Raw genomic sequence first — 144,179 nt, 5'->3', positions numbered from 1 at the left:
GGAAAGGCAGAGGAAATGGAACAGGGCAAGGAAAATGGAGAACTGAATGTGGAGTAATTAAGTACTATGACTGTGGTCTAGAGGGGCACATTAAGGGATAATGTCCAAATCTGAGACGAGAAAGAGCAGGGCAGTGCGGTTTGGCCTTGGAGGGGTCAGGAAGACCGAGACCACAACATAACTGTAGACACTAACATACATAAACCCTAAGCCTCAATGACAACGTCTGGTCTCGCCAACTTAGGTGAGTGAAACAAGGTGGGATGAAACCTGAAGACATCTAGTTAGTGGTCGCGTGGGAGGCCGCCCTGTTACCTTTGTTTTTTTTTTAGCGGCAACTGGAGAATCCCAGAACACCGTCAATACCACTAATTCAAATAAAGCAAGTTGAGAGCTACAGAGTAAAATTATCCAATGTAGATTCACAGGATATTCTCAAGTGCGACATGTGAGTATACGTGTAAATATTGCATTGACGTTTAGAATAGGAGGCATAGCATTGAAATATACAGTAGCGTGGTGGAATCGCCCAGAGAAAGTGGTTATATGGCCCAAACGGGACTTACTTTTGAAACAGTTAATTGTATGATCTAGCAGATGCCAACTGGCATGAATAGCATACACGACAGGCAGATCCCAGAGTAGAACATCAGGATAGAATGTGAGAAATGTGGATAAAAGCAGAAGAGGTGACCAATGATCAGCAACTGCAACAAATTATTGCACAGAACTCAGGGGCATTTGCAATGTAAAAGCATGACTGCAGAAAGCTGGCTGGCTCGCACTGTGTGCATACAAGGTCCAGACCCCAAACAACAGAAGCAAAATGGGTTTCCCAAAAGGTTCCAGGTTAGGTAATGCAGATTTTAGTTAAGCAAGGAGTACTGATGCCAGAAGCCTCCATCAATAACTCGCACATATGGCCAGTGGGGAAACGTGGGTATTCGCAGGTTGACAACAGGTGAAACAGAACTGAATAAAGCAATTTCGTTAAGATTCCCAGCTGTAGTACCTAACCCGGAAAGAGTGAACAATGGTTCACAGTTTTAAACATAAATAAAGGATTTTAGTCAATCCCACTAGAACGAGAGAGTCAGTACAAGTTTGTGTTTACTTTACATGGAGAGTAGTATACATTGACTGCCCTAATACAGGAGCTCCATAGGAATCAACACACAAAAATACAACTGCAGATGCTGTTGATCCTGGTGAAGGGTCTCGAAACGTCGGCTACAATTTCCTCACGGATGCTGCCTGACCTGCTGAGTTCTTCCAGCGTTGTGTACGTATTCTCTGAGCTCCATACGAACCCTTCCATATTTCACGAGTACTCAGGGGGAGGGTTAGAACAGTTTTCAAAACCCCAGTGTTTGGTTCAATACGTACATGTTGTTCTCTTGCAGACAGAAACCAGGCAAGAGCATTATCAGCTATTGACAGAACAGTTGCAATTTTGTAGGTAAACCCCACAATAGCAGCAGTGATTAAAAAATACGTTCCTTATTTGGGTATGATCTTGACATTTGGAAAAGGAGAATTTGAGAAGCGAAGAGTAGAATCGGTTATGAAACTGCCTATCCCCCGGGATCTGAAAGGGATGTAAACTTTTCAGCTGCTGGTACGGATAACATTGATGAATTTTCAACTAAGGCCCCCCCCCCCTTCCAATGGAGTTACTCATAAAGAATGTGCCGTGGGAATGGAACTCAGAACATACCCGGGCCATCGCAGCTCTTCAGCAAACGTTGGTCACTGAATCTGCTTTAAAAAATCTTAATTCCGAATTATTCTCATTGAACGTTGTTACAAATAATACCAACGAGAGGCACATGAAGGTAAGACCAGTAGCATATGCATCACGCATGCCCTCCCCAGTTGAACAGCGTAAATTGTATGTGAAAATAAAGTCTTAGCGGTTTTCCGGGCAGTACGACATTTCGCCTGAACAGTGAGACTTAATCCATTTGCAATACTGACAGAACGCACTTCTTTTCAATTATTGTCAGATGGAAGGATTAAAGCTAAAACAGAATTTTCTACATGGTCATTGATGTTTAAAGGAAGAAATGTAAGTGTAAATCGAATAAACGCAACGTCAAAGTTAGCTGATAACATGATGTATCAAGGAAATGAACATGAGCGTCAAGTCAAGAGAGCAAATGGACCCAAGTTCGATTTGTATCAAAACAAAAAAAGGATATGGCGCAAGAATGTTTGCAGAGCCGTATGAAATTATAAGCAAAGCAAGTCCGTCAGTATGTAAAGTACAGTAGAATGTGGGTGGTATCATACAAGCCAGCACACATTGGTGGGGGTACAACAGGAATTTTATAGCAATTGATATAATTCTTGAAATTCAGCTTCATTTCTTCGACAGTTTGAATGGGGCACGACTGCGCAAGCACCTGTAAGTCGGCCCGTGAGGAAGCGGCAGGATTTTAAAAAGCGAGCAGATTATCAGATCGGGCGACGGAGTAGAGGGGGACAGAGTGGGAAGGCTTTGGCTCGAAAGGTTTCGGCGAGCAGAGGCCGAGGACGAGTTTGCTCCCATTCAGATAAGTCCGAGTAAGCTCCTTTAGTTAATCTAATTAGCTTAGGAGTAGGTTATGGAGGCAGCAGTTAAGGCAGTCGAGTGTTCCGTTTGCAGTATGTGGAAAGTCAGGGCGAGCACTGTTGTCCCTGATGACTACACCTGCAAAAGGTGCATCCAGCTGCAGCTCCTGACAAACCGAGTAAGGGAACATGAGCTGGAGCTGGATGAACTTCGGATCATTCTGGAGGCAGAGACAGAAATAAATAGGAGTTACAGAGATATAGTCACCTCTAAGAGTCAGGAGACACGTAGCTGGCTGACTGACAGGAGAGTGAAGGGGAATAGACAGAATGAGCAGAGCAACTCTGTGTTCGTTCCATTCAATAATTAGCATACCGTTTTGGATAAAGTTGATGGGGACGACCTGCCAAGGACAAGTTGCAGTGGTTGCATCTTTGGCACCGAATCTGGGCCCTCAGCTCAGAAGGGAAGGAGGGAAAAGCGGAGAGCTGTAGTGATAGGGGATTCGTTAGCTAGAGAGACAGATAAGAGGTTCTGTGGAAGAGATCGAGAATCCCGGATGGTTTGTTGCCTCCCCGGTGCCAGGGTCCGCGATATCTCGGATCGAGATTTCAGTAGTCTCAGGAGGGATGGTGAGCAGCCAGATGTTGTAGTCCATGCAGTGACCAATGACGTGTATAGGAAAAAGGAGCAGGTCCTGCAAAGAGAATTTAGGGAGTTAAGTGCAAAGCTGAAGGACAGGTCCTCTAGGGATGCAGTCTCAGGATTGGTAGCCTTGTCACGTGCTGATGAAGACAGAAGTAGGAAGATAATGCAGCTAAATACTTGGCTAAGGATTTGGTGCAGGAGGGAGGGCTTCATGTTTCTGGACAATTGGGCTTGGTTCCAGTGAAGGTGGGATATGTTCCGACGTGACTGGTTGCAGCTGTCTGGAAGGGGACTAACATCCTTCCGGGAAGGTTTACTGGTACTGCTCCGGGGGGGGGGGGTTAAACTAGATTTGCAGGGGGAGGGGAACAAATGAGTTAAAGCAGATTGTGAGGTGGACGAGGATAAACTTCATGCGAGAGTTGTAAGTATATTGCATAGTAAAGCCAGATCAAGCATACGAAGAGGCTTTGAGTAAAGAGAAACAGAATAAAGGGTCTGAAGATGATAAGGCAGAAGGGCTAAAGTGCGTTTACTTCAATGCAAGAAGCATCAGGAACAAAGGAGACGAACTAAGAGCTTGGATACATACTTGGAGTAACCGCAGAGTGGCCATTACCTGGACTTGGCTCAAACCAGTGCAGAAATGGATTCTCAATATTCCTGGATTTTAGTGCTTTAAAAGGGATAGTTGGGGGGTAAAAGCAGAGCAAGTGTGGAATTACTGGTCAGGGATGCTATCGCAGCTACAGAAAGGGTGGGTAATGTAGCAGGATCCTCTTTTGCGTAAGTATGGGTGAAGCCAGGAAAAGGTATGGAACAGTTACTCGATTGGAAGTATTCTATGGGCCCCCTAGAAGCAGCGGGGATACCCAGTAGCAGATTTTGGAAAGGTGCAAAAATAACGGGGTTGTTATCATTGGTGACTTTAACTTCCCTAATATTGATTGGCACTTGATTAGTTCCAATGACGAACCAGAGTTTGTCAAGTGTGTCCGGGATAGATTTCTGTCACAGTATGAAGACAGGCCAACCAGGGTGAATGCCATACTCGATCTAATATTAAGTAACGAACCGTGTCAGGTCACAGATCTCTCAGTGGGTGAACAACTGCGAGACAGTAGCCTCCGCACCCTGGTCTTGAACATTATCATGGAGAAGGATAGAATCAGAGAGGACATTACTTTTTTTTAATTCGGGAAGGGCAAATTATGAGGCTATAAGGCTAGAAGTTGCGGGTGTGAATTGAACCATAGAACATCACAGTACAGGTCCTTCAGACCTCCATTTTGTGTCGACCCATATAATCCTTAAAAAAGTACTAAACCCACACTACCACATAACCCTCTGATTTTCTTTCATCCATGTTCGTGTCCCAGAGGCGCTTAAATACCCCTAATGTTTTAGACTCCACCACCATTCCTGGCAACTCATTCCAGGAACTCACAGCCCTCTGTGTAAAAAACTTACCCTGGATGTTTCCCCTAAACTTCCCTTCATTAATTTTGTACATATGCCTTCTGGAGTTTGCTATTGGTACCCTGGGAAGCAGGTAAAGGCTATCCACCCTACCTATGCCTCTCATAATCTTGTAGACCTCTATCAAGTCCCTTCTCATTCTTCTACATTCCACAGAAAAAACTCCCAGCTCTGCTGGCCTTGCTTCATATATTACAGTTTTAAACGTTATTACGATGATGTTTTTGCAGGGAAATGTACTATGGACATGCGGTCGATGTTTAGGGATCTCCTGCAGGATGTCAGGGATAGATTTGTCCCGGTGAGGAAGATAAAGTATGGCAGCGTGAAGGAGCCATGGGTGACAAGTGAGGTGAAGAATCTAATCAGGTGGAAGAAGGCAGCATATGTAAGGTTTAGGAAGCAAGGATCAAATGAATCTATTGAGGTATATAGGGTAGCAAGAAAGGAGTTTAAGGAGGGGCTGAAAAGAGCAAAAAGGGGGGATGCGAAGGCCTTGGAAAGTAGGGTAAAGGAAAATCCAAATGTATTCTTCAATTATGTGAAGAACAAATGGTTAACAGGAATGAAGCTAGGATCGTTTAGCGATAAGGTTGGGAAAATGTGCCTGGAGGCTGCGAAAGTGAGCGAGGTCCTCAATGAATACTGCTCTTCGTTATTCATCAATGAGAGGGAACTTCATGACGGAGAGGACAATATGAGTGAGGCTGATGTTCTGGAGCATGTTGATATTAAGGGAGAAGAGTTGTTAGAGTTATTCAAATACATTAGGAAGGATAAGTCCCTGGGGCCTGACAGAATATTCCCCAGGCTGCTCCACGAAGCGAGGGAAGTGATTGCTGAGACTCTGGCTAGGATTTGTATGTCCTCGTTGTCCACGGGAATGATACCGGAGGATTGAAGGGAGGCGAATTGACCCTTGATCAAAAAAGGTAGTAGGGATAGTTCGGGTATTTATAGACAAGTGAGCCTTACGTCTGTCGTGGGAAAACTGTTGGAAATGATTCTTAGTGACAGAATCTATGGGCATTTAGAGAATCGCGGGCTGATCAGCAACAGTCAGCATGGCTTTGTGAAGAGCAGATCGTACCTAACAAGCCTGATAGAGTTATTTGAGGAGGTTCCAGCCATATGGATGAGGGTAGTGCAGTGGATGTGATCTACATGGATTTTAGTAAGGGATTTGCCAAATTACCACACGGTAGACTTAGTACAAAAGTGAGAAGGCATGGGATCCAGGGAGGTTTGGCCAGGTGATTTCAGAATTGGCTTATCTGCAGAAGGAAGAGGGTCGTGCTGGATGCAGTACATTTGGATTGGAGGGTTGTGTCTCGTGGTGTCCCAGAAGGATCTGTTCTGTGTCCTCTACTTTTCGTAATTTTTATTAACGACTTAGTGTTGGGGTAGAAAGGTTGGTTGGCAAGTTTGCAGACGACTTAAAGTTTGGTGGTATTGTGGGTAGTGCTGAGGATTGTCGAAGACTGCAGAGAAACATTGATAGGATGCAGTAATGGGCTGATAAATAGCAGATGGCACTGATTGCGCCACAGAGGTAAGAATTTAAAGAAGTATTAGTAAATGATCAATTTCAATTGAAATGCATAATGTGATACACGTGTTTTAAAACACAAGGATGAATAAGCGCTGCCGTCAAAAGAAAATATAGAAGAGGATGTTTTAGATCGATAGGTCTCTAGGTTTTGGGCCTAGCACACTTTTGCTTGGCTACTCTTCTAACGAGAGTATTATGACACCTTCTGCTATACATGTTTTGCAATATTGTGAGAGTGTGTGTGTGTGTGTGTGTGTGTGTGTGTGTGTGTGTGTGTGTGTGTGTGTGTGTGTGTGTAAGAGAGAAAGAGAGAGAGAAAGAGAGTGTGTTTGTACATGTCTGAGTCTGCACATGTCTATTTCTGTATACGTCTGTGCCTGGACATGCCAGTGTTAAATAAATAAGGGGCTTTTTCATTCATAACGGGGATTTACTACGTTCAACGTTGAGTTCTCAATAACTTTCCTACTCTGGCCTGATGGTTAAATGTATGTCGGCGTTCCTTCAGTTTTGAACCAGTGGTTCACCGTTTGAAGCAGAACTCGTGACATTAATGCACTGCAAACAATTTCCTGAAATGCAACAAATCCCTACGTCAGGATTAACTGTTGTGTCATGTTCAGACCATCACGGTTTGTGACAGATGGGGAGATGTGGAGCATTGTTGTTGCTTCTCTCCTCCCTGCCAGGCGGGGAGATGTTTCCATTTCTCCATCGAAGCTTTTAATCTCTCCCACGTGGGATGATTTAAAGTCAGGCTGGAATTGTATAATTATTAGTTGTATGTGGATATTAATAAATACGCGATGGTCATAACATCCTGGTAGTGTGTAATGCCTTTGGAGAGATCGCTCTGGAAGACAATATTTCAAAATCGACACCAACGTAGGAAACACTAGATATATTTTGAGGTAGTTAAGCTACCACTGAAGAAGTATTATAGGAGTGAGTTGGCAAACTCAGCACAAGAACTAAAAGAAGTGAGAGGGGAATCTATGTGAATAACCGAATGAGAGCACAGTGAGGACGGTGAAGGACGATGGACTATCAGGGGGGACCTTTAAATCCCTCAGTGTCATTATTTCAGATTAACTATCCTTGTCCCGGCACGTAAGCTCTATTATAAGGAAGAGACATCAGCGCCTATACTTTCTTATAGGTATGACATGTCACAGGTCGATAGGGGTGTATGGGGTGCTAGCCGTCAGAGTTGATTGATAGAGTTTAAACGTCGCGACATAACGATGCAGCTCTATAAAACTCTGGTTAGGTTTGGAGTACTGTGTCCAGTTCGGGTTCCCTCACTATAGGAAGGATGTGAAAGAATTGAAAAGGGTACAGACGAGAATTGCCAGGATGCTGCCTGGTTTAGAGAGTATCTTGATGATGAGATTAAGGATCTAGGGCTTTACTCTGAGAAGAGAAGGAGGATGAGAGGGGACATTATAGAGGTAAGAAAGATATTAAAAGGAATGAATAGAATGGACAGCCAGCAACTCTTCCCCAGAGCACCAGTGCTCAATACGAGAGGACATAGCTTTAAAGTAAGGGGTGAGAAGTTCAGGGGGGATACTAGAGGAAGGTTTAATACCCAGAGAGTGGTTGGTGCGTTGAATGCACTGCTTGAGTCAGTATTGGAGGCAGATATACCAGTCAAAATTAAGAGACTACTAGACAGGTATATGGACGAATTTAAGGTGGGCGGTTATATGGGAGACAGGGTTTAAGGTCGGCACAACATTGTGGGCCGAAGGACCTGTACTGTGCTGTACTATTCTACGTTTTATGTTATATGCAATTTGACATGTAATTTAACATTTTGTCAGATTTCAATAGATGAGCAATGGAGAGTATATTGGCTGGTGGCAAGAGGACCTAGCTTAGAACCACCAATGCCTTTGTATTGAAAAAGCCCAGAAAAAGTAATGGATAGAGCCCAGTCTAGCACAGATACAACCTCCCCACCTTCCCCAGCGTTGAGAACATCTACACGGAATGCAGGGCCATGCTTTCTTCTTGCTGCCCCATGAGGAAAGAGGTTACAGATCAACAGGTCCATTGCACTGAACTGTACCCACAACCCATAGATTTACTTTCAAGGCTCATAATTCCATGTTCTCGAACTTTATTGATTATTTATTTATTAATAATATTTGACTTTTTTTCTTGTAATCAGTTGGTTTTTAGCCTTTATCATTGTTCGTGTGCTGTCTTTCTTGAGTGCTGTCTGTCATTCATTCTCTTGTACATTGTTGTAATTACTGTAGATTGATGCCCATGAAAGACCCAGTCAGAGGCCCGAACTTAACCCAATTGAACATCTCTGGCAAGACCTCAGGATTGCCGGACACTGGCGCCTCCCGACTAGCCTGGCACAGCTTGAGCCGTTGTGAAACGAGGGATGGGCATGTCCTTAAGATCATAGGACATTCGGTCCATCAAATCTGATCTGCCATTCAACCATGGGCTGATCCAATTTTTCCAGTCATCGCCAGTCCTCTGCAGCCAGCCAGAATACGATCCCCTTATCCCCAGTCTTTGTTTTCTGCTCCACTCATGCTCTAATCTCCTATGTAATTCCAGGGGATATTATCTGGCTCAGCGGCTCCTTGTCAAAGGCCTTCTGACAAAGTCTCCTACAAAGTTAATATAGATGTATCCAAAATAACTACTGTAAAGAGGATGCTGTCCGAGTTGCATGCCATCTTGGACAATGACTCCCATCCACTCCATAATGTACTAGTTAGGCACAGGAGTACATTCAGCGAAGAGGTAACTCATTCCACCGAGATGTAACACTGAGCTTCATAGGAAGTCATTCCTACCTGTGGCCATCAAACTTTACAACTCCTGCCTCGGAGTGTCAGACAACCTGTGCCAATATGCTGGTCCTGGACTTATTTCCACTCGGCATGATTAACTTACTATTATTTAAGTATAGTTTTATATTGCTATATTTCTTCACTATTCCTGGTTGCTGCGGCTGTAACTAAACCCAATTTCCCTCAGGATCAATAAAGTATGTCTGTCTGTCTGTCAGTCTGTCAGTCTGTCTAATAGCTGCGAGAGGTGACGCTCATATGTTCTGAGCAGAGGATACACATACTTTTGAACTGCTGATATTTCAGTTTATGATTTTTTTAGTTTTTCATATTTTACTATTTCCTTTATTTTAGGTCTCTAATGCACAAAACAAGAGCATAAGATTCACTACAAAAAAAGGTCAGTTAAATAAACTAAAAGCCCTGGTTGTAATACTCAATAGGAACAAAGTGTTGGGGGCTGATACGTTCTTAAGGCACAGTAAATTATCTTCATCCACATTTCTCAGATGTGGTCTATGAAAATGGAAACACGAGAAAATCTGCACGTGCTGAAAATTCAAGCAACACCCACAACATGCTGATGGAACTCAGCCAGCCAGGCAGCATCTATAGGAAAAGGTACAATCGACGTTTCGGATCGAGACTGGTCCTGACGAAGAGTCTCGACACAAAACGTCGACTGTACTTCTTCCTACAGATGCTGCTTGGCCTGCTGCGTTACACCAGCATTTTTTGTGTGCTGCTATGATACAACCATATAATAATTACAGCACGGAAACAGGCCATCTCGGCCCTTCTAGTCCATGCTGAACACTTACTGTCACCTAGACCCACCTACCTGCACTCCGCCCATAACTCTCCATTCCTTTGCTGTCCATATACCTATTCTTTTTTTTTATGACAAAATCGAACCTGCCTCTACCACTTCTACTGGAAGCTCGTTCCACACAGCTGACACTCTTAGACTAAAGAAGTCCCCCTTCGAGCTACCCCTAAACATTTGCCCCTTAACTGTCAACTCATGTCCTCTTATTTGAATCTCCCCTACTCTCAATGGAAAAAAAGCCTATCCACGTCCGCTCTATCTATGCCCCTGATAATGTTAAGTACCTCTCTCAAGTCCCCCCTCAACCTACTACGCTCCAAAGAATATGTATAACAGGACAGTTACACTAACAATTGTACAATTGCTTCTGTATGTTTGTTTATGCGTGCGTGCGCGCGCGCCCGTGTGTGTCTTTCTGTGTGAGAGTGTCATCAGGGAGAAGCTGAAGGACTGGAGGACAGTTAAACATGGGAAACTGCCGGGGCAGAGGGAGGGATCGGTCAATGTCGCCCGTCTCCAGAGATGAATTATTAGCCAATAAAAAGATGACGTCTGTAAATCTAGTTGCTCCGTGACAACGCCCAGTATCTGTAATTAAATCTACCAGCCTATTTGCACCAGAGACTCTGCTAGGAAAAAGCCAAATAATTTTGATGTATTTGTCTTCAATCGCCTCAATATTTATATTAGAAGGAATAGTGTTTAATTTAAGTGTTTGTTCAATGAACTGTAACTAAGAAAATTAGTGAGGTGTATAAACGTATCTTTGGAGACAGATCTTCTGTATAAATGAGGGCCGCTTTGAATGCATCAGGGGTCTGCGGGCGCCGTGACTTCAGGAGCAACAGAAATCACAGATTCACACTGAAATGGTGTATCCAGTCATCTGGCGGATAAGTGAAGTTTACTATCCTTTTATGTCAGCCTTTGGAATTCCGGGTAAGCCGCAGTGTCTGCTGCTGTGGGTGGATGCTGAAGCTTAATTCTAATGTAATGATTGTTTATGTCGCTAGTTTAAACTGTCACATTCCAATACCGGTATTCCGCATTTCCGGGATGGAAGGGAAACACCGGGACTATAGTTGCAGGGATTTCGATTTAAAAACAAACCGCTGCAGGAATTCAGCGTATTTCTGTGAGACTGAGCTGGTCAAGCAGCGTTCTTACAGAGGATTGTGATCAATAATGGGTTGTTCTGTTCACTGTGTTTTTGGTCTTGTAGCAGCTTGCACCGCATTTACAGATATTGCGTTTGTCCAGCTCGCCGACATCATACTAATTGATTGTTTGCTTTGTCTTTGAGCGGTTGCGTGAGTTAGGTGCCACAATCGATTGTTGTAGCACCAGCAAGTGCGAGGAGATCCGTGTCGTAAGACGAAACTGTTGTGAAATTTTTAATAAAATGTGTGCGGTATGACAGAATATAAAGCAGCTGATGGACAACACAATAAAATCGTTGCTGGGTCCATTAACACAATAGACGGGGTGCTTCATAGTTATCAATACTGTGAAATGTATTTTATAATATCCACATCTGACACTGTTTGAGACATTTTACTACGGCACCGAATTTGCTGCTGGACTTTGAATTCGTCCCCCTTCTTCACGGTGGTGAATACAATGGGAGGCGTCATGTCTGTCTGTGAGATGTATGTTAGACTGCGCTGTAAATGTTGTAATCAATCAACGTTTTGTTTAAAAGCCGTTGAGGTGGCAAATGCTGGAATAGGAAACAAATTCCGAGAATGCTGGAAACACTAAACCCCAAGTAGCCTCTACAGAAAGAGAAGCTAGTTGACAGTCGTGTCACGGGTGTCTCTGAGAACAGGTCTGATGAATGATACTTTAACTGCTTTCTCACATATTCTGTTTTACATGGATGAGTACTTCCAGCATTTCCTGTTTTTGTTTTGGCCTCCGGCTGTCCTGTCGCTGACAGGGATCGCCAGGATAGTTGATAATTGTCTGATGGAAGAATCATGTCATCCGCGTCCGGATTTATTAATTTCATCAAGTGGAGACGCGGAAGGCACTGGTAGAAAATCGTACATCCAGCATTGACTCTGAGGAGGTAGTAACTCAGTTTTAGCTTTCCGCTGCCACTTCACATTTCGGTCATCAGCTCATCTTGAGTAGATTTAACCCTGTAAACTCCTTGTCTGTCTCCGCCAGCTCTGCGCCCTTTCTCGACGTTCCCACCGCTAAATGCAACAATGAAGTGTAAATATAACAAGATCCACTCACACTGTTGCATTGGCTTCTGCTCGGTATCTTCTCAACTCGCTGTCCCCTGTCTCTCTTCCAGCGAACTTGGCGGCGATTGTTATCCTGTTCCGCGGAAAGTGCGGTCTCACCAAAGGTGTCGCTCGTTACCTGATGGGAATGTCAGCAGCCGATCTCCTGGTCGTTATCTCGAATCCGCTGCTGAGGTACACTGCTAAAATTTATTTTCCCCAATCATTCTTGTTCATTACTCCTGTGTGCAGTGTCGTCAGGTGGTTTCTTTCTGCGAGCACTGCGGCCTCAGTCTGGCTGACTGTCGCTTTCACCGCCGATCGATTTGTGGCTATTTGCTGTGAGAAGCTGAAAACAAAATATTGCACCGAGAGAACGGCGGCTGTGGTTATCGGGACCGTGAGTGTTCTGGTCTGTTTGGAGGGCGTCCCCTGGGGCTTTATATACGAGCCTGGAGAAATAATTGATGGTGTTCCCTGGTATTGTGCTCTTACAGCGAGCGTCAAAAACTCTCCTTTATGGGCGGCATTTGACATGTTTGACCTCATTTTAACACCTTGTGTCCCATTCTTTCTGATTTTACTGTTCAATACTCTGACTGTCAGGCGGATTCTAGTGGCCAGTCGAGCCCGCAGGGGGCTCCGGGGACAAAAGAGTGGAGAGAATGGCAAGGACAGGGAGATGGAGAACCGGCGCAAATCCATCGTTTTGCTCTTCAGCATTACCGGTAGTTTCATATTGTTGTGGGGAACTTTTGTGGTATTTTTCATGTATGTACGGATATCAATGAATTTTGTTTATTCTGTCACGGATCCCCGTTACGTCACAGGAGAAACAGCTGGAATGCTGCAGAGTCTCAGTTCCTGCACCAACACGTGTACTTACGCCGTGACTCAGAGTAAATTCCGAGAGGAACTGAAGAATGCGGTGAAATACCCACTGAATCGGATCTTGAATCTCATGAAAAATGAGAAATAAATGCTATGAAGCATTGAAACTCATGTGCCTTCATGTTCCGTATTGTATACCCCGACTTGTGGGTAAATGGAAACAATCTGCTGAACAGAGTTACATAACAGACACGAGAAAATCAGCAGATGATCGAAATACAAAGCAACAGACACAAATCAGGTCCTAATGAAGGGTCTCGGCCCTAAACATCGACTGATTGCTTACTTCCTCACACAAAATACTGGAGGAACTCAGCAGGCCAGGCAGTATCTACGGCAAAGAGTAAAACAGTCGACGTCACGTGCCGAGACCCTTAATTAAATTCCTGTCTATTGTTTACTATTTTCCAATTTGTGTGTGTTGTTCTAGAGTTGCAAAACAGCTGTTCACAGTTGATCCCCGCATCACCATCCCAGAGAAATCCCCTTTGCACCTCAAGTCCCTCCCTGTTAAATTGAACCTTGAGGCGAACCTGTTTCCTTTGCTTCCCGGTTCTGAAAAGAAACTGCTTGATCTTGGAGTAAAGTTTCGTCTGTAACAAGCACTCCTATTCCCGCCATTACCCGACATTTCTTTCACCCTCTTTTTTCCCCACCCTTCTCAACCTGTAGGTTCTCTTTCTCACTGCCAACATGAAGAATCTTCTTGTAAGAGCACTTTCACTTTTTTACAACGAAAGACAAATTACCGTTTCGTTTACCTTTCGGTCTGTGAGAGATATAAATATATAGAAAGTGAGCGCGATCAGGTGGCAGTGCTGAGGGCACGAGGGCGACAATCCGTAGGAGAGGGTGCTATGGAGATGACGCTAGAGTGAGCGTGAGGGAGACGGCTTGAGTAAGAAGGTGCATGCGATTTGAGCACGAGGGAGAGCGACAGACGGAGACATCACGAGGGAGCGGCAGAGTAAGAGACAGAGCCTGGAGTAATAGAAGGATAGTAAGAGCGAATGAGAAATCCTGGAGTGAGTGCGTGGGCGAATGAGACTTCGCTGGAAACAAGGCGCAAGGGAGTTGGCGCGAGTGAGAGATTTCGATGGAGATGACGATAGAGTGAGGGCGAGGGGGAGGACGTGAGCGATAATGAGCACGAGCGAGGGAGACAGAGGGAGACGGGGGAGGGAGAGAGAGATATAGTGAGAGGGAATGAGACATTGTGAAGGACTGAGCACGAGAAAAGGAGCAGGAGGGGAAGCGCATGAGGGAGTTGATGAGAGAGCCCGTGAGGGAGAGCGCGCGAGAGAGAGCGCGTGTGGGAAAGACAGAGAAAGAGATAGAGAGAGAGAAAGAGGAAGAGAGAGATAATGAAGCGAACGAGATATTATGAGGGAGACGGCGATATAGAGAGAACAGGCTGCGTGACATTGTCGGATCTTTGTTTATCCTCCATCTCTGAGATCGGCTTGATTAGTGGATGATAAGTATTATTTTGAATTAGGTCCTACTACTGCTACTGTAGACATTTTTTTTTGTTCCCTGCATTAAGATCGTACGAGTTCAACAAAGTGTGCAGGCTCCTTTTCTTTTGTGAATGTATATGTAATTACACTGAAATGTTCACAAAAAGAATACAATGAATGAATTTTAAAACAATTTTTATTACAAAGAGGCTACCAGAAAGCACACGAATGTAGAGGGCTGGAAGGATAAGAATCACAAGGAGCAAACTTTGAAGCGGAGGGTGGCTGGTGAGGTGGGTGCACAGACAGGAGTATCTGTGGAAATGACTGAGATTGCAGAGTGGTGCGTTTTCGCCATCACGCCAGGTCCAAGGATGTCTCTGAGAAGGTATAGCCCATTCTGAAAGAGCAGGGTGAGCAACGAGAGGTCATGATCATCATTAGAAATAACAACAGGAGACAAGTCCCTGCAAAGAGAATTTAGAGAGTAGAGCAGAAAGTTAAGATATAGGAACTCTGGGGTGCTGATTTCAGGATTACTTCAGGTGCCACATGATGCGAGGTAAGTGATGGCAAGTTGGTACTGTTAGATGTATGGCTAACAATCTGGCTCAGAGGGGATGGCATCAGGAACACTCATTTGGGCTCTCTTCCAGGATAGTTGGGACTGCTGCAAGGACATTAGTTTACACTGAAGGGGAATAAATATTCTTACAAGGAGTATTGCTGGAGCAACTTTTTAAAAAAAAAAACAATTTTATTGAAAGAATGACACAATACAGAATACATAATTGATTACATTTTCATCCATTTTGCTTTTATATCTTACCCCTAAACAAACCTCTCCTCTCCCTCCATCCCCGAAATTCCATGGAATCTAATGTATTTACAAATCTAAGGGGCAGGAAACGCTGGTGGGAGCTGTGTATAGGCCACCTAACAGTAATAATGAGGTTGGGGATGGCATTAAGCAGGAACTTAGAAATGCGTGCAATAAATAGCAGTTATAATGGGTGACTTCAATCTACATATAGATTGGGTGAATCAAATTGGTAAGGGTTCTCAGGAGGAGGATTTCTTGGAATGTATGGAATGGTTTTCTGAACCAACATGTTGAGGAACCAACTAGAGAGCAGGCCATTCTAGACTGGGTATTGAGCAATGAAGAAGGTTTAGTTAGCAATCTTGTCGTGCGAGGCCCCTTCGGTAAGACTGACCATAATATGGTGGAATTCTTCATTAAGATGGAGAGTAACATAGCTAATTCAGAAGCAAAGGTTATGACCTTAAAGAAGGGTAACTTTGAAGGTATGAGACGTGAATTAGATAAGACAGACTGGCAAATGATACTTAAAGGGTTGAGGCTGGATATGCAATGGCAAACATTTGAAGATCGCATGGATGAACTACAGCAATTGTTCATCACAGTTTGGCAAAAGAATAAATCGGTGAAGGTAGTGCACCCGGGGCTGACAAGGGAAATTAGGGATAGAATCAAGTCCAAAGAAGAAACATACACGGTAGCCAGAAAAAGCACACACTTGAGGACTGGGAGAAATTCAGAGTCTAGCAGAGGAGGACAAAGGACTTAATTAGGAACGGGAAAAAAGACTGTGAGAAAAAGCTGGCAGGGAACATAAATACTGACTGTAAAAGCTTTTATAGTTAAGTGAAAAGAAAAAGATTTGTTAAGACAAATGTAGGTCCCTTACAGTCAGAAACAGGTGAATTGACCATAGGGAACAAGGACATGGCAGACCAATTAAATAACTACTTTGGTTCTGTCTTCACTAAGGAGGACATAAATCATCTTCCGGAAATAGTAGGGGACTGAAGGTCCAGTGAGGTGGTGGAACTGAGGGTATTGCATGTTAGTAAGGAAGTGGTGTTAGGTAAATTGAAGGGATTAAAGACAGATAAATCCCCAGGGCCTGATGGTCTGCAACCCAGAGTGCTAAAGGAAGAAGTGCAAGAAATAGTGAATGCATTAGTGATAATTTTTCAAACCACTTTAGATTCTGGATTAGTTCCTGAGGATTGGAGGGTGGCTAGTGTAACCCCGTTTTTTTAAAAAAGAGGGAGTGAGAAATCGGGGAATTTTAGATCTGTTAGCCTGACATCGGTGGTGGGGAAAATGATAGAGTCAGTTATCAAAGATGTGATAACAGCACATTTTGAAAGCGATGCGATCATAGGACAAAGTCAGCATGGATTTGTGAAAGGAAAATCATGTCTCACGAATCTTAGAATTTTTTGAGGATGTAACTAATAGAGTGGACAGGGGAGAACCAGTGGATGTGCTACATTTGGATTTCAAAAGGCTTTTGACAAGGTTCCACACAGGAGATTAGTGTGCAAACTTAAAGCACAAGGTATTGGGGGTAATGTATTGATGTGGACAGTGAATTGGTTGGCAGACAGGAAGCAAAGAGTGGGATAAACGGGACCTTTTCAGCATGGCAGGCAGTGACTAGTATGGTACCCCAAGGTTCATGCTGGGACACCAGTTGTTTACAACATATATTAATGATTTAGACGCGAAAATAAATGCAGCATGTCCAAGTTTGCGGATGACACGAAGCTGGGCAATGGTGTTAGCTGCGAGGAGGCTGCTAAGAGGATGCAGGGTGACTTGGGGTAGGTTAGGTGAGAGGGCAAATTCATGGCAGATGCAATTGAATGTGGATAAATGTGAGGTTGTCCACTTTGGCTACAAGAACAGGAAAACAGATTATTGTCTGAATGGTGGCCGATTAGGAAATGGGGAGGAGCAACGAGACCTGGGTGTCAGTGTACACCAGTCATTGAAAGTGGGCATGCAGGTACAGCAGGCGGTGAAAAAGGCAAATGGTATGTTGGTATTCATAGCAAGAGGATTCGAGTACAGGAGCAGGGAGGTTCTACTGCAGTTGTACAAGGCCTTAGTGAGACCACACCTGGAGTCTTGTGTGCAGTTTTGGTCCCCTAATCTGAGGAAAGACATTCTTGCCATAAAGGGAGTTCAATGATGGTTCACCAGATTGATTCCTGGGATGGCAGGACTTTCATATGAAGAAAGACTGGATCGACTGGGCTTATACTCGCTGGAATTTAGAAGATTGAGGGGGGATCTTATTGAAGGGTATAAAATTCTGAAGGGATTGGACAGGCTAGATGCAGGAAGATTGTTTCCAATGTTGGAGAAGTCCATAACGAGGGATCACAGTTTAAGGATAAAGGGGAAGCCTATTAAGAGCCAGATGAGGAAAAACTTCTTCACACAAAGAGTGGTGAATCTGTGGAATACTGTGCCACAGGAATCAGTTGAGGCCAGTTCATTGGCTATATTTAAGAGGGAGTTAGATATGCCCCTTGTGGCTAAAGGGATCAGGGCGTATGGAGAGAAGGCAGGTATAGGGTTCTGAGTTGAATGATCAGCCATGATCATACTGAATGGTGGTGCAGGATTGATGGTCCGAATGACCTACTCCTGCACCTATATTCTACGTTTCTATGACATGTCTTTCAACACTGGAATAATTTTCTGAACCGCCTTTGAACTCTCTCCAATATCAACACTTCCTTTCTAAGACAAGGGACACCAAACTGCTCACAATACTCAAGAAATGGCTTCATCAGTGAATCTTAGTCTCAACAATCTATCCATGCCAATATATCCAATTCCTCTCGAAATGTTCGCTAAACTTGCATTTGCGTTCCTCAACACCTTCGCACTCTACAAATTAACCTTCATGAAAGATCTTGAGACCCTTTGCACATCAGGTTTGCAAACTTTCCCGAGGTTTAGAAAGTAGCCTTCGATAGTATATCTTCTGCCGTAGTGCAGGACCATACATTTCCTGACAATGTGTTCAAACTGCCACTTTGCCCTGTCTCCTAATTTGTTTAAGTCCTGTTGTAGCCTCTCTGCTTCCTCCAGATTTCCTGCATGTGCCACTATCTTCGTATAGTCCTCAACTCTGTCTACAAAAGCATTAATTCCAACATGCAGGTCATTAACATATAAAGTTAAAGTTTCCCTCCATCAGTTGTATTGATTCCTGCTGTTCTGTTTTATATTGTGCTACCTCAATTGCAGCTTTCTTTACGATGAATCTTATACGCTTATTTGTCCACATTTTATTTTATAACTTTAGAAAATAGTTTTTCTCTCGGTTTTAAGCTTTCAGCTTTACTGATAAAACCGTGACTAATTTCGAATCGACCACGTTCGATCCTGTATTAAGGTATATTTCGCTTGGTTGTCTGTAAGAGGGGATTTAAATCGAAACAAACTCTAGTGGGGTTCGTGAGTGGACCGGGATTATTAGATAAAATAACAATTAAGTTTGCTATTATCATTATTATTTTGTTTGCCCTTACATGGTTTGTTGTGTTATACACATTATTACAATTACAGATTATTACAGATTACCATTATTACAATTATACATCATGACACATTATTGTAATTAGTATATCGCTTGCCCTTAAACAGTTTGTTGTGTGATATATAGTATTACAAATTTACATTCTACTTTGAAAGAATTGGGCGAAGGCTATTTTCCTTTGTACGACTCTATGACAGTGTGTTAAAACATCAGCATTCTAGAGCAATCTGGAATCCCTATGGCAAGAAAGGTGTTATGCGTTCATTATTGAGCTTTGCAGCAGATCTACGCCTCAGAACGACAACGTAAAATTCCGTCGCAATATAGAGACCAAAACGTGTCTGAATGGGACCAACGTAATTCTGTTCAAAAAATTACCACGGCTGAGAAGCTGACACCGCGACTGAATTATAAAAACCTCGCGTGTAAACTATTGTATTTGTCAGGAGCGTGAATCGAAACCACGCTTCGAGGTGGAGACCAGAACACTCGCGTTTACACTGAAGCGAATTTTTCGCCTTGAGTCTGGTGAGTTGGAGCATTCGCACACCCTGATAGCACTGCAGTACCCTCTTCACATCGGACCTAAACAGCTGTATTTCAGAATTGGGTGAGTGACTGCTTTGGTGAGAGACTGTACATGCAAACACACACATTATCCAGGGATTTGAAATGAAAGTAGACGCGTTGCATTTTCTCAGGTTACCAATTGTGTGCGAAAATATAACAAACAGCAACACAGCACTGACCAGATCATGTGTGCAGTTCAGCACCTCAGTTATAGAAAGTATGACGAGGCTTTGGAGAGTGTAGAAAGTCGTTACCGAGATGTTATATGAATTAGACGATATGAACGATTAAAAACATGTACGTTTTCTTTAACTGGTCCCTGGTCCCTGACAAAATCAGGGCCTGCGTCAGGGATTTGAGCAAAATTGTGAGGGGGCTTGGTTGAATTGATTGGGGAAACTCCCTTATTTGATTTGGTTGTGTTGAAAAACAGCAGAAATGGAAGTTGATATTTTTTGGAGGAGCCTGCCTCTGAGGTATTAGAGAACGCCAGAGGTTTGGAGCTGAGTATTGCAAAAAGTTGAAACTTTCGAAGATGAAATCGACGGCGAGGAGGTCACTTGCCTGCTTCTTCAAGTTCCTACAGAATGAGGAGGGCGCAGCAGGTTGTTGGACAGCTGGAGTCCAACAAGTGGAGTTAAAAAGCCAGTCCGCTGTTACACAGACAGACACAGCACGGGACACAGAGTTTAGGACACTGAACGAGCTTTGTTGCACCCACATGAAGGTGGTTTTTTTGAGGATCGATTCGGGGAAATCGATCGGCGGCTCACAGTGTGAAAAGGTGCGAGGGTGGGGAATTATTTATGTGTCCATCCTTGCGGGATGATAATTCCACCACTGAAGTACGTTCGTACGTATCATGGTCATAGTTGGTGACCACAACAGGATTTCGGAAGACAACGGGAAGATCGACGGCATCAGCTCACGTATCACCTCTCTCTCTTTCTCCAATGTTACACCAGTAACTATCTGGAACTGAACTGAACCCTCTCCATCATCGTAAGACTGTACCCATTTACCCGTAGGTTTGAAAGAGCCTAGTCTTGTTACTATTTAAACACACACACACACACACACACACACACACACACACACACACACACACAGTAATTACTAACCTGTTTGATATATTTGCATTTACAGTACTGTATTGCGTAGTTTACTAATAAACAATATTAGTTTATAGAATATCAGTTTATACGTGACAATATTACTAAACATGTGTAGTGGGGAGTATATTGTCTGCTTGCATCACGATCTGGAACGTAAATCGTAAAACGTTTGAAGGGAAATCTTTAAAAAGTCAGTGGATTCGGGCCAGTCTATCATGGGTAAAGCACTCACAAACATTAATAACATCTACATAAAAAGCTGTCATTGGAAAACAGCATCCAAAGTCACAGGTCCTCATCAGCCAGGGCATGTTTTCTGTTCGCTGCTGCAATCAGATAGAATATACAAGAGCATCAGGACTCGCACAACAAGGTTCAGAGAAAGTTACTACCCATCGACCTTCAGGCTTGTCATCAAAAGGTGATCATTTAAACTCACGTGCCCATCTATTAAACAATCTGACAACCAATGATATCACTTTGAACGTTATTCTCTATGGAATAGTTGAGTGTGCCTAGTGGACCTCTGCAGGCCAGGTAGTACCTGTAGAAAAGTGTAAGCAGTCGACGTTTCAATGATCCTTCACCAAGAATTGTCTCTGAAGAAATCCAGCACCAAGAACCCGATATACGATGTTCTGGTGTTCAGCGATGAGCCGTGACAAACACATAATCATTCATGTCTAATGTTCTTCTAATCCACATGAACAAACCATGTTGGCTTCGCAGTAATAACATCACCTCGACAGAATACTTAAAGACAAAGGATGTCAGGAATGGGATTCGAACCCACGAACCATAGAAGTGGGAATCAATCCAATAACTAGAGTTCGGCGGGTGATGCTCCTGAAGCGAAGCCCAGAAATTATATAAAACCGCCAAGTTATACAGGAGAGCTCTGAGTAACGGTGTAAGAAAGATACTGGCTCGGACAGACAATGGCAGATGCAGGTCAAATTCAATTACCATATGATGACTATTACAACAAGCCAGGTTTTCAGTACCATTGACTCGCTAAAGGGGGATTGGTCCGGTTCTATGAAGTGGGAACTGGTGGCGGAACTCAGACATCATACAGGACGAATGATTTTGTCTTTGCGCCTATCAAATATGTCTTCAGATAAAGAAAACAGAAGGTGCCAACCATACAGAGAAACGTCTACGGTGTGGTAGTTTATATTGAGGTTTCAAGTCGCCGATCGATTTTACATGAAACAACAACTAATGGAAGTGTAAAGTTATTGTTATATTGGACCATATGGAGTAAAGTTACGCAATGGTGAGCAGCAGTCAGTAAAACCACATTGCTCGTTGCATGGTGCCGGGTGGATAAATGAGATTCCTTGCCAGGAACAGTAACAATTCATACCCTATAGTTCAACACCTGATCGTAGCGCTCAGAATACAGGGATCAACGATCCGCTATCCCTCTGTTTTCGCTGAGCTGCAAGGGGGCACGGCTGTGCAGTAACTGAAACGCTCCCACTCACATCCTTTCTCTGTTTTGCAACATGAATTTTCGTTTACATAAGGTTTCATTGAAGTGTAGCACAGCTTTCATACCGAGTAAAAATTTCCTGCCCTGCTACAATTGCTTTGTTTCCTCAGCGCTACGGACCCCTCCACCTATCGTCCTATCATCCTCAAACTTTGCTACAAAACCACCAATTCCATTCTCCAAACCACTGACAAAAAATATGAAATGTAGCGTCCCAATGCGGAGCCTTGATGAACAACACTAGTCACCGGTAGCCAACCAGAAATGGCTCCTTTTATTCCCAATCTCTGCCTTCTGCCTGCCAACCCATCCATTCCAATAGTTTTCCGTTAATGTCATAGAATTTTATGTTATTATGTAGCTTCATGTGTGGCACCGTATCAAATTCTTTTTGAAAATCCAAGGTAAAAGACACTTACTGCCTTTGTTTTTTTTTCCACAATGCTTGCAACTTCCTTGAAGAACTCTTAACAGATTTGTCAGTCAAGATTTCCCTTGACAGAACACATGATGACTGTCCTTATTTTATAATTGGTCTCCAATTACCCCGAAAGGTCGCTGTTAATAATGGACTGCAACCCTTTCCCAACCACTGAGGATAGGCGATTTGGCTTATTATTACTTAATTTTATCATCCTTGGAAGATTGACTCTTGAAAGAGCACACCTATGAATCTGCTATCCCCTCATGAGTCTCTTCCAAAACTCTGATATGTACGCCATCTGGTCCCGGTGACTTATCCACCTTAACATCTTGCAGTTTTCCCAGCAAGGTTCCCTTTGTAATAACGGCACTCACTCTTGCGCCATGACGCTCACGGACGTCTGACACACTGATGGTGTCTTCCACAGTGATGGCCGATACAAAATACTTTATTAGATCATCCACCATTTCTTTGTGCACCATTGCTCCCCCATTGCACCATTGATCAGTTTCCACTGGTCAGATATCAACTCTCACTTCCCTTTTCCTGTTTATATTACTGGCGGGGGTGGTGGGGGGGAGCATCCTGCTTTATACTTTCGGCAAGTTTGCACTCATACAGTAATTTATCTTTTCCCTTCTTTTGGGTTCTCCTTTGGAGTCCACCGTGTTCCCCTATATATTACTCGGAAAAAGCATCTTGCTTTGTACCTCTCCTAGTTTGCACTCACATTTCGTCTTTTCCTTGCTCTTGTGTTATGGATGCCATTTGTTGGATTTGAAAAACGTTCCAATCTTCCAACTTCCCACTCATTTTTGCTGCATGCATTATATGCCCTTTCCTGGGTTTTTATGTAGCCCTTAACTTCCCTTGTCAGAAACAGATACCCACCCCAGCCATTTCATAACGTGTTCCTCTGTGGGATATTTCCATTCTGCGTGTTGAGAACTGTTGTCAGAATCATCAGTCACCTGTGCTCTGCTGTCATCCCAGCCTGTATCCACCTCCAATTAACCTAGGCAGTGTCGTCTCTTATGCCTCTCTAATTCCCCTTATTCCATTGCGATGCTGATACATTGGACTTGCTTCCTCGGCAATTGCAGTATGAATTAAATCATATTATGATCCCCGGCTCCTTTACATTAAGCTCCGCAATAGAATCTGGTTTATTAGACAGCAATCAATCCAAGAAAGTATTTCTCCCTGTAGACTCTAGGAGCCATGTCATACGCATTCAACAATTGCCCTCTCTTGCGATCGGACACCAACCTGATGGTCTCAATTCCCTTGCATATGAAGCTCACTATAACAATTTTGACATTAGACTTACAGTTGCTCTTTCCATCTCCCTTTACGATCTCAACAACACACATTCGCTACTGTTTGGCTACCTATATATGATTCCGACACTTTTGTGTTCTTTTTTACCATTAGAGTTTCTTAACTCAACCCACAAAGATTCAAAATTCTCTGACCTGATATCACAACGTTCTAAAGATGTAGTTCCATCTCTGACACCACCGCCTATATCTTCCTGCCATTCTATTCGGTACAACCTATATCTTTTGATAGTAAGCTCCAACTTTGACCTTCTTTCAGCACCGACTCAGTGATGCCCGCAGCATCATAACGACCAATCTCCAATTGCGCCGCGAGTTCATCCACCTTTTTCTGGATACAACCTGCATTTAATCGTGCACTTCAGTCCTGCATTGTTCGTTCTTTTTTAATGTTGCCTCTGTGATACAATTTACCTCTTGCATTGTTTGCATTTGTTCCCATTCACAATTTGTCTTTATTTACATTCAGAAAACACCCATAATCTACTCGTAATCCTGCTGGCTCATCCTCAGTTCTTTCATACTGATTCCCGTCACCCAGCCATGATAGTTTTAATCCTATTCAACAGCTCTAACAAAACTGCCTAACAGAATAATAGTCCCCATCGCATAATAGAGCAAATGCAAGGAGACAGTATACATTTAAATCTTAACAGTGTTGCAGAACAGAGAGATCTTGAGGTCCAAATTCATAGTTCCTTAGAGGTCAATAAGGTGGTTAAGAAGGCCAATGGAATGTTTAGTTTGATTTATCGAGCCAATGAGCACAAATGTCAAGAGGATATTTTACATCGTTATAAAATCCCAGTTCGGACACACCTGGGGTATTGAGTTCAGTTCTGGTCGCTCTACTTTGAAGCCTTGGAGAGGGCGCAGAAGGAGCTTACCAGTATGCTGCCTGCTTTAACGTGCTAACTCGGGAGGATTTATAATATTTGGTTGTTTTCTTTGAAGCTTTGGAGGCTCAGAGGAGATCTGATATAGGTTTACAAAGATAATCAGAGTGTATCTCTTTCCCAGGGTAGAAATACAAGGGGGGCATACATTTAAAGTGAAAAGGGATCAGGTAAAAATGCCTCTGAGGATTTTATCTCAGAGTCACGAATGCCTGTAATAAACTGCTGGTATGGTGGGAGAGGCAATTACATTGGAGGATTGTAAAAGTCCTGACGAAGTGTCTCGGCCCAAAACGTCGACAGTGCTTCTCCTTATAGATGCTGCCTGGCATGCTGTGTTCCAACAGAATTTTGTGTGAGTTAGAGGATTTTAACAGACTTTTGGAGAAGCACATGAATGCATGGATGTAAGGAAGATGAAGATGTACGCATATGGGGTAGGTAAGAAGGATTAGGTTTTAGGTGTTTTTGATACTTCTTTTTAGCTGGTATGGCACATCATTGTGAGCCCACTGGTCAGTTTCTGTGCTGTACTGATCCATGTGCTATATTTGATGCAAAAGGTAGTATGCCCCATCAGTCTACGACCGCGATTAGCTAATACAGTTAACTACAATGTAAAAGACTTGCCCCTTAGATTGCCTTTAGTATCTATTTATAAGCCTCACTAATCCGTCTTCTGATATTTGACATTTCTACCCTGGAGAATCTAAGCAGAGTGTATATTATCGCTGCCATAAAGCCATTTCAATGTTTCTACTGTCGTCTACGCGTGCATCTCACCCTGATATATGTTAACAACACCTACTTATCCCTTAAACAAACTTCTGCAAGGTGCTTTAAAATATTTACCTCGCAAGATTGACCAATTTGTTGCAAACAAAATGAAGTGCAAACATTGCAATCGACAGCTGAAAGGACAGGCTGGCGATTGGTATTACTGATGAATTTCTCAGGGGATATATTCATCCTCTGATTTTCCTGTTCATGTTTCATAAATCAGAGAGTGGACCTCTCAGCTGCAAATTGAAGAACGGACCAGTTTCCTCAGATTGCCTTTGCTTTCCCCCCCTCTCTTAAGTAGCGTTGTTGCAGATCATTAGGGTGGTGAAAAGGTCTACTGGTCTTCATCAGCAAGTGCGCTCTGTCCAGGAGGTGGGATGTCATGCTGGAGTTGTACAAGGTCTGCTTAACAAGGAGCATACATATAAAACGGGGCATAAAAGGGATAAATATCCTCAGTTGCAGTGTTCGGGTATCAGTGACTAGAGGAAAATGCATTAAGATCAGAGTCGCGATGTTAAATTGTAACCTTAAAACAAGCTTATTCGCCCACAAAATAGTTGGTATAGAAAACTCACTGCCAGCTAATACTTCCTAATTGCATACGGGAGCAAAGTTTCATAAGTTTTCGACAGACGGAGTGACAGGCATTGAACGGAGAAGATAGCTCAAGAGTAGATAGTCGGGATAACTTTAATTTGGCACAATGGACGGCGCAAACAAAGAGGGCTGTAGTGTCTGTTCAGCGCTTTACATCGCTCTATTCGATGATGCTGTGCGCTTAATAGAATCCGGGTGGGTGGGATTTTATTGGCTCGATGCGGCTTTAATTCGGTTTCTGTCTTTCACTGTAATTCTGCTGCTATGCTGAATGCTCTGACGATCAAGAGTGAATATTTCTCCTCAAAGGCAGTGAAGGTTGAACTTTTGTATTTGACCAAAGTACAAACCTCCATACATTTCATGCAAAGAAATTGTCCGTTGTTGAAGGGAATATGTGATTGGGAGATGAGTTTGCAGTCAGATCTACAGCGAAAATGAGAGAAAAATCAGTGTGAGGGGACATTTAGGTTTCAGTGGATCTGCTGAGACCTCAACTTATGGATAGTTCATCACATCTCGAATTATGGATACTGATACGGCCCTGGTGAATAAAGACAATTGAAGAAGATCACACACACAGCATGGGATGCAGAGTTCTGTCTGAACCACTTTGCTGCAAGAATGCCGCTCCCAACTTACATCTCTGAATACCGTCACAACCTACATTCTTCGCAATTTTGCAATTAATTCACTAAAGTAATCACAAATTGTCACCGCAGGATTTCACTTGAATGATGGAATCAGTGTGTAAATAACAAAGTTTATTATTTTTATTTCTGTTCAACCATCACTCTCCCCGTGGATATAATAAAATGACATAAAAACCCTTACAATTCTCCACCTCAGCAATTTATTGCCTGTAGTTCAGGGGACACATTGCTGGACGAAGAAAATACATGATATATTGGATAGGTACTACAGTGTGGAGAAAATATTGTACCTGTTCATTTCCGTCAGTGGCGTTCCTAATGAGTGAGCAGAGCAATGTATGCCTGGTATCTTTATGTATTAACCGGTGATAAGCTGTTTGAGATCATTTTATAAAATTGCAATTTCATGTGCCTGCACATATATTCCTCATTCTCCGACAACCGAAACTAAATTTCTTGTTGCTCTAACTGACGGGATCCACTCGAGTATTGTTCTTGCCTTTACTGGCACCTTGAGCTTCCAGAGACCCGATTAATTCAGTGAATCCAGCCTCATCAGAGACTTGAATCAGGATAAGTACTGAATGGTCAATTCCGTGCAGTGTTGTGCATGGCAGGTCATTTTACTCCGGCCGTTTACACGAGACATCATCTTAAATCGCTGCTGAGAGAAGCAGATGAGAAACATTTGCACCATGCTGTGTTGTTCTTGGATTTGCAGTTATTCAACAATTCTTTAGCGGAAAGGCGATAACTTGTTTAAACCCGAACAATACATTCAGTAATGTCTAAAGTCTATTCTCCTCTCTCTTTGCAGTGAATTTAGTGGCGATTGTGATCCTGTCACGGGGAAAGTGCGGCCTCTCGTTTCTGCACCACTCGCTACCTCGTGGCCAAGGCAGCGGCCGATTTACTGACTATTGTCACTGAAGTCTTTTTGCATCAGATTCATTATCACTACTTTCCACAATGGAATTTCCTGAATTTCCCTTTGTGTGCAATTTTCCAGATGTACTGACATTCACAGCCACAGACTGTTCTGTCTGGTTCACCGTCACTTTCCCCTTTGTTCGTTTTCTCGCCGTTTATTTCCAGAAGCTGAAATTGAAATATTGCACCTGGAAAGCTACAGCTATGGTTCTAATAGCGGTCTGTTCTGTTTGAAAAACGTTCCTCGCTACTTCATACGGGAACCCGAGGAGATCGTGAATAATGTTGCGTGGTATTGTAAAGTGATAGAGGGTTATCAGACTGACACCAGGTGGATGGGTTTCGACTGGATCGATACGCTTCGAACTCCGCTTCTCCCTTTCACTGCAATTCTGCTGCAGAATGCTCTGCCGATCAGGTACATTTTAGTGACCAGTCGGGTCCGTAAGTGCCTGAAGGGTGAGAGCAATAGGGAAAACCGCAGTGACCCGGAGATGGAGAGCAGGAGAAGGTCTGTGGTTTTACTTCACACTCTCCGGCAGATTCATCCTCCTGTGGATGATGTTGGTTGTAAATTTCGTGTATTATCAGATAACAGGATCTGATTTCAATGATTGTGAATTGGCCTTTCACAATGTTGGTATTTTGCTGAACATTTTCAGCTGCTGCACAAACACATTTATTTACACAGTGACTCGGTCTAAGTTCAGTCAGCAGTTGAAGGGCGTAGTGAAATAATGGGTCACCACCGTCTGTTAGTTCATTGATAAAGTCGTGCCCCGAGTACAACAAAGGAGTGGCTGCGGTTTTTCCAGTCTTTGCTCCGCTCCAGATTCGAAATTCAGAGTTCCCATTCTATAATATCTTTTCAACTGCAAAAATGTAAATGAGAACGAACATTTGTGTTCCGATGAAGAGCAAAAAAAGAAAAGAAGACAACTAAATAATAAGAATAATTAAATATAAAAGCATAAAGTAGCTTGTATACATTGATTTTATGCACTGTGCATAAAGTGACGTCAGTACATCAGCTGTCTCTGTAACTGATTAAGTAGTATTGCTGAGTGTTGTGTTTGAGTACGTTAGCGATTGGTTGTATTTCTTAGCCTTAATGTTTTAGGCAAGCAGCTATTTTTGAGTTTGACGTTCCTGTTGAATACGGTATATTGCCTCTTTCTTGATAGGAGTGGGACAAGCAGTGAATGAACAGGGTGGATGGCATTCTTTATGATTTTTGCTGGCCTTTTCTAGTATGTGCATATATCCTCCCAATACCAGAAAGCAAATCCTGAACATTCACCTGTCCCTATCTTCTTAACATCTGCCATCTTTGGCTGTCGTTTCGATATATATTATGCCCGCTTGGCCTTTCTCAGCCCTCCATACTTACCGCACATTACAATATTTTCCACTGCCTACACCCATCCGTATCCCTGTAACGCCATGTTGCAGTGAAATCTGTGATTTCTGTAAGCCTGGCCCGCCTCGACATCACTCTCTATTTAACAACACGATCAGGAATATAAACTCCTACCTACCTCCGTAAAACCTTTCCATCCGCAACAATCCTTACTAGGTGTGTGACACGTTACAGCTCTTACATCCCTCTCAATATCTCTAACCCCACATGCCCAGCATGCCTACCTATCACTGTTACCATATTGCACACCTCCACCAATCCCGATGTCTGTAATCCTCTGGTCCGATGACCATGCCACATACTTTTACATCTACCTAGTCAACATAGCACTTATTAACTCAGTTAATGCCTTCCAACTCTTCTCACCTCCCTATCTCCGTACCCCACTTCCAATTCCACACATACCTCTTATCCCCGTAGAATCGTGTAACCCTACATCCCGTTATGTCTGTTACTCGCTCTGCTCCTCACACCATTCCTTGCCTGTCCAAGCATTTTCTGTTCCCAGAGGGCTCCCCTATCTCTGTATCCAGCTTCTGGCACCAATCTATTCCTATCTTCTGTAGTATCCTAACGGCCAAGTTATTCATTTTCTCGGTAAGGTTTTACAGCTCCTATAGTAAATCACCATCCCTAATATCACTCTTGTCCAGTGTTTCCCAACAATTTCAGCCCAACGCCCCCGCCAAAGCAACTTCATACCAGTTAACGCCCCCACCCCCACAGAATCTTGACCTGTCCGTGACAATTCCTAATTTCCTAACGTCCCGTTAGGATTTGTAACCGCCTCGTTGGCGATACCATCCCGTTGTGAATCGCTGCTCTGGTCCTTACACTCACGGCTAACGTTTTGCCTTTGTAGGAGCTTTTCGATCCATCGTTTTCTACTGCTCCCTCTTTTTCTCCCTGACTTTTGCCTGAGTATCAAAAGGCGGTCTTCTCTCATCCTCCTTATTCTTGCCCGGGATCCCCGCCATGGACCCAATTGGGCCTTCCTTCAAGGTTGAGAGCAGTCTTAATGACCAATAGCTTTTGAACAGCACTTCCCACCTGGGAGAGAGAATCCATTTTCATCTCCTTTGCATACACCATATCTCCTGAATTAAAATGTTGGGAGTTTCCCTCACCCGGCATAAGTAGGGCTGCTTCTACAAGTTTTTGGTCTACTGACCTTTGTCACCGAAGTGATTATGTATTGAAGCAGTTGATTTTATTTCCCGTGGAGTTTTCTGCGCTTCACCCCGTGTGCAGTGTTATCGGCGTTCTGACGTACACATTCACTCACTATTCTGATAATTTACCGTCACTTTCACCTTTGATCGATTTGTCGCCATTTGCTGCCAAAAGCAGAAAAGAAAACATTGCACAGGGAAAACTGCGGCTCTGGTTATAACAACAACGGACGTACTGTTTTGTCTGAAAAACGTTCCCCCGTACTACGTGCGGGAACCATGGGTAATCATCGAAAATATACCGTGGGGCTGTGGAACCATGAGCAATTATTTGACTGACCCTGGGTGGGTAGTTTATGATAGGATCGATACGATTTTATCCCCCTTCCTCCCGTTCGCTGTAATCCTGCTGCTCAACACTCTGACAGTTCGGCACATTTTAGTGGCCAGCCGGTTTTGTAAAGGGCTGACGTGTCGGAGAAAGGGGTAGAACCGCAGTGAACCGGAGATGGAGAGCAGGAGGATGTCTGTGGTCTTACTCTTCACCCTCTCCAGCACCTTCGTCTTCCTATGGATGACGCGCGTGGCAAATGTTATATATTAATTCCTGGGTATAGTTTCTTCAGGTATGATAGAATCGGAGGGGCAAGAGGGGGACTTGTTGCATTGCATATCCGAGAAAATATTACAGCGGTGTTTGTCAGGATAGATTAGAGGGCTCATCTAGGGAGGCTATTTTGGTGGAATTGAGGAATAGGAAAGGTGTATTATAGACAACCTAATGGGGAGCGAGAATTGGAGGAGAAAATTTGAAAGCAGATAGCAGATATTTGTAGTAAGCAGAAGATTGTGATTGATTGTGGAAGATTTTAATTTTTCACACATAGACTGGGAAACCCATTTTGTAAAAGGTCTGGATGCATTGGAGTTTGTAAAATGTGTGCAGGACAGTTTTTGCAGCAATACATGGAGGTACCAACCAGTCAAGGAGCAGTGTTGGATCTGCTGTTAGGGAATGAGATGGGTCAGGTGACGGAGGTATGTGTTGGGGAGCACTTCGGGTCCAGTGATCACAATTCCATTAGCTTCAATATAATTATGGAGAAGGATAAGACTGGACCCAGTGTTGAGATTTTTGATTGGAGAATCTCCCCAACTTTGAGGAGATGCGAAAGGATTTAGAAGGAGTGGATTGGGACAATTTGTTTTATGGGAAGGATGTAATAGAGAAATAAAGGGCATTTAAAGGCGAAATTTTGAGGTTACAGTATCTTTATGTTCCGGTTAGGTTGAAAGGAACGTTTAAAAGGTTGAGAGAGCCATGTTTTTCAAGGGATATTGGAAACTTTGTTCGGAAAAGGAGAGAGAGGTACAATAAATATAGGCAGCATGGAGTAAATGAGGTGTAAAAAGTATCTTAAGAAAGAAATCAGAAAAGCTAAAAGAAGATATAAGGTTGCTTTGGCAAGTAAGGTGAAAATAAATCCAAAGGGTTTCTACAGTTATATTAATAGCAAAAGGATAGTGAGGGATAAAATTGGTCCCTTAGAGAATCAGAGTGGACAGCCATGTGAGGAGCCAAAAGAGATGGGGGAGATTTTGAACAATTTCTTTTCATCGGTATTCACTAAGGAGAAGGATACTGAATTGTGCAAGGTAAGGAAAACAAGTAGGAAACTATGATGTTTGATGAAGAGGAATATAAAAGTGGATATGGCTCCGGGTCCTAACAGAATTTCCCTAGGAATATTTCAAATGTCATGAGAAACGGGGTGGATGAAAATTACATGCAAGACAGTGCATGTTGTCTATATGAACTTCAGTCGGGCCTTTCACAAGGTTCCACACGAATGGTTAGCTAGAAAGGTTCAATCTTTAGGTATTAATATTGAAGTAGTAAAATGGATTCAACAGTGGCTGGATGGGAGATGCCAGAGAGTAGCGGTAGATAACAGTTTGTCAGTTTGGAGACCGGTGTCTAGTGGTGTGCCTCAAGGATCTGTACTGGGTCCAATGCTGTTTGTCGTATACATTAATGATCTGGATAATGGGGTGTTAAATTGGATTAGTAAGTATGCAGATGATACTTAGATAGGTGGCGTTGTGGATAATGACGTAGGTTTTCAAAGCTTGCAGAGAGATTTAGGCCAGTTAGAAGAGTCGGCTGAAAGATGGCAGATGGGGATTAATGCTGATAAGTGTGAGATGCTACATTTTGGTAGGAATAATCAAAATGGGACATACATGGTAAATGGTAGGGCATTGAGGAATGCAGTAGAACAGAGTGATCTGCAAAAGTTTGTAGGAATACTAGTGCATAGTTCCCTGAAGTTGGAATCTCATGTGAATAGGGTGGTGAAGAAAGCTGTTGGTATGCTGGCCTTTATAAATCAGAGCATTGAGTATAGGAGTTGGGATGTAATGTTAAAATTGTACAAGGCATTGGTGAGGCCGAATTTGGAGTATTGTGTACAATTCTGGTCACTGAATTATAGGAAAGATGTTAACAAATTAGAGAGAGTACAGAGAAGATTTAATAGAATGTTGCCTTGGTTTCAGCACCTAAGTTACAGAGAAAGGCTGAATAAGTTAGGTCTTTATTCTTTGGAGTGTAGAAGGTTGAGGAGAGACTTGATAGAGGTATTTACAATCATGAGGGGGATAGATAGAGTTGACGCAGATACATTTTTTTTCCATTGAGTGTAGGAGAGATTCAATCAAGATGACATGAGTTGAGATTTAAGGGGCGAAAGTTTAGGGGTAACACGAGGGTGGACTTCTATACTCAGAGAGTGGTAGCTGTGTGGAACGACCTTCCAGTAGAAGTGGTAGGGGCAGGTTCGATTTTGTCATTTAAAAATAAATTGGATAGGTATATGGACAGGAAAGGAATGGAGGGTTATGGGCTGAGTGCAGGTAGGTTCGACTAGGTGAGAGTAAGCCTTTGGCCCTGACTAGAAGACTAGAAGGGCCGAGATGGCCTGTTTCCGTGCTGTAATTGTTATATGATTATATTATCAGGGTTTTGGAAAAGGACTCGATATCAAAGATTCTGAATGAATCCTCCACTGGGTTGCGTATTTGCTGAGGGCTTGCAGTTGCTGCACGAAGCACATTTATCTATGCAGTGACTCAGTAAAAAATTCAGGGAGCTGGTGATTAGCGGTGAAATATCCCATCAGATCGTTGCTTCCCCATCATTATTAAAGCCACGTCATGAGCTCAAAGCAGAGAGATCAACAGGGTCTCTTGACAGCTCCATACATGTCAATATACAAAGTGTGTAATTCATTCCCTCCTAGCTTTAGCTCCTTCTCCCATAAGCCCAACAATGTTGTGTATTCTGAGGAGGTGTTTCTCTTTAGACCCATCACCGCACAATTATTTCCATTAGCCCATAATTCTTAACGCGACCAAACTCCTCAGCTTCCCATTTCCAAAGTGGCAGTTCACATTTGTTTACTCCTTGACTCAGTCGAAGTTCAGAGATCAGTTTATCTGCGGTGTGACATATCCGGTTAACTCAACGATTCCATTCAATAATAAGACCGCGTCCTGAGCACAAGCCAGAGCCGACCGCAGTGCCTCCAGTCCGGACTCCAGATCACATTCACCGCCTGATCTCCCATGTGTTATTCCCAGGTGGATTGGCCGGCCGAATGGCAGCTTCCGGACATTAGAATCTGGGATAGATGTGGGGAGGGTTTTGGTATAAAGCGATTCAGTACCTCACTGTCAGTCAGGGAACTATCTGAAATTCCACCCACTCATTTGTCTGTGGATATGACCATCCATTCCCATTCACGCTCGCCAACCTCAGTGTCCGACGTTCCCAGTGGAAGGCAGCGTGATATCGCATCCTCAATGGCTAATCTACTGTCAGTCAAACCAGTCACCACAGCGCTTTACATGATTAGGCAACGTCAAATAATAGAGCTGAGCTTGGATAAATGGCGGTTGGGACTCTAACTTGATGTCTCATTTCCGCCTCTAACTGGACCTGAGTATGTTGAGGATAATTGGGAAATAAACCATTCCTACTTCATTCTTCAGATGAAAACTAAATTACTTCCAAAGCACGATAGATTGTTAGCAATGTAACACAGTACTGTCACTTAAATTATTTTTCCACAACTTATATGCTTCACACTGAAATAGTATGCGTTCAGCTGTTTCATACTGACAAACCCTACACGACGCAGAATGATCTGTTCCAACGAGATGATCCAGCTAAGTATGCCCAATTCCAAGTAGAATCAATGAATTTCTTCCCTTCCTGTTTTACCTCCTTTTCTTTTAATCTCAACAATATTATGTATTCTGTAGTTTTGTCCCCTCTTGTGCCCATTCTCGCAACAGTCATTACATAAGCCCATAATTCTTGACTCTACGAATCCCTTAGCTTCTGATTTTCTTAGTGAAAGGTTTGTATCCACAGTTGAAATTTTATTTGCGTTTGTAGCTAAACAGTCAGCTTGCTCCTTCCGCTCAGCACTTACATATGCAGGGATCCAAAAGAAGAGGACATGCAATTCAATTTCCAGCATCTGCATATTTCCTCGTGTTTTCTTTCGGACATGCAATTCAGTACTTCGTACATGGTATATGCTTGATGCTTTCAACAGTGAATCTAAGATATTGTTAGAATTATAGTTTTAAGGTTCATCAAAGAAATCGAATTGGAACAAATTACAACTTTGCATGAACAGTTTTCTCCACGCACTGTAAGCCTCAATTGACGGCAACCATTTTTGCTATAGATGCTGATAAATAGTTGCAAAGTCGTTTATTTATCGTTACCTGTGATTTAAGAACATAAAGAAGAGTCTCACCAGCATTTCCAGTTAAATTATCTTTCGATCCATCTGGAAAAATTGTCTAAATACCATAATTATCCTTAATATACTGCTCAACCAAAACACTCTCAGACATAACAAAATCCTTAGACTCTGATAGAACTTACGCACTATGATCATCAACTCAAGTAACAGGCAAGAAGGAAAAAAAAAAAACAAGGAGCAGTTGCTTCCTTGTTTGCAAGTGAAACATAGTGCAAAATCCAACAAAGCCGAATTCCTTGCATGATAAGAACCCAACCACCCAAAACTAAAAACTCTCTTCCCAAAAATCCTCCAACACGCCTTAGCAGGATGGTCATTTCTCAGCCCCCTCAATTAATCCAGGACGTTAACATCATCTTTAACCTCCGTAATTGTAATGGTAATTGTCCACTTCAACTAGCACAGTCGAAATAGAAGACGGCTTTATTGTAACACAGCACAATCTTAAATGTCGCCTGTGGTTGCTTCACATGCAAACATTATAAAATTGAAGATGAACGTCATCCAGAAGCCACACAGCATTTCAAACGATATAAATGGTCAACAAAGATTTTCCTGTCGCACCCTTGGACACCTGGGAATATTTAATTCTCCTTTACGTTTATGAATTATATTGCTGATATGGTGCTACCATGTCAGTTTATTTTGACTTGATTTGACTTGACATATTATGCACCCACCTGCCTAGAAATCTTCAAAATGACACTTTTCAAGACTTTCCCCATAGTATTTCAAATTTTGGCACGGACACAACTTCAAGTTTTTGACCATATAATTTCAAATTCATTGTGGGACTATTTATAAAACACATAGAACTTGCATGCTATCAACTGAAATCGTATATTCCCATATATCTGTCCGTTGTTCGTTCTTATTAATCGTCAATTACATTCTCCATGCAGTAAAATTGAAATTACTACCAGCAATCCGTAATGCTCCATCATCTGCAAATAGTGATTTACCGAACCAGTACCTATGTCAGAGAAAATATCATTAATCAAAATAAGAAATACTAAACGACTAAAATACTGTTTTGTGGGATTTCGTTCTCAATCTCACAGAAATAGAAATACCACGTGCCCACCTTTACCTGAATAGACCGTCCAAATGAAAAACACAGAACGAATAACACAATTTCCATAATCGATATCAACCGGTAGGGAGTTGATCTAAGTCAGTTTTTTTTTCACAATCGTTTGCAACCTAATGCCCCCTTAAAGAACCTTCATTCTTGTCAAGGCTCATCTTAGGCTCAATATTCTTTCCAGCTCCCCATGGTGTAAGCACATATCTACCACATCCTAACATGTGTAAATGACTCTGCTTATTTTTTTTTATTTGTATAAGGGGGGTTCTTCTTTTTTTAGTTACTGCGTATGTTAATCAAAATGGCTCCTTTGGTTTGTTAAAAGTAGGACTGCTTCTTTGTTTCGTTAAGTGCTTTCTCTCGCAGTTTGTTTGGGTTTAGAGTTGCTGATAACGAAAATTGTATTCATTTATTAAGCAAATTGGATAGAGGTTATTCTTCTGGTGGGTCTGTTAAGCGAGTAGTGTTGGCGGGCTTTTGGGTGAGTCAGCGCGTGGGGGTGAGAGAGAGAGAGGACACGATGCTGTAAGCTGGGCTACGGAACAGACCCAGAGCGGGGGTCCGAGGCCAGGATTTTGGGCGAGGAGAGGAGATGAAGACAGACGTGCCAGGGGTGCTTGGTTGATCACTTCAGGTGCTCCTGAGCTACGAGTCGAGGTGGTCAGAGGGGATGAAATGTTGGCCAGAAAACTTTGATAATTGAGCTCCAACGGTTGAGCACGAAGTGGTTTGGACTTTGATAAGTTTTGGTGCCTTTTCTTTATTTTCTTTTCCTTCATTTATACTGTATCGTTATTAATCACTTAGTTCTAGTAAGATCTATAAAGTCAACCCATTTAATCTCATATGGTGCACTGGCTGTTATTTGGCATGTCGGGGACATCACACAGCATCCACACATGCTGATTACCCAGTTCAGCGGGGCCTAAGGCTTCTCCCCCTAGACGGAAGCGAGATGTGCGAGCCTGAGGCATGCCAGGGGGCGACATTTGTATTTCATCCTAGTTTACGAAACATCAATGACAGCAGTGTGATCCTTGAAATTGATGTTTCTTAGCAAGTGTTGAAAGATCTGGTTCAGGTTGTGACACCAAATGCCTTACGTCCCGACGCATAACAATATACAAGCCTTGGCTTCTGTGAGTTTGTGATTCACTGCACTAAAGGCATTTTCAATGAGGTGGGAGGATGGAAATGCAATTAAAAACTATTTCTCTCTTCTCCAAAGACCAAGATACTTCGTATGACAGTGTAGACACATACCAGAGAATGCACATTTTCTGTACAGCATTTATCTTTCTTCAACATTCTGAATGCTGATAAATTATTCTTGCAAGCTCGCTTCGTGTTACTCCATCTAGCAAAGAAACGCAATCTGGAATTTCCGTATCGTTCAAATCCTTGTGAGGGGAGCATTGTTTTGTACGTCGGAACCGCATTTCTGATATCACTCTCTCTCAGTAAGACAGTTAAATATGTACATTGACCGGTCAGACGTGGGTTTCTTCGCCATCTTAACATTTCACTTTGGAATGAGCTGTGGGCGTTCTAAACGAAAGGGCATTACTCACATTATTTGCATAAGTACAACGAGAAATGCATTCTACGTTCTCAATTTAACAGACACTTGCTTTTCATTTTCTAGGCAAATTTCATCAATTGGCCCAGAGACGTGCAGTACAGTTTCAGTGCTCGATAATTAAGTGAATTCTACCAGTTCTCACTTCTGGCCGCACAGTGTGTGTACCTTCTCCCGGTGAACGTATGGGTTTCTTCCAGATACGAAGATGCCCTTGTAGAGTCTAAAGACATACCAGTTAGTACGGTAATTGGTCATTATACATTATCCGGCGATTAGGCCACGGTGAAATCGGGGATTGCTGCATAGCTGGGCTCAAAGGTCCGTAAGTGTCTGTTTCAGGATTTATTTCAATAGATAAATTGATCGAAAGTTAGATAGATAGGCTGATAGATAGATAATAAATAGATAGATAGATAGTGCAAGAAGTCCAGGTGCGTGAAGGTGACCTGAAAGAGGTGTATAAGCTGATAAGAGGGAATTATCGTGTGGATAGTCAGAGGCTTTTTCCCTGGGCTCAAATGGTTGCCACGAGAGGATGCAGCTTTATGGTGCTGGAGCGTTGGTGCAGAGGAGATGTCAGATGTTTTTACTCAGAGAGTGGTGAGGGCGAAAAATGGGCTGCTGGCAATGGTGGTGGAGATGGATATGAGTCTTTTAAAAGACTCTTGGATAGATACATGGAACTTAGAAAAATTGAGGGCTATAGGTAAACCTGGTAATTTCTAAGGTAGGGACATGTCCGGCACAACTTTGTGGGCTGAAGGGCCTGTATTGTGCTGTAAGGTTTCTATGTAATATTTGCTCCTCGCTGACAATTATCAATGCCGCAAATAGGGTTCTGGGTTTCGTCCGCTACTCTACTCAGAAAAGTGTAAACTCAGCCAGTCACATCACGGGCCTAAACCTCCCTGGCATACAGGATACCTTCCAAAATTCCATGCCTCAAAAAGGACACAGTCATTATTACGAACGCCCATCACCCAGGACATGCCCTACTCCAATTGATACCATCAGGGAGTAGGTACAGAAGCCGGAAGACACATACCCTTTGTTAAAGAAGTGTAGATCCATGAACACTGCCTCAGTATTCTCCCTGTCTGCTTGCACTTCTTATGTCATGTAATTTGGTCTTTTATATATACTTATCATATCGTTTTTGTTATTATGCCTTGAAAGTATTGCCAGAAAATGGCACATTTCACGATATATGCTGGTGATATTAAACATGATTCAGATTCATATCTGAGCTACTGACCTTCGCCCACCAGACTACTTGGATATGTGGTGTATTTACGAGATAGACGAGGGATGATTGGTGAGTTCATGGCCTAAGGTAGAAGGAGAATAGTTATTAACTTCAAACTTTCTGCATCATCACTCAAAGAGTTGACCTGCACGTGCATGTAACGAGAGGGTCTTGGACCTCTAGGTGGTCCACAGCAGGGGTGATTGATAAGTTTGTGGCCTAGGGTAGAAGGAGATGAGTTGTACAGCTCTTGTTACATGCATCTGCAGTTCACCCCGGAGTGAAAATGCAGAAGGTTTGTAGTTAATAACTCATCTCCGTCTACCATGGGCAACGAAATGATCAATCACCTCACGATGTGAACCACTTCTGGATGTGCAAAACGCCGACTTCTACGAAGAAGGGATCCGTATGTTTCACGACCGATGGGCTAAGTGTGTAAATGTAGGGAGCATAAATGTGCTAGGTTTTCAAAAATAGACTCCTTCTCCCTTAGGCCACGAACTTATCAATCGCCCGTCATATGAATGATACCGAAATTTACTTGAACTATCAAAAATCTTACAATTGGATTTGTGTTTCATCGACTGAGCAGATCATATAATGTCACCAGATGTTTGAATCCATTCCTTAGCTTCTCCCTGAATATCCTCTGTGTCACTACACTACACCTCATCCTCGTTACATGTGGGGGATTCGTTCCTCACAGTCGATGCATTGTATGGAAACCGCGTAATGTGAATAATTATTAAAATGCAGAAAATAGTGATGGTTCTGGAGGGCTTCCTAAATACGTTTTATCTGTAATTTATTCACACAATACGGCACAAAAGCACTCCCACAAGGCAACACGTATTATATTTCATTAATTTAAGGTAATATTCAACGTAATTCGACGTAAGCTAACTGGAGTGTACAGTACTCACCAACAGTGACAGGTGCGTGGCTCTGGGAGATGAGAGGTTGTGCAGTGGTGTCGGGCGGCTTTACATGGTGGAAGGTTGTGCGTCGTCAGAATCATCAAGGACAGCAAGTGGTGAAGGAAGACTCACAGAACCCTCAATACCGCCGGCAGTAGCAGATGACAACTGTGAAGAAAGTGGTGAGGGTTGTTTGCTTGGCAGCTTTTCGTTTGTCAGCATAAATTTTCGTTTAGGCTGAAGGATTGGCAGCAGGGAACAACTGAAATGCTAACTTCGTTCTGAACTTGGGTCCATGTCCATCACCATTTGTGCCAAGTGTTCCGCAGCCTTAAAAAATTCTGCCAGTTGACCAACGTATTCTTACTCAAACCCTTAAGAGCACGGGGGTTTGGTGAATGGTAAACTAAGAGAGGCTTCATCTTACAGTCTCCTTCGGCATTGGAACACATAAGCAGAGTCAACGTATCATTTGCTGCCTTGAAACCTGATGCAGTCTTTTCATCCTTACTTACTTATTAAGTGTGTTTCGGCGAACGCTTCCAAAGCATTAAATACCTGCTTTGGTGTGATGCCTAACTCCGCTATCATAGCCCACAACTGCACAGGGTAGCGTCCAGAAGCTTTATGGTCAGTACTTCCTGCTCACCACGCACAGCTAAGTTGTGAAGACGGTGACGATTAACAAACTTAGAAAACCATCCCCTACTTACATTAAAGCTAACAGTATCACTTTACACTTCCTCACTAGCCTCTGAAAAAAAGTGAACATAAATTTCCAAAGCTTTCACACGCTGACTGGAACTGAGTGTTTTTTCTTTGTTTCATGCTCAATGTACAAACTCAACATTTTCTCCATTTTTGTCATAATTGGATTTTGCATTTTAGTAAGATTCTTCGAACACACTTGTGATGAATCAATCACTGCACTTCTAATTTTCTCAGCAGTTCTCTTTCTGTTTCTGTTTATCGACTCACCCAGGCCGAAGTAGTGTCCCAAAACTGTGTTACCTTCACCAGACGCGACCCTGTTTATATTTTCCAACATTTTTTCAAGTGTTAAAGCGGTTCTCTGCCGCTTGGCTGATGGACCAGGCCTTGACATAGGACGCTTAGGAGGCATAGTTAAGTGTTTCAAGCACAAAATCAGCGCACCGTAGGTAATAACAATGAAAGTTTAATATTTGCAAGATCGCACATCCACACGTTGCCAAAACCAATGCAAGACAGGCGGGAGTGAGACTGTGAGGCGCGCGCGTGACTTGTATTGGCGGGAAAGCGGTGCTTCCCGTCCCAACAGCCTCGTATAACTGTGAGCTTTGGGCGCATATACGGAGAAGTCGGGAGAAATAGGGTTCGACGCAAAACTCTGAATCCGCATTGTCTACGACGCATATAACGAGGATAGGGTAGTTGATTATAAAAATGGTGTTAGTGTCGGGACCAGGAAGTTGTTGTGATATGAAATGTTGCTGTTTATAATAAGGGAATAAACAATGGATGGCGAGTGACATTACAATCTGTCCCCTCCCCATCATGACGCTGTCTGCATTTACCAAATACTCATACTGATTCACATTGTCCTTGATCTCCTCTGAGTGTCCCGCACTTCTTCTGTCAAAAGTCGGCCGAAAGAACGCAATTAACGCAATTTCTGCTCAGTCACAAACAAACTGACAGCAATCAGTACACTCGTTTTGCATTGGAAAATTCGAGTTACATCTCAAATTGAGTCAGTGACATTTTGTCACAACAATGAGCTCATTTAAGTTGCAAATACCATACAGGCATTTATTGAATGCCGGGTCAAAGATTGATATGGACTACTTTAGGTACTTAACTCCAACCGAAAATCCACACTAACTGAACACCAACTAATGTTATGTTTTCATAAAGCATTTGGAGTAGCCAAGCAGTTAAACAATAAAATTGTATAGTTGCCCTATATATAGAAGATCTTTACAGATGTGTCTGGATATTGTATGTCTCACTTTATACTCGGTGGACGTCACCTCTCTTTGAGACGGAAAAATACTAGATCTTGGCAGTTGATATACCCTGAAACTTCAGAATTTGGGGCTGTACGGTCACTTTTCAGAGAACCCTAAACGTAATTTTTCCGAATTCATTCCCACACCCATTTTGATAGCCTACTTCAGTCTCTGATTGGCAAAGATATCTGGGCGCAGTAAAGATTTGAATAACTTGTGAGATCTAAAAAAAGAGTATAAAGATCTCACATTGTGTGATTAGAATCTAATCGTCTCTGCCTCTAATTAATTACAAGTTGAAAACTTAAACAGACCTGCATATCTGACGTAAGGAATTATATTTGATGAATACCATTATTTTATTACAACTATACGTTTATACAATAATTCAATGTATTTAAACACATTGATAACAAGAATCTTGTCTACTCATTCGCATTTTAGATGACAAACACAGTGCTTACATAAAACCAATTTTCAATAATGAACACAAAATTCAAAATCTTGTGCAACATAGTTTAATATTCTATAGAAACGCAACGAACGAGCATGGGGTCTGTTTTTGCCATTTCCTCCTAGCACGGGGGGATGCATTTCGAAAGTCCGCATGTTCCTTGATAAATTATCACAATCGCCGATAACTTAACCAGAAAGAAATGAAGTGTTATTCCAGCCGTGCTAAAACGGAAACATTTGACTTGAGAAAACCGTTTTGCAGTACAGAATGATTCCAATTCCTCTGATTCAATGTTGTAACTGGCAAGTTAAAGAAACTCAGTGTTGGGGCATTTATAATGCCAACAGAGGGTAACTTCCCCTTGAGGCATAGAATGCTCAGCAAATACGTAGAATTACAGGTCTTTTTCTCATCGGACAACATGAACGGCCGTACGGTGTTTCATGTGGGTATAATCAAGGCTTGAGATTTTCCAGAGGATCTTTCTATGATGCGAGAGTCTAAGACCAGAGGCCACAGCATCCTAATGGAGGGTCGCCTCCATTAAAGATGACACAACAAAGATGAGGATGAATTTATTTTGCCAGGGAATAGTGAATCTATGGAATTATTTTCCAAATGAAGTTGTGGAGGCCAAATCGTTATCTATATTTAAGGCAGAGTTTAGAAGATTTCTGATTGGTCAGGACATGAAGGGATACACGATGTTGGGACTAAAAGAAACATTGGATCAATTAGGATGAAATCAGGAAGGGGAGATGGCCAAATGACTTAATCCTATTCCTATATCTTGTGGTCTTATGGTCTTAAAATTTAAACTTGTGAAAGACCACCAGAGCGAAAAACTTCATTATCAGCAAATGCTACTGCTGATGGTGAAAAGACATTTGGACCGATACAAAACACGAGGTAGTTCCCATTTACTTGTCGAAAATCAACTGGGAAGTTCAACGAAAGGGCTGGCATGCTGTTGTTGCTGTAAAATCCCAGTTCTTTTTCTAAACAAACAAGCTGCGACACAGACAATGTGTCCGGTATTCCAACTTTCATTGGACCAATAAGACATAAGACAGTGTTTCTTGAAGACATAATCAAAGCATGGGATTTCGCAAACAATGTATTTATCAAGAATAGATTCTGGAATAAATTAACGTGGGACTGGAGATGAGAAAAGCTGTTCAAACATAATTTTTAGAGCAATAATGAAGGCATGTGACTTCCTTCAAACAGGGACAGCGCGAGTATAAAACTATTGTCATTTGCTTTTGCTCTGTTCTAACGGATATTCATTCTTTCGCCTTAAATGCAACGTGCCTTAAATCCAGTAAGCAAAATATGGAGGACACATCACCTATGGATAAATCACTGCTTTTAGACATCATTTGTCTTCACATAACAGACACTCTGTGCCTTGTACAATTTGTGAGATAAACAAAATAGAACACAGTGCAGGGAACAATGTCTGTGTAACACTTACCCAACAGGTATGTCTAGGGGAAAAGGAGATCCAGCTACTCATCAACCCCACCTCCCCTACACGCAGGTGCGGTGAGAATCAAGTTTATGCCGCGCGCGCACACACACACTATCAAACTCACACCAGATACCGTTATGAAATAAACTTTAAAGATTTTAATAAAACGAAAAGAGTACTATGCAATACAGTATATATGAAAGAAAAAAGTAAAAGGTGCCAACTTATCAAAGTTCAGTCAGTTAGTGCACATCGTTGGAGCTTAACCATCGAACCATTCGACCCCTTGTCACTTTCCTCCGACCTCCACATCCTTGCAACTGGGACCACCCAGGTGGTCAACCAAGCAGTGCAGCGCACGTCCACCTTCCTCGGCGTCTTCTTCCGAACTCCCCTGAAAAAACCGCGAAAACCCCCAAGCTCCCAGCCTCACAAGACAAAATCACATTCCCCGTTGGTTAACAAATGAATACAATCCCCATATCAGTAAGTATAAAGCTAAACAACTGCGAGGGAAAACACTTATCAGACAAAGAAGCATTCCTACTTTTAACAAACCAAAGAAGCCATTTTGAGTACCATACACAGTACATTTAATATTCTCCCCCCACCAGCAAATGTCATGCCCTCATGACATTACCAGAGTTCCCCAAAGCTTCTTGCAACACACAAAACCCAACCCAGGTGCAGAAAGCAGCAATATAACTACCCAGAACAGTAGAAATCACACTCAGTTCACCTGGCACCACATATGTCAACCGCACCGGGAGGCGCCTACTTCTCTGAGATCTCCATACCCCTTCTACTGAACATTCTGCCTCACTGGGCTCCCTCTTCACCTGCGAACCCTCTGCCTCGGACACCCCATGTCTACTTGTCAGACCCTCACCCCCTCCCTGACGGGGATCCCCCCCCCCCTTACCTGAGAAACCTCTGGCTCACGTACGGGTTCCACCCTCTTTCCCCCCAATGTTGGCTGCCTCTCCATCTGACCATCAACACCTTCCCTCCTCCTGCCCAACTCAGTATGGTAAGTGCCAGGAGCCTCCTCTTCTGCTACTGGAGTACCAGCGAATGGGAACAGGGGCCAATCATCTGAGTCGTCATCTTCCAAATCAGTATCCATTCCCGGGTTAAGGACCCGTCCCTGCTCTTCAGCAGCGGCCTCTTCCCTCGCTCCACGCCCTTGCAGAGTCCTTGTACTGGGTGCAACCTCCCACTCTGGCTCCCTGTCTACCTGCACTGCTTGACCCAGGGGCAGCAGCTGATTCCGATGGAGTACCTTGATAGGCCCATTCCCCTCTTCAGGTTTTACCCGGTAAACTGGTAGATTCAGCATCTGGCTCTCTATTACATTGGGCTGGCCGCCCATCGATTCGCCAACTTGTGCTTACCAGGGAGTCCCAAATTCCGTAAAAGGACCCGATCACCTGGCAATAATTGGACAAACTTCACCTTTTGGTCATATCGCATCTTATTCCTCTGATTTTGTTTGGTAGCCGCTGCCTCGGCCAACTCCCTCTTCATATCGGACACATACTTGATAGGGCTTCCCGGGTAAGTCACTCACTTCAGCCCCAAAACACAAGTCAATGGGCAACCTTGCTTCCCGCCCGAACATCAGATAATAAGGTAGTGAAACAATTGTCCATTATGTTGACTCCACTTACTTTTCTGCCCAATCTCCAGCGCCTCGAGCATATCCAACAGTGCCCGGTTAAACCTCTCGGGCTGAGGATCACCGTGTGGGTGATAAGGGGCAGTCCTGGATTTCTCAACCCCAAGCATAGTCAGTAATTCATGGATAAGCCAGCCCTCAAAGTCCCTCCCCTGATCACTATGGATTCGCCTGGGAAGGCCATAATGAACAAAATACTTCTCCCATAACACCTTCTCCACTGTCGTCGCCTTCTGATCCTTGGTGGGAAATGCCTGAGCATAGCGAGTGTAATGATTGGTGATAACTAAGACATTAGCGGTGTTGCTGGTGTCAAGCTCAATAGACAGGAAATCCATACAAACCAGGTCCAGAGGTCCCGCACTCAGCAAGTGCAACAGTGGAGCCGCCGATGCTGACAGGGTCTTCCTCCGGATGCAACAACTGCATTTCCTACAATAGTCTTCGACCTCCCCCTTCATTCGGGGCCAGTTGAACCGGTCTTTGTTTAATCCATAGGTCTTTTCCACCCCCAGGTGTCCAGAATCATCCTGTAAGGCCTGGAGTACAGTCTGCCGATACTTCTCCGGCAGGACCGGTTGCCAATGGCGGGTTGGTCCGGAGGCAAGATGACCCGGTACAAGTTGTGGTTCTTTAACTTTAACCAAGACCACTCCTTCAATAACAGAGGAACGGATGGGGGTTTCGCCTTCTCAGCCAATGCCACATCCCCCTTCTCTACCGCTGTCCACACAGTGCCAAGACCCGGGTCATTCTGCTGAGCAGCTGCCACTTCCCCCGGACTCAGTTCCGGCAACTGTTTAGTCCACAGTGCAGTCAGGTCACAGTAAGCTAGGGGTATGGCATCGTCAAAAACCCCCAAATGGTCCACGGCTTGCTCCAGCCTCCCTCTCCCCTCGGCCTTCACGGTGATAGCAAACTGACAAATCACCTTCACTCCAGGGGCAGGAACACTCTCCCACTCGTCGTCCTTCTCCTGTTCCCCGGCTCCCGACGTGACAAAGCATCCACATTGACATTCCTGCTTCCTGAGTAGTACCTCAGGCTGAAATCATATACCAACAAGGATGCCAGCCACCGATGTCCTGTGGCATCCTGCTTAGCTGAAGTCAAAATATAAGTGAGAGGATTGATATCGGTTCTCACCTCAAACTTGGCTCCGTACAGGTAATCGCCCAGCTTGTCCACCACCGCCCACTTCAGCCCCAGGAACTCCAACTTGTGAGTGGGACAGTTTCTCTCCGATGGCGACAAGCTTTGGCTGACAAACGCTACCGGTCTCAATGCATTGCCATGCTCCTGGTACAGAACAGCCCCTAGATCCTCTTGACTGGCATCCGTGTGCAGCACATATGGTTTCTGGGGATCGGCAAAAGCCAACACCGGGGCCTGGATCAGCGCCCTTCTCAAAGATCGGAATGCCTCTTCACATCGATCATCCCATCTTGAACCAAAAGGTTCCGCAGGGTTCCAGTATCCTCCAGCATCTTGCCTCTGGTCCCCCTTCCTTCTCTTTCCCAGCGGGGGATAGCCACACAACTGCTGAGTCAACGGGTGACACATTTTAGCGAATCGGCGGTAATACCCACAGAACCCCAAAAAATGAACGCAGAGCGCTCACTTTCTGGGTTGTCGGTCAGGTGGTCATGGCATCTAACTTGTTTGGATTAGTAGCCACTCCCTCTTGCGAAATGATATGGCCAACGTAGCTAACCGACGACTTGCAGAACTGGCATTTGCCCAGGGAAAGATTCAGCCCTTCCTCCTTAAACCGGCTTAACACCTTCAACAGCCTCTGCTCATGTTCCTTCACAGTCGATCCAAACACTATCAAATTCTCCAGGTACACCAACACCTCTAACAGATTCATATCCCCCACAGTCCTCTTCATGAGCCTCTGGAAGGTGGCTGGGGCCCCCGAAATGCCTCGGTGCATTTGTTCAATCTGAAAGAACCCCAGCAGGCAGATAAAGGCCATCAATGAGGCCCTCACTCATTGGGATCTGGCTTAAGTCCAGAACACTGAACCATTTTGCTCCACTCAGGCAAGCCAACGCGTCCTAGTCCCTCCGGACAGTATATTGATCAGGGACAGTTCGCCGATTCAAAGTCCTGTAGTCCACACACATGCGCACCCTCCCATTCTTCTTCCATCCTACCACTATTGGGGACGCATAAGGACTTCAAGACTCAGCTATGATTCCGGCTTCCTTCAACTTGTGCGAGTGCTGCCGCACATCCTCAACATCTGCTGGGGCCAGCCGCTGGGATCTCTCTCAGAATGGTGTGTCCTCCGTCATCTGGATGGTGTGGCGAGTGCTTTTGGAGCAGCCCACATCAAACTCGCTCCGAGAAAAAACAGCTTCCATCTTCAGCATCTTCTCCACTAGCCTGCGTTTCCACTCCGGCGATATAGGAGAATCCCCGAAATTAAAGGCTTCAGCGGTCAGCTCCCTACGATGCTCCGACCCCTCCGTTAGGGGTTCTCACTGGTGCGCTAGACATTAACGTCACCGGGAACAGATGTGCCAGCGGCATTCCCCTTTTAAAGGTGATTTCACTTGCCGTAGTGTTCCTGACACTTACGGCTATACACCTCGCATGTATCACCCCTGGTCTCTGCATTTTGGGTCTCACCAGCGCCCCCACAGGAAATCTTGTCTCCCCTTCAAGATCGTGCGGGGCGTTTACTAACAGGGCTTTGCCCGTCCGCACTCCAGGGAATCTGGGGGTCCCCATCACGATTGCTACCTCCCCTGGTCGGATCACCTGGAACTAACACCCAGCTAGACTCCACCTCTTTACCACACCGTCCAGCTACCAATTCTACCTGCCCAGTACCTTTTACCAAACTTAACCCCCGCACTAACGCATCTCCCGAAACTCAAAAATCCACTCCGCTCACTACACAGGCATACTGCACCAGTTAACAATCTTATCTCTGTCCATCTCCGCTCTGCTGCCTGCGCGATTCCACAGCCCATGTCAATCCAATCCCGGACGAGCCCCTACAAATGTAACGCTTACCCAACAGGCTGGTATATGAAAAGGAGATCCAGCCACTCACTAACCACACCTCCCTTACACGCAGGTGCTGTGAGAATCAAGTTTATGCCGCGCGCACACACACAGTATCAGACTCACACCAGATACCATTATGAAATACACTTTAAAGATTTTACTGATACTAAAAGAGTACTATGTAATACAGTATATATGAAAGAAAAGAAAAAGTAAAAGACGCCAACTTATCAAAGTTCAGTCAGTTTAGTGCACATCGTTGGAGCTCAACCATCGAACCATTCGTCCCCTTGTCACTCTCCTCTGACCTCCACGTCCTTGCATCTGGACCACCAAGCAGTGCAGCGCACATCCACCTTCCTCGGCGTCTTCTTCCCGATTCCCCTGAATAAAACTGTGAAAACCCCCAAGCTCCCAGCCTCACAAGACAAAATAACATTCCCCATTGGTTAACAAATGAATACAATCCCCATATCAGCAAGTCTGAAGCTAAACAACTGTGAGATAAAACACTTATCAGACAAAGCATTCCTACTCTTAACAAACCAAAGAAACCATTTTGAGTAACATACACAGTACATTGTACATCTGAAAATAACACACCTGCTAGAAATGGCAACAAACTGTCAATTGAGAGAGGGGACATTGATTGTTATGTTGATAGGCAACACTTCACCTATGAGTCAGCTGGTTGGTATACTGCATCCGGTGCTCCCGATGTGGCCTTTTATATATTGGTGAGACCCAATGCAGACTGGGTGAACACCTGCGCTCGGTCTGCCAGAGAAAGCAGGATCTCCCAGCGGCCACACATTTTAATTCCACGCCCCATTCCCATTCTGATATGTCTATCCATGGCCTCCTCTACTGTCAAAATGAATCCAAACTCAGGTTGGAGGAACAACACCTTATATACCGGCTGGGTAGCCTCCAACCTGATGGCATGAACATTGACTACTCTAACCTGTTAATGCCCCTCCTCCCCTTCTTACCCATCCCTGACATATTTAGTTGCTTGCCTGTTCTTCATCTCCCTCCAATGCTTTCCACCCCTTTCTCCCGAGGCCCCCCGTCCCTTGATCCTTTCCCTTCTCCAGCTCTGTATCACTTTCGCCAATCACCTTTCCAGCTCTTAGCTTCATCCCACCCCCTCCGTTCTCCTATCATTTTGCATTTCCCCCTCCCCTCACTACTTTCAAATCACTTACTATCTTTCCTTTCAGTTAGTCCTGACGAGGGGTCTCGGCCCAAAACGTCGACAGTGCTTCTCCTTATAGATGCTGCCTGGCCTGCTATGTTCCACCAGCATTTTGTGTGTGTGTGTTGTGTTTAGGAAGTTGTGCCAGAGATGTTCCATCATACTTTGCAGTGGAACCTTTCACTACCAATGATAATGCACAGACGCAATGCATTTTCAAAATGCATTTCTTTACTCTCCCAGCGTGGAAAGCGTACCAATTGTTTAACACTATCACTACACTGTTATTGCTGATGGGTTTGTTTCTACTTGTTAATGCTTTAACAGCCACTCATGTTATAGAGGCAAATAGAGTTCATGGAGGGCTGAGAAGCAGCAGAGTGAAAAAGAATGATCCAGAGGTGGAGCACCATAAAAAAATCGATAATTGTGTTTTCCACTGTTGTGGAACCCTTATATTGTATATACTACTAATTCGGAATTACTTTTACACTGACAGATATTTGAACACACCACCTTATATCCTGCAACAGTCTGGGTTCATGTTGCAGTTTCTCTGTACCTGCACCAACACGTGTATCTACACTCTGTAACAGAGGAAATTCAGGGAGGAGCTGAAAGGAAGAGTCAAACGTCTATTTACATTAAATGGTCGGCTCTGTTGGTAAAACGTAAGTCACGTTTACGGGATTTAAAATGCATTTCTGTTATTTATATGTCTGGTAAATGTGTCTATGTTCCTTCAGTCAGGTGAGCGAGTGCTCATGGTTGTTTGTTTTCAGTAAGGTCAGCAAAATTACTTAAATTATGTAGGTGAGGAACCAACAAAAAGGTACTGATGTGATTGCTACAACAGCAGAAATTGTACTCAAAATGTCAGATTAATGCTAGAATCTGGGGACCAGCTACGTGAAGCCACTATCAACTTTTGTTACATTAGTAAAATTCTGTTCTAATTCACTGGACTATGGATCATTCCCAGGATTTCTGAAAAACAGAAAAAGCATGGAAAACTGAGACGGAATAGTATCAGATATGCAGCTGAGGCAATTCTTCATATCCCTTCTCGTGTAAGGATGTGAAAGGTTACAGGGAGAATGCGGGGGAATATGTTTGAGGGGTACAATAAATCAAACATGATGGATCAATGCAAGGATTTAATGTGGAAACTTTATAAAGCATTGGTGAGCTTTCCTTGGAGTATTATGAGCAGGGTTGCCTACCTTCTCTTAGAAAGGATGTGCTAAACCTTGGAGAGGTTTCAAAGGAGGTCACCAAAATGATTCCATAGGCTTGACATATGAAGACTGCTTGATTACTCTAGCCTGTATTCACTAGAATTCAGCAAAATGAGGAGTGATCTCATTGAAACCTATCGAGTGGTGCAAGGCCTTGATAGTGGGTGTGGCAATGATGTTTCCCCCGATGGCAGAGCCTAAGACCAGAGCACACAGCCTAGAATACAGGGGCATCCTTTTAGAATGGAAAAGAGGAGGAATTTCTTTAGCTAAAGAATGTTGAATCTTTGCCACATAAGGCTATAGAGGGCATCTTTATCTCCATTATACAAGACAGAGGTTGATAGATTCTTGAGGGTCAGGTCATGAAGGGATACGGGAAGAGGGCAGCACATTGGTGCTGACAGAAAATTGGATCAGCTATGATTAAATGGCAGAACAGATGATGGGTGAAATGGAGAACATATGGCCTTACGTCTTATGTCCTTCCAGCAGAAACTGAGTCAGGACAGAATACATGAAATACAAACAAACAAGGCAGTAAGTGCAGAAAATGCCAAGGGAAACCAGACACTATCCAACACATTCCAGGATCCTGCAGCAGTTTAACTTAATATGATTACTTACAAAGGAACAATCAAGTGGGAAATATCATTCACCAAAATCTTGCTTTAAAATGCAAACTCATGAATTCCGTCCATCATTTCATAAAGGCATCATAAATTCAAGCCTGATCCAATTTTAGAGTCAAAATCTTACTAATTATATGAAAATCAATACATTATTTCAGATAGGACAATCCATAGTAACCATCAGGATATAATATTACAGTACAAACAGGCAGCAACTTCCCTCAATAGATAAAATCATCCCAACACACACGTTCCTCGACCACTGGAGCACCTCACCACAGGCGTAATTTCAGTCATCAGTCAGACAAACAAATTACTTTCTCTGACAATCAGCTTCCAAATGTTGCTACTCTGTCATTCACTCCGCCCACTGCTGATACCCTTCTCATATGTTCTTACCCCAACTATCATCCAGAACCCCAAACTCTGCTCTGTGGTGAGCCATTAGGTCAGATGTTCGAGCGAATCCCTTTCCACAGTCTGTGCTGGTGAATGGCTTCTCCCCAGTGTGAACTCGCTTGTGTCTCCGTAGGGTGGATGACTGAGTGAATCCCTTCCCACATTCTGAGCAGCTGAAAGGCTTCTCCCCAGTGTGAACACGCTGGTGACTTTGTAGGGTGGATGAATGAGTGAATCTCTTCTCACACACTGAGCAGGTGAATGGCTTCTCCCCAGTGTGAATTCGCTGATGTCTCTGTAGGGTGGATGACTGACTGAATCCCTTTCCACAGATTGAGCAGGTGTATGGCTTCTCCCAGGTGTGAACTGACTGGTGTGTCAGGAGGTGAGATGACAAAATGAATCCTTGTCCACAGTCTGAGCAGATGAACGGCTTCTCTCCATTGTGAACTCGCTGGTGTCTCTGTAAGTTTGATGACTGAGTGAATCTCTTCCCACAGACTGAGCAGATGAACGGCTTCTCCCCAGTATGAACTCGCTGGTGACTCTGTAGGGTGGATGACTGAGTGAATCTCTTCCCACAGACTGAGCAGTTGAACGGCTTCTCTCCATTGTGAACCCGCTGGTGTCTCTGTAGGTTTGATGACCGAGTGAATCTCTTCCCACAGACTGAGCAGATGAAATCCCTCTCTGCAGTATGAACTGACTGGTGCCTCTGTAGGTTGGATGACTGAGTGAATCCCATCCCATTGTCTGAGCAGGAAAACAACTTCTCCCTGGTGTGAACTCGCTGGTGAGCCATTTGTTCAGCTGACCGGGTGAATCCTTTCCCTCAAATTCAGCAGATGACCAGTCCCTGCCCAGAGTGAACTGACTGGTGTGTCCACAGGTGGGAAGACCGACTGAATCGTTTCTCCCAAACAGAACAGGTGAACGGCTTTGCCCCAGTGTGAACTTGCTGATGTACCTTCAGTTGAGGTGACTGAGTGAATCCAGTCCCACTGTCTGAGCAGGTGAATGGCCTTTGCCCTGTGTACTTTGAAGGAAATGCCAGTTGGTCAGATGACAGAGTGAATCCCTTTCCACAGTCTGAGCAGGAAGGATGATCGACTTCTTAAATATCTGGACAGAGACTGAAAAACTGGCATGCCATGTTCAAGATTCCCGGAGATAAATTCCTTCTCGTTTTTAACCTGTAAAAAGATTTACAAAACTCATCAATGGGTGAAGGACAACATTTCAGATGAGATCACTTCAGTTGCCAAGGTGTGATCTGACATCACACTGTTAGAGTGACGTTCAACCCAAGATGGACAGAGAAATCATCTTCTGACTGGGCATAGTGCTGTAATCTGGCATGACCATCAATTCCCCAATGCTCTTCTTGTCCCTATAAGAATGGGGCATTTCTGCCATCTCTAATCTGTGAGCTGGCTCAGTTTGACACTCTCCATTGGTATTATTCCCTGTTCCCACTGAGGAGCATGAGTGCCTGGCGTGACAGTAACTGAAACACTCTCACGCAAATAGCCTTTGTTGATGGGATTTTCTTTCAAGTATTATTAATTTAAAGTTCCACAGTTTGAAGGTCATATAAAAAATTCGTGCTGAGATGAATGGTTGGTCCGCACTGTTGTTAAAAGGTCTGAAAGAGAATATTAGTATTATTTAAGATTCTTGCCACAGTCATAGAAAAACACAGCACAGAAACAGGCCGTTTGGGCCATCTAGATGTCTTGAACTATTTAAACTGCCCACTCCCATACCCCTACCATCCTGGTAGCATCAGTGAGCTACTGACTCCACATCCTGACAGCTTGGTGGTGATTGCTGGGGACTTTAAACACACCAGCATAAAGACTGTTCCCCAAATTCCTGCAATATGTGGATTTCAAAACCAGGGGAGACAACACACTGAACTTGGTGTATACAAACACACCACAGGCATACAAAGCAGCCCCCCGCCCCCATCCTGGCCAGTCTGACCACATATCTGTCAAGTTAACACCAGCCTATAAACCACTGCTTAAGGAGGTGAGAGCAGAGAAAAGACAGATAAGGATCTGGCCAAAAGGAGCAGCCTCAGCACTACAAGACTGTTTTTTCGCACACAGACTGGATCATATTCAAAACAGCAGTCTCCTATGATGACCATGTAGACATTGAGGAGTATGCAGAAGCAGTAATCAACTACATAGCCAAATGCACGGAGGATGTCACGGTGTTGAAAACCTTCACCGCACATGGTTATAAAAAGCCATGGATGACAACAGAGGTGCAGAGGTGTGTTCACTACTGAAGGCCCGTGACACAGCCCACAGATCGGGGGACAGGAGTACGCTTTGCTCTGTCTGCGCTTTCACTAGGGATCAGGAAAGCGCAAAGGGCCTACGCGGGCAAAATACATGGATACTTCTGTGACACAGGTGACACCAGACGGATGTGGCAGGGAATTAAAGCTCTGACTGACTACAAGCTCAGGCAGAAAACTGATAACAGTGACGCCTCTCTTCCTAACAGGCTTAAAAAATTCTTTGCACGCTTCGAAGCATCAAACACTACAGCAAGGGGGAGAGCCAGTCCCTTCTTACCATCGGAGCAGCCGGCTCCAATCATTGATTCAGAGCAAACATGGAGGACCCTCGCCAGGGTCAACCCACGAAAAGCGGGAGGCCCCAACAACATCCCTAGACGTGTGCTCAAGGAATGTGCTGATGTATTAGCAGATGTCCTGACAGACATTTTCAACATCTCCCTTAGTCAAGCCATTGTCCCCAGATGCTTCAAAACCTCCACAATCATCGCTGTAGCAAAGTAATCAGTTGTAGCCTGTCTGAATGATCACCGTCCCGCTACCCTGACTCCATTAGTGATGAAATGTTTTGAACGACTTGTCAAGCCTCATATCACAGCCAGCCTCCTCTCATTGCTAGATCCTCTACAGTTTGCTTATCGTCCAAATCGCTCTACGGAGGACACAAAATCTACCACACTGCACACAGTTCTCTCTCACTTGGACAACAAAGACACTCATGCCAATATCCTGTACACTGATTTCAGTTCAGCGTTCAATACCATCATCCTGCAGAGACTAGTGGAGAAACTGTCACTGCTTGGCCTTAACACTGCCATGTGTTGCTGGATTCTGGATTTCTTGACAGAGAAACCACAGTCAGTCCGTGTTGGCAGGAACATCTCAGACTCCATCACACTGAGCACTGAATCCCCACAAGGCTGTGTGCTTAGCCCATTGCTGTTCACACTGCTAACACATGACTCTGCAGCCATATTCGAGGAGAACCCGATCATTAAATTTGCTGATGATACCACAGTGTTGGGGCTCATCAGCAAAAATGATGAAACAATGTACAGGGAGGAGGTCAAACACCTAGAGAGCTGGTGCAGTGACAACAACTTGATGCTTAATGTCACCAGAACCAAGGAGATGATCGTCAATTTCAGACGGTCTCAGCCTGTCACATACCCCTCAGCATCAGCGGCTCCACAGTGGAGAGAGTGGAAAACATCAAGTTCCTTGGGCTGCAGATCTTTGACAATCTCACCTGGTCCAGGAACACCACTGGAATTGTGTAACGGGCCCCGCAGAGATTGCACTTTCTGAGGAAACTTAAACAAGCATCACTCCCCACTAACATCTTAACTACATTCTACAGAGGCGTGGTTGAGAGAGTGCTGACCTTTAGCATCACAACCTGGTACTCCAGCTGCAGTGCTGCCGGCAAAAAAGCCTTGCAGAGGGTGGTTAGGGGAGCAGTGAAGGTTACTGGGGTCTCCCTGCCTTCTGTCCAAGACCTCTTTCAGAGTCGATGCCTCCAGAAAGACACAGTACATCTTTAAAGACCCCTCACACCCTCTCCATGAACTGTTTGTTCTTCTGCCATCAGGTAAAAATTACCAGAGCATCAAAACTAAAACCACAAGGCTACTAAACAGCTTCCTCCCACAGGCAGTCAGACTGCTAAATAGATGCTCTACCTGACTCTGCTTTTGACACTTTTAACTTGCACTGGACTCTTATAACATGTTAACTGACATGTGGCTGTTTATTTTTTATGTTTATTATTTAGTGTTGTGTTTGTTATGATATGATTGCACTGCTCCTGGGAAATGCTGTCTCATTCTGCCCTGCAGACCTGATGTATGGTTAGAATGACAATAAAGTTTCTGAATTTTGAAACAAGTATTTGTCTAATATCCGAGCAGTAAGGCACGCTAGTGCTGCAAGGTGGGAGATGGGGGGGTTAAACTAAAGTTGCAGTGGGAATGGGAGCCTGAACAGAGAGTGGAGGGGTTGTGGAGATAGATGTTGTTAAGACCTCAGACAAAGTCAGGAATGAAAAAGTTGAGCATGGTACAGTGACTATGCTGAGGTCTGTATATTTCAATGCAAAGAGCATCATAGGAAAGGCAGATGTGTTCAGGGCATGGATCAACACCTGGATTTATGAAACTATGATCTGGCAACTGTGGACTGGGACAGGCCGCTTTTTGGCAAAGGTGTGCTTGTTAAGTGGGAGGTCTTCAAAGTGAAATTTTGGAAGTATAAAATTTGCTTGTCAGAATTAAAGGTAAATTTAGAAACTGTAAGGAACATTGGTTTGCAAGAGATATCGAGACCTGGTGAAGTGCAAAATGGAATTGCATAACAAGGATAGGCAGGTAGGTTCTGATGGAGAATGAGAAATACGAGAGAACACATAAGAAATAAATCAGTATGGTTAAAAGACGGCATGAGGTTTCCCTTGCAGCATGATGAAGGATAATCTTAAAAGGTTGCAGAGATAAATTAAGAGCAAATGGATTGCAAGGGACAAAGTTGGTCCTCTGGAACACCAGAATGGCAATTCATGTGTGGAAACAAAACAGATGGGGGAGATCTTAAATATTTTTTTCATCTCTGTTTACTCAGGAGACGAACGCAGAGTCTGTGGAAGTGTGGGAAAGTGGCTTTCACATCGTGGACCCTGTACAGATTAAAGAAGAGGTGGTGTTTGACATCCTGAGGCAGATTAGGATGGATAAATCTCCAGGGCATGACAAGACGCTCCCTCGGACCCTATGGGAGGCAAGTGCAGAATTTGTCGGGGCCCTAGCAGAGATATAGTGACAGGAGGAGGTATCAGGGGATTGGAGAATAGCAAATGTTGCTTCACTGTTTAACATAGAACATAGAAATCTACAGCATGTTACAGGCCCTTCGGCCCAGACTGTTGTGCCAATCATGATACCTACTCTAGAAATTGCCTGGAATTTCCCTAGTGTACAGTCCTCTAATTTTCTATCTAAGAGGCTGTTAAAAGACCCTATTGTACCACGGCCACCAGCAGTACATTCCACACACTCTTACCCCTGCCATCCCTTTAGAACCTAAAACTAAAGTCCTTCGTGTTAGCCATTTCAGCCCTGGGAGAAAGCCACTGGCTATCCACATGATCAATGCCTCTCATCATCTTCTACACCTAAAAAAGGCTCTAAACACAAGCAAGGAAATTATACATCACTTTGAGGATTTGTTGGAAATATACAAAACATGAGGGTACAAATCAGGCAAATGCAAGCAGGACTTTTCTACTGAGGTTTTGTCGATGACAACCAGAGGTCATGGGTAAGTGGAGAAGGTGAAAATTCAAGGGGAACATGTGGAAAACCTCTTCACTGAAACGGTTGTGACAGCATGGAATGAGATGCCAGCACAAGTGGTGCATGTGAGCTCAATTTCACCATTTAAGCAAAGTTTGGATAGGTACCTGGATGTAGGGGTATGGAGGGCCGTGGTCCCGGTGCAGGTCATTGCATCAGAGAGCTTAAATGCTTTTGTCATTGACTACATGGGCAGAATGGCCTATTTCTGTACTGGCCTTCTCCATGTTTCTATGTCAGAGCAGCTGGCCAAATTTGATTTGAAGTGAAAACTGGTAGGAATGACGACAGAGCAGCAATGGCTGGAATTTCTGGGAGCAATTCAGGAGCAGAGTGATCGATACATCCCAGAGAATTGGAAGCACTGGAAAGGCAGGAGGACACAATGGTGGCAGAAATGAGAAGCCAAAGTCAACATAAAAGCCAAAGAAAGGGCAAACAAAGGAACAAAAACTATTGGGAAGCTTTCACACAAATAGCCTTTGTTAATGTGCATCCAGGATTTTCTTTTATATACTGTCAATTTGAAGTGCCACAGTTTTAACGCCATGTAAATGTCTCCTACCCACGTTTGGTTGGTCTGCACAGCTGTTAAAAGGAATTAGAGTGAATATTAGTATTAATTAAGGTTCTTGTCACAGTCATGGAAAAGTACAACACAGAAACAGACACTTTGGCCCATCTAAACTCTCTACACACATACCCCAACCATCCAGGTATCTATACAAACCTCTACGTTTTTGAAATTGTGCTTGCATGTACGACTTGTGCTGTCTGCTCATTCCACACCCGGATGACTGTGTGAAAAAGTTTCCCCTCATGTTCCCCTTAATGTTTCACCTTTCACCCTTAGCCCATGTCCTCTGTTATAGTCCCACACCATCGCAGTGTTAAAAGCCAGCTTGCATTTACCCTATCTGTGCCCCTCTCAACTGTGGTATATCTCCATCAAATCTCCCCTCAATCTTCTACATTCCAAAGAATAAAGTCCTGGCCTGTTCAATCTTTCCTTATAACCCAATTGCTCCAGACCTGGCAACATCCGTGTGAATTTTCTCTGAACTCTTTCAACCTCTTTTACAGCTTTCCTGTATGTAAGTGACCAAAACTGCACATAATACTCCAAATTAGGCCTCACCAATGTCTTGTACAAAGTCAACATAACATCCATCTCCTGTACTCAGTACTTTGGTTCATGAAGGCCAATGTGCCAAAATCTTTCTTTCTGTCCCTATTGAACTGTGACACCACTTTCAGTGAAATACATACCTGTATTCCCAGATCCCTTTCTTCAGCAACACTCCTCCATGCCCGACCAGTCACTGTGTAACACCCACTCTGGTAGGTCCTACCAAAGTGCAATACCTCACCCTTGTCTGAGTTAAATTCCATTTTCCATTTCTCAACCCATTTTCCCAGCTGGTCCAGATCGCACTGCAAGCCATGATAGTCTTCTCGCTGTCCACTACACCACCAATGTTGATGTCATCCACAAATATGCTGATCCCACTAACCATGTTATTATCCAGATTACTGATATAGATGACAAACAACAACAGATCCATCACTGATCCCTATGGCACTGAACTAGTCACAGGCCTCCGGTCAGAGAGGCCATCATCCAATACCACACTCTGGCTTCTCCCAAAACCAGTGCCTCATCCAGTTTACTATCTCATCTTAAATGCTGAGTGACCGAACCTTCTTGACCACCCTCCTATATCAGACTTTGTCAAGTGCCTTGCTAAAGTCCATGTAGACAACATCCACCACCTTGAGACTCTATAACATTGGTTAGACATGACCTACCTATCCTTAATCAGTCAACATATATACGAGTTCTTTTATATCTTGTTCCTGCACATACATTCCAAAAGCTTTCCCCCTACTGATGTCAAGCTCACCAACGTACAATTCTCAGTTTATTTTTAGAACATTTCTTTAACAGCGGAACAACATTGGCTGTCCTCCAATCCTCCAGTACCTCACCTGTCACTAAGGATGATTTAAATATCTGTGCTTGGGTGCCAACAATTTCTGCACTTGTCCCCTGCAAGGTCCTAGGGAACAACTTGTCAGACCCTGGGGATTTCTCCACACTAATTTGCCTTAAGACAGCAAACACCACCACCTCTGTAATCTGTACAGGATCCATGAAGTTGATGCTGCTTTGCCTCACCTCTATAGACTCTGTGCCTGTCTCCTCTGTAAATACGGAGCCAAAAAAAAAATCTCTCACCTCTATTTTGTCTCTTCATATGGATTACCATTCTGATCTTCCAGAGGATTATTTTTTTCCCTTGCAATCGTTTTGCTTTTATCTGCAGAATCCCTGAAGCACAAAACAGAGTTTTGAGGCTAGGCAGACAGGTTTTATGGAATATAAAAAATGCAAGAAAACACATAAGAAATAAATCAGGATGGCTAAAAGAAGGCAGGAGGTTGCCCTCACAGAAAAAATAAAGATAATCCTCAGAGATTCTAGAGATATATTAAGATAAAAAGTATTGCAAAGGACGAAGTTGGTCCTCTGGAAGACCGGCATGGCAATCAATGTTTGGAACCAAAGCAGATGGTGGAAAACATCTCAATTTCTCATGAGATGGATGCAGAGTCCATGAAAGTGTGGGAAAGTGGCACTAACATTGTGCACCCTGTACAGATTAAAGAAGAGGAGATGTTTGGTATCCTGAGGCAGATTAGGGAGAATAAATCTCCAGGGCATGACAAGTCTTCCCTTGGACCCTACGGGAGGCAAGTGCAGTAATAGTCGGAGCCCCTAGCATCAACCCTGGTGAAAGGGTGAGGAACCAGAGGATTGGAGAAGAGTCAAGGTTCTTTCGCTGTTTAACATAAAATATAGAAATCTACAACATTTTACAGGCCTTTCAGCCCACAAAGTTGTGCCGACCATGTAACCTACTCTAGAAAATGCCTAGAATTTCCCTAATGCATAGCCCTCTATTTTCCTAAGCTTCATGTACCTATCCAAGAGTCCCTTAAAAGACCCTATTGTATCCACCTCTACCACCACCTCTGGCAGTGCATTCCATGCATCCACCACTCTTTGTATGAAAAACTTATTCCTGACATCCCCTTGGTACATATTTTCAAGCACCTTAAAACTGTGCGCCCTCGTGTTAGCCACTTCAGCCGTGGGAAAAATCCTCTGGCTATCAACACAATCAATGCCCTCATCATCGTATACACCTAAAAAAGGTTCTAAACATAAACAAGGAAATTAGGCGTTGCTTTGAGGATCTTATCAAAGTATACACAATTATGAGGGTATAGATAGCGTAAACGCAAGCAGGATTTTTCCACTGAGGTTGGGTGGATGACAACCAGAGGTCATGGGTAAGAGGGGAAAGTGAGAATTCAAGGGGAACATGTGGAAAAACTCTTCACTGAAATGGTGGTGATGGTGTGGAATGAGATGCCAGCACAAGTTGTTTATGGCAGCTCAATTTCACCATTTAAGAGAAGTTTTGATAGGAACCTGGATGGTAGGGGTGTGGAGGGCTGTAGTCCCAGTGCAGGACGTGGCATTAGAGAGTTTAAATATTGTCGGCTTGTCTAGCTGGGTCGAATGGCCTGTTTCACAGAACTTCTCCTTGCCCCTATGTCAGAGAAGCTGGCCAAACTTGATTGGAAAGGAAAAGGTAGGAATTACGATGGAGCAGCAATGGCTGGAGTTTCTGGGAGCAATTCGGGAGCTGAGTGATCGATACATCCCAAAGAAGTAGATGCATTGGAAAGGCAGGAAGACACAACCGTGGCTGAAATGAGAAGCCAAATTCAACATAAAAGGCAAAGAGAGCGCAAATAATAGAACAAAAACTATTGGAAAGCTTTTAGAAACAAACAGAAGAGAATTAAAAATAAAAATCAGATATGCTCAGGGCATTGAATTATGATTTGCAGTCATTAATGAGTCTTGATTGCACCCAACAGACTGAGGGATTTTGAGGAACAAAATATCCGAAGCTTCAATATCTCTTGAAAACTGAGGTTCCCTACACCAGTTACATTTCAACTTTTATTTTGGCAGGCACATACAGACTCTACACCCTCACAATTTCACTTCTGAAGGCCTCCCACTTACCAAGTACTCCTTTGCCAGAAAACAGCCTGTCCCAAACCACACTTCTCAGATCCTTTCTGATACCATCAAAATTGAACTTTCTCCAATTTAGAATCTCAAACTGTGTTCTAGACCTTTTTTTTCCTCATATTTACTTGGAATCTCATGGCATTATGATCACTAGATTCAAAGTGTTCCCATACAGTAATTTCTGTCACTAGCACTGGATCATTTCTAATAGCTTATTGCACACTCCTATGTTGGAAATTCTACATGCTGATTAAGGACACATTTGACAAACAACCCCAGCTAGTCTTTTTACAACACGGGAGACCCTGTCAATATTTGGAAAGTTAAAATCATTTACTATATCAACATTTGTTTCTTGGCATGGATTGAAATCTCTCTACAAATTTTTTCCTCTAAATCACTCAGTCTGTTTGGTGCAAGCAAGTCCCAGTATTGGCTACAACATCTTGATTCCATGCCCTCAGCTCATCTGGCTTTTCTATGATGCTTCCTGCATTGTGATATACACAGCTCAGCACATTCATCGCACCATGCTCAACCTTTCGATTGTTGACTTTGTCTGAACAACATCTGTCTGGGCGTCAAGAAAGTAACCTCTCCCTTAATGTCACAAAGACAAGGGAACTGGTTGTGGACTACAGGAGGAATGGAGACAGGCTAACCCCTATTGACATCAATGGATCTGGGGTTGAGAGAGTGAACAGCTTTAAGTTCCTCAGCATAAACGTCACCGAGGATCTCATGTAGTCTGTATATACCGGCTGTGTGGTGTGTGGCCGTGCAACTCTTTCACCTCAGACAGTTGAAGAATTTTGGCATGGGTCCCAAATCCTAAGAGCTTTCTACAGGGGCACCATTGAGAGCATCCTGACTGGCTGCATCACTGTCTGGTATGGAAACGGTACTTCCCTCAATCGCAGGAATCTGCAGAGAGTGGTACGGACAGCCCAGCACATCTGTAGATGTGAACTTTCCACTATTCAGGACATTTACAAAGACGTGCGTAAAAAAGCCTGAAGGATCATCAGGGACCTGAGTCAACCCAACCACAAACTGCGCCAGCTGCTACCATCCGGGAAATGGTACCACAGCATAAAAGCTAGGCCCAACAGGCTCCTGGACAGCTCCTTCCACCAGGACATCAGACTGATTAATTCATGCTGATACAATTGTGTTTCTATGTCATAATGACTGTCCTATGTATTATTTATTATAAATTACTAGAAATTACTCATTGCACATTTAGATGGAGAAGTAATGTAAAGATTTCTGCTCCTCATGTATATGAAGGATGTAAGTCATTTCAATTCATCCTCTCCGCTGTCTGTTCCATCATTCTGACTCCAAACACCCCCCCCCGCAACTTTAGTTTAACCACCCACTCCACCCCCCTTCCCACCACACACTAGTACTAGGAAGCCTTACCACCAGGATATCAGACCGCTGGTAGTTTAAATTCCTGAACTAACAAATCCCCTTATCAGCCCTTTCACGTTCCTCTGCAAGGTAATACACCACTAAAAGTTTCTGAAGTGGTCTACCTGTTGTCGTGGGGGACAGCCACAAGAGTACTCTGCAATGGCTATTTAACCTCATTCCCCTTCCTGACTCTCACCCAGTTTCCTGTGTCCTGCACCTTGGGTGCAACTCACCTCTCTTCATGTCATATCTATCACCCCCTTTGATTCCCAGATGATCTGGAATTCATCCATTTCTAGCTCCAGCTCCCTAATATGCAGGATTACAAGCTGCAGATGGATGCATATCTTGCAGGTGAAGGTGTCCCACCTTCCCAAAAATGTCTCATCTAATTTGTAATTTGTAATGACTGAAAAATTTTGTGCTGTGCAATTTTTACCCAGTGACAACAACATGTGTACACTGAATTTCAGAAAGAGAGGTATTTATTTTAACAGCCAGCAAATACCTGTTAATAAGAACGCTGATCTCCTCTGGGTTTGATCGAGTTCATCTGCACTCTCACACAACCTAAGTCGCAGGCCTGTAGTGGGTAATGAAGGATATTCTCACCAGAGCATTTGCACACCATCCATATCTGATTTGCTTGTTAAATGAAACTCTAAAAAATAAGATTTCAAAATATCACTCCACTTCTTTCCGCTTGCAAATTCTCCAGCAACTTTTCATCGCCACAATACACACAGGTAACACCAGTTTCCATACTGGACATAATTATTTCCCCTGAACCCTCCCACAGGTGACTGATGGTGGTGAACTCATTGATGGCAATGCCAATCATTATGAAGGGAAGAGCAGTAGTCTGTCTCATTAGAGTCTGGCACATTGGTGATGTGAAAGCTACTTGTTGCCCAGGGCAAAGATGTTTGATACCATTATGTCCCCAGAGAATGGGTCAAAAAAAATGTTCTCATGGGTAGAAAGGTTCAGAACAAGAGGACGTAGAACAAGCAACACACACAAAATGCTGGAGGAACTCAGCAGGCCAGGCAGCATCTATGGAAAAGAGTACTAATGCTGAGTTCCTCCAGCAATTTGCGTGTGTTGCTTGAATTTCCAGCATCTGTAGATTTTCTCTTGTGATTGGAGGAAGAACAAAGATGATTTTCTCAACTGCTGATGTAAAAGAATTTGTTCCCTTTCTCCGAGTTCCAAATCCTTGCAGTTAGATAGCTGTAGCTCAGCTCTGTCTCAGAGATCCATCAGCTCCTATTCCTTCATCAGCTGGAAGCTCCCCGGGACCTGTGTACAGATCGTGGGGCTGAGAGAGGGGGATGAGAACAAGACTGTCCCGGGATTGTGAACTATGGTATCCGGAGCTTACAGCAATTGTCCCTCATTCAGCGTTGCAATCCCGCCCAGAGATATCCTCTTACCTGCAGTCGAACTGCCCGAGACCTTTTGAGTACTGCGAGCACGTGTGATATTCGGGAACATCCAGAACCCTAATGCCTGCGCATTCGCTCAGTGCTTCAGCGACGGCAAAAATTGTTACCCAGAATTTTCTGGGTAACCATGGTGCCATTAAAAGTTTCTGCAAGCACTGGTTTCATGCCCATACCTCAGTTTTGTTTGGTGCAGAAAACTCAGCAGCTCTTTTAACACAGAAAGCAGCTCTAATAAACAATACAATTAATATCAGCAAATCTTCCATGTGTTTAATGCCAAAGTAGAACCTTCTTAAAAATGCAAATATAAAACACAAGTGATTTTGCTCTTGCTGGAAATGTAGACACATACACACAAAATGCAGGAGGAACACTGCAGTTCAGGCAGCAACTAAGCAGAGCAGTGCGCAGTCTAGGCATGCTGAAGGGCTCATCCGAAATGTTACCTATTTATACTGCTCCAAATTTGCTGCCTGATCTGTTGATTTCCATCAGTATTTTGCAGAAATTAACCACCATTTTTTTCAATCAACCTGTTTCCAAATGTTTCTGATCTTTCATTTGAAGCCACATCCTTCTGGTCCGATTCCTCTTCTTTCTCCTTATAAACTCTAGAGCCTACCTCTTCCTGGAGCCCCAAAGCCCTATCTCAGGCCGGCAACTCGTTAATTTCTGACTCTGCTCCATTGAAGATTCACCCTAATGATCTGAGCAGGTTAGATGCTTGTCAAGGAAGCATCGAACGCCCGACTCAAAGTGGGAGACATCTTCGCAGAAAGAGAGGCTCCTTGGAGAAATACAGAATAAGCTGTTTAACATTAAAAATATCAAAAATATATAAAAGACTAACAAACAAGGTGATAAATGCAGAAAATGCCAAGAGAAACCAGACACAGTCCAACACATTCTTGGATCCTGCAGCAGTTTAACTCAATCTGATTACTTACAAAGATACAACCAAATGACAAATTTCGTTCACCAAAATCTTGCTTTAAAAAAAACTCATGAATGACCTCCATCACCTCATGAAGGCACCATAAATTCAAGCATGATCCAGTTTTAGAGTCAAAATCCTTCAAATTATATGACAAACAATACATTATTCAGGTAGGACAATCCATAGTAACCATCTGGATATAATATTACAGGATATACATCAGGAACAACTTCCTCAACCATTATAACCATTCCCAACACACACATACTCCTTGACCAATGGAAAACTTCACAACAGGCATTGTTTGTGGCATCAGTCCAACAAACAAATTATTTCCTCCGTCAATCAGCTTCCAAATGTTGCTACTCTGTCATTTGCTGCCATGCCCACTGCTGATTCCCTTCCCATCATACGTTCTTACCTCGACCATCGTCCAGAGCCCCAAACTCTGCCCTGTGCAGATCCCCTCTGGTTTCTGACCCTGCTCCGCTAAACATCCAACTAATGCTTTCCCGCTCTGCTTTCAGTCTTCAAAGCACAGTGCTGTTTTCTAACAACCCCTCAGGAGCAGGGAAAATGACCCATAATGTGAAAATGAGCCATGAATAAGGAGGTTAACTATCAATGTCATTCTTCCTGAGCCCAAAGATTTGAGGGGCGAAGAACATATCAAACAGAACTGCAGTCAGCTCGACTTCTTCAGTCTACAGAGAATTCAAAAGAAACCTCTTCACCCACAGAGTGGTGACTGTTTGGAACCCATCACCACAGGGAGAATGAGAGGGGAACAACAGGGGAGGATTTAAAAGGACTGTCGTGGAACAGAATCACTGGCAGGGTCCAGCCTGCCTAAGTTGACTCTCTACTGTACACTAGGTGTGTTATAAATTCACTAAATACTGGAGACAGAATTTAAAACAGAACTGATTTATTTGTCTCAGATCCAGAATATTAAACTCCAGTCCCATTAAAGGTGAATGTGCAGCAGAAGAAACTCCTGCCATGCCCAGCGACCAGGGTGCAGAACTGGGTGTGGTGAGCAGCAGCAATAATTGCAGAGTTCAGCACCAACAGTCACTGTCAAAATTGCATCAGCAATGGTGATGGACAATTTTTACAGGTTACAAATGTCGATGGAAATCTCAAACACAACACACCAGTTTTGATGTCTCTGTCCAGATATTTAAGAAGTGGAGCAAGGATTTCACTTGATCATCCTTCCTGCTCAGACTGTGGGGAGGGATTCACTTGATCATCTGAACGACTGGCATGCCCGTCATTTTACAGCAGCAGAAGAAACTCCTCCTATACCCAGGGAGCTAATTGAAACTTTCTCCCCAGTGTGAACCCGGTAGTGTGTCACAAATATAACATGGTGTAAGGTTTCACTGCTGATGTAATGGCCTCTCTGCAGTATTTCACTGCTAATGAGAAGACGCGAATGGAGAGAGTGGGCCCTTTTTCTTTCATTTTTGTTTTCTTTACTAACCAGTGTGAACTCGCTGATGCACTTTCAGTTTACATGACTTAATGAATCTCTTCCCACAGTCTGAGCAGATGAACAGCCTCTCTCCAGTGTGAACTCACTGGTGAGCCATTAGGTCAGAGGACTAAGAGAATCCTTCCCCACAAATTCAGCAGATGACCAGTCCCTGCCCAGAGTGAACTGACTGGTGTGTCCACAGGTGGGAAGACCAACTGAATCCCTGCTCACACACGGAACAGGTGAATGCACTTGTCAGAATGTGAATTTGCTGAAGTACCTTCAGTTGAAATCACCGACTGAATACTTTCCCACTGTCTGTGCAGATGAATGGGTTCCCTGCCGTGTAAAATGACGGGCATGCCAGTCGTTCAGATGATCAAGTGAATCCTTCCCCACAGTCTGAGCAGGAAGGATGATCAAGTGAAATCCTTGCTCCACTTCTTAAATATCTGGACAGAGACAGCAAAACTGACATGTTGTGTTTGAGATTTCCATAGACATTTGTAACCTGTAAAAAGACCATAAGACAAAGGAGCAGAAGTTGGCCATTCGGCCCATCGAGTCTGTTCCGCCATTTCATCGTGAGCTGATCCAATCTCCCTTTTAGTCCCATTCCCCCGCCTTCTCACCATAACCTTTGATGCCCTGACTACTCAGATACCTATCAATCTCAGACTTAAATACACCTAAAGACTTGGCCTCCACTGACACCTGTGGCAACAAATTCCATAGATTTACCACCCTCTGGCTAAAAATGTTTTTTCTCTTCTCTGTTCTGAATGGGCGACCTGCAATCCTCAAGTCATGTCCTCTCATGCTAGACTCCCCCACCATGGGAAACAACTTTGCCACATACACTTTGTCCATGCCCTGCAACATTTGAAATGCTTCTATGAGGTTCCCCCTCATTCTTCTAAACTCCAAAAACAGTCCAAGAGTGGTCAAACTTTCCTCATATGTTAACCCTCTCATTCCCAGAATCATTCTAGTAAATCTGCTCCGAACCCTCTCCAATGTCAGCACATCCTTTCTTAAATTACTGCACACAGTATTCCAAGTGAGGTCTTACCAGTCCCTTATAGAGCCTCAACATCACATCCCTGCTCCAATGCTGTATTCCTCTAGAAATGAATGCCAATATTGCATTCCTCTTCTTCACCACCGACTCAACCTGGAGGGTAACCTTAAGGGTATCCTGCACGAGGACTCCCCAGTCCCGTTGCATCTCAGAACTTTGAATTCTCTCCCCATTTATATAATAGTCTGCCCGTTTATTTCTTCTACCAAAATGCATGACCATACACTTTCTGATATTGTATTTCATCTGCCACTCTTTTGCCCATTCTCCCAATCCGTCCAAGTTTCTCTGCAGACCATGTTTCCACAACACTACTGGCCCCTCCACCTATCTTTGTATTATCAGCACACTTAGCCACAAAGCCATCTATTCCATAATCCAAATCGTTGATATACAACGTAAAAAGAAGCGGCCCCAACACGGACCCCGGTGGAACACCACTGGTCACCGGCAGCCAACCAGAATGGGATCTCCTTATTCCCACTGTCTGTTTCCTGCCAATCAACCAATGCTCTATCCACGTATGTAACTTTCTCATAATACCATGTGCGGCACCTTGTCAAAGGCCTTCTGAAGATCCAAATACACAACATCCACTGCATCTCCCTTGTCTACCCTACTTGTAATTTCCTCAAATTGCAATAGGTTTGTCAGGCAGGATTTTCCTTTAAGGAAACCATGCTGAGTTCTGCCTATCTTGTCATATACCTCCAGGTACTCCGTAACCTCATCCTTGACAACTGACTCCGACAACTTCCCAAGCACCGATGTCAAGCTAACAGGTCTATAATGTCCTTTTTGCTTCCTTGCCCCCTTTCTTAAATAGCGGAGTGACATTTGCAATCTTCCAGACCTCCAAAACCAGGCCCAAATGTATTGACTTTGAAAGGTCATTGGCCATGCCTCCACAATCTCCACTGCTACTACCCTCAGAACATGAGGGTGCATTCCATCTGGTCTAGGAGACTTATCTACCTTTAGACTCTTCAGCTACCCAAGTACTTTCTCTGTTGTAATTGTGACTGTGCATATTTCTCTTCCCTGACACCCTTGAATGTCCAATATATTGCTGATGTATTCCTCAGTGAAAACTGATGCAAAATACTCGTTCAGTTCCTCCGCCATCTCCTTATCTCCCATTACAATTTCTCCAGCATCACTTTCTACCGGTCCTATATCTACTCTCACCTGTATTTTACTGTTTATATACTTAAAAAAGTAGTATTCTCTTTGATATTATTTGCTACCTTCCTTTCATAGTTCATCTTTTCCCTTTTAATGACCTTCTTAGTTTCCTTTTGTAAGCTTTTAAAAACTTCCCAATCCTCTGTCTTCCCACTAAGTTTTGCTTCCTTGTGTGCCCCCTGCTTTGCTTTTACTTTGGTTTTGACTTCTCTTGTCAGCCACAGATGCATCCTTTTTCCCCATTCAAAAATTTCTTCTTCTTTGGAATTTATCGGTTTTGCACCTTCCTCACTTCTTGCATAAACTCCAGCCACTGGTGCTCTGCTGTCCTTCCTGTGTTATGAATGTACCACAGCTCTGAGGGGCCGAAGGAGCGGGAGCAGCCCCCTCCTTCCGGAGAATCGCAAGAGCACTATTAATTCGGGTCTCGGACCCAGGCAAATGAGGGACAATGTAATGGTTTTGGTCAGGGCTCTTAGAGACACCTGTGCTGAGGGCATGACCCTGCTACGTGACAGCTACCACGGATATGGACACCCTCGGGCAATGTGGGGGTGGGGATTGCATCACCCTACTTTGATGGACATCTACAACTCTGCAAGTCAAGATAAAAGGGGACTGCAGAAGGCGGTACTCCAGAGAGATACACCAGAAGGACTCGATCGCTCAACGCTCCCGTGATAGCTGGAAGCCAGTCAAAAGCCACGTGCGCTCCGTAACTTCTCTGCCTGGGGAGCGGGTGGCTGATAACACCGAGAAGGACTTTGAACTAATAACAGGGAAACAACGCTCCCCTGATTCAACGGTGTTGCTTCGTCAAAGACCCAGGCAAGTTTTTCCTGTTTCTCCTCACTCTCTCTGAAACACGTGAAACCCAGCGATTCCCCAAAAAGACTGAAGCCTGCAGACTTCTGAGTGACTTTTATATTTCCAACGGACATTATATTATCCCTAGACAACAGTCGAGATTATTTCTTAATGATGATTATTGCTATACCCACGCTTTAGATTGAGTTTTGCCGATGTATATGTTCTGAATGTTTGTTTTAACCTTAATTTTGTGCCCCCTTTATGAATAAAACCATTTGAAAATAGTGTCATCAGACTCCAACGGAACTCTCTATCTTTGCTGGTGAGTCATCCAGTTACGGGATACGTAACACCTGATAGTGTCCTTTTCCAGTCAACCTCGGCCAGTTCCTCTCTCATGCTACTATAATTTTGTTTACTCCACTGAAATACCAACACATCGGATTTCAGCTTCTCTTTCTCAAATTTCACAATGAACTCAGTCATGTTGTGATCACTGCCTCCTAAGGGTTCCTTCACCTCCATCTCTCTAATCACCTCTGGTTCATTACACAATACCCAATCCAGTACAGCCGATCCCCTAGAGGGCTGAACAACAAGCGTTCTAAAAAGCTATCTTCTAGACATTCTACAAATTCTCTCTGTTGAGATCCAGTGCCGACCTGATTTTGCCAATCCACTTACATGTTAAAATCCCCCACAATTACCATAACTCTGCCCTTCTGGCAAGCCTTTTCTATTTCCTGTTGTAATTTGTAGTCCACATCACTGCAGCTTTTTGGAGGCCTGTAGATAACTGCCATCAGGGTCCTTTTACCCCTGCGATTTCTTAGCTCAACCCATAAAGATTCCTTACCTTCCGATCCTATGTCAACTCTTTCTAATGATTTAATATCATTTCTTACCATTAAAGCCACGCCACCCCTCTTCGATGGAAAATCCATCAGATTTACAAAATCCATCAAATGTGTGTAGGACAACATTTCAGATGAGATCACTTGAGTTGTCAAGGCGTGATCTGGCATCACACTGTTACAGTGAAGTTCAACACAAGTTGGAGAGTAATTACCTTCTAACTGGGCACAGTGCTGGTATCTGGAATGACCATCAAACTCTCTGATGCTCTTCCTGTCTCGATAAGAATGGTGCATTTCTGCCATCTCCAATCTGTGGCCTGGTTCAGTTTGACTCTCTCCATTGGTATTATTGCCTGTTCTAATGGTCTGCGATCTCTCTACAAATTTGATCCTCCATATCCCTCAGGCTGTTGGGTGCAACCAAGTCCTAATAGTGGCTACAATATCATAATTCCTGTCCTGAGCTCATCAGGCTTTCCTACCATGCTTCTTGCGTTGTGATATACATTCATTGCACCATGCTCAGCCATTTGATTGTTGACTTTGTCTGAGGTCTGAACAACATCTATCTGGTGTCAAGAAAACAATGTCGCAAAAACAAAGGAGCTGATTGTGGATGACATGGGGAATGGAGACAGGCTAATCTCTATTGACATCAATGGATCTGGGGTTGAGAGGGTGAACAGCTTTAAGTTCCTCGGGATAAACATTACCGAGGATCTCACGTGGTCTGTACATACCGGCTGTGTTGTGAAAGGAGCACAGCAGCACTTCTTTCACCTCAAATGGTTGAAGAAGTTTGGGATGGGGCCCCAAATCCTAAGAACTTTTGCAGGGACACAATTAAGAGCATCCTGACCGGCTGCAACACTGCCTGGTATGGGAACTGTACTTCACTTAGTCGCAGGAACCTGAAGGGAGTGGTGCAGACAGCACAGTGCATCCGTAGATGTGAACTTTCCACTGCTCAGGACATTTACAGAGACAGGTGTGTAAAAAGGGCCCAAAGGATATTGGAGACCAAATTCACCACAACCTCAAACTGTTCCTGCTGCTACCATCCAGGAAACCGTAGCACAGCAAAAGGACCAATAGTCTCCGGGACATCATCTTTCACCAGTCTATCAGACTGATTACGTTATGCTGATACAATTGCATTTCTATGTTATACTGACTGTCCTATGTACAAACTAGTTATTATAAATTATGATAAATTACACATTGCACATTTAGATGGAGACGTAACATGACGATTTCTACTCCTCAATTCAATTCGTCCTCTGCACTATCTGTTCTGTCATTCTGACTCCCATTCCCCCTACAACTTATTTTAACCACATCACCCTCTTCCCCCACACTAACACTAGCAAGCCTTACCACTAAGATATTAGTCCCCTCTTGTTCTGCTCCCCTAACTAATGAATCCCCTATCATCTCTTTGACTTTCCTCTGCCAGGCAATCCCCCCAACAGTTTCCAAAGGGGTCCAGCTGCTGTTGTGCAGGATAGCAAGAAGAGTACTCTGTGATGTCTATTTAAACTCATTCCCCTTCCTGACTCTTACCCAGTTTCCTGTGTCCTGTACCCTGGGTATAACTCAGCTCTCTTCATGTCATATCTACCACCCCTTCCAGCTCCTGAATGATCCGAAGTTCATCCATTTCAAGTTCCAACTCCTTAAAGTGCAGGGTTACAAGCTGCAGCTGGATGCACATCTTGTAGGTGAGGGCATCAGGGACACTGAAGGTCTCCCCACCTTCCCACAAATGTCACCCCTAATTTGTAATGACCAGTCTTGTACTGTGAATTTTTTTACCCAGTGACAATATGTGCACAGTGAATTTTATATAGAGAGATATTCATTTTAACAGCTGGCAAATCACTATCGATAAGAACTCTGGGTTGGATCGAGTTCATCTGCACTCTCACACAAACTATGTTGCAGGCCTGTAACAGGTAATGAAGGATTTCCTGACCACCAATGTCTATATGTGGTTTGCTTGCTAAATGATGCTTTAAAAAATCAGATTTCCAATTATCACTCCACTGCCTCCCACTTTCAAATTCTCCAGCACATTTGCATCGCCACAGTACACACAGGTAACACCATTTTCTGTATTGAACATAAATATTTCCTCTGAACCCTCTCAGGAATTGAGGATATATAAAAAATCTTGAACCTATGTGACCTCTCGCTAAAAGAATAATTGGGACTGAATAGGAATTTTTGAACTGAAGTAAGCTCTGTCTTCAGCGGTTAGCTAAGACAGGCTCATTACACACTGAGAGCTGGTAATATTATATATTGTACCCTCATCTGTTGATAACATTATATATTGTATCCTCATTTGAGTAAAGGGAGGAGGACTCGCTGATAAGGCCAAGAATAAACATCTATCTGTTTATAATTAAGTCAGGGCCTTGCAAAGGGAATAACTGAAAAGGACTGGACAGTACATCCATCATCCTAATTAAAACCTTGATTTGGCAAATTCTCCTATCTAAGAAGAGCCGGCTGATGGCATAGTGGCATCGGTGCTGGACTGTGGAGCGGAGGTTCCGAACTTCAAATCCAACTGGCTCCCCCCAGCACACTTTCCATCCGGGCGGGGTTAAGAGCTTGTAAACTTTTAGAAAATAAAACTTAGCCGGCAGAAGGCAATGACAAACCACTGCTGTAACTTGCCTCGTATGCGAATTTCAGATACATCAGAATGGTATGGGAGGCAGTCATTTGCTAACCGGAAAAAATTCGAGATGCAATCTTCCTTTCCCTTTTCCTTATCTCAGTAATTAAGTTTTGCACCAACAGATTTTGGTGGGCATACCAGTTCAAATAACATCTTGCAATAATAATGTATGGGGCTTTCTATTTATAAATACATGGTTGTAACCTGACTAAGTCAGTCAGGTCACTGTCGTAAGGTGGCAGTGCTTATGTGCCTTACCTCTGACAACTACCTCTCAAACTACTGCAGGAGAATGCACAATAAATTATGGTGATGATAAGAAGCTGGTCTCCCAAGTTTTATTCAGATTCAACTTCAGCATTTGGCATCATGAAGAGGATCCCAACACAGGCAGTGCCAAGCAGAAGGGCTGAGTAAGAGGCCAGACCACTCTGGGGACTGCAGAGAACGACCGGGCACCCAAGAGGTATTTTATGTTTTGTCACTTTCCGTTAGTTCCTTTGGAGGTATGATCCCTTGCCCAAAGCTGATCACATACCTTGACAGGATCAGGAAAGAATCTGTTGGTAGACTCGAATAAGGTAGGCAAAATTTTCATAAGTAGGCAGGAGGTGGACCCGGTAAATTTTACTAAGTGGGCAGGAGGTGGTACCAGGTAAATTTATCAATTTAGCAGGATGTGCCAGACAGGTAAATTTACCTGATTGTTAATTCAGCAGGAGGCTTTGTGCTGGGTAAATTACTTAGAGAACAGGGGTCAATTGCAGACGATTGAAACAAGTGGGCCAGGAGCAGCCTGACACAATGTGTGTCAGAGTTTTCTAGACAAGGAAAAAAGTTTGTGAATGTTGAGTGCAGCGCTGAATAAGAAATTGGGGAACAAAATGTGCCCACTGGTGGGGTGGGGGGGGGGGGGTGGACCTGGGATATACCTGATGAGAACAAGCAGTAAATTTGATATGGAAAAAGAACTGTGGAAAGAAGTGGAACTTGTTGAAACAGGAATGGAAGGAAAAGGCAGATGTAAAGTAGAACAGTATATTATTAGCAAGTTGGAGGAATAATGCATGTGACAAAGGGACAGAGGTATGTACTGCAGAAGGAACACCAAAGGTTGAGAGATGCTAAAAGCGGAGCGTGAATGGAAGGATGGGCGCCGAAAAAGAGAGCAGGAAAAACAACGTAAGCAAACCAAGGCTGGTCCAGATAGGAGAGAAGGGCAGGAACGCCAGTCTGAAGTTCGAACTGATAGGGAAACAAGGGATCCCAAAATCATGTCTGGCATACCGACCCTGTTTGAGGACAGTGACCGTGATGAGGAGTGGGTACCCACCCTACCTCCCTCCCCCACCTTACCAGGGCCAAATGCACCGAATGTTCCTGAACCCCAATCCTCCCAGTACTCAGATACGGTGGCTGCTATGGTAAAACAGCAACACAGGGAAGGGGAGGTCCCTATACCCTGATATCCAGAAAGGGAATACTGAGGATTATTCCGACACAGGGAGGGCAGAGTCCAATAAAACCCCAGAGTTAATGGTTACACAAAGACAATTGCCCACCCAAATGCTGCCCAGTCCACGAGCAGGAGGATGGACAGCCCTCAGTGATTCCCGTGTATGCACCCTGGAAGCCTCAGGAAATGATAATGATCACGAATCAGGCCCCAGATAGAAAAGAAAAACCAGCACAGTTTGCTCAGTGTGTCCGCAGTACAATACAAATGTTTAATGTGACCCCGCAATATTTATTTGGTCTCTGCTGCATGATTCTCTCAGCTGATGATGGGTGGAAATGGAAGGTAGAATTGAGATTCCAAACCTATCAGGAGTTACAGGTAGGAAACCATAATGTGAATGAACAGACAGACCAGATTATTCAAGCCTTGGAAAGAGCTCTCCAGCAACCTGTTAACATCACTGAAGTACTTGAATGCAAACCTAAGCCTGGGGAATCAGGACCAGACTATTGGGTGCGATTTGTGGCCTGCTACGGCACTTTCACAGGAGACCAAGCCTTTAATTATGGGAATCAGTCCCCCCAGTTTAATGCCTTACTGCTCCAATGCTTACCAACTAAGTTAGCCAACATGATTAAAACAAATAATATGGACTGGCCTGACAATGACCGAAATCGAATGCGACGAGCTTTGACAAATTATTGGGACCCAGCTTTCGAATCCCGATCAAGCCCAAACAGAACTAATATTAAAGGTGAATATGTTCAGTGGGATGAAGGATGCAAGCGGGCTATATCTGGGGATCAGAAATGGGAACAAAAACCTACCAAGGGAAAGGTAGGGACAACAACCCGTTTAGAAATTGACAAGCAAGGAAGTTTCCGACCATGAGTACCACCCCTCAGGAAGTGCCCCTCAACATGCAAAATTGCAAGTTGCTGGAATTCCAATTCCATTTATGATTGATGTGGGGGCAACCACAACAACTCTCGATCAGGAAATAGTATCGGAAAAGGGATTTCAGCTATCAGACACTACAATTACTCTGTCTGGGTTCAAAGGCACGGAACATATGTATTCACGTACCTAGCCACTGCAGGGGGAATTCCAGGGGAACCCAGTTTGAGGTTTCATTTAGAGTCACCACCAGTTGGGAGTGTAGTCTAGCAGGGAGAGACTTGCTCTGTCCGTTGGAACTCGAGTTTCTAAGCACGGACAAGGATACCACCCTGGGTCTAGCGAACAACTGACAGCTTCCCCAGTTTCCAACCCCCACTGGTGGGCACTTAAGCCGGACTCCACTGCATTTGCACCCCTTCTGCCAGCAGGCGACCATCATGTGACTCTGTGCTATGACCCTCTGGGGAGCTCAACTGAGGAAAGCCAATATTATGCACCCCTCAAGGGACAGAAGTTCCTAGTCACGGTAATCGGAGAGGTTAAAGGAAGAGAGGGCAGTGCATTTCTGGCCAAAGTTCCGTTTTTCCTTTGGCGATAGACAGGACTGGTGGTTCCCCAAACCACCGCTAGGGTTTGCCCTGGATTCATCTCCAATACTGGAAGACGGGACATCTGGAAAGACATTCCTTTAATATTGACTGAACCCACGACTTTGTACCCCATCTCTGGGCAATTTCAGACCACGAGGTCGGCCGCATCAACTGCCCCTCCCATCTGGATCACTGTGGAAGGAGGACAGACTCCCATCCATTCCGCAATAACCCCTCAAGCCCGAGGTAACGTTTTATGAGGACGGAAGCTCTTTTGTGGATCCAGCAGGAAAACGATATTCTGGCTATGCGATAGTGACGGACAGTGAAGTAATTGAACAGGCCTCCTTTGAAGCAGCCGTCTTCGCCCAGACAGCTGAGCTGTTTGCTCTGACTCATGCCTGTATCCTAGCAACAGACAAAAGAGCAAGCGCGTACACATACTCCCCTTATGCATTTGGAATTGTATATGACTACGGGGCTCTCTGGGAACATGAGGATTCCTGAGTTCCCCTGGCCACCCCCTTAGTAATGCCACCTTTGTAAACATTTTCCTCACCGCTCTACAGCTACCTCAAGATTTGGCTATTATTAAATGTGCGGCCCACACCCGCATGTCCAGCCGGGTCACTAAAGGCAATGCTTTAGCAGATAAGATAGCGAAAACTGCAGCACAATCCTCGGTAGCTGTCGTCCCCTCGGGTTCCCGTCAAGCAACCTTCTGTGACTTAAGCAGAATGGGTTTGCCAGGCATGCGAGAGGTACGTACTTTTCATGGGGACACCTCTGAGGAGGAGTGCAAACTGTGGTCCCAGATGAGGTGCCAGAAAGACCTGACCTAGGTTTTTGGATCACCCCAGCATGACAGGATTATGTTCCAACATGGTTTTTACCAATATTGGTCGATTATATACATAATTGCACACACCTGGGAAAGAAGGGAATGGTTGGTAACCTGTACCCTGCACACTGCGTATGACTTCATTGACCGGTGAACCTTTATCGTGTCTACATGTTGATTTCATTGAATTGCCTAGTGTATATCGCTACAGATACTGCTTAGTTATTACAGATGTGTTTAGTAGACAGATTGAAGCTATTCCAACTACCAATAATCCTGCTATGACTGTTATGAAGGTATTATTATGGGAAATTATTCCCAGGTACGGCCTGCCAGAGATGCTGAGCTCTGACAAGGGCCCACACTTTGTGGCGAAACTAAATGAAGGGGTATGTCACAAGCTAGCTATCAAGCAACTATCCCACCATGTACAAGACCCACGGGCTGCTGGCATAGTGGAAAGAGCCATTGGCCCTCTGAAGAGTAAATTGGCCAAACTAACTGCAAAGACTGGACTCCCTTGGTTGAAGGTCCTCCCATTAGCCCTATTCCACATGAGGATTGCCCCACAGGGGAAAACTGGGTTGTCACCTGTTGAAATAATTTATGGACGGCGCATGAGGACACCTTGCTCCCAGAAAGTCTACCAGCAAAATTGGTTATGCATACCTCAGGGGAAGAGATGGGGAAACATAAATGCCAACTAACCAAAATTCGCCAAGCATTACATTCACAGGTACGACAGACTCACAAGGAAGAGAACTACCCCACAGAGAGGAGTGACTATCCCACCATAGAACCTGGGCATTTTGTCCTGATCAGAACTGGGATCGAGGGAAACTTGGACCTCGGTGGAGAGGACCATATCAGGTGTTACTGACCACTCCCACAACTGTGAAACTGAAGGGGCAATCTCCGTGGATACATCGAACAGACTGCAAACATGCTACTGAAGGAACTGAGTAGAACGACTCACTCGGACTAAAGGAAAATGTATTGGTTGATTGTGGTGTTCGTGTTTATGACTCTGAGAGGGTCACCCCAGCATCCGGCAGTCTCCATGTTAACACCTTTCTGTCCCTCTGTCACACCTATGCCAAACAGGTAGAACTAGGGGCCTGCTGAAATTGCACAGCATGGTATAACTATGATTCCAATGTCAGTAATCCCACTCAACCAGAGAGAGGAACTCTCAGCCTGGGCTTTCTCGGGGAAGTGAGGTCAGGAACTGTGGTCCAGTCAGAGGTGACTGTGGCTGTCAGTGTTTTGAGGGATTGTATCTCAGGCCCCCACCAAATGGAACCTCCTGTACTGAGAAACATGCATCCCGGCCATACTTGCAGGTGCCCAGCAGCGGAGAGGAATAACTGAGACTGAGCAATTTTGGATGATCACTTTTCTCTCCTATGGAGTAGCCAGGAATTCACGAGAGGTAATTAATTTGGCTACAGCACTTGAGGGCTGGTCACAATACTGCAGGGGCCCTGATGGAAACACAGGCCCAAGTAACAGAAATATTCACTGAAATGATTGCAATCCGGCAAACAGTCCTACAGAATCGTATGGCTTTAGATATTATCCTAGCTGAGAAAGGGGGAACCTGTGCTATTATTGAGACAGAATGCTACACCTATATCCCCGATGAGTCTACTAACATTACATCCCTCTCCAAGCACACTGCCCAGGAGATCGACAGCATCGAGAAAATAGGGCAGGATTTACACGGGTGCACCGAAGGATCGAAATGGTATTCTTCAAAGGTGTGTTCAGTGATATGTGGGGCATGATATTCCATTATGGCCTAATATTTGTACCTATCATTGTAATAATTACTGATATACGCTGTTTCTATCCACTGATAAGTCAATGCTGTAGTCAGGTGCTTTCTCCGTACAAAGTTACTGCTTTGTTGAAAATGTAATGATCAAAAGGAGGGAATGATAAAGTATTTAAAAGGGTTAACATCTTGTTAAAAAATCGCAGCCCGTTTTTCTGAAAGGAACTGTTGATGATCAACTGATGTGCTAAGCCATGCTGAGTCATATTTCTTCTTGAGCGTAGCCAGCTATGATTTCAGGATGCTTATCTCCTTGTGCACTCACGTGTAGAGATAGGACAGCTTCAGTCTGTTCTCTGTGTGTAAGCCATTAAGACTATTTTGCAATTTCTCTTTAGGGGCTATCATGTAGTAAATAACTTTGACTCCAGCCTGTCTTGTGTGGGGGGTATCTGGACGGATATATCTGTAGTGTAACGGGAATTGTTAGTCAGTTAGTGGATTAGCGACTAACTGAGTAAGCCCCGAGTGTTTGGAATAAAGAGTTTGTACTTATACGGTCTCTCAGTGACGTTATCCGGATTTGACTTCCACAGAATGGGAGTGGTTTTAATTGGCTGGGCTGCTGGAAGCACATCACCAGACCTGGAGTGATTGCAACTGGGTCTGACAGAGGCATAACTGGTTCTTCTGGGCACATTCAGTCTCACTCCAACTATTTCCTCTTCCTTTCTACAGGTACCTAATGTCTAAAGGACCAGAGTTTGAGTAAATGAGACTCACCAAACTTTCTCCCCACTGAATCACTGGAATCTCCGATTCAGATGGGTTCTCTCAAGTTGATGCTCTCAGTCCTCGGGCTAGTTCACTTGGTGCTAGTCCCTTGTCTACAGTCGTGGTTTGCTTCCAGTTGGGATTTTTCCTCCAATAAATCTCTCACAGCAGGCCTAACTTTAACAAGAAAGAGAATGAAGCACATGAACAATAAAATGGAGAAATAAACATTTCTGTTTAATGTTACTAAGAACAAAATTCACTGACATTTATACATTGAAGGCAAATATAATGATCTCAGTGAACAATCTTTTATTGCCCTTCACAGGTCACAAAACGATATGGGATAAGAAGGAGCCATCATTCAGTCATGGTAAGACATAAGACACACGAATAGAATTAGGTGATTCGATTCATCTGGTCTGCCCCACCACTCAACCATGGTTGATTTTTATTCCAGAACCATATCCCTGCCTTCCACCTGTAACCCTGAAGCTACTTAGCAATCATGAGTATATTAATCTCTGTCATAAACATACCCAAATGGCAGCTCAACCAATCTCTGCAGCAACAAATTCCACAGATCAGACATCTTTTGGCCAAAAATTTTTTCTCATCTCAGTTTTAAAGGGAAGCATTTTTATTCTGAGACTGTGCTGGCAGATCACAGACTCCCTGACTAATGGAAACATCCTCTCCATAGCCACTGTATCCAGGCTTTTCAGCGTTCAGTAGGTTTACTTAACCGTACATCTCCCCACAACCCCATCGTCCCTCTGAACTCCATTGAGCACAGGTCCAGAACCATCAAATGCTCCTTGTACATAACACTGATCATTCCTGAGATTATTCTTGTAAACCTCATTAACAACAACTATACTGAACACATTTCCAGGAATAACAGACAAATTGATACCAGGATAATTTACAGGGAAAAGTTGTGGTTTCTTTACACAGAATGAGCCATTTACATTTCCAGGTTAAAATAGGTCCATTTCAGGAAATTTAATCCATTGCAGGGTGAATGTAATAAAAAGAAACTGGAATTACCAGAAATACTCAGCAGGTAAGGAACAGCTGTGGGGAGAGGAACAAACTTTACAATTCAGTTTAATAATGTTTCGTCAGAATGACCTCAAACTTTTTCAGATGTTAGTCCAGATTTGCAGCAACTTGAGATTCTGCCTGATTTCCGCCGAATGACAGTGAGGGGGGATTTCCAAACACAGTTTGAACACCAAACTCACGGGTTTACTTCCACGGTTCTAAACAACAGAACAGCCCATTTACTCAGAGCCTCTCCCTGTGAGGGATGGAATACAAACTCATTCTCTCCTCAGACTGACAGCCATTGCTCCCAAAGGAACTCCAGAAACAAAGATCTGATCCCAGACCTGGAATATTCGCTCAACATCCCATAAACCTGGGCAGCTTGATCCCCAGGTCCATTTTACTTGGAGCTAAAACTGTGATATCCCAAGACCCAACCTCACAGAGTCACACAGCTGAATCTGCCACTAAACAACCCTGAGAGTCTCACATATCGTCTCCACTTCTCACACTGGGTAGTGCTATCCGGGATTTCCCCACAACCAACATCCAGCTGCTCGAAATTTCTGCTTCATTGCAGAAGGACGACCATCCAGCCCCATCGGTAAAAGAACTAAACAAAGTCAAAGCTAAAATACCAACAGTTCCATTTGCCTAGAATGTAGATCACAGGATTATAGCCCAAGCACCAACTCTCCCAGTACTCTTTGCTGACAGTAAATTGCAGTAGTGTGTCAGCCAGTCACTGTTCAAAATCTAGCACCTCCACACCAAAGCACAACAGAACTGGTACCTGATGATCCTCTGGCATTCCAGCTAACAAAAACCGATCCTGGAAATAACACAGCGAGGCTAAAGATGCAAAAGGACACTTCACAAGGAGGACAAAGGTTAGAAGGAAGATTGCTGATAGAGAACTTTCAGGTGGTGGAATACAGGATGGACTGAGGTTGACCAAAATAGTTGATGTACATCACTGAAGTGAGGTGGGGGAGGGAGGTGGGGTTAGGAGACTGGACAGAGGTAGAACAAGATGGGCAGGGATGAGCAGATGGAACCAGGTAGGAGAAGGGATCAAGGACAATTACTGATGGTCCTCCAGCAATATGCAGATACTGGATTAATTGTTCATACTACTGCACAAAATACCCTAAAATGACAAAGTTAGAGAAAACAGTAAGAACTATGCCATATATACTTTGACACATATTTTTATCAACACACCTCAGAGAGTTTCCCATCCGGACAATTCGCGCCTTTGCATGGTAACTGCTCTGCCCATGACTGTGAGGAACGGCAGAGATCTTTGGATACAGATCAACACAACGCAGAAACCATTCTCCCCCCCTACACTTCCCAGTCCCTCGGTAAAGCAGGCAGTGAAATCAAAGATCCCCACAACCTGGGACATTCTCCTTTCTCACCTTCCCCAGTCCAGAAGACACACCAGCCATAAAGCTCAAGCACAAAGGCAAGGAGCCTCAGGAAGCGTTGGGGAAGTTAATGGGACTCAGTGGCCAACTTCAGATTTCCCCAACACAACATGGAGGAAGCATCACCACCCATCCGGGGACTGTCCACACACACCATGTAATCTGGCGTCACAAAGCGGAAGGCTGGGCAGATTTGCGGTACACAGCCTCACGTGACCTGTTGACAGGCCTCCCATTTCAATTCTGCAGAAATAGACAGCCTGGGCTCCTGGTTTATATCGTTCAATGCAGATTAAGTGAAGTCTACACATTTTTGACAAGCCCAGATAACTGGGTACTAAATGAGTAATTAGCCCTCAGTTCACGGCTCATGGCCAACATCAGACCTCCCTGCTTGGGACTGGTCTCAATACTCACCGATAGGAAAGAGATATCTTCGTCCTGCAGACAGTGAACCCGACCCCTGGCCCCCTGACCCAGGAGGCGAGAATCTTTCCCGATCCCGCAGTCAATTCACTGCAGCAGAGCGGAAAGGAAAACCCTGTCCACCCAGAGACTGTGAGCATGCGCAGAGATTGTTACATCGTCTGGAGGGCAGGGCCTCGGAAACAGGCATGTAGATGCTGCCCAGCTGCGGTTAAATGGGAAGGGCAAACGGGATCACGTGACCAGTGAAGTCTCCCACCCCAACCAGAGATTCCAGCTACCCAAAACTCTGTGGAAATAAACAAACTTGCCCCTCACATCTTCCCTCACCTTAAATGTATTAGAGATTTCAACCCCCAAGAATAATATATCATCTGTCCACTCTATCTATTCCTCCTGTAATCTTATAAACTGTCATCCAGTCTCATGTCAGCCTGTGCCGCTCTGGAGAAAACAGCATGAGCTTATCCAACTTCTCATTATAGCTTATTCCCTCTAATCCAGGCAGTATCCCAGTAAACCGCTTCTGCACCCTCCCCAAATCACCTGACACCATTCCGAGAATGGGGGGGCAACCAGAACTGTATGAGACACTCCAGGTGTGGTCTAACTAGTTTAACATAGCTGCAACTCAACTTCCCAACTTTTGAATTCAATGCTTCAACTGATAAAGAGTACCATGACATGTGCCTTCAATATATATTTTTTTCTTGTATTTTTAATTTTTTTTTCTTTTGATGATTATTCTTATTTTTTTCATATATAATTAATATAGGCTTGATTGATTAATGTACTATGTTTTCCTGTTGATATTTTAATAGGATATTGTTATCTTATTATTAATTTAATTTCAAGTCTATTGCACTTATACCTATTCATTATTATGTTATGTTTTTTTTTATATATATGAAATTCAATAAAAAGATTGAAAAAGAAAAAGAAAAAAGAAGAGATTTGCCTTCTTAACCACCCAATCAATCTGTGCAGTCTCTTTCAGGGAGCAATGAGCTTGAACACTCTGCTCATCAACACTATTAATGGTTTTACAGTGTACTATCTCATACATTCAGGGGTGCAGTGCTGCGGGAGCTCACCGGAGCGCCACTCCGGCACCTCTGTAAAAAAAATGTCAAAATAAACAAGCAGGGAAGTTAACAGCGGCCGCATATTAAATAGAGGGAATTTTACAGAAGCAGGGGTTGGGGAGAGGGGGTGTTGGCTGGTGGGGAAAATACCACTAATAACATTAGGATATTTGATCATTTTCGGTGAAATCCTGGAGCTGTGATGGTTTTTTATTTAGGTATTTGTGAAATTCCTTCTCGCTCGACCCATTGTCCTAAGAAGCTTGGAAATACCTGTACACTAGCGTGAGTATTTTTCTGCTCTTTCCAATGGGTACCATTGGATTCCAGGAAGGAGCTATATTAAGCAAGGAATGAACATCAAAACGTAAGTTTAAAACTCAAAAATAATGAAAGAAAAATTCACTGCTCACTTACCTTCAGCCTGATTTTCAGATTCAGATTCAGATTCAGTTTATTGTCATTTAGAAATCACAAATGCAATGCAGATAAAAATGAGACAACGTTCCTCCAGAATGGTATCACAAAAGCCAAAACAGACTACACCAGAAAATCTACATAATGCTTGGCAATCCCCAATCTGGAGAGGCTACTGCATATTGATATTGTGCTACCGTCTTAGCACGTCCCTAGAAAGGAGCACCAAATCCACCAGACAAAACAAGACCAAAAACTAAAGCTACAAGAACTGCACAAAACCACATAGTTACAACAGTGGAAACAACAGCATAATTGATTAAAAAAAAAACCAGACCATGGGCACAGTAAAAATAGTCCAAAGATGTTAAAGGACTACAAGTTCAAAATAAATCACCACAGAGTTTCCACAATTCCCCAGTGTCCCGACAGAAGGTAATGATCCAAATCCTCTTCTATACCTAGATAAATTTAGCTTTTTTTACAAGCCAAACGAAAAAAAAATATCTAGGCTATAAACTAGTTTTAACTCATTTCAACTGTCATTAATAGCTGATTAACCCCTTGGCCTCGCTCCACCAACTGTAGTTGACTGGAAAGAGGCTCTTTTTCTCTTTGTGTTGATAAGAAAAAGAGTAATTTAGTGAGGCAATGAACAAGATAATATGCATTTCCAAACATCCCAAATGGTTGCTCTCCTCCAGTGAACATTTGTTACTTCAAAAGTATGATATTTTTTATTTGTATAGATACAATAATAATGTATGTAATGATTCAAACTTCTTTAACTTTTTATATATTTAAAGACTAAACAGAATCTATATAGGTCTAACCATGTAATAACCAACGTATGAGGATATTGTGAGTATCGAGACTCACAGGTACACTTCCTGTCCAACCATTTCTGCGAGAGAAATGGTATGAGGCACATTTGCTAAGGCTTTAGCAATAGTTCATTAGATGTTCTTTCTTCATACTTGATTGCTTGGTTCCATTTTTATTGTCTAAAAGTGTTAAAAAACCTTAATTGCTTTATTTGTCATTTTTATACCTGCTTAGAAGCACTGCTAAGCGCTGCAGGCCCTGCTGGCTGCTCTAATTCAGTTGTAAGGCTACACATGTGGTGGGCCATGGTCCGTGGAATACAAAAGTAATTTTTTTCCCATTAATAACCCTATAGCTTCTAAGCAAACAACATTATTTTACTTGCTTGATAATTATATTTTATGATAATTAATTAAGTGCAACCGTGCAATACTTTGTCATATTATTAAATTATTATATATGTAATTTCACCGGTTATACAGAACACTGAAATGTACTGATAGGCTATAATCTGGTTAATGTCTTAATTATCGCTGTATATCTGGAAATCATATATTTCTTTCATCTTGGTTTAGTGCTTGACATTATAAGAAGCCCTATTCATTCACATCCAATTTGTGTACCTGCTCATTACATGAATGGGGCAAGGAAGTTGCCCAGCACATGAATTGAGCAGGCACACAAATTGCGTGACATACGACGGTCGATTGATAAGATCGTGGCCTAAGGTGGAAGGAGTCAATTTTACAAAACCTGGCAATTTTCAATTATCTGAAACAGAAATATCACAAAAGTTATTACCTTCAAACTTTCTGCATAATCAAAGCTTTGAACTGCACGTGCATGTAACGAGAGCTCTGTAACTTTAGGCCTTCCAACTTGGGCCACGAACTTATCAATCACCGCTCGTGCAGCTCCGCAAGCTAAACAATTGGCACTGCTCCCCTGCTCCAGCTGTTCGGCACAGCTCGGGCCCTACCCTTTCCCAATGCAACCGACCCAGATTTAAACAACCCCGGGATCAAGCCCCTGACTCACCAGGACCGCACTGGAGAAACGTCGTGGCAGCTGCAATCGACACCGCGCATGCACTTAGCAGGAGAGGTTCGCGGCAGCACCACCGGTGGCCGGAGGTCTGCACATCGCCGCCAGTGGCCGGAGGTCTGTATAGCGACACAAGCGGCCGGAGGTCTGCACATCGCCACTAGTGGTCGGAGGCGGGAGGGATTTACATGAGAGGCAAATCACAAACGCGACAAAATCTGCAGATGCTGGAAATCCAGAGCAACACAAACAAAATACTGGCAGAACTGCCGGGCAGCATCTATCGAAAAGAGTCAACAGTCGGCGTTTCCAGTTGAGCCCTCCTTCAGGACTGAGATGGAATGGGGGAAATATCTGAATAAAATCTGGGCAGGCGAGGAAATGTCTCGCTGGAAGGTGATAGGTGAAGCCAGGTAGGTGGGAAAGCTCAAGCGCAGAAGAAAATAGCATCTAATAGTAGAGGAGAGTGGAGAATAGGAGAAAGGGATGGAGCAGTGGACCCAAGGAGAAGTGATAAGTGGGTGAGAGGACGTGAAAATCAGAGAGGAAGAGTGGGAGTGGGAAGGGGAAATTTGTTCTCCGGAAGGACAAATCCATATTCATGCCATCAGGTTGGAGAGCGGTTTACTCAGACTGAATATAAGGTACTGATTTGGACCCTGAGGGTGACCTCATTTTGGCACAAGAGGAAGCGATGGGTTGAGACGTCGGAACGGGAATGGGAATCGGAATGAAAGTGTTTGGACACTGGGAAGTCCCGCTCGGAGCGGATATATCAAAGGTTAATTTATTACCAAAGCAGGTATCCATAAACAACTCCGAGGTTGTTTTTTTTTTCCTTTTCCAGAGAGTCACGAAACAAAGAAAGAGCATGGAAGTCGACCCAAGAGAAAAATCAAACTCCCACCCCATCCCCACCTCGCATAAAAGGGAACGGCATCCCGATCATCAAACCCTAAAACCCACCCCTCCCACAGAAAAGGGAAAAATAACATCGACCGCCCCCCCCCAAAAAAATACAACGCTACCCCGCACAACTGCGGAGGAGCTGGTGCCATCAGTGTCGAGGCGGCCGCATCGGGAGCAGCGGACACAACGGGCGACCCCGAAAGATTCACAACTGAAGTGTCACCTCACCTGGAAAGATGTTTGGACAACGGAGAGAGTTCGGCCGTCCGGCCCTTTCACTATGACACCCCGAACTCCTCATCAAATCCGTCTAAACGAATCTGGGCGAATCACACAAAATGCTGGTGGAACGCAGCAGGCCAGGCAGCATCAATCGACTTTTCAGTCCGAGATGCTCCGTCAGGATCCGAAACGTGGACTGTGCTTCTTCCAATAGATGCTGCATGGCCTGCTTCGTGCCACCAGCATTTTGTGTCTGCTGCTTGAATTTCCAGCATCTGCAGATTTCCTTGTGTTTTGGCGAGTCAGCTGTCTGAATGATTCCCTGACTTTCAGAGCAAGGGGTATCTATAGTCCCCATTGTCAGGGTGATGAGTTTACCAGGAGACAAAGACTGCAGGGTCGAGAGGTTTTCTGTTGACTGTGCGTGGACCCCGCTGGCAATTCTGGTGTTGTGACCCGAATCGAGATAAACACCACCCTGCGACTCCACCAACAACACGGCACAGCCAAACGCATAACAGGGCACTTTACATCTCACAACACTGGATTCAGTGATAAAACCCGTGATTGATGTTGTTCTCCCACTGAAATCATAAGAAACGTCCATTAAGGTGTTGTTAAATATGAGTGCTCCCCCACAGGTGACGTCACACAGGGGTTCCCCACACCGGGATCTGCCCTCACGTGCACGGTGTCTTACGTCACCCACGCGCTGCTGTGCTCGGTTTAACGGCTGAGCGTGACCAGCCCCTCCCTCTGCTGTAAACAGAGAATTCGCAAGCTGCGCTATTGCCATTGGTGCGAAGCGATATCAATCACTTGTCACACCCAGTAGCGGAGACCGACCAGCCGAGAGGGCGTTACCCCCACTTAGTCGTCTCCCGCTCCCGTGACGACCAGCCGTCAGAGCGAAGTAAACGTCCCGCTTTTTGATTTATTTCCATTTCCATCCGAGGGAAGTTGGGGGCTTTTGTGGACATCTCCTGCCTCCAGTATCCTTCACCGTGTTTGGAAATTCCCACAAACTGTCATCTGTCTGTGAGCGGCTGGAAATTTAAAAAAAACACTCAAGATGCTGGAGACCTGAAATCAGATCAGGAATTGTTTGAAGCCATTCGGACACAGGGTGTTGGAGCTGAAGCATTAACTTTGTTCCTCTCCTTAGATATTCTTCACCTGTTCATCGTTTCTTGTATTTGCAGGGTTTTTTTCAGAACATTTCGTTGGACTGATTTAAGTATTCCTGGGAAGTGGACTTGTGTAGGACGCACAAATTAATTCAATCTCTTGCAACACAGAAACAGGGATTTAGGCCCATCTAGTCTGTGCCATTTTCTGCCTGGACCCACCCAGACTCTAGATGTCACTCCCTTTGCAGTAGGTTATTCAGGCAGGAATTTCCTTTCAGGAATCCATGTGGCTTTGGCATATCTTGTCATGTGTCTCAGGTATTCCGTAATCTCATCCCTAACAATCGATTCCAACAACTTCCCAACCACTGACACGTCTATAGTTTCCTTTTTGCTGCCACCTACCCTTCTTAAATAGTGGGGTAACATTTCCAATTTTCCAGTCATCCTGTACAGTCCCAGAATTTATCCATTCTTGAAAGATCATCGTTAACGCCTCCGAAATCACTCTAGTTACTTCCTTCAGAACCCAAGGGTGCATTCCATCAGGTCCAGGAGATGTATCCACACTCAGACCATTAAGCTTCCCGAGCAACTACTCAGTCGTAATCTTCACTGCACAAACTTCACTTCCCTGACACTCTTGAATGTCTGATATACTGCATATGTCTTCCACTGTGACGACTGATGCAAGCTACTCATTCAGTTTCACTGCCATCTCTGCATCTCTCATTACAATATTTCCAGCGTTATTTTGTACTGGTCCTATTTCTACCCTTGACTCTCTTTTACTGTTTAAATACTTAAAACAGCTTTAATATATTTTTTGGTATAGGTCGCCAGCTTCCTCTCAAGATTCATCTTTTCCTTCCAAATGACCTTCCTAGATTTGTTCTGCAAGGTTTTAAAAGCTCTCCAATTCTCTATCTTCCCACCAGCTCTGGCTTTTGCTTTTACATCGGCTGTGACTTCACTGGTCATCTACGGTAGTGTCCTTCCCTTTGAAAATTTCTTATTTGGAAAAAGATCTGTCTTGCACTTCTCTCATTTTTCACAGAAACTCCAGCCATTGTCGCACGGCTGTCCTTCCTGAAAATGTTCCTTTCCAGTCAACTTTGGCCAGTTCCCCTCTTTTACCATTGAAATTTCCTTTGTTCCACTGAAATAGTGACACATTTATTTTTTCCCTCTCAGATTCCAATGTGAACTCAATCATATTGTGATCACTGTTCTCTAAGAGTTGCTTAACCTTAAGATCCCTTATCACCTCCGGATCATTGCACAACACCCAATCCAGCACAGCCAATCTCCTAGAGGGCTCAACAACGAACAGTTCTAAAAAGCCATCCTTTAGACATTCTACAAATTCTCTCTCTTGATGTCCAGTACTGACCTAGTTTTCCCAATCCACTTACTTCTTAAAATCCCCAACGATTGTCACGACATTGCCTTTCTGACACGCCTTTTCTATCTCTTGCTAGTGTAAAGGGGATTTCTTTTTCTCTTTGTTACTGTGTATGTAATGAAAAGGGCTTCTTTGTTTTGCTAACTAGCAGGAATGCTCCTTTGTTGCGAGAGAGTGCTGGAAGCTTGTTTGGGTTAAAATTTACTGATAACGAGAATAGTATTCCTTTGTAAACCAAATGGGGATTAATGTTCTTTCTTCTGAGTCTGTAAGCTTTTGTTGACGGGCTTTTGGGCAGATCGGCGCGAGGGGGTGAGAGAGAGAGGACACAATGCTGTAAAATGGGCGAGGAACGGACCCTAAGCGGGGGACCGAGGCCAGGAGGTACTCCGAGGAGGGGGGATGAAGCTAGATGTGCTTGGTTGACCACTCGGAGGGTCCTGAGCTACAAGTTGAGGAGTTCGGAGGGGATCGAATGGTGGCCAGGAGACTTCAGTAATTGAGCTCCAACGGTTGTGCACGAAGTGGTTTGGACTTTGATAAGTTTGGCGCCTTTTCTTTATTTTTTCTCTTCTATGTACTGTACCATTATTAATCACTTAGATATAGCAACCTTTATAAATTGTACTCACTTAATCACATATGGTGTACTGTTTTTGGGCGAGGCGGGGACATCACACAGCATCAACACCAGCTGATTACCCAGTTTGGCGGGGCCGAAGGCTGCTCCCCCTAGACGAGAACGAGCTGAGCGAGCCTGAGGCAACCCAGGGGGTTACATTGTGAGGTGCTCGTCCGGGATTGATTTCTGTGGAAGCTGTGTGATCACCATCTTTAAATTGTGTCTGCGGCGAAGAGCTGGTGTGCCTTTGTGGGTGTGCGATTGCTAGTTATCACTGCGTGTGTGTTGGGTGGGGTGGCTGCTGTTCCTAGCCTGGTGGTCGTTGTTCGAGTTCCGACTAGTGCTGACGAAATGGTGGTGGGACCATGGGCTGTCCGTACTGTTTGGAGAGTGAGGAGTGACAGGTTGGGATGTTTCAGCAGTGGTGAGCTTCGCCCGGTTGTTGGAATAACGTCCAGCCCTAAAGGGGCAGAGGCGTGGGCGGAGCGGACCCCTCAGTTGTTGGGTGAGTGGCAGTGCTTGGCTGAGGAAAAGCGACAGGACCGGGTTGAAAGTTTGAGTAGGCGGGCTGGTGACTTTGTTAGAACTGTCGGGTGCAATTACCTCGAAGTGACCGCTGCCAGTTCTGGGAACGTGTGGGAAAATGCGTGTGGTTTGACTGGAAGTCAAATGCCGCAGCTGGGGGGCTTATCATATCCGTGGCAGGAGATTGGTGGGAAGTTTTTAGGGTATCCCTTTTGCCAAGGGGATCTGTCAAGGGGATCAGTTGTTCCGTTGATTCGAGAGGTGTCGGGAAACTTAGAGGATGCCCAGTGGGGGAACGGCTTGGGGTCTCTGGGGGAGCACGTTCTCAGCAATGTACCAACGAACTCCCGAAAGGAGCAGACCCTATTCCTGAAGGCTTAGAGCAGGGGTCAGCAACCTTTACCACTGAAAGAGCCACTTGGACCCGTTTCCCACAGAAAAGAAAACACTGGGAGCCGCAAAACCCGTTTGACATTTAAAATCAAATAACACTGCATACAACGTTTTGTTTTGCCTTTATGCTATGTATAAACAAACTATAATGTGTTGCATTTATGAAATTGATGAACTCCTGCAGAGAAAACGAAATTACATTTCTGCATGCAACAAAAACATTTTGAACTCCGAAAAAAAGACGTTGGGTTGAAGGTTACTTTTAAGTAAAATACTCAACGTCTATTTGAGTCCTCCTTGTATTTATGAAAAACGCCGAACTTAAATTTGCCGCCAGCAGCAAAAATAACATCAGCCAGCTGTCAACCTGAAAAATAAAAGGACTATTTCACTGAACAATGAAAACATATGAATATACGTAAAATAATAGGCAATTAAAATATTTATCATACTTGTTCAGGTTGACTCACACCTGACAATGCAGTCGTATTCAGTAGGGATGGATCGATGCTTAGGGGAGTGACCGGGAAGGATAATGTGTTTTTTTCCTCTCTGAACTCACAGAAGCGTTTCCCAAACGATGTTTGCATTGCGATGATTGCAGAATGTAAATACTCCGAATTTATCATGTCGTGACCTTGTTTGAACTCTCTCAAATTGGGGAAGTGAGACAATGTGCCTTTCTGTAAATCTCTGGCAAGCACTGTCAACTTGCGCTCGAATGCCAAAACATCCTCCAACATGTGCAGGGCTGTACGTCCTTACCCCGTTGAAGAGCTGTGTTCAGCGTGTTCAGGTGCGCTGTCATGTCTACCATGAAGTGTAGCTTTTCCAGCCACTCTGGCTGTTCCAGCTCAGGAAAGGTGAGCCCTTTGCTGCCCAGGAAAGTTTTCACTTTTTCCAGACACGCGACAAAGCGTTTCAGCACCTCCCCTCTGGACAGCCAGCGATAGAAACACGTTGTAGCGGTGTGCTACACACAGTCAGTAAACTGCAGTCAAAGATAGCTTTATTCGAACTAAACAGCCTTGCTTTTAAGCCTCCCTCAACCCGCCCCCCATGGGCACGGATGCTGCAAAAGACACGTACTCACAAACCCCCGTAGGCTATCTCCCTTAGCCTGAACGCTGGCTAATTGTGAGCCGGTTCGGATGTGTCAGGAAATGGGTCGCCACAACGTCTTATTTAGATTGTACAAGATCACCATAATCTTCAAATTTAGATTTACATTTCAAAAACTAACAAACTAACATAAAATACATTTTAATTAAATACTGACCATGTAGCGGTGTGCTACTCGCAGCGCTAAAATTACGACACGGAGTCGGTAACTGCAGTCGAAGGAAAAAACTTTATTCGAAATCTTCAGCCTCACTTTTAAGCCTCCCTCAACCTGCCCCCCATGGCGCAGAGGCTCCAAAGCTCTGTGCTCGCAAACCCCCGTAGGCTATCTAATTGTGAGTCGGTCGGATGTGCCAGGAAAAGGGTCGCCACAACCATTTATTTCCCAAAGCAACAGGGAGCCGCAGCACAGACGTAAAAGAGCCACATGTGGCTCCGGAGCCGCTGGTTGCCGACCCCCGGCTTAGAGGGACCAAGTGCACAGGTGTTGTTACGGATGGATGGAAGTCAAGTTAAAGCCATCCTCGGCACCGGTTAAGTTGCTGTACAGTTTGTTTTATAACTGTTATTGGAAGCATTTACCCTTGACGACATTGAGGACACTGGAGATTCGGGGTACTAGTGCCGGTGATTATCCAGACGACGGCTGTTGGTCAGTGAAAATGGAGTTCTTCGAGTCAAATGTGGAGGAGACTGAGGTTCATGAATCGTTAATGCTGATGTGTCCGGACCCTGTTGAGACGGGCACCGTTTCTGTTCTATAGAGAACCAATATCCTGCTGGTGCGCTTGGGGGCCTGCCCGGAGGAGGTGGGTGAGTGCTGTTTGGAGGCATTGTCGATGCACCCAGAGTTTCGAGCTGCATGTGCGGACGTGTGTAGCAGCATTGTGCCGATACCGAATTCAAACAGGAGCCAGTGGTGGTACGGCCTGGGGGAAGTATCTGAGGGTGAAAGCCTCTGAGTGTACGCTGCGAAATACCACGAGAGAGGGGAGTTGTCTGCTGAATACACCTCGGAGAGAGAGAGGTTGCGGCTACTGGCCCCTGAAGCCGTGGAAGACGTAGGCAACGTGTGTGTGTGGATTATATTGCGCTGAAGAGGCGCACTGTCAGTGCCCAGAATATGGCCCTGAGGGCCGAAGAGGCGATGGCCTATCTGAGTGGTGCGATGTGGTTTAAGGTGCTGGATCTGAGGAATGGATGTTGCCAGATCCCGATGAGTGGGGCCGACAAGGAGAAGACGGCCGTTATAAATTCCCTAGGAGTATTCCGGTCCGAAAAGATGCCACGGGGCATATCTGGAGCCCTTGCAACCTTCCTGCGGGGCAGGTGGATGACCATAGGGGATGAGGAGGCGTTTGGAGTTTTGGTGTATGTGGATGATCTCTTGGTATTTGGATTTGCCTCAGGAGAATATGAAGCGGGGTCGTTGCAGGAGCAGCTGAGAACTACCGAGTTAAAGTGTTTTCTGGACACGTGCTAGGGCTGGCGAAGGTCGCAGCTCGTGAGTGACTGTCTCTACGGGATCAAGTTTGAAATGAAGATGGAGAGACTGGAGAAAGTGATCTGGAACCATTCGGAAGACTTACAAGTTGGAGAGAATGAAGAAAGTTGTCTGACTGAGGGCAATAGCAAACCGAGAACCTGGAGAGGGGAGTTTGCGGAGGTGAAGAAATTACAGACAAAACTCAGCAGAGGGAAGCAGAAGCTTGAAGGGAACCTGAAGATGACCATCGACAGTTCAAATGAAGTGCAAAACCTGAAAGTTGATCTGGAAGAAAAAGCTGTAGAGAAGTGCAGTGAATACTGAACAGGAGGCTAAAGAGACTGCAGGAGCAGTGCAGGCCACGTGTTTCCGTTTGGAGCAGATCAAGCAGCAGCTACCGATCGCAGAAATGAGGAAGAATACAGATTCGATGGATGATGTGCTGGATGTGTGGTACATGCTGCCTTTTGCTGACTTTCCCTCGATTGAGGAGGAGATCTTTGGCCCTTCTCCCATTGAGTTAGGTGTAGCGGGGAGGGTTAGCTGAGTGCAGTGTGGGGCATGAGTGAGAGGTTGGTTGAGAGAGAAGTTGGTAGTGGGCCCAAGGTATCCCCAGTTGTGTCCGAGCCTGAAGGGGTTAGGTGAGGGGGTATGGAGGTCTCAGAAGGGTTAGGGAACTCCCAGATAGTTGGCCTAAGTAGCGCCTGAGGAACAGGGCGTGAGGTTTACTGTGTGTGGAGGAGATGTCACTGTTCATGTTTGGGTTACGGTGTGTTGGCAGGAAAGGTTGCGAGTTATTTAATAGTCATGAGGACATGACTTTTATTTGGTGGGGGGAGAGTGTAAAGGGGGTTTCTTCTTTTTTCGTTGTTACTGTGTATGTAATGAAAAGGGCTTCTTTGTTTTGTTAACTTGCAGGAATGCTCCTTTGTTGCGAGAGAGTGCTGGAAGCTTGTTTGGGTTAAAATTTACTGATAACGAGAATTGTATTCCTTTGTAAACCAAATGGGGATTAATGTTCTTTCTTCTGAGTCTGTAAGCTTTTGTTGACGGGCTTTTGGGCAGATCGGCGCGAGGGGGTGAGAGAGAGAGGACACAATGCTGTAGGCTGGGCGAGGAACGGATCCTAAGCGGGGGACCGAGGCCAGGAGGTACTCCGAGGAGGGGGGATGAAGCTAGATGTGCTTGGTTGACCACTCGGAGGGTCCTGAGCTGCAAGTCGAGGAGTTCGGAGGGTCCTGAGCTGCGAGTCGAGGAGTTCGGAGGGGATCGAATGGTGGCCAGGAGACTTCAGTAATTGAGCTCCAATGGTTGTGCATGAAGTGGTTTGGACTTTGATAAGTTTGGCGCCTTTTCTTTATTTTTTCTCTTCATATGTACTGTATCATTATTAATCACTTAGTTATAGTAACCTTTATAAATTGTACTCATTTAATCGCTTATGGTGTACTGTCTGTTTTTGGGTGAGGCGGGGACATCACACAGCATCCACACCAGCTGATTACCCAGTTTGGCGGGGCCGAAAGCTGCTCCCCCTAGACGAGTACGAGCTGAGCGAGCCTGAGGTGACCCAGGGTGTTACACTAAGTTTGCAGTCTACATCCTGGCTGCTGTTTGTAGGCCTGTATACAACTTTCAAGGTCTTTTTTAACCTTGCTATTTCTTAATTCAACCCACAGAGACTCTACACCTTCTAATCCTATGTCATTCCTTTCTAATGATTTAATATTATTTCTTGTAAACAGGGCCACACCGCTTCCTTTGCCTAGTAACTTATCTCTCTGACACATCTTATATCCTTGGACGTTCAGCTCCCAATGGCAGCCATTCTTTAGTCAAGTTTCACGATGGCCACAACGTCATAGTTGTCATCTGTGAAACTTGGCAACTGTTTCTTGGAAACTGTTTGTTTCCACGGATGCTGCCTGAACTGCTGAGTTCCTCCACGGTGTTGTGTGTTGCTTTGACCACAACATCTGCAGAGTATTTTGTGTCCTGTTTACCAAACTGTAGCTGAAGTTCAAGATCATCCATTTTATTCCTTATGCTGCGTGCATTCAAATACAACACTCTCAGTCCAGTATTTGTTGCTTTCCACTTTAATAGTACCACACCTCCATTGCCCTATAACTCATGACACTGGCTTTGATTAAGCTTTATTTCCTGCCTTTTCTTTCTATAATCTCTGATGCATGCTATCTTTGATTTATTTCTGTTTTCCTCTTCCTCAGCCCAATCACTTCAGTTCCCATCCCCCTGCCAAATTTGTTTTAACCCTCACTAACAGCTTTATCAAATGTGCCTGCTAGGATACTGGACCCCTTCAGGTGGAACCTGTCCGTTTTGTACTGTCTGTACCTCCAAAGGAAGAGACCTCAATGATCGAGGAATCTGAAGCCTTGCTCCCTACACAAATCTGTCAGCCACACATCAATACTGATCATGCTATTCTTTCATAGCTAGCTCAGAGCACAGGCAGCAATCCTGAGATTACTATCCCAGAGGTCCTCAGGAATCTGCGTTGGCAATATTTCTTTTTACATTCTATGTCAATACATCGGATGACAGTATTGATGGCCCTGTGGCCAAGTTTACGAATGATGTTGAATATTGAAAAGCCTGGATAAAGAAGTTGTGGACGGCTATAGTATCTGGCTATCACAATGCCATAAATACAACTTAAATATACAAACTATAGGCTTGCTCTGCAGCGTGACATTCAAAATTGGAGAATGGCGCTTCATTCACAAAATCCTCATAGCACACAGTGACTGTGTAATGAAACTCGCCAATGCAGCCCCACAGTGCACTATGTACTGATTGCATGTGAATAGCCTCCCCTCCCCCAACTCCACTCTCTCTGCGTCACCAGCAGACTGGAAAATCTCACATTTCGCTGCCTTCGCTAGGACATTAAACGGTGAACAACTGTGGTTAGGATCTGATCTCTGGGGTACTCCAAAAGCTACTTCCTTCCAGTCTGGAAACAACCTACTCATCCAGCCACACACTACCGGTAGTTTATCGGTCTCCAACGAGAAAGCCTAATCACATACTCCTGAGGTTCAATACCATTGCCGACTCTGAGTTTACCACCGTCAGATGCCAGGAGGGACACAGTAATCAGAAAGTCTCCAGTCACAGCCGTGTAAATAAAATGTCATCTTAGTGGGTGTGAGGTGCAAGCTCAAAATGCAAAGGAGACGGGTAAACTAAGCCAAGTCACAGACTGATGAAGGGGAGGAATGATGCACTCTGATACAGCGAGGGAAGCAGTGAGTTTGATATTGTGCCTGATGCCGGAACTGTAGCCAGTTAGAAGATGAATTCTTGTTCCCCCCCAAATTGTTTTGAGGTGTGACAGTGTTTTTATCAGAAGGCACCATACAGACTAAAATTATCTGAGTTGAAATGTTGCCCTTCACACACTGACGTGCTTTGTAAACTTTTAGCAGTGTAGAAAAATCAAAGGATTTGTGTATGGGAATCACAAACACAACAGCATGTTAGTTCCGCTGTATCTGTCGCTTCACCAGTGGTTGAATGCCACCGATCCTTGAATGTGGAGGCGGAGATGCTGGAGAAGATTGCACCCCACTCGCTGCAAGGAGAGCACGATCATGTGTCCTTGTCCGTGATCTGATTGGATAAATGCCATGTCATTGATAGCAGTGTGATGTCATCCACTGGCTCTCGTTTCGGATAGGATTCAGTCGGCCATCGCAGATACATCACCAGCTTCACACTGGGATGCGGTCTTTCACCTGTTCCGTGTGTGCGAAGAGACTGATTCAGTTAACCCACCTTGTGATGTCAATTATCCCAGCTGCTGCAACACCAGCAACTTCACATCAGGGAGGAAGTTCAAATCAGCTCAATGTTAAATGTTAACCATCAAGGTGACTGAAGGCAGCTGCAGGTTCATGAGAGATTGTTACTGTCAGATTCTGCAGTTCTTGCAGCTGCACATCGCACCCAGGACTGAACCCTGATCACTGAGCATTGGAGGAGTCCATTCTGTTGATGTTAGTCTTAAACTAGACTGGTGTTTAATATTGTGAATCAGTGAAAAATAAAACAGTTTGGTATCAAATTCCATGTCCCAGGTACTTACTGTCTCTACCACTCTCAATATGTACACTGGAGAGGCCACTCGGCTCATCTGTTCCCTGCCCATGTTTCTGTTCCATATCAGTATATCAAAATCTATCCCTGCCGCTCCCCTTTCACTCTCCCTGTGATGACAGGTTGCAACGAGCCATCGCACCGTGGGCTAGGAGATTTCCCTTGAATTTCATGGAATCACAGAAATATACAGCACATTACAGACCCTTTGGCCCACAATGTTGTGCCGAAGATGTAACTCACTCTAGAAACTGCCTAGAATTACCCTACCACATAGCCCTCTATTTTTCTAAGCTCCATGTACATATCTAAGAGTCCTTTTTGTATCCTCCTCTACCACCGTCGCTGGCAGTGCATTCCGCACATACCACTTTTTGTTTAAAAAACTTAGCTCAGACATCTTCTCTGTACCTACTTCCAAGCAGCTTAAGCCTATGCCCCCTCGTTTTTTCCATTTCAGCCTTGGGAAAAAGCCTCTGGCTATCCACACGACTAATGACTCTCATTATTTTATACACCTGCATGAATTTCCTACATGATTTTCTCCAGGATGAATACGACGATGAGCACACTGTGGTTTTGACATTCTTCAGGGCTCTGGACGAAGTTGGTTGATCTCCTTTTTCCCTGCTCTTTTCAAAGCTTTGGGCCACTTTCACCAATTTGAAAGGACTGTGCCTCACACAGCTGGGTTATTGCAATGCACCTCCAAAGTCTGACAGCAGACTAGTGAATGAATTTTCGATGGAGCAGATGGGCTCCAAAGAGAGATGGGACCAAGAGCTTACCAGGGGCAGGAAGAAAAGGAATCAGACTTGCAGGATGTGGCTACAAATGAAAGATCAGAAACATTTGGAAACTGATTGACAAAAAGGGTGTTTAACTTCTGCAAAATACTGGTGGAAATCAACAGATCAGGCTGCAAATGTGGAGAGGAATAAATAGACAACGTTTAGGCCGAGCCCCTTCAGCACGTCTGGACTGTGTATTTCTCTGCTTCGTTGGTGCCCGAATTGCAGAGTTCCTCCAGCATTTTGTGTGTACCTGTATGTTTCTACATTTGCAGCAACAGCAGAATCTCTTGTGTTTTATATCTGCATTTTTAAGAAGTTTCTACTTCGGCATTAAACACGTAGAAAGTTTGCTGATGTATTGTTTATGGGAGCTGTTTTCTGCGTTAAACGAGCTGCTGAGATTTCGACAAAAAACTGAAGTATAGACTTGGAACTGGTGCTTGCAGAATGTTTCAATGGCACCGTGATTAACCAGAAAGCACTGCGCATATAATTTCGCCGTCGCGAAGGCACCGATCGAATACGCAGGCGTCGCGGATGTTGATGTTCCCGTATATCGCGCATGCGCAGTGCACCAAAGACCTTGTACGGTTGATGCAGGTAAGAGCGATTCTCTGACCGAGGGCTTTAAACACCGAATGAGGGACAATTGCTGACAGTCCGGACACCGAGGCCCCCAATCCCGGGGCTGTTCTGCTCTCTTCCCTCTCTCTCAGCCCCACGATCCGTACACAGGCCCGGGGGAGCTTCCGGCTGATGAGGGAATGGGAACCGATGGATCTCTCAGGCAGAACTGAGCTCCACCTGTCTGAATGCAAAGTTTAAGAACTCGGAGAAAGGGAGCACAATCTTTCACATCACCGTTGTTCAACCTCCAATCACAAACAAGAGAAAATCCGGAGATGCTGGAAATCCAAGCAACGCCCTCAAATTACTGGAGGAACTCAGCATTAGTATTCTTTTCCATAGATGCTGCCTGGCCTGAGTTCCTCCAGCATTTTGTGTGTGTTGCTTGTTCTATCCCCTCTTGTTCTGGACTTTTCTACCCGTGAGTGCATTTTTGACCCATTCTCTGGGGACATAATGATATCAAACATCTTTGCCCTGGGCAACAAGTAGCTTTCACATCACAAACGTGCCAGACTCCAGTGAGACAGACTACTGCTCTTCCCTTCATATTCATTGACAATTGGCACTGCCATCACTGAGTTCACCACCGTCAGTCACCTGGGGGAGGGTTCAGGGAAACATTTCTGTACAATACAGAAACTGGTGTTACCTGTGTGTGTGGTGGCGATTCAAAAGTTGCTGGAGAATCTGCAAGTGGGAAGAAGTGGAGTGATATTTGGAAATCTGACTTTTTAAAGAATCATTTAGCAAGAAAATCACATATATATGGTATGCAAAAGCTCTGGCGAAAAAATCCTTCATTACCCGCTACAGGCCTGTTACATAGGTTGTTTGAGACTGCAGATGAACTCGATCAAACCCAGAGGAGATCAAAGTGCTTATTGACAGTGATTTGCGTACTGTTAAAATGAATACCTCTCTATATAAAATTCAGTATGCACCTGTTGTTGTCACTGGGCAAAAAATTGCACAGCACAAGATTTTTGCATACACTGGTCATTGCAAATCAGTGGCGGGCAGGCTGGGAGACCTCCAATGTCCGACACCCTCACATACAAGATGTGCATCCAGCTATAGCTTGTAACCCTTCACCTTCAGGAGTTGGAGCTGGAAATGGATGCATTCTGGATCATCCGGGAGTCTGAGAAGGTGGCAGATGTGACATGAAAAGAGGTGAGTTACACCCAAGGTCCAGTACAGAGGAGAGTGAGTGAGAGTCAGGAAGGGAAATGAGGTTAAATTGCCATTGCAGTGTACTGTTGAGGCCATCCCCGAACAACAACAGGTAAACCACTTTCAAAACTGTTCAGGGGGGGATTACCTGGCAGAGTGAATTCAGAGGGGTGATAGGGGTTTCGTTAATTAGGAGGACAAAACTAGAAGGGAAATAGTAGCCTAGTGGGGGGGGGGGGGGGTGCGGTGTGGAGTTAAACTAAAGTTGCAGGGAGAATGGAAGCCAGAATGCCAGAACATTTAGTAGAGGGGGTGAATTGAATGGATTTTATTTCTTATATCCTTTGTATACATGAAGAGTAAAAGTCTTTACATTCCGTCTCCATCTAAATGTGAAACTTATAGTAGTTTATAATAAATAGTTTGTACGTAGGACAGTAAATATAACATAGAAATTTAATGGTATCAGCATGAATTAATCAGTCTGATGGCCTGGTGGAAGAAGCTGTCCTGGATACTGTTGGTTCTGCTTTTCTGCTGCAGTAGTGTTTCCCAGATGGTGGCAGCTGGAACAGTTTGTGGTTGGGGTGACTTGGGTCCCCACTGATCCTTCAGGCCCCTTTTACACACCTATCACGAAATGTTCTGATCAGTGGAAAATTCACATTTACAGATGCGCTGAGCTGTCCGTACCACTCTCTGCAGAGTGCTGCGATTGAGTGAAGTACAGTTTCAATACCAGACAGTGATGCAGCCAGTCAGTATGCTCTCAATTGTGTCCCTGCAGGAAGTTGTTAGGATCTGGGGACTCATACCAGACTTCTTCAGCCATGTGAGGTGAAAGAGGTGTTGTTGTGCTCTTTTCACAACACAGCCTGTATGGATAGACCATGTGAGATCCTCGGTGATGTTTCTGCTGAGGAACTTACAGCTGTTCATCCTCTCAACCACAGGTCCAATAATGCCAATAGGGGTTAGCCTGCCTCTACTCCTTCTGTATTACACAACCAGCTCCTTTATTTTTATGATATTGAGGGAGAGTTTTTTTTCTCGACACCAGACAGATGTGTTCAGACCTCAGACAAAGTCAGCAATCAAATGGTTCAGCATGATGTGTCGACTGTCCTGCGCTGTGTATATCACAATGCAAGAAACACCGTAAGAATGTCAGATAAGCTCAGGGCATGGAATCATGATATTGTGGCCATTACTGGGACTTGGTTGCACCCAACAGTCTGAGGGATTTAGAGGAATAAATTTGTAGAGAGATTGCAGACTGTGCCAAGAAAAAAAATCTGATTCAGAGACTTTCCATATATTGACTGGGTCTCCCATACTGGAAAAGGACTAGGTGGGGTACAGTTTGTTAAATGTGCCATTAATCAGTACGTAGAATTCCCAACGTAGAAGTGTGCAATAAGCTGTTAGGAAATGATCCAGGGCTGGTGACAGAAATTAATGATCATAATGCCATGAGATTCAAAGTATATATGAGAAGAGAGAGGCCTGGACCACGGGTTGAGATTCTAAATTGGAGAAAGGTCAATTTTGAAGGTATCAAAAAGGATCTGACAAAGTTTGGGACCGGCTGTTTTCTGGCAAAGGAGAACTCGATAAGTGGAAGTTCTTCAGAAGTGAAATTTTGAGGGTGTAGAGTTTGTATGTGCCTGCCAAAATAAAAGTTGAAAGACAACTGCTGCTGGGAACCTTGGTTTTCATGAGATTTTGAGGGCCCGGGTATTTTGATCCTCTAAATCCCTCAGAATGTTGGGTGCTACCAAGACTCATTAATGACAACAATATCATAATTCCATGCCCTGAGCTCATCCGACCTTTTTTTTGGTTGTCTTCTGTTGGTTATTGAAAGGTTCCCAATAGTTTTTGCTCTTTTGCTTGCCCACTCTTTGGCTTTTATGTTGACTTTGGCTTCTCATTTCAGCCACGATTGTGTCTTCCTGCCTTTCCAATGCTTCCACTTCTTTGGGATGCATCGATCACTCTGCTCCTGAATTGCTCCCAGAAATTCCAGCCATTGCTGCTCTGTCGTCATTCCTACCAGTTTTCACTTCAAATCAAATTTGGCCAACTTCTCTGACATAGAAACACGGAGAAGTTCAGTACAGAAACAGCCCATTCTGCCCATCTAGTCAATGCCGAAAGCTCTCTGATGCAATGACCTGTAATGGGACCACACCCCTCCATACCCGTACATCCAGGTACCTATCCAAACTTTGCTTAAATGGTGAAATTGAGCTCACATGCACCACTTGTGCTGGCATCTCATTCCATGCTGTCACAACCATTTCAGTGAAGAGGCTTTCCACATGTTCCCCTTGAATTTTCACCTTCCCCACTTACCCATGACCTCTGGTTGTCATCGACAAAACCTCAGTAGAAAAGGCCTGCTTACGTTTATCCGATCTGTACCCTCATACTTTGGATATTTCCAACAAATCCTCAAAGTGATGTATAATATCCTTGTTTGTGTTTAGAGCCTATTTTAGGTGTAGAAGATGATGAGAGGCATTGATCATGTGGATAGCCAGTGGCTTTTTCCCAGGGCTGAAATGGCTAACATGAAGGACCTTAGTTTTAGGTTCTAAAGGGATGGCAGGGGTAAGAGTGTGTGGAATGTACTGCTGGTGGCCGTGGTACAATAGGGTCTTTTAACAGCCTCTTAGATAGAAAATTAGAGGACTGTACGCTAGGGAAATTCCAGGCAATTTCTAGAGTAGGTATCATGATCGGCACAACATTTTGGGCCAAAGGGCCTGTAACATGCTGTAGATTTCTATGTTCTATGTTAAACAGTGAAGCAACCTTTGCTATTCTCCAATCCTCTGATACCTCCTCCTATCACTATATCTCTGCTAGGGCCCCGACAAATTCTGCACTTGCCTCCCATAGGGTCCGAGGGAGTGTCTTGTCATGCTCTGGAGATTTATCCAGCCTAATCTGCCTTAGGATGTCAAACACCTCCTCTTCTTTAATCTGTACAGGGTCCACGATGTGAAAGCCGCTTTCCCACACTTCCACAGACTCTGCGTTCGTCTCCTGAGTAAACAGAGACGAAAAAAATATTTAAGATCTCCCCCATCTGTTTTGTTTCCACACATGGATGGCCATTCTGGTGTTCCAGAGGACCAACTTTGTCCCTTGCAATCCATTTGCTCTTAATCTATCTCTGCAACCCCTTAAGATTATCCTTTATCATTCTGCAAGGGAAACCTCATGCTGTCTTTTAACCATACTGATTTATTTCTTATGTATTCTCATTCTCCATCAGAACCTACCTGCCTATCCTTGTTATGCAATTCCATTTTGCACTTCACCAGGTCTCGATATCTCTTCCAAACCAATGTTCCTTACAGTTTCTATATTTACCTTTAATTCTGACAAGCAAATTTTGTACTTCCAAAATTTCACTTTGAGGACCTCCCACTTAGCAAGTACACCTTTGCCATAAAGCGGCCTGTCCCAGTCCACAGTTGTCAGATCATAGTATCATAATTCCAGGTTGTTGATCCATGCGCAGAACACATCCGCCTTTCCTACGATGCTCTTTGCATTGAAATATACGGACCTCAGCATAGGCACAGTACCATGCTCAACTTTTTCATTCCTGACTTTGTCTGAGGTCTTAACATCATCTATCTCCACATCCCCTCCACTATCTGTTCAGGCTCCCATTCACCCTGCACCTTTAGTTTAACCCCCCCCCCATCCCCCGCCATGCAACACTTGCAAGACTTACCGCTGGGATCTTAGACAAATACTTGTTTCGATCTCCAAATTAACAGATCCTATATCACCCCTTTGGCTTTCCTTATCCAGATCAATAAAAAGGAGGTGCATACCAGGTACAGGCAGATAGGAACAAATGGCATACTTATGAAGTGCAGGTAATGCAAGTGAATACATGTTAAAGAAATAAAAGAAGGCATGAGGTTGCCCCAGCAGACAAGGTGGTGGAGAATCCTCAAGGATTCTGCAGATATGTTATGAGCAAAAAGATTGCAAGGGACAAAATTAATACTCTGGAAGTTCAGAATGGTAATCCAGATGGGGAGAAAAGATAGATGGGGGAGTTGTTTTTTTGCATCTGTATTTACACAGGAGACAGACACAGAGACTATAGAAGTGAGGCAAAGCAGCTGGACCCTGGACAGATTACAGAGGTGGAGGTGCTTGCTGTCTGAAGGCAAATTAGCGTGGATAAATCCCCTGGGCCTGACAAGTTGATTCTTGGGACCCTGCGGAAGACAAGTGCAGAAATTGTTGGAGCCCGAGCACCGATATTTAAATCATCCTCGGTGACAGGTGAGGTACTGGAGGATTGGAGGACAGCCAATGTTGTTCTGCTGTTCAAGAAAGGCTCTAAAAATAAACTGAAAAATTATATGTCAGTGAGCTTGACATCAGTAGGGGGAAAGTTATTGGAATATATGTGCAGAAACTGGATATATAAGCATTTGGATAGATCTGGACTGATTAAGGATAGACAACATGGCTTTGTGCATGGTAGGTCATGTCTAATGAGTCTTATAAAGTTTTGTGAGGAAGTTATCAGGAAAATGGATGAAGGCAAGATAGTTGATGTTGTCTACATGGACTTTAGCAAGGCACTTGACAAAGTCTCATGGGAGGTTGGTCAAGAAGGTTCGGTCACTCAGCATTCAAGATGAGATTGCAAATTGGATGAGACACTGGATTTGGGAGAAGCCAGAGTGTGGTATTGGATGGTTGCCTCTCTGTCTGGGGGCCAGTGATGAGTGGTATGCCACAGGGATCATTGCTGGATCTGTTGTTTGTCATCTATATCAGTAATCTGGATGTTAGTGTGGTTAACTGGTTCAACAAAGTTGTGGACAACACCAAGCCTGGGAATGTAATGGACAGCGAGAAGACTATCATGGCGTGCAGTGTGATCTGGACCAGTTGGAAAAATGGGTTGAGAAACGGAAAATGGAATGTAATGCAGACAAGTGTGAGGTGTTGCACTTTAGTAGGACCTACCAGGGTGGGTGTTACACAGTGACTGGTCGGGCAGGGAGGAGTGTTGTTGGAGAAAGGCACCTGGGAATACAGGTCTATAATTCACTGAAAATGGTATCACAGTTCAATAGGGACGGAAAGAAAGATTTTGGCACATTGGCCCTCATGAACCAAAGTACTGAGTACAGAAGATGGATGTTATGTTGACTTTGTACAAGACATTGGTGAGGCCTTATTGGGAGTTATGTGTGCAGTGTTGGTCACCTACCTACAGGAAAGATGTAAAAGAGTTTGAAAGAGTTCAGAGAAAATTCACAAGGATGTTGCCAGGTCTGGATCAATTGGATTATAAGGAGAGTTTGAACAGGCCAGGACTGTATTTCTTGGAATGTAGAAGATTGAGGGCAGATTTGAGGTATACCACAGTTGAGAGGGGCACAGATAGGGTAAATGCAAGCTGGCTTTTAACACTGCGATGGTGTGGGACTATAACAGAGGCCATGGGCTAAGGGTGAAAGGTGAAACGTTAAGGGGAACGTGAGGGGAAACTTCTTCACACGGTCATCTGGGTGTGGAATGAGCAGACAGCACAAGTCGTACATGCAAGCACAATTTCAACAATGTAGAGGTTTGTATAGATACCTGGATGGTTGGGTTATGTGTGTAGAGAGTTTAGATGGGCCAAAGTGTCTGTTTCTGTGTTGTACTTTTCCATGACTGTGACAAGAACCTTAATTAATACTAATATTCACTCTAATTCCTTTTAACAGCTGTGCAGACCAACCAAACGTGGGTAGGAGACATTTACATGGCGTTAAAACTGTGGCACTTCAAATTGACAGTACATAAAAGAAAATCCCAGATGCACATTAACAAAGGCTATTTGCGTGAGTGTTTCAGTTACTCTGGGGCCATGCACCCATGCTCCTTAGTGGGAACAGGGAATAATACCAATGGAGAGTGTAAAACTGAGCCAGCTCACAGATTAGAGATGGCAGAAATGCCCCATTCTTATAGGGACAGGAAGAGCATCGGGGAATTGATGGTCATGCCAGATTACAGCACTATGCCCAGTCAGAAGATGATTTCTCTGTCCATCTTGGGTTGAACCCCACTCTAACAGTGTGATATCAGATCACACCTTGGCAACTGAAGTGATCTCATCTGAAATGTTGTCCTTCACCCATGGATGAATTTTGTAAATCTTTTTACAGGTTAAAAAAGAGAAGGAATTTATCTCCGGGAATCTTGAACATGGCATGCCAGTTTTTCAGTTTGTGTCTAGATATTTAAGAAGTTGATCATCCTTCCTGCTCAGACTGTGGAGAGGGATTCACTCAGTCATTTCAACTGAAAGTACATCAGTAAGTTCCCACTGCGACACGGCCATTCACCTGTTCTGTGGGTGAGAAGGATTTGGTCAGTTTCCCACCTGTGGACACAGCAGTCAGTTCACACTGGGCAGAGGCTGGTCATCTGCTGAATTTGTGGTGAAGGACTCACTCAGTCATCTGACCTAATGGCTCAGCAGCGAGTTCAAACCAGGGAGCGGCCGTTCACCTGCTCGGACTGTGGGAAGGGATTCACTTGCTCATCTAAACTGACAGTACATCAGAGAGTTCACACTGGAGAGAGGCCATTCACCTGCTCACACTGTGGGAAGGGATTCACTCAGTCATCCACCCTCATGGCTCACCAGCGAGTTCATACTGGGGAAAGGCCATTCACTTGCTCAGACTGTGGCAAGGGATTCACTCAGTCATCTTACCTAATGGCTCACCAGCGAGTTCACACCAGGGAGAGGCCGTTCGACTGCTCGGACTGTGGGAAGGGATTCACTTGCTCATATGAACTGAAGGTACATCAGCGAGTTCACACAGGAGAGAGGCCGTTCACCTGCTCAGTCTGTGGGAAGGGATTCACTTTGTCATCTCAGCTACTAAGACACCAGTCAGTTCACACCGGGGAGTGGCCCTTCACCTGCTCAGAATGTGGGAAGGGATTCACTCGGTCATCTCAGCTATTAGGACACCAGTCAGTTCATACTGGGGAGAGGCAGTTCACCTGCTCAGTCTGTGGGAAGGGATTTACTCAGTCATCTTACCTACTGACACACCAGTCAGTTCACACAGGGATATGGCCATTCACTTGCTCAGACTGTGGGAAGGGATTCACTTCGTCATCTAAACTGCAGGTACATCAGCGAGTTCACACTGGAGAGAGACCATTCACCTGCTCAATCTGTGGGAAGGGATTCACTCAATTGTGTCAACTGAAGGTACATCAGAGAGTTCACACAGGGGAGAGACCATTCACCTGCTCAGACTGTGGGAAGGTATTCACTTTATCATCTCAACTGAAGGTACATCAGAGAGTTCACACTGGGGAGAGGCCGTTCACCTGCTCAGACTGCGGGAAGGGATTCACTCGGTCATCTCACCTACAAGCACACCAGTCAGTTCACACTAGAGAGAGGCCGTTCACCTGCTCAGACTGTGGGAAGGGATTCACTTTGTCATCTGAACTGAAGGTCCATCAGAGTTCACACTGGGGAGAGGACATGCACTTGCTCAGACTGTGGGAAGGGATTCACACAGTTAGCTAGCCTACAAGCGCACCAGTCAGCTCACACTGGGGAGAGGCCGTTCAACTGCTCAGTGTGGGAAGGGAATCACTCGGTCATCTCAGCTACAGAGATACCACCGAGTTCACACTGGATTGTGGCTGATCTCCTGCTCAGACTTTGGGAAGAGATTCTTTCAGCCAAATCAACTAAATGTGCATCATTGAGTTCCAACTGTGAGAGGCCGTTTACCTGCTCTGAATGTGTGAAGCGATTCACTCAGTCATCTAACCTTATGTAACTCGCTTCAGCTAGCAGCTTAATATAGTGTGTGATAGACCCCTCCCCCACAACCCGGCCAAGCTTAAGAAATCTCGTTTGGGTGGATGACGTGTGATATATCCCCGTTACAAATTAGTACCCCAAAGTTACAAACAGCACACAATATGTGATTAAATGATTGATGTTTATAATTGTTACTTTGACGATATTGTCAGTGAAGTAAACAAAAGAAAAGAAAAAGGGTCCAAATGTTTTGAATATTGATTTACAACCTCATCCTATTCCGGCAATTTTTGGTTTACCAATGATAGAAGTGCACCATTTAACCTCTTCAGCGCGTCAGATGATTGCATTTCTCACATAAATAGCTAGAAGATTGATTTTGCTGAATTGGAAGGAGAGTAATCCTCCCACCACATTTCATTGGTTCTCTCTAACTATGTTATGTTTAAAAAAGTCAGAAGTGTTATATATGAACCTTCTATGAAATTTGATCAGACTTGGGGACCTTTTATTCAACACTTTCATATGATGTGATTTGACCCCTTTCCAACCTATTTTTTTGTGTTAATATATGTAGGCAGGTTTGGAGCGGGTGACACTAATGGTCCTGTTTTTTTTTCTGATGCTATAAATAACCCATGTTATTTTCTTTTCTGTTAAGTTAGTAATGGTTAGTTTAGTTTTTTTTTGGGGTATATGTTTTTTTGTTTTTTTCTTTGTTCATCTTTTTGGATATATTAATCCTTTTTTGTGAACTGTACATTTGTATTTTGAATATTTTTGGGAGGTTTATTACCTTTGTACGAACTGAATATATTACCATTTCTGTTATCTATTAACAATTTAATCCCAACAATTGTGTAACAATACTATGTATATCCATTATTTTGATATTAATCAAAAGATTGAAAAAGAAAAGAAAGAAAGCTTAATATAGGGGTTGACAGAACCCCCCCCCCAACCCGGCCAAACTTAAGTAATCTCGTTTGGGTGGATACTGTGTGATGTGTCCCCTGTTGCAAATCAGTACCCCAAAATTACAAGCAGTACACAATATGTGATTAAGTGATTGAGCTTTATAATTCCTCCTTTGACTATAGGGTTAGTAAAGAAAACAAAAAAAAAACAGAAAAAGGACCCACTGTCTGCATTTCTGTCTTCCTCTCTCTCCCCAGCAAAAGACCACAAAAATATCTCTTCAAGATTCACAAGAAAGAACATTTCTGTCATTGAATAGCCTCACATTCCAAAACCCTGTTATCTCTCATCATAACCTAAACATTGCTGCTACATAGAAACCATTACCTCTGCAGTGGTAAAACAGTGCAGAGAGCCATTACATTAGCAGTGAAACCTTCCAGCATGTTATGCTTGTGACACACTACCGTGTTCACACCGGGGAGAAAGTTTCAGTAAGCTGCATGCTGGATATTTGTCCATCACCGTTGCCGAATGTAAATTTGAGAATGACTGTCGGTGCTGAACTCTGCAATAATTGCTGCTCACCACACCCAGTTCTGCACCCTGGTCACTGGGTGGGAGGTGTTTCCTCTGCTGCATATTGATCTTTAATGGGACTGGAGTTTAATATTCTGGATCTGAGACAAATAAATCAGTTTATTTTAAACTTTGTCTTCGGTACTTAAGTGTATTTATAACACACCTAGTGTACAGTAGAAAGTCAACTCAGGCAGGCTGGACCCTGCCAGTGATTCTGTTTCACGACAAGTCTTTTAAATCCTTCCCTATTCTCTTGCTCTCCCTGTGGCTATTTGTTCCAAACAGTCACCAGTCTGGGTGAAAAGGTTTCCCCTGAATTCTCTGTAGACTGAAGGAGTCGAGCTGACTGCAGTTCTGTCTGATATGTTCTTCGCCCCTCTAATCACTGGGCTGAGGAAGAATGACATTGGTAGTTAACCTCCTTATCCAGGGCTCATTTCCAGTTTATGAGTAATTTTCCCTGCTCCCAAAGGATTGTTAGAAAACACCACTGTCCTCTAAAGACTGAAAGCAGAATGGGAAACCATCAGTTGGTTGTTCAACGGAGCAGGGTCAGAAACCAAAGGTGGATCTGCACAGGGCAGAGTTTGGGGCTCTGGATGATGGTTGGGGTAAGAACTTATGATGATGAGAAGAGAATCAGCAGTGGAGCGTGGCAATGAATGACAGTGTAGCAACGTTTGGATGCTGATTGACGGAAAATAATTTGCTTTTCTGCCATGACAAAGAATGCTTTTTTTGTGTTGGGAATGGTCATAACTATTGACGGAGTTGTTCCTGCTTGTTTATCCTGTAATATATCCGGTTGGTTATTATCAATTGTCCTATTAGTAGTAATGCTTATCATATAATTTCTAAGATCTTGTCTCTAAAACTAGATCAGGCTTGAATTTATGCTGCCTTTATGAAGTTACGGTGATCATTCATGAATTTATATTTTAAAGCAAAATTTTTGTGAATGATATTTGCCACTAGATTGTACCTTTATAAGTAATCAGATTAAGTTAAAATGCTGCAGGATCCCAGAATGTGTTGGTCTGTGTCTGGTTTCTCTTGGCATTTTCTGCATTTATCACCTTGTTTGTTTGTATTTTATATATTTTTGATTTTTTTTTCTTTGTTAAGCACCTTGTCCTGTATTTCTGCAAGAAACCACTCTGTTTCTGGGAAGAGGTCTCCAATTCTAAGTCGGGTGCATGATGCTTCCTTGTCACCATCTAGTCTGCTCAGATCATTGAAATGTCTCACATGGAAAGTCATCCTCATTCCACTGGTTAGCATTTTCTTCCACAGTGATGATTCATTTTACTGAGTTAGCTTCTCAATCTCTAGGTTTAATATCACTCTCATTAACTTGTAAGTTTTCTGCTCTGTGATTCTTATCAGACTTGCATATGTACACACATGGAGTTGTGAATCATGTTTATTTTTGATGAAAATATACTTTAGAAATTTTATCAGAAAAATAGAGAGCTATGGGGAAATCTGCTAATTTCTAAAGCAGGGACACGTTCAGCACAACTGAACATGTCTGTTATTCCTCTTCCTCCATCTGTCTTTGGTAGTGTTCATCTATGTGGATTTGAGGCTAAATGGTGTTTTCTAAATTTCTAATCTCCGTTCTTATCTTGCATTGTGAAGTGTGCAGATCAGAATGGGACAAAGATATTTTGATGAAAGAATACATTAGTATTGTTATAGTGGAAGTGTTTATTGCCTTTGTTGTATTTGCTATACCATGGAGATCTGCTTAGCAAATCTTATTAAGCCCTGATGTAAATTCTGTCATGTTTTTGTTTTTCCTTTTCGCACTATTTTCTATATTCTCTGCCTGTTGATATTCCAGATAACTGGGTGTCAGGAGTTCCAATGAAGGGTCTTGGCCCAAAATGTTGATTCCCATCGATAGATGCTGCCTGACCTGCTGAGCTCCTCCTGCACATTTTGTTATTGCTCTAGTCTTCAGGCATCTGCTGTATCTCTTGTGTCCCATGTATTGTTATGTTTCTGGAAAAGACATGCAGGTAGGCAGTGAGGGTGCTGTGGCTCTGTTGGTAAAAAAAATCAAATCAAATCATCAGAAAGGTGACATAGGGTTGGAAGGTGTTGAATCATTGTGGGAAGAACTAATGAACAGCAAGGGTGAAAAGACTCTGATGGGTGTTATCCAGAGACACCAAACAGTAGTAGGTATATCGTCCACAAATTACATTGGGAGATGGAAAATGCTGGCCAAAGGGCAATGCAACAATAGTCATGGAAGATAGTCATTCAGATATAATGGGAATATCAGGTTGGTGCTGGATCCCAAGAGCGAGAATCCCTAGAATGCCCAGACGATAACTTATTGGAGGATCTCCTGGTTGTGCCCAGCTGGGGATCAGCTATTCTGGATGTGGTTTTGTGCAGTGAACCGAATTAGAACATTTAAAGTAAAAGAACCCTGAGGAGCAAGTGATCTTAATATAATTGAATTCACCCTGTTATGTACGCATGGGTATCTTGTCACAATCACATGACCAGGATGTACTTGAGGCTTTGCTAGGCTTGATGTAATGGTCTTGTGATGGTGACAAGATACCCATGGGTACGTAACAACCCTGAAATTTGAGAAGGAGAAGCTAAAGTGAGATGTATCAGTACAACCATGGAATAAGGAAAGTTACAGAGGCATGGGAGAAGACTTGGCCAAATTTGATAGGGAAAAAAAAACATTTGCAGGGATGACGACAAAGTCTCAATGGCTGTAATTACGGGAAGCAATTCGGAAGACACGGGATATATACATTCCAAAAACAAACTATTCTAAAGACAACGTCATACAACAGTGGCTAATGAGAAGGTTGAGTTGGTGGTGAAGAAGGCAAATGCAATGTTGGCTTTCATTTCTGGAGGTATAGAATACAAGAACAGCGATGTGCTAGTGAGACTCTATAAGGCACTCATGAGATTGTGGCGGCTCATTTCCTAGCGTATGCGAACCGACTCACAATTAGATAGCCTACGGGGGTTTGCGAGCACAGAGCTTTGGAGCCTCTTCGCCATGGGGGGCCGGTTGACAGAGGCTTAAAAGTGAGGCTGAAGTTTTCGAATAAAGTTTTTCCTTCGACTGCAGTTACCGACTCCGTGTCGTAATTTTAGCGCTGTTTGTAGCACACCGCTACAATTGGTGACCCCGACGGTCCAAACGATTTTTGGACCAGAAATGACCGACGCCGCCTCTGTTCATGCGGTTTCGTTGACACTGCCGGGTTTCTGGACACAGCGCCCGGACCTATGGTTCCAGCAAGCCGAAGCCCAATTCCACGTTCGCCGGATCACCTCAGAAGACACCCGCTACTACTACGTGGTGGGCTCCCTCGACCAGGACACAGCGGCCCAGGTCGCGGAGTTCGTACAGTCGCCCCCGGCAGACGGCAAGTACACAGAATTCAAAGCCCTGCTCCTCAGGATTTTCGGACTCTCACGGCGCGAGCGGGCTGCCCGTTTACTGCACCTGGATGGCTTGGGCGACAGACCTCCATCGGCTTTAATGAACGAGATGTTGTCTCTGGCCGAGGGACACACAGGCCTCATGTTTGAGCAGGCATTCCTGGAGCAGCTGCCCGAGGACATACGCCTGCTGCTGTCCGACGCGGATTTCAGTGACCCCCGGAAGGTGGCAGCCCGGGCGGACTTGCTGTGGAACGCCAAAAAGGTGAGCGGGGCGTCCATCGCACAGATCTCCCAGCCACGCTCCCGGCAGCAAACCAGTCCAGGCCCGGCCGCAGAGCCCACTAACCCCCGGCCCAATGACCACTGGTGCTTCTACCACCAGCGGTGGGGCGCAGAAGCCCGCCGTTGCCGCCCGCCCTGCAAGTTCCCGGGAAACGCCAGGGCCAGCCGCCGCTGATGGCTACGGCGGCTGGCCATCGGGATAGCCTCCTGTATGTGTGGGATAGCAGGTCGGGACGCCGCTTTTTGGTCGATACTGGGGCTGAGGTCAGCGTTTTACCTCCGACAAGTTACGACACTTCACAGCATGGGCGGCACCCGACCTGCGTACCCAAAGACCTACGGAACTGTAAGTTTGTGTTTGTACGAAGGGGCGGGCATCGGCCACCGCTGCAGCGGCCATACGAGGGGCCGTTTACGGTGCTCCGGAACAACGGGTCCACGTTCGTGCTGGACGTTGGGGGGAAGGAGGAGGTTTTCACGGTGGACCGCCTCAAGCCGGCCCATGTGGACCTGGCGCAACCGGCCGAGTTTCCGGCGCCTCGGCGCAGAGGCCGACCTCCCAAGCAGGTTCTGGCCCAGGCTGTGGACATTGGGGGGTGTATCGCCGGTTCTGGGGGGGGGGTTATGTGGCGGCTCATTTCCTAGCGTATGCGAACCGACTCACAATTAGATAGCCTACGGGGGTTTGCGAGCACAGAGCTTTGGAGCCTCTTCGCCATGGGGGGCCGGTTGACAGAGGCTTAAAAGTGAGGCTGAAGTTTTCGAATAAAGTTTTTCCTTCGACTGCAGTTACCGACTCCGTGTCGTAATTTTAGCGCTGTTTGTAGCACACCGCTACAAGATCACACAGACTATTGTGTGCATTTTTGGGATCCTTACTTTAGAAATGATATACTGACATTGGAGAGGGTTCAGAGAAGATTTACGAGAATGATGCCAGGAATAAAAGGGTTACTGTAGGAGGAACGTCTGGCAGCTCTTGGACTGTATTCCCTGGAGTTCAGGAGAATGAGGGGCATCTCATAGAAACATTCCGAATTTGAAGGACGTCCATTTGGAACTGAGATGTGGAGAAATTTCTTCAATTGAAATTACTTCAGTCAGAGGGCAGCAAATGGTATGCAGTGAAAGCAGGGGAGTGGGAATGACAGGAAGAATTGGATCAGATAAAAAAATACGAAATGCTGGCAGAACTCAGCAGGCCAGACAGCATGTATGGGACGAGGTAATAACAACGTTTTGGGCCGAAACCCTTCATCGGGAGTGAAGTAACATGGGATGGTTGAGGGGGGATAAAAAGTGGGGGGAGGGATAAAATAGAGTGCTGGGAAGTGATAGGCTGGAGGGAAATGGGCTCAGGGGAAGGTGGAGAATTATGGGAAATAAAAGAAAGAAAGGTAGGGCTGGGGGGAGAGATTGTAGTGGGGGGGGGGGGAAGAGAGAGAAAGAGAACCAGAATAAAATAATAGATAGGAATGGGGGTAAGGGTGGGGACCAGAGGTATCAACGGAGGTCAGTGAGTTGGATGTACATACTGGCAGGAAGGAGGCTACCTAGGCGGGAGATAAGATATTGCTCCATTGACCTGTGTGTGGCCTCATCTTGATGATAGAGGAGGCCATGGACAGACATGTCGGTGGGAGTGGTCTGTGGAATTGAAGTGTGTGGCCCCAGGGAGATCCCGCCACTGCTGGAGGACCGAGCGCTGGTGTTCGGCGAAAAGGTCTCCCAGTCTGTGTCGGGTCTCCCCAATGTATAAAAGGCCACATCGGGAGCACCAGATACAATATATCACCCCAGTTGACTTGCAGGTGAAGTGGTACCTCCCCTGAAAGGACTGTCTGGGGCCTGGGATGGTGGTGAGGGAAGAAGTGTGGGGGCAGGTGTAGCACTTCTGTTTTCAGGGATGTGACCGGAGGGAGGTCCGTGGGGGGATGGCGGGGATAAATGGACAAGGGAGTTGCATAGGGAGTGATCCCTGCGGAAAGCCGAGAGTGGGGAGGAAGGGAAGATGTGGTTGCTGGTGGGATCACCAAGGAGGTGGCGGAAGTTACGGAGGATCATGCGTTGGATCTGTAGGCTGTAGGGTGATAGGTGACCGGGGGACTCTATCCCTGGTGGGCTGGCGGGGGGATGGGGTGAGAGCAGAGGTGCGTGAAATATGGGAGATACAATGGAGGACAGAGTTGATAGTGGATGAAGGGAAACCCCTTTGTTTAAAAAAGGAAGACATTTCCTTTGTCCTAGAATGAAAGGCCTCATCCTGAGAGCAGATGCGGCGGAGGCGGAGGAATTGAGAGAATGGGGTAGCATTTTTGCAGGATGACTATAATACCGGGTCTGGGTTAGCGTGTGGTCCAAAAGTTTCAGGGCCGAAGAAATAATAGGTTGGGAGCAGAGGGAGAATTGGATCAGACCCTGATTGAATGGAGGAGCAGACTTGATGGGACAAATGGCTTACTTCTGTTCCTATATCTGATGATCGTATGAATTCACTCATCTGTGCATCTCCATCCATTTCAAATTGTCAAAAAGTATGTGCATTTCAGAATGTTAAACACGTGGATTTCTGCAGATGCTGGAATTCCAAAGCAACACACACAGCATGCTGGAGGAACTCAGCATGTTAGGCAGCACTTATGAAAATGGATGAACAGTTGACCTATCAGGCCCAGACCTTTCTTCAGTTCTGGAAAGTTAGGGGGAAGACGCCAGAATAAAATGTCGTTGGCAGCGAAGGGGAAGTGACAAATGAAGCCAGGTGTGTATGAAAGATAAGGGGCTGGAGAGGAAGTAATCTGATTAGAGGGAACAGTGGAGCACAGGGAGAACGGAAAAAGTCGAGACACAGTGTGAGGTGATAGGTGGGTGAGAATAGGCATAGGGCCAGTGTGGTGAATGGGAGAAAAAGGGAGGGGGATGGATTTATTTTTTACTGGCATTCATGACATCAGGTTGGAGGCTACCTAGCTGCTCTATCCTCAGTGTTGTACTTTTGCCACTTGCAGGGAAAATGCCGGTAGGAAGATCAGTGGTGAGAGGCAGATGAAAAAGGGTATCATGGAAGAAGCGATCCCTGCAGAGTGATGGGGATGGGTGGTAGTGATGTTTGTTTGTAGCATCCCTTTTAAAATGGACACAGCCCATCCACACTCACCTAATTTTCCCACCGCTGCAATAGTGATAGATTTCCTCTTCTCCTGCCCTACCACACATTGACACTCCACAATCAACATATTCTGCTCATGTAAGCGGGTAGTGAGCTCTACCTTGTCCATCTAGTTTCACAGCAGCAATGTGTGTAGTGAGACCTACGATTACCATGCCAGCATTTCTGTCCACGCCAATCTTTAATTCTCCCATGTTACAGCAATAAAATTTCTTGCGATAGGGAAAGATCTCTGTCTATCTGTGCATCTATCCATCCATCTATTTTTCTGTTCCTTTCTCCCTCACAAAAATTCACACATTCACAAGATCACTCACAAACACACACACACACACACACACACACACACACACACGCGCGCGCACACACACACACACACACACACACACACACACACACACACACACACACACACATGGAATTTCATTTTTTTCGGTCTATTTTCACTCTTTATATATTCAGCTCTTATCTTTTCACTGTTCACTGCACTAAAGGTATTCAGGAGTATTTATTGAAATTCATGCAGAAGTGCCAACTGGATTTTAGTGAGAATTTTGAAAACGTTCCCCAAATTAGGCCAGGTCAGCGAGGCAGGAAGCATTGATCCAGGGGAATTTGGTTTGTGGATACCAAAAGGACTTGACCACAGAAGGGAGAAGGTGGTGGGAGAGTGAGAGGATTCTCTCTGGAAGCCGGTACCCAGGAGTGTTCTGAACAGATCTGTTCCGACAACCCTATTCACTGTGATTTTTACTTCACTCGGAAGGTGATGCGAATGTGGATGCAGGTTCAATTGCAGCATTGAAGAGAAGTCTGTGTGGATACATGGATGAGGGAGGTATTGACATCTAGAGTCTGGGTGCACGTGGATGGGTCCAGGCAGAAAATGGCACAGGCTAGATGGGCCGAAAGCCTTGTTTCTGTGCTGTAAGGGAATGAAAGGGAATGAATTACATTGTGCATCCTACACAAGTCAATTTCCCAGGATACTTAAATCATTCCAACAAAATGTTCTAAAAACTGCAAATACAAGAAGCTCTCAAAGGGTAAGAAGTATCTGTGGAGAGGAACAAAGTTAATGCTTCAGGATGTTGCCTGGATTGGAGAACAAGTCGAATGAAGCAAGGTTAGCAGAGCTGGGACTTTTCTTTTTGGAGCGTAGAAGAATGAGAGGGGACTTGATAGAGGTCTGCACGATTATGAGAGGCATAGATAGGGTGGATAGTCAGTACCTGTTTCCCAAGGCACCAATAGCAAACACCAGAGGGCATAGGTACAAAATTAAGGGAGGGTGGTTCTGTGTTATGAGTCCCGGTCTTACGTCCTGTACCCAGGAGGGTTCCTGGCTCGGTGTTCTATGTTCCTGTCTCTCCCTGAACCAAGGCTTTGGGTTCTCGTCATGTCCACGTGTCTCGCCCAGCACAGCAGTACCATGCCCAGGCCGGTGCTGGGATTCCCTCGTCCTGTGCTGGGGTTCCCTTGCCCAGGAGTCCCACGCCCAGACCCGTTGTCTCTCCCTCGACCAAGATTCTGTGTTTTCGTCTTGTCCATGGGCCTCACCCAGCACAGAAGTACCTTGCCCAGCCCGCTGCTGAGATACCCTCGTCTTGTGCTGAGGTTCCCTTGTCCCGTCCATGAGTCTCACGTCCAGCCCTGTGCCTCTCCTCGTCCTGTAGCCACGGCTTGTCCTCGCCAGGTTCTGGAGTCCGAGCTCCAGTCAAACCCAGGTTCTGGGTCCTTGTCTAGTCTCTGGCTCGGAGTCCAAGCCCAGGCTCTTAGTTCCCAGTTCCATGTCCTGGTTCCCTATCCTAGTCAGGTCCTAGCCCAATCCCAGAATCCCTGTCTCGTCCAGGGCCAGTGTCATGTCCAGCATCCTTTCTTCCCCACTTTCTTGCTTCCTGCTCACGCCCAGTCCTGTTCCCGGTAGTTCAGTGTCTGTGTCTTGCTTTTGGGCCCACTCCCAACGCCCTCCTTATGACAGCTTTCCCTGGCGAGCAGAGCGTTGGTGTTCAGCGAAACGGCGTCCCAGTCTGTGTCGCGTCTCACCAATGTATAGAAGGCCGCACCGGGAGCACTGCACGCAGTATATCACACTAGCCGACTGACAGGTGAAGTGTTGCCTCACCTGGAAGGACAATCTCAGGCCCTGAATGGTGGTGAAGGAGGGGTGTAAGGGCAGGTTTAGCACTTGTTTCGCTTACAAGGATAAGTGCCAGGAGGGAGATCGGAGGAATGGGATGGGGGCTAAGAATGTCAAGGGAGTCGCGTAGGGAGCGATCCCTGTGGAAAGCAGAAACAGGGGAGGGGGAGGGAAAGATGTTCTTGGTGGTGGGATCCTTTTGGAGGTGGCGGACACGGAGGCTTGTGGGGTGGTAGGTGAGAACAAGGGGTACCCTATCCCGAGGGCGGTGGCGAGCGGATGGAGTGAGAGCAGATGTGCGTGAAATGGGAGAGATGATTTGAGAGCAGAGTTGATGATGGAGGAAGGGAAGCCCTTTTGTTTAAAAAAGGAAGACATCTCCTTTGTCCTGGAATGAAAAGACTCATTCTGAGAGCAAATGCAGCGGAGACGGTGGAATTGCGAGACGAGGATGGCATTTTTGCAAGAGACAGGTGGGAAGAGGAAGTGTCCAGGTAGCTGTGAGAGTCAGTAGGCTTATAGTAGATATCAGTAGATAAGCTGTCTCCAGAGAAGGAGATAGAAAGATCAAGAAAGGGAGGGAGGTGTCGGAAGTGGACCAAGTAAATATGAGGGTAGGGTGAAAGTTGGAGGCAAAGTTAATGAAGTCAACGAGCTCAACATGCGTGCAGGAGGCAGCGCCAATGCAGTCGTCGATGTAGCGAAGGAAAAGTGGGGGCCAGATACCCGTATAGGCTTGGAACATGCACTGTTCCACAAAGCCAACAAAAGGGCAGGCATAACTGGGACCCATACGGGTGACCATGTCTACAGCTTTGGTTTGAAGGAAGTGGGAGGAGCCAAAGGAGAAATTATTGAGAGTAAAAACTAATTCCTCTAGACGGAGGATAGTGGAGGTAGAGGGGAATTGGTTAGTTCTGGAATCCAAAAAGAAGCGGAAAGCTTCCTGGTGGGGGATGGAGGTATACCGGGGCTGGACATCTGTGGTGAAAATAAGGCGCTGGGGGCCAGGGAACTTAAAATCATTGAATAAATTCAAAATGTGAGAAATGTCACCAACATAGGTGGGAAGGGATTGAACAAGGAGGAAGAAAACAGTGTCGAAGTTTGCAGAAATGAGCTCGGTAGGGCAGGAGCAAGCTGACACAATTGGTCTCCGTGTACAGGCAGGTTTGTGGATTTTAGTTCGTGGATTAAGACCCGCAACACAAGTGAAATGGTTAACTGTTCCAAACGCTGCTCATACATGATGCTCACATGTTGAATATCCTTGTTTTACTAGCGTATGCATTCCAAATGTTTCATCGGCCACGTCTCCTGAAGTTACATAGTTGATATCGTGACCTCCAAGGAGAATGATTAGAAAGGGTTTGCGATCTAAAGAGCAGGTGCTACTGCCAGGATAGTTATAAGAGTTGAACCTTCCTCAGTGTGTTCTGGTTTCAATTCTTCTGCAAAACCTTACGAGGTCCTTATGTAGGTAAGAATTGGTACCAAAACCATTCATATGGTTTCTACAATCCCCAGCAAACCGACAAACGACCTCGATCCCCTCACATCAGTGGGGAGAGGTAGTTTTACTACTATATCCACGCGCTGCTTATCAATTTCTTGTCTTCCAGGGTCCCGTCGGGCTATTTCCCATCTCAATCCTATCTCCAAGATTGTGCCTTAACTCCCGTCGTCTGATTCCCATTTGCTGCTAGTTCAGTTAGTTACATCACCCCTGGTTCCCGTTAGAGAATATAGGATAAGAACTGTGGTGGCACAGTCATGGGTCACGAGTTCGCTAGTCGATTCCAGTTTGTGCTAACTTTGTTTCCTCATCCCTTAGGACTGTTAGTTCTAAGCTCCGCTCCTGGAGATTCTGTGAAAACCTCGTCTTCGAGTTAAGACTCCCCTGGTTATCTATTCTGCTTTCGCGACTGAGATAACATCTCTCGACCACGTCTCGGTGCTCGTGTCCTGCACTTGCGTTCGTCTCTAGGTCCTCCTTTGCAACTGAACGAACTGGCCAAGAATTTTCCCAGCGGACACGGGAACAGCCCCTTGTAACAGGCCGTAGCCAGCCAGGGCTCTCTACTTGGCGTACACGATCAACTGCTCAGAGATGTCAAGGAAAACCTTCGCTCCCTGTCCGAGAATGTAAAAAAAGTTCAGCAGGTTGACAGGGTATCCACTTCGCTTACTCCGTTCCTTCCATGAAACCAGTCTGAGCAACCCGCACAGCCTGGGATGGCTACGCCCTATGGGTCGGCAACACAGTCGCCAAGAGACCCGCACGTATCCGAGCCGGAACCCTACGCTGGGGACCTCGGGAATTGCCGGGCTTTCTCACTGCAAAGCTCCTTGGTTTTAGAGCAACAACCACGCATGTGCACCAGGGGCAGACAGAAGATTGCGTACATCATGAGACTGTTGCTAGGGGACGCTTTAGCATGGACCACCGCGTTCTGGGAGAACCAGCCGGAGATCGGCTCCTCCTCCACCGTCTCCGAAATGAGGAAGATTTTTTAACAGCCCATTCACGATAAGGACGCCGCTAAGCGCCTCCTGACTCTCCGTCAGGGCTCGCGAACCGTAGCCATATACTCCATAGAGTATAAAACATTAGCGGCTGACTCTGGGTGGAATGATAAGGCACTACAGGAGGTGTTTTGACAGTGTCTTTGTGACAAGATAAAAGACGAATTAGCGGCGAGGTATGACGGTAGCTTTTTGGACTCTTTGGTCTCATTAGCTACCGGGCTAGATAACCGGCTTGGAGAGCATCAGGGAAAGACAACCGGTCGCCCCACTCCTCGAGCCACCCCACGACTCCTTTTATCATCTTCAACCAACCCTAAGCTCTCTTTCCCTTCTGCTCCGAGCATTGCTCCCGCTCGTACTGTTCTGGTGAGTCAGACGGCACTCCCTTCAGTTCCCCAAACCCGGATGCAGATCTAGGCTACCGTGTACTACCACCAACAGTCTACGCTTCTATCCGCCTTGGTGGACTCCGGAGCCAAGGGAAATCTGTTGGACGAGTACATAGCCTCTCGGGTCGGAATTCCTCGGGAACCTTTAAATACAACTATGGAGGCCCAGGCGCTGAGCAGAAGACTTCCGGCTCGGGTTACCCACAGTACGCCACCCCTGACCCTGATACTGTCTGCAAACCACCGAAAGCAGTTATAATTTAATCTAATTCATTCTCCTTAAGCTCCTATAGTTCTGGGATCCCCCTGGTTGAAGCACCACAATCCCCACATCGACTGGTCTACCGGGAGGATGCCCGTTTTGCCACGCCACCTGTCTGCAGTCGGCTTTATCCTCTAGGGAGGCTACAGCGCCCTCGCCTGTCTTTGAAACCCTCGATTTGTCCAGCGTTCCAGCAGAATACCAGGACCTGGGACAGGTATTCAGCAAGCAACGGACTCTTTCCCTGCCACCATATCGCCTGCATGCCTGCGCTGTCGACATTTCCGACCTGAAAGTGAGGCCATGGAGAAACACATTACCGAGTCCCACTCGGCGGGCATTATTCGACCCTCATCTTCCCCGGTGGGCACAGATTACTTCTTTGTAGGGAAACGGGATGGGTCTCTTAGCCCCTGTATCAATTATCGAGGCCTTAATAACATCAATGTTAAAATCAAGCACACACTGTCATTAACTAGGCGTTTGAACAACTTCACGGAGCTACCATCTTCTCGAAGTTGGATCTTCGTAGCGCCTACCATCTAGTGAGGATAAGGGAGGGAGACGAGTGGAAGACGGCATTTAATACACCATTAGGCCACTTCGAATATTTGGTCATGCCATTTGTCCTCACCAATGCCCCCGCCGTTTATTCAAGCCCTAATCAATGATGTGCTGAGGGAGTTTATATACCGCTTTGTGCTCGTCTACCCAGATTCCATCTTAATATTTTCCTGCAGCCTCCAGAAACACATTCACCATGTCCGTCTAGTCCTCAGTGACTGTGACAGAACGGGTTACTTGTGAAAGCGGTGATGTGTGATTTCCACATCCCTTTAGTTAGCTTCCTGGGCTACATCATCGAGAGCGGGCAGGTGAAGGCAGATCCCGAGAAGATCCAGGCGGTGGAGGAATGGCCCAGACCTACGATCCGTAAGCAATTTCAGCGGTTCCTGGGGTTTGCGAACTTCTATCGCTGATTTATCAAGGATTACAGTCTGGCTCCGGCGCCCTTTACCTGACTTACCTCACCAATAACATCTTTTTTTTTGGGGGGTCTCCGACGCGGATTCAGCATTAGCCGAAATGAAGAGGCGTTTCCCATCAGCTCCCATTCCGGTCCAACCGGAACCCTGCCCGCCATTTATTGTAGAATTGGAAGCCTCCGAATCAGGGGTGGGAGCAGTCCTGTTCTAAACATCAAGTCCGGAGGAGAAGCCTCTTCCCTGTTTCTTTTTTTCTCTCCGGCTGTCCCCCCACCGAGTGGAATTACGATGTGGGTAACCGGGAGCTATTGGCGTCAGGCTAGCGTTGGGGGAATAGAGGTACTGGCTGGAGGGAGCGGAATACCCGTTTATTGCTGGGACTGACCACGAGAACCTTGGATTATTCAAACTGCCAAATGTTCGAACTCGCGCCAGGCCCGTTGAGCATTATATTTTGGCCGTTTCAAGTTCCCTCTCACTTACCTTCCGGGGTGCAAGAACGGGCAACCTGACGCGCTCTCCTGCCAATACGACTCCAAGGAGGACACTTCCAGCCCAGAGACCATCCTCGCGCCACCCTGTGTGGTGGCAGCCCTCACTTGGGAGATTGAGTCCATATTAAAAGAGGCACATCGGGGTGACTCTGACCCCAGCAACCGACCCGCCGATCGTCTTTTTGTTCCCGTTTCTGTCAAATCCCAAGTTCTCCAATGGGGGCATACATCTTGATTCACATGCCACCCTGGGATTGAACGGACACTGTCTCTCCTGAAAAGATGCTTTTGGTGGCCTTCCATGGATGTGGATACCCGTTCTTTTGACTCGGCATGTTCCGTCTGTGCCCGTGGAAAAGCCTCTCATCAGCCACCTGCAGGATTACTTCGTCCTCTACCTGTCCCTGGCCTTCCTTGGTCGCACATAGCCGTGGATTTTGACACCGGTCTACCACCTTCACATGAAAACAAAACCGTACTCACCGTGGTAGACCGGTTTTCCAAGACGGTGCACTTTGTATTTCTCCCTAAACTCCCTCCCGCACAGGAAACCACAGACCTGCGGAAATCATCTACGATCGGGGTCCCCAATTCGTCTTGCAGGTATGGAAGTCCTTCTGGCAAGCCCTGGGTGCCTTGGTCAGCCTATCATCCGGCTTCCATCCACAGTCGAACGGGCAAACGGAACGGGTCATCCAGGTTTTGGAGGCGGCGCTACGTTACATAACAACCAACAACCCGTCTACCTGGAGTGACCAACCCGTGTAGGTAGAATACGCCCACGTCTTTGGTTAGTACTGCCAACAGAAGGTCTCCCTTCGAGTGCTCCCTTGGATACAAATCCCCGCTGTTCCCCGCTCAAGCAGAGGAGACTGCGGAGCCGTCTGTTCAGGCGCATATCATCCGGTGCCGTAAGGTTTGGGAGGACACATGCACGGCCCTTCTCCAATCAGCCGATCGAAACCGCAGGTTTGTCGATCGCTATTGAACTCATTGAACTCCGGTACATGAGTATCGACCTGGGCAGAAGACATGGCTCTCATCCAAAGACATTCCTCTTAAAAGAGGTGTAAGAAACTCGTCCCTCGTTTCCTGGGGCCTTTCGAAGTCGAAATTATCATCAACCCCACAGCAGTACGACTTTAGCTATCTGTCTACTTTTCACGTTTCCCATTTAAAACCAGTTTCCGTCAGTCCCTTCTGTCCTCCGATCGAAATCCCTCCACCCACCCGCAACATTGACAAACACCCGACATTCACCGTCTGGCGCTTACTGGATCTCCATCGTCGGGGAAGGGGCCTCCAATACCTGGTCGTCTGGGAAGGATACGGCTCAAGTAGCCTTCCTGAGTTCCCCGCTTTTTCAACTTTGAACGTTCCCTCATCAGGACTTCTATTGGAACCATCCAGACAAGCCTGGAGGTTCGCCTGGAGTTTCCCGTTGAGGGGTATTGTCATAGTCCCGTCTGGCAATTCCCCATATGGCTAGTACCTCCTTGATTGGGCCTTAATCCTCTCGGCTGATTTCCAATTGTTCCCAGTTCCGTTAATTTCAGCACATCTGGTTCCCGTCAGTGAATGCAGGATACGAACTCTGGCTTCACAGCAATGAGTTGCCAGTTCGTTCGTCAATTCTAATGTATGTAAACTTTGTTTCCTGATCCCTTACGACTATTACGGACTGTTAGGACTATAAAGAATATAAAGAATGTAAAACGAATCTTAAGAAATAAATCAGAAAATCTAAAAGAAGAGACAAGGTTGCTTTGTCAAGTAAGGTGAAAATAAATCCAAAGGGTTTCTACAGTTATATTTATAGCAAAAGGACAGTGAGGGGTAAAATTGGTTCATTAGAGAATCTGAGTGGACAGCTAAGTGTGGAGCCAAAAGAGATGGGGAGATTTTGAATAATTTCTTTCTTCAGCATTCACTAAGGAGGAGGATATCGAATTGTGTAAGGTAAGGGAAACAAGTAGGGAAGTTATGGAAAATCTGATGATTAAAGAGGAGGACGTAGTGATGCTTTTAAAGAATATAAAAGTGGATAAATCTCCGAGTCCTGACAAAATATTCCCTAAGATCTTGAAGGAAGTTTGTGCAGAAATAGCAGGGGCTCTGACAAAAATATTTCAAATTTCATTAGCAACGTGGATGGTGCCGGAGGATTGGCATACTGCTCATGTTGTTCCATTGTTTAAAAATAGATCTAAGAGTAAACTTAGCAATTATAGCCCTGTAAGTTTGACGTTAGTGGTGGTTAAATTAATAGAAGGTATTCTTAGGGATGGTATACATAATTACCTGGATAGACAGGGTCTGATTAGGAACAGTCAATATGGATTTATGCATAGTAGGTCATGTTTGACAAATCTTACCGAATTTTTTGAAGAGGTTACTAGCAAAGTTGATGAGGGTAAAGCAGTGGATGTTGTCTATATGGACTTTAGTAAGGCCTTTGACAAGGTTCCGCACGGAAGGTTAGTTAAGAAGGTTCAATCGTTAACTATTAATATTGAAGTAGTAAAATGGATTCAACAGTGGCTGGATGGGAAATGCCAGAGCGTAGTGGTGGATAATTGATTGTTAAGTTGGAGGCCGATGACTACTGGTATGCCTCAGGGATCTGTACTGGGTCCAATGTTGTTTGTCATATACATTAATGATCTGGATGATGGGGTGGTAAATTGGATTAGTAAGTATGCAGATGATATTAAGATAGTTGGCGTTCTGGATAATGAAGCAGGTTTTCAAAGCTTGCAGAGAGATTTAGGCCAGTTAAAAGGGTGGGCTGAAAGATGGCAGATGGATTTTAATGCTGATTAGTGTGATGTGCTACATTTTGGCAGGGATATTCAAATTAGCACATACATGCTGTATGGTAGGGCATTGAAGAATACAGTAGAACAGACTGATCTAGGAATAATGGTGCTTAGTTCCCTGAAGGTGGAATCTCATGTGGATAGGGTGGTGAAGAAAGCTTTTGTTATGCTGGCCTTTATAAATCAGAGCATTGAGTATAGGGGTTGGGATGTAATGTTAAAATTGTACAAGGCATTGGTGATGCCAAATTTGGAGTATTGAGTACAGTTTTAGTCACCGAATTGTAGGAAGATGTTAACAAAATGGAAAGAGTACAGAGAAGATTTACTAGAATGTTATCTGGGTTTCAGCACTTAAGTTACAAGGAAAGGTTAAACAAGTTAGGCCTTCATTCTTTGGAGCGCAGAAGGTTGAGGGGGACTTGATAGAGCTATTTAAAATTATGAGGGGGATAGATAGATTTGACGTGGATTGGCTTTTTACATTTAGATTAGGGGAGATTCAAACAAGAGTATATGTGTTGAGAGTTAGGGGCAGAAGTTTATGGGTAACACGAGGGGGAATTGCTTTACTCAGAGAGTGGTAGCTGTGTGGAACGCGCTTCCAGTAGAAATGGTGGAGGCAGGTTCGATATTATTATTTAAAGTAAAATTGGATAGGGATGAACAGGAAAGGAATGGAGGGTTATGGGCTGAGTGCAGGTCGGTGGGATTATGTGAGAGTAAACGTTCGGCACGGACTAGGAGGGCTGAGATTACCTGTTTCCGTGCTGTAATTGTTATATGATTATATGGTTATATGTTAGTTCCTAGCTCCGCAGCATTCCCTGGATATTCTACGTGAACCTGGTCTCCGAGTAAAGAATCTCCTGGGCATCTGTTCTACATTCGCGACTGTGCTAGTGCCTCTTGACCCCGTCTCCGTGCCTGCGTCCTATACTTGGGTTTGTCCTCAGTCACGTCCTTGCAGCACACACACAATGCCGAACACTAATAACCACCCATAAATAAGGTCTCTCTCTCTTTCCCACACACACACACACACACACACACACGCACACACACACACACACACACACACACACACACACACACTCACACTCACTCAGTCAGAGAATCACACATACTGTTACACACATACGCACACGTAAACAACACACACAGGCAGATACACATAGAAACGCACCTGTGGACGCACACTTATGTAGCTCTTCAGCTCTGTGCCGTGTTCTTTGATAAGTACGATGTGAAATGAATAGAATATATCCCTGCCCTATGACTGAGGCGTGTGATGTTAATGTATTAGGATTAGAGGTTGCTTCTGAGAGAACCAGAATGCTCTGACTATGTCTATGTCACTGGTAATTTGGAAAGATTGGTGTTTATGAAACTGCTTATTTATCACCAGAAACAGATATTTTCTTGGGGATCCTCTCAATAGAGCCCCCAAGCACAAACTGCATAAAGAATTATACTCTTCAGGAGAATGGCTACAGTAGGTGATTTATTATAATTTCACAAGCTGCAATGACATATTTTATTTCAATCTTTAATGTCTTTGATTATGCTTCATTTGCAGTAAGTATTTACATTGGAAGCACAATTAATGCACACCTCCGAAGGTTCAGACAGCATTTTTGGGACAAATGACTCACCCAAATAGACGAACGCTTATGAAAAGCCAGATCCCCAAGATTACTGTTGTGAGAGTTTACACATGGACAGGCAGGAAATGTAGACAGACGAATCATGTGTAGGCAGGAGTGGTCCGTTTAACGTGGTGTCATGGTTGGTACAGACACTGTGTACTGATGAGGCTGCTGCTGGACTGTACCTTTCTCTGTTCTGCCTAGGAGCATGACAAAGAGAAGGTAGATACTGAACTTTTATCAGGCGTTTCAACCGTTTCTCTCAATGTCGATTAATAGGACAGCGTTTGGTACACATCTCGCAAACATTCTGAGGATAGTAACTAATAATCAGGAGTGAGGGATAAGGTTACAGTGAGATGAGCTGCCGTCACAAATGTTGTAGATTCGGAGTGGAGCGGCCGTTTTACTGTTAGTGAATCTCGTCAACGGCGGGACGAAGGTCCCACCCACACAACATGAGGTGGAGAACTGCGACTGATGGTGATTGAATTAATATCTCTTTTTCTGGAAGAATGCAGCTCCCAGTGTACAGCCCTAAGTACCATCGCAATTTCCATTGTTTGCAGTTTCACAATTACTTCAGTAATTTAATCGCAATCTATCACCGCGGGGATTGCATTTGCCTGACGTAATTGTATTGTAAATAATTTAAAAATCTTAATTTTAATATCGGTTGTAATCTGTCCCTGTGGAGTTTCCAAATGATATTAAAAACCCTAGGCATGTGCTGCCACAGCAGTTCATTAGGGGACTTTGCCTGCAGCACAGAGAGACAAATCAGTGGACAAGAATAATGTGGTTCAGGTACATGAGAGTGGAGAAAATATTGTACGTGTTCATTGCCATTATTGGAGTTCCTGGTGAGTGAGCAGAGCAATTCATTTTTGGTATTACTGTGTATTAACTGCTGTGAACGTGTTTACGATCATTGTACAAGTTTCCAACCTGATGATCATTGCATAAGTATCCGTCAGAGATATCGATCCTATTACTTTATATTTTGATTTTTCATATTTCAAGACAAGCTGAACTAAACCTCTGTCTCTCTTCTCTAAATCATGGTATCGAGTCGAACGTTATTCTTGCCTTGGATGACACCTTGTCCAGATTTCTGCCAGTGCTGGGGAGAGGCAGCTCTCCGGGAGCTGGAAGGGTTTTACATTGTGAAGTTCACTGTTTGAGATGCTGATCGGAGTGAAACCTTGTCCTTGTGTTTGCCGTCTCCCTCTGGAGTCTGTCAGAGTCGAATTCCACTGCCTGTTGGTGTTAATTCGGTCTGATCACCTGAGCCATTGTCCAAGGATCTGTTGACGTGTGCTATCGAATTGAATTGCGCTGTAGAATGAGTACATGAATGAGGCCACTCAGTCTCATAAACCCGTCATAAACTGGGGCAGGGCTTTGTCCTGAAGAAAGGTCTTGGCCCGAAACATTGAGCGTTTGTTCTCTTCTATGAAAGTTGTCTGGCCTGCTGAGTTCCTCCAGTATTTTGTGTGCTGTCCCATCAGATGCTGAGTTTCCGGAGCTCGGTAAAGTCACAGTTAAATCAGGGAAACTGGCCCTATCGTCGACTGGAATCGGGATGAGCACCGATCGTTGTTTTTCATGTAACTGCTTTCAACCCGAACATTCCCCATATATCATTTTATCTCCACAAGAAAGAAAGCAGGTCAGAGACAGTGGGACCCGTGTTTGTTGTAATATTCCTGAGAATGTGTTCAGTAATGCCTAGCGTGTGTTGACTCTAACTGTGTGCCTTTCTCTCCCTCTCCCCCTCCACGTCCCCTCTCCCCCTCTCTCCCTCCCTCCCTCCTCTCACCCCCCCCCCCCAGTGAATTTAGTGGCGATTGTTATCCTGTCCCGGGGAAAGTGCGGCCTCTCTACCTGCACCACTCGCTACCTGGTGGCCATGGCAGCGGCGGATCTACTGACCATTTTCACCCAGGTCGTTTTGCAACAACTCAATGCGTATTACTTCCCGCGGAATTTTCTGGACATCACCCCTGTGTGCAGAGTTATCGATGTACTGGCGTTCGCAGCCACACACTGCTCTGTCTGGTTCACCGTCACTTTCACATTTGATAGGTTTGTCGCCATTTGCTGCCAGAAGCTGAAAACAAAATATTGCACCGGGAAAACCGCGGCTGTGGTTCTAACAATAACCGGCGTACTGTCCTGTATGAGAAACGTTCCTCGATACTTCACGCGGGAACCCTGGGTGACCATCGACAACGTACCATGGTTCTGTGAAACCATAAAAAATTATTTCACTGACCCTGTGTGGGTCGGATATGACTGGCTGGATACGCTGTTAACACCATTCCTCCCTTTCTCTGCGATCCTGCTGCTCAACGCTCTCACGGTCAGGCACATTCTAGTGGCTAGTCGGGTCCGAAAAAGGCTGAAGAGTCAGTTCAACACAGAGAACCGCAGTGACCCGGAGATGGAGAGCAGGAGGAGGTCTGTGGTTTTACTCTTCACCCTCTCCGGCAACTTCATCCTCCTGTGGATAACAAATGTTGCAAATGTCATATATTATCAGGTCTCAGGAAAAGGATTCGATTTCAATCATTCTAAGTGGATCTTTCACCACGTCAGCTACTTGCTGAGGGATTTCAACTGCTGCACGAACACATTTATTTACGCAGTGACTCAGTCGAAATTCAGGGAGCAGGTGGTTAGTGCGGTGAAATATCCGGTCATCACGATACTTCAGTTCATTCATAAAGCAGCTTGCTGAGCAAAGCCCTGTGCAGATCGTAATGTCTCCATTCCGGGTTCCAGGTCCCACATTTACGGCCTGATCGCCCAGGTGTTATTCTCGGGCGGATTCTCACATCGAATGGCAGCTTAGGGATATTAGCAGAGTACGTGTGTGTGGAGTTGGAGCATTGCACTCTCCTGGCAACTCAGTACCTCATGGCCCGCCAGATGTCAGTCAAGGAAGTATTCCAGAATGCCACCCACTAATAGTTCTGTCCATCTATTCCCAATGACGCGCTCAGTTTAACCTCACAGTCTGACTTTCTCAGAAGATGGTGGGGCTCGTTGGATGCTGGATGACTATGTCTTCAAACCGAGGTGTCTCTGACCCGGTATGTGAGATTCAGCATACGTTTTCGAAGTTTCAATTTCGTCCACATAATTCAGAAGTCTGTCCCCCTAAACCAGTGAATCCCCTGCCAATCCTACAAGAAGGATTTGTAACCCTTTGGACAATGTCCAGTAGGGCAACAAAATAGAGTTATAGAGCCATAGAAAATGCGGCACGGAAACAGGTCCTTCGGCCCATCTATGCGGTGCCGAAGCATTTAAACTGCCTACTCCTATCGACATCCATACCACAAAATATCCAGGTACCTATCGAAACTTTGTTTAAATGTTCTAAATGAACTCGGATGTCTCTGCTGTGGAGGCAGCTCGTTCCACATTCTCATGAACCACTGAGAGAAGTTCTTTCCCGTCATGTTCCTCTTAATATGTTCACCTTTCACCTTTATCCCGTGTCTTCTGGTTGCAGTCCTACTCAAACTCAGCGGGAAAAAAAACTATTCCATTTACCCTACCTATAGCCCTCTGTCAAATCTGCTCTCAATATTTTATGTTCAAAGCAATGAAGTCCAAAGCTATTCAATCTTTCCATAAAGCTCAGGTCTTCCTCAGCATGCAAAATACTTGAATATTTTCTCTGTACCCTTTCAAACTTATGTACATCTTTTCTTTAGCTATGAACCAAACAATGCATACAAAACAACAAGCGAGGCCTCGCCAAAATCTCATGCAACTTTAATGTACCATCCAATCTCCAAAAGCACTCTTTAAGAACTTTTATAACTGTGACGCCACTTCCAATGAATTTTGGAGCTATATTCTCAGATCCCTTTATTCTACCACACTTATCTTACCTCACAGACAGACATGACGCTTCCCACGCAATTCATCACAGGGAAGCAGGGGAGAGGAACTCAAGATCGGTGCCGTAGTCAGAAGTCTGTAACAGTGTCAGGTGTAGATATAATATAAAACATTCACAGTATTAATAATTATGAAGCACCACATCTTATTAATTGGCTTAGCAACAACTTCTTACTGCTTTGCAGACAGTCACATCGTCGAAATTTTTAAAAACCCACAAGGTTTCGTCTTACAACACGGTCCTCCTCACACTTGTGTAGGACTGTCAGTACCAGTAACAGTGGTATTAACTGTTCAGGCTAACAAAATGGTTTCCCAGGAATGTTATTTATTGCTGTAATTGGTTTCTGTGTCTGGTGTGTTTGGGTTATGACTACCGATAAGGGGGAAACTAACCAATGGAGAATTATTATGCTATCTTGTATGTGTAAGCTGAGGGGAGTTCGCGGTCTTTTTCGGGAGGAGAGCGAAGAGGACGGCCGTGTGAGGAACGGGCAACGTTTCCAGATCAACGGATACTGGACGTCGGCGGTTAGGACGGTTGCCGAAGGCTCGGAAGGTCGTTATGGGTGGAACCGGAGGTGTGAGCCCCAACGTATTAAATATTATGTGCACAAATTGATAAACTTATTTATTTGGTGACTTTAGCTTATCTGTTTCTACTAACCCATCACTAAGAAACACGTACACACACAAAATGCTGGTGGAACACAGCAGGCCAGGGAACATTTGCAGGAAGAAGCACTGTCGACGTTTCGGGCCGAGACCCTTCGTCAGGACTAACCGAAAGGAAAGATAGTAAGATATTTGAAAGTAGTGGGGGGAGAGGGAAATGCGAAATGATAGAAAAGCGGAGGTGGGCTGGGTGGGTTGAAGCTAAGAAACAACTATTAAGTTGCGATTATTTACTCGCTTTTGGGTATATTGTCTGGTTTTTGTGTTGTGAGCGTGTACGGGGGTGGGGGGGGGGGCGGATATTACACCGTATTTACACCGAATTATTGCTCTATTGGCGGGGCGGCGGTGGTTCACCCTAGGCGAACGGGGGCCAACTGGGGGCACGGAGGCTACATTGTGGGGGTTTCTCGTCCGGGTTTGAATTTGTCACATGCAAGGTAATTCGCCCCGGATTAAGCAAGGGGAGCCGGAGTCGGATAAGATTGATCTCCGGTGTGAGATCGAGGACGTACCCATTACTCATGCCTGCATATCAAGTGGGCTGGACATGCGTACTTCGGACGAAGTATTCGATGTTTGAGTCCGGTTAGAGCTATCGGTAAGGTCGAAATCGTAAGCAGAATGATTGGTAAAATGAGTGATTTAGGCTTTGTGTTAGAGCGGATTTTTGCTGACATCTCGGCGGTGGGACTACCACCGTCTCTCGGTGATCTCAGTGACGCGGGACAATGCGGCGAGCACATTGTCACACAGGAAAGGTTTGACGGGTCTTTTGGGACACCACAGGAGTTGCCAGCAGCTGGGGGCGAAGATTTTGGAGAGCGGGTCCTATCGTTTTTGAAAGATGACGGAAAGGAGTGGTCAGATTGGGAAAATCTCATTGGTCCCCCTCTCCCACGGAAGGAGGAGGCTTCGGAATTGGCGGAGTTGGCGTCTCCTTGGTGAGCAAGACGGCGGGCCCTCGTCTGACATTAAGAATTTTCTCAGGGAGGACTCCTACCCCGGAAGGGGAAGAAGATTATGAGACCTGGGCAGAGCATGTCTCTCGGCAGCTCGGTGAGTGGCAGTGTTCTGAGGAAGAGAAGCGGCAGGGATTGGTTGACAGTTTGCAAGGGGTGGCAGCTGAGGTAGTAAAAGGTGTGAAGGGCAGAAACCCCTTGGCTACCTGGGAGGAGTATTTAGAAGCATTGGAGGAGGCTTTTGTTATGGTAGGGGGCACGGTGAAGCTTTTAGGGGGGCTTCGGAGCCTACGTCAGGAGAAAGGGAAAAAGCTTTCTAAGTATCTTTTCCGGGTAGAGCGGAGGATAAATTGTTTGAGGCGACAGGGCGTAATTTCGCATTCTGTGGTGAATCAGATCAGTATAGACCAGGTAGCTCCGGGCGCTCAGAGGCATGAAGCGATTGCTACGAATCTTCGGCAGTCACGTAGATCGCGCCCCCCATCCTTTGTTCAGTTGTTCAGAGAGGTGAGGTAGGAGGAGGACGCATTGGAGTCGGAAGAGGGCTCCGTCAGTACGGTGCAGTCCTCTGTGGTAGCCCCTTCTAGTGAAGTGACTGGGTCCAGCTCTATTCGGAAGATAGTAAGGGGGCTCCCTCCGCGTGAGGGGACTGGCAGAAATGCCCCTCCCTGAAGAATCTGTCTGCACAGAGGCCGGGAGGAGACCGAAGTCCCGCGAGAGGAGATGTGTGTTATAACTGTGGGGAGGAGGGGCACTTCAGGTGGGAATGTGACTGGCGGGAGCCCCTCAGTGTGAGACTCCACGGCCGTCCCAGCAGGAAAGGGAGATCGGGAAACTTAGAGGAGACCCAGTGAGGGAACGGGCTGAAGTCTCTGGGAAAACACGTTCCCAGCAATGTGCCACGTAATCTCCGTGAGGAGAAGACCCTATCCCTGAAGGATTGGTGGGACTCCGATCCAGCGTTTCAATCCGGATAGAGGGAATAGATTCAAAAGCCATACTCGACACGGGGTCGCAGGTCGCGCTATTGCGCCGGTCATTCTACGACCAGTATTTGTCACACTTAAGCTTGACGCCCTTCTGTGCCCTGGAAATTTGGTGTATCAGCGTTGGTAATTACCCATACGATGGTTATTTTGGCCTTGAGGCTGGAGTTCCTCGAGGCCGAGGTGGGAGCCTGAGGCTCAGGAGGCCTTGGTACTGGTTTGCCCGGACCCAGTTGCGACTAGAGGTGTGTCAATTCTGGTGGGGACCAACACCCATACTGTGCGGAGACTCCTGGAAGGCGGGTGAGGACTTTTTGGAGACCCTGTCACTGCACCCCGTGTTTCAAGCTGCCTTTAGGAAAGTATGTCGTCACACCTGGCCGGACTCGGCATTTCAAAGATGAACTGTATGGTGTACCCAGTCGAAACCCAGGGTGGTACGGCCCGGCGAAGTAGCGGGAGTGATGGGGATTCTCAGTTACTCCGGAGTGCCTGAGGGTGAAACCATTTTAGTGTACACCCCGGAGGATCTCGAGGGAGAATCGAGATTCCCAGCTGGGGTCCTGGTGAGTCCTGAGCTACAGAAGCTCTCGGTGGTGCAGGCAGGCCGGGTGGTGATGAACATCAGGAACACCACGCAACGGGAGATCACTTTTAAACGAGGGATGCCCCTGCTGCATTTGTTCCTGGTGACGGTGATGCATAGTGCCCTCGTGAGTCTCGCGGGGAGAGAACTATTGGAAAACAGGGATAAGTTGACCTCTGGGACGTTTAACTTCGGGGCCTCGCCTGTGGCGGAGAGTTTTTGGTGGAGAAGATGTTGATACTGAAATATATTTATTTTTCCCTAGATAAGTTTGACGTGGGTTGTTGCAAGGGCACTCGCCACACCATCCGGGTGTCTGAAGAAACACCGTTTCGCGAAAGGTCGCGGCAACTGGCCTCTACAGAAGTGGACAATGTGCGGCAGCATGTGAGTACGCTGAAGGGAGCTGGGATAATTTGAGTCCCGCAGCTCTTAGGCGTTCCCGATAGTCGTAGCCAGGAAGGAAAATTGGAGGATTCGTATGTGTGTGGACTACAGCACCTTGAATAGGCGCACCATCCCTGACCAGTATACTGTCCCCAGGGTCGAAGAAGTGCTCGCCTGTCTGAGTGGGGCGAAGTGGTTCAGTGTGTTGGAATTGAGGAGTGGATATCACCAGATCCCGATGAGTGAGGCGGATAAGGAGGAGACGGCCTTTATATGCCCTCCGGGATTTTACCATTTCGAAAGGATGCCCCAGAGCATATCGGGGGCCCCTGTCAATTTCTAAAGGGTCATGGGGAAAAACGTGGGGGGTTATGAACCTGCGTGAACTGCTGGTAAATTTAGACGACTTGATAGTATTTGGATCCACCTTGGAAGAACATGCATCGAGGCTAATGAATGTGCCCAACCGGCTGAAGGATGAAGGATTAAAACTTTCCTTGGACAAGTGCCAGTTTGGCCAGACGTCTGCGTGGCTACCCCTCTCTGGGACAAAAAGGAAAGGGAGAGGAGGACGGGAGGCTGTGGAAGATTTGAACCCGGCAGAGCCCTTCGGACAGAGATGGGATAATCAATGTGAAGCTACTTTTCAGTCACTGAAGGAGATGCTGACTCAGGTCGCCGGTACTGGCTTTTGCGGACCCCCGATTGCCCTATGCGCTACACACCGATGCCAGTCGGTAGGGTTTAGGGTCCGTCCTGTATCTGGATCAGGGCGCCAGGCTGAGGCCGTTAGCATCTGTCAGCCGGAGTTTGTCACCCTCCGGGAGGAACTGCCCTACCCACAAGTTGGAATTTCTAGCATTGAAATGGGCGGTGGATAAGCTGAGTGACGATCTCAATGGGGCCAAGTTTGAGGTGCCGACGGACAACCCGCTTACGTACATCCTGACATCGGCGAAACTGGACGCTACCGGTCATCATTGGTTGGCCGCCCTGTCTGCGTATGATTTTAGCCTGAAGTACCGGCCGGGGAGCCGGAATGTCGAATCGGATGCTCCGTTCCGACGGAGGCGTGAGGACCTGGAGAGGGACGGGGAGTGGGAGAGCGTTCCTGCATCCGGGGTGAAGGCCATGTGTCTTTGCTATCCCCGCGCAGGCCGAGGAAAACGAGAGGCCAGATCGTGCAGTGGACCCACTTTGGGCAGCTGATGTCGCAAAACCCCTAGTTTAATATGACTTGACTGCTCTGAAGACCCTGCAGCTGTCAGAGTTATGTCCTATGGAAATTGAAGCTGCTCAGCGAGATGACGCTGGCATTGGCACTATTTGGGACGCAGTGTAGAAGGCGGATGTAGTCCTAGTGGAGAAGACACAATGCAGCTTATTGTCTCTGTAACTGAGAGAATGGCCTCGGTTGCGGTTGAAGAACCAAATGTTACACCGGGTAACGTCACCCACGGACCGACCTTGGCGTTGGCAGCTGGTCCTGCCTGAGAAGTATCGGAGGGTTGTGATGAAGTCTCTGCTTGATGACTCAGGGCAATTGGGGGTGGAGAAGACCTGTGAGTTGCTCAAGGGCCAGTTTTATTGGTCCGGAATGAGGTCGGAGGTCGACGAATATTGCAAGTCCTGCATACGTTACATACGCCGGAAGACGCTGCCTGTGAAGGCTGCTCCGTTGTCGCACTTGCAGAGTGCGGGGCCATTGGATATGATGTGCATGCATTTCTTGGACAGAGAACCCGATACCAGCAACACGGCGAATGTCCGAGTCATCACGTATGATGAGTCATCACGTCCGAATCTTCACCTGGTATGCTCAAGCGTTCCCCACCAAGGATCAGAGGGCGACTGCAGTGGTAAGAGTGCTATGGGAGAAGTATTTTGTGCATTATGGCTTTCCCCGGCGGATACATAGTGACCAGGGGCGGGATTTCGAGAGTAAACGCATCTATGAGTTATTGGCTATGCTGGGCATTGAGAAATCGAGGAACACCACTATCATCCGCAGGGCGACCCCGAGGCGCAGAGTTTAATCGGACACTGTTAGATATTCTCGGGACACTGAAGATCAGCAAATATAGTCGATGGAGTCAGCATATTGGACATCTGGTTCGCTGCTACAACTGTACACACAATGACGCTACTGACTACTCACCCTATTATTTGATGTTCGGGCGCGAGGCAAGGTTGCCCATTGACCTCTGTTTCGGGACAGCCGCGGGTGAAGTATCACCGAAGCCTTACTTGAAATATGTGGCTGACATGAAGGAGCTGCAAAGGGCTTATGAGTTGGCTGGGGAGGTGGCCGCCATGCAGAATCGGGGAAATAAGAAGTGGTATGACCAGAAAGTGAAGTCTCTTACCTCCTGCCAGGAGATTGAGTACTCATAAAGAATCTGGAATTACCTGGGAAGTAGAAACTGGCAATCGCTGGTCGGGCACGCCCTATGTGGTGGAGAGTCAGTTGTTCAATTTACCGGTCTTCCGAGTGCAGCCCGAGGATGTGAAGGGCTCATCAAAATTCTCCACCGAAATCACCTGTTGCCTCTGGGGTGAGACGTACAAGTAGAACGGGAGCCCGAGGTGCCAGCTGCACCTCATGCCAGGACCTAGCGTCCATGCAGACTGAAGGAAGAGCCCACACCGAGAGAAACGGCCCGGGCCCAGCCTCTGAAATGGATACTGACACGAATGACTGGTACATGCTGCCGTTTGCTGATGCCTCCGTGGTGGAGGAGGAGACTCCTGGCACTTCTTCCTCAGGGTTAGACGGGGTAGGGGGTGCTAGTGATGGGCTGTCAGGAGTGCCACAGGGCAGTGGCGGGGAGGGTGTGGGGCCTGAGCAACAGATGGTAGGTTCCAAGGTGCAGAGGTGTTTGGGTGACCGCTCGCCAGAGGGTTCGACTCATAGTTTCCCTGAGCCTTCTGTAGTGTCCGAAGTGGAGGGGTTAGAAGAGGGGGTGCGGAGGGCTCAGAGAAGTAGGCGCCCTTCCGATAGGCTGGCTTATGTTGCTCCCGGGGAACAGCGTGTGATCTCCACTGCTCTCGGGAGTTATGCCACTACTTCCTGCACTTAGGTTGGGCTTGGTGTTTTTCTGGAAGGTTTGGCAAATTATCTGAGCGTCATGAGGTCATGACTAAATTCGGTAAGGGGAGAATGTAGGGTTGTCAGTATCAGTAATAGTGCTGTTAACTGTTCAGGCTAACAAAAAGGCTTCTCTGTAATTTATGATGAAATTGCTTCTCTGTAACACTATAATGGGATTCTGTGTCTCGTATGTTTGGGTTATGACTACCGATAAGGGGGAAAATAACCAATGGAGAATTGTTATGTTATCCTGTCAGTGTAAGCTGAGTGGGAGTTCATGGTCATTTTCAGGAGGCGAGCGAGGAAGACGGACGTGTATGGAGTGGGCAGAGGTTCCAGAGCGATGGATACCGGACGTCGGCGGTTGGGACTGTAGCCATAGGCTCGGAAGGTCGTTGTCGAAGGAACAGGAGGCGTGAGCTCCAACGTATTAAAATATGTGCACAAACTGACAAACTGGTTATTACTTTGGTGCCTTTAGTTTATCTGTTTCTACTAACCCATCACTAAGAAATCACTCAACAACACACACAAAATGCTGATGGAGCACAGTAGGCCAGGCAGCATCTATAAGGAGAAGCACTGTCGACGTTTCGGGCAGTGACTCTTCGGCCCGAAACGTCGACAGTGCTTCTCCTTATCGATGCTGCCTGGCCTGCTGTGTTCCACTAACATTTTGTGTGTGTTGTTGTTTGAATTTCCATCATCCGCAGATTTCCTCGTGTTCGCGTTAAGAAATCACTGTAAAGTTGCAATTATTTACTTGTCTTTGGGTATTGTCTGGTATTTGTACTGCGAGCGTTACTGGGGACATTACACCATACTTACACGGAAGAATTGCACTACTGGCGGGATGACGGCAGTTCACCCTAGGCGAACGGGGGTCAACTGGGGGCACGGAGGCTACAAGTATAAGCAGCGCCCGACATTGTTCGTACCTGGAATGCTCTTCACTAACTTATCTGACATTCTGGCTCCCAAGCCCCTGTAAATTCAGGGGTTTAAACCTCACCGTGCATCACCAGCTAACATTCCAGCAGGATATTAGTCCGCTTCCAATTCCCATGCAAAATGACTTTTTCCACAGATGTCAGCTTCTTTGGGAGAGTGACCAATGATCGAAAAATCATATGTCCTCCCTGCTACACCAAACCCTCAACCACGTGTTAAACTGTCTCATCTCCTTATATCTGACGCCATAGGAAAGCGCACGGGTCATACTCCGGAGGTCACATGCCCGGAGTTTCTGCCATTTAATTCAGCACCTGATTCTCTGAACTCCCACTGCAGAACTTTGCTACTCTTCCTATAGATGATATTGGTACCCACATAGACCACAATCGCTGCCTGTTCACGTCCCAACTTAAGAATCCTCAGGACTTGTTCCATGATGACTAGAACCCTGGCACCCGGGAGGGAACATACCATCCGCGAATTTCGCTTTGTCCACAGAACCTTTCTATTTCCCGAACTAACAAATCCCCAAAAGAAATTCTCCTCTCTTCTGTCCCTTCCCTTCTGAGTCATAGAACCAGAGACCGGACCACTGGGACTTTTGTTTACTCGGTCATCAACCCACACAAATCATTCTAATTGTTGTTGCGAGGATGACTTTAGGAGTGCTCAGAGCTGATTTTTAAACTCCTTTCTCCTTCCCGACTGTCACATCATTTCCTAACGTCTGCACACTTCGTGCAATTACCACTGTATCCGTCCTATCCATCATAGCTGCACCGACCTGAATGGCACTGGGTTCATCCAGCTCCATTTCCACCACCTTAGCGCGGATTGTTAGAAGCTGCAACTTTGTGCACTTCTCGCAAATGTCTTGTCTAGGAACTCTGGGAGTCTCTCTGACCTTCACCACATCCCACAAGAGGAGTATTCCACTCCGGCGATGGCGGCTGCGACGACGGCGTCCTGTTTCTCGCTGTCTTACTTTAATTTGTTCGATCCCTTTAACAGTCGATTAGCGAAACTGAGCGAATTACGTTCTCATAAACGTCTCACCTCTCCGACCTGACGTTCATAAGCATTTCCCGACAGCTTGCTCTCTGTCTCCTCTCTATCAGATTGAACACGTCTGAACAACATCCTGACTGTTTGGTCACTCAACTTACACTCATCTTTGAATTTTTCAGCAATTAAGCCAAATTACTGACTTTGTTTTTAACAGGTGATGGAAGGAGTAGCAAGCGAGGTTTGGAACACCGAACCCACCCGACTGCAGTGACGGTGCTCGTTTTCTAATGGACCTGGTGTGCGTTAGGATCATCACTGGTTATCTGAACGAGTCAGAAGTGTGAAAGTTTAGGGGAATCACGGAGAAGGGAAATTCATTCTATTTCTGCACTGTGGGAACAGTTCTAAATCCATGTAGTCGTTGAAGTGCCTCTGACCAACAGACAAAGCGTCAAAGCAGTTTGATAAGCCTTTCGTTCCTAGTGGCGCACATGCCATTACTTCATTTTATAGATTTTAAAACTCATCAACATGGGGGTTGGTCCAAATGGAGAACAGAATATAGAATGTTTTGGATGAAACAGCAAGGAAGAGGTAAGATTTTCTTGTTATACCTTTCACTCAAACTTGGAAGCATCTGTTTCAATGTGAATGAAAGTTCGTGTCCCCCGGTGACAGGAGCTTCCACTATTATCCATGTCCCCAAGGACGTCCGTGATCCTCACTCTCTGAACTGTCTGTGCATAAAGAAAATATCAGCTTCTTCAGTTGATATCAAAATAATGATCCATACCCTTCACTGCAAATGCTCGCTGAAAGTAAAGCAAAGTTAACAACCAAAGTCATGTTAATGTGGTAATATGATATATCACACAGTAGTCCGCCGGATTCAGAAGAACATAATTATCGAGAGATAATTCTCAATTGAAAAAAAGACGGCTTTGTTGGTTTCAGAAATCATCTGGCAAATGTGGGTTGGGCAAGGTTGTTTCTTAGCAAGCGCTTCTTTGGGAAGAAGCAGGCCTTCAAAAGCGAAATTTTGAGATGATTGTCATGTTTCTCTCTGAATAAAAGTAAAGACCTTGACTTTTGAGACAGATTAAAGCCCTGGGAAGTAAGAAGAAGAATATGCATGGCAGATAAGGGCAGCCAGGAACAACTGATGTACAACTTGAAACGTACAGCAAATGCAAAAGGATACTCAACGATGAAAAGCGGAGAGCAAAATCAGAACATGAAAGTGCACTATCAGTGTAGGTGAAGGGGAGTCCCAAGAGCTTCCACAGATATAATTAATGCAAAAATTTAGCAAGGGACACAATTTGACCTCTTGAGGATCACCGTCTCCATTTAGGCACTTAGCCGAAAGAGAAAGAGAGGATAAATGGATGTTTCGGATCTGCATTTACTCGGAAAGTCACACACAGTCTGTAAAAGGGAGGCAAGGCATCAATGGGGTGATGGACATGCAGAAATTACGGAAGAACTGGTACTTGTTTGCCTGCCAGTAAAACAAGTCAGATATATCACCGCATCTTGACAGGTTTTCCCTCGGGCTTTCTGGGAGAAGAGTGCAGAAACTGTACGGTTGATGCAGAGGTTCATAAAACGACTTTAGAAAAGGTCGTGGTTTCGGGGGTTGGATGATAGTCAATGTTGTAATGTTTTCTCTATTTACACTGGATGAGAGGGCTAATGTCATTGGGAATAGCGCGAATAGCAGTTCAGCATGGACATGATGGACCGAAGGGCCTGTTTCTGTCGCTTCTGTTTTAAATCCGCAATTCCAGGGCAACAACAGTCGCACTACCACAATCTCTTGTTCAGCGCTTAAATTTAAACATCAATCCGATGGGCGAGTGTATGAGTGATAAATCTGTAACTGCAGTAGGGATTCCTACACCAGTTTGGACAGTGATCGCAGTGCTCACAGTAGAGTGTCCAGGCCGCCATCTGCAGTCGATGTTGTTTTACTCTTTGGCATGACGTTCCACGCATCAAGCCTTCCTGGTGGTATCCGTACTAGGAGAAATTTGTTCCCCGTCAGTTCCAACTGTTGTTGCAATCGGCAACTAAGGCAGCAAACAGTCCCCTCCAGTTTTTATTAATAGTTGTACGAAAAAACTATTACTCTGAACAGTATTTTTTTTACTCGTGCTGAAAACTGCACTGCATTTCAATAAAACCTTATAAAAACGAAAATTCATGCTACCCGACAGAGAAAGGATGTGAGTAGGAACGGTTTAGTTACTGCGCGGGCGCACACCCATGTAGCTCAGAATGAACAGATCTGTGATTTTTTGGCCTCCGCTATACCCAGTTGCCTACTCAGCTAGTTGGACAAATGTTCCGGATGCAGAATTCTCAGTATACATGTGAAGTATGTATTATCCTGTGAGAGAAAGAAGCATGACCGTGGTAGTTTGCTAACCGGCCTCTGTGCTGTAAGTGCTGCCATTAGTGCGTTGAACCCTAAGGTATGACACGTTAGTTCTTGGCAGTGAATCTTATTCGTCCACCCGCCACCATGCACGAGCAATGTGCCTTTGCTTACCACTGCTCATTATTGCGTAACATTACTTCATATGGTCCAATATAACAAAGACATTGCATTTCCACTTTAGCTGTCTCATGTGAAATCGATCGGCGACTTCATGCCTCAATATAAAATTCCACACCATAGACGGTTGTCTAAATGGTGATAGATCTGACAGGCGGTGAGACGTAAACATTCTTTCTGAATCATCCCGGAGTTACGCCACCAGCTCCCATTTTACTGAAGCAGAACAAACCCCGCTTCGCGACTCAATGGTACTGATAGCATCTAACTGCCATTGAATACCACCTCCATCAATCTTGCTCTGAAATTTCTTACAATATTACACCCAGCTCCAGGTACAACGTGGTGGTTCTTAGTAATTTCTGGACATCGCTCCGGAGCATCACCCGTCGATCTCGAGTTATTGAATTGACTCCCACTTCGCGCTGAGAATATTGCGATATTGCATCAAGTGATGGTGCTAGAAACTCGCTGGTATGCTGGCAAAGGTATCCATTGAAATTAAAAGCCCGCACTGTGGGAACATGTTGAAACAGGCTTACGTTTTTGATTAGTGACAGCATCTGAAGTTAAGGGGAAAATGCGGGAGAATGAAGTTCAGAGGGATAATAAATCAGCCATGATGGAATGATGAATCAGACACAATTGACCGAATGACCTTTCCGCAGTCTTAGCTTTCTGAAACTTGTCTCTGCTTCTGTTTCTTCCAC

At 45.0% G+C, this 144,179-nt stretch overlaps 2 protein-coding genes across 14 annotated transcripts; one reads left to right on the top strand and one right to left on the bottom strand.

Moving 5' to 3' along the window:
- Window positions 1-48,666: 48,666 nt before the first annotated feature.
- On the bottom strand, window positions 48,667-86,351 carry LOC132394179 (zinc finger protein 239-like). Of its 10 annotated transcripts, none has more exons than XM_059970023.1 (5): window positions 86,304-86,351; window positions 80,039-80,206; window positions 63,707-63,859; window positions 59,905-59,997; window positions 48,667-53,197 (listed from the first exon to the last, which is right to left on the bottom strand). In XM_059970023.1, the coding sequence occupies exon 5, from the start codon at window positions 52,804-52,806 to the stop codon at window positions 51,991-51,993; it is 816 nt and encodes a 271-aa protein (XP_059826006.1). In that variant the 5' UTR covers window positions 52,807-53,197; window positions 59,905-59,997; window positions 63,707-63,859; window positions 80,039-80,206; window positions 86,304-86,351; the 3' UTR covers window positions 48,667-51,990. The 10 variants fall into 10 exon arrangements, with proteins under 10 accessions (XP_059826006.1, XP_059825999.1, XP_059825989.1 ...); XM_059970016.1 differs by having other exon boundaries at window positions 48,667-53,649; window positions 63,707-63,781; XM_059970006.1 differs by having other exon boundaries at window positions 63,707-63,781.
- Window positions 86,352-99,617: 13,266 nt separating this feature from the next.
- On the top strand, window positions 99,618-111,206 carry LOC132394162 (zinc finger protein 239-like). 4 transcript variants are annotated; one of them, XM_059969976.1, is made up of 3 exons: window positions 99,618-99,642; window positions 100,771-100,845; window positions 106,611-111,206. In XM_059969976.1, the coding sequence occupies exon 3, from the start codon at window positions 107,360-107,362 to the stop codon at window positions 108,443-108,445; it is 1,086 nt and encodes a 361-aa protein (XP_059825959.1). In that variant the 5' UTR covers window positions 99,618-99,642; window positions 100,771-100,845; window positions 106,611-107,359; the 3' UTR covers window positions 108,446-111,206. The 4 variants fall into 4 exon arrangements, with proteins under 4 accessions (XP_059825959.1, XP_059825951.1, XP_059825966.1 ...); XM_059969968.1 differs by having other exon boundaries at window positions 99,625-100,845; window positions 106,611-106,727; window positions 107,055-111,206; XM_059969983.1 differs by adding an exon at window positions 104,962-105,165 and having other exon boundaries at window positions 99,625-100,845.
- The last annotated feature ends 32,973 nt before the right edge of the window (window positions 111,207-144,179 follow it).

The sequence above is a fragment of the Hypanus sabinus genome, chromosome 1 (assembly GCF_030144855.1).
Source record: "Hypanus sabinus isolate sHypSab1 chromosome 1, sHypSab1.hap1, whole genome shotgun sequence".
NCBI classification, from domain to species: domain Eukaryota; kingdom Metazoa; phylum Chordata; class Chondrichthyes; order Myliobatiformes; family Dasyatidae; genus Hypanus; species Hypanus sabinus.
Note: the sequence above shows the minus strand (reverse complement) of the source record. Positions and strands in the feature narration are given on the sequence as shown.

Excerpts from the sequence above, each read along its gene's own strand:
- LOC132394179 (XM_059970023.1), bottom strand. The coding sequence starts at position 52,806 with ATGGCTCACCAGCGAGTTCACACCAGGGAGAAGTTGTTTTCCTGCTCA.
- LOC132394162 (XM_059969976.1), top strand. The coding sequence starts at position 107,360 with ATGGCTCAGCAGCGAGTTCAAACCAGGGAGCGGCCGTTCACCTGCTCG.